We start from the raw sequence: 141,681 nt of genomic DNA, 5'->3' as shown, positions 1-141,681 counted from the left end.
GCTTCAGCAGGGCCTAATCCCTTTATCCACGGAAGTGTAAAGCAAGAAGGAACTTCCCAGGCCCTTGGCAGGCACTGCCGATGATACTGTAAAGAGAGGGTCTTTTTCCCACCCGCCTAAATCAGCCGACAGCCACCACGCTTCTCCCGGCCAGGCTGGCCAGGCTCCTCTGCAGGTCCTAGCATCCGGGGACACACACACCCAGCCTCTCATGACATCCAGGTTAACAGCAGGGGCTGGAACCTGGCAACACCCACATACAAGCTGCTCCTTTTGGATGGAAGGTGAGGGGGCCGTGCTTCAAACTGCTCTAGAGGGCAAGATATAGCCCTGGAGGGCTGAACCAAAGTGCTTTCTCATCTTCCCTTTCAGATTCTGCATTTTCACAGGCAGGGACATCAGGGTCTCCAGAGACAGAACCCTTCCCTTCCTTTGGAGAAGAGCAAAACCCAGGCTTTCATCCCCTAACCTTCAACCTAGCCAACCAAATCCCCAATTAGCAATTCAGAGGATTAATTTACACTCTTTCCTGCTCTTGAGTGGTTTGGACCATCTTATTTTCGTCTCCACTTAAACTTCTCAGGTGGCGCTAGTGGTAAAGACCCCATCTGCCAAAGCAGGAGACATAAGAGAGCCAGGTTTACTCCCCGGGTCGGGAAGATCCCGTGGAGGAAGGCAGGGCAACCCACTGCAGTACTCCTGCCTGGAGAATCACACTGACGAAGGAGCCTGGCGGGCTACAGCCCATGGGGTCGCAAACAGTCGGACACGACTGAAGAGACTTAGCGTGCAAAAAGAGAACTAGCTGGATTGCCTCAGAAGAGGATAACATGAGAGTGCTTTGCCCCCCCCCTCCCCCAGACATGGCTGTGAGGCGCACCTTCAATCACAGAGCTTCTGTCGGACAGGACTTCAGAGACGGCCCTGCGGTTCCACCCTCTCACTTTCTAGATGACGCCTGTATCCCCAGGAACAGGTGAGCCTTCCGTGGCCATCTGAGTTCACTGCTAGGAGACATTACAGGAGCCCCCTGGTGGCTTCGTGGTTAGAATCCTGGGCTTTCACCGCAGTGACCAAGGTTCAATCCCTGGTCAGGGAAGATCCTGAAAACCATGAAGTACGGCAAAAAAAAAAAAAAAAAAAAATGATATTACATTAGCTTCATCGTCTAAGAGAATTTTAGAGCCTTTACATTTTCTTAAAGAAACTCTCTTTGAGAATAATTTGAGATTTGTAGAAACAGCTGCAAAGATAATTCAGGAAGTTCCCCTGTACCCTCACCCAGCAGCCCCAGGATGACCCGTGATGCCGGGGTCAGAACCAGGTGCTGACATCCGTGCGGTTCCACATGTTTTCCCCTGGTGTTCTCTTTCTGTTCCGGGTCCAGCCCGAGACCCCGCAGGCCATTATCTGTTGGCATTCTAACATCTATAGAGACCAAACACCCTCCCTGTCCAAACCCACATCACACCTTCACCGCATTAGCGTGGGCGGCTGGTGACTAATTAGCTGAATCATTCATTAGGATCCAAGACACACTTCTTCATTGCAGTGCAAGCTGCTCTTGCTTCATTAGTGTCCCCGACAGATCGTGTGTTTGGGGTCTATGTACTGCGCTGGTCGCACCGTGGCCAACAGTCAGTACCTTGTATATTGCCACTTTTCATCGAGGCGAGGCACCTAATCAGAAGCAGCAAGCTTCGTGATAGAACCACAAGCAGAACCCTGAAATTGCTCCGTGCTCTTTCCGGCTGCAGTGGGGAGAGAACAAAGATCCAGGGCCACGGGCATGTGGAGACGGGTCCGTGTGTCGAGCCTCGCTCTTTCTTTCCTGTATCATTAGACCAGGCTTACAAGGAAAGGCGAGATGATGATCTACAGTCTGTTTTGATGTGAAGTCAGAGACAAGAGATCTAAAAATACATTTGCAAGTTCAAATGCAATTTTTTTCGTTGTTGTTCATTGTATTAGAAGCAAGACAGAAAGTCTTTTTGGACACAAAGAATTCGTCTCAGCAGTAGCAGCTATGTAAACAAAAAGAAGTCCTCGGGCAGCATGGATACAGACATGAATAAGGGATAAAGCGTCAGCCCTCAGCGAGGGGGCCATTCTTGAGCACCGCGTTTGTCGGGCTCACCCCAGTCACAGTAGCAGCTGTCCCCCTTCTCCGTGGTTCCAGGTTCTCATCAATACAGAGGCGAATCGCTGGGGGGTGGAGGCCACAGGTCAGCATGAAAACTGCGGCTGAAGAGTGTGTTAGCTCTACGGAGATGGAGGATTTGTGTAGCTGGTAGCAACTCAGAGCCTCTCATGCGTCAGGCAAACTCAGCTTCATAGCACATTAGCCCCCGCTTCAAATGGGAAGATTTTAAATAACCTCACACATGCCGACTTTTGAAATATCACTGTGGCCCTGCCATTAGAAAAACACCATGCCGATCACCCAAGAGGGGCAGCAACCCAAGAAGAATGGCTTTAGTGACCAAACCCAAAGAGAGGCCCACGCTGTACACGTGTAAAGTCATCTGCTCTAATGTCTGGCTCAGAAGGACTTCAGGTTTGTATTTAGAATCATGAAATCTCATCAACCAAAAGGGCCTTAAAGACTACCCAGTCCAGCCTCTCAGCCAGGACACCACTCCAAACAGAAAACCTACTGGACTCCATGTAAAATACTCCAGCTGCAGACAGCTTACCACCTTCTCATCCCATTCCTAAACACTGTTCCCAAGAAATACGTTTTGGTCATCTGCACCGCTCCTAGCAGCAGGCACGGCATTTAGCTCATCACATACATGCACATGTGTGTACATACGCATGAAGTGTTAGTCGACCCTGTGAAGCGTGGCCCCCCGGGTTCTTCTATCCACAGGATTTCCCAGGTAAGAGTACTGCAGTGGGTTGACATTTCCTACTCCAGGGGATCTTCCCAACCCAGGGATTGCACTCACGTCTCCTGCGTCTCCAGCATTGTGAAGTGGATTTCTACCACGCACCAGTCATATATATATAGTTAAGTGTGTGTGTGTGTGTGTGTGTGTGTGTGTGTGTGTGTCTGTGACAGGGCTCCCTCCCCTTCTAGCCATCAGTCTGGGGTTATGGTTTTCCCCTGGGAGGGACAGGCCACCAGCATTTCCCCTTTCTCCTGACTCTGTTGCAGAAGCTGTATTCCAGATGAGAGCAGTTTGGAGGGCTGGAGACCTTTTCTCCCACGGAGACCCCGCTCATAGTTCAGAACTCTTGGCTCAGGGGCAGCACAGCAAGATGGTGGGCTCCTGACCACCCTCACCCGGCACATTTATAGGGCAGGGATTCCACACACAGGAAGGGCAAGCCAAGAAGAGCAGAGGCCAGCGCCCCCGCCCAATGCCCCGCTCACAAAGCAGGGGCTTTCCTTGAGAGAAGCGGGCACTGCCCCCTCCCCTAAGCCCAGAGGCAGGAGCGGAGACCGGCCTGAAGAGCAGACAGCTCTGAGCTCTCCCAGAGGAAACCAATTCGTGTGGAACAGAGAGTGAGGAAGTTCACCCTGAGGGTGCTGTCAGAAACAGCCTCGATGGTGGTGGTGAGAAATTAACAGGGAGCTGGTGGCTCCATGAATGCAAGCCAGCTAGAAGTTTACAGAGAGAACCAGTGACAGAGACAGCCAAGACGAGCCTTCCTGGGGCTGGAGCAGGACTCACAGGCAGGCCCCAGAGACGAGCCTCATAAAGGGGCCTGAATTTAATTGAATCTGACTGTGGAGCAATTCATGCCCAGGGGCCTTGTCAAAAACAATAGCGCGATGAGCCAGCACTCTTGGAGGCTAGCCGTGGAGTGTGACACCAACAAGGGAAGACAACGTAAGGGAGAGGCGTCAGAGAGAGCCCTGCTGGAACCACTGTCCTCCAGGGCGGCTGGACACTCGCCAGGACAGTGCCCGCAGCGGGATGACATCAGAGTCGGCACTTGTAAGCGTAACAGACCTGACCGAAAGCGTCCAGCCCAGTCCCCAAACAAAACAACAAGCAAACAATAATAAGCCCTGCAGACGGATGAATCAGTACCTAGAGTTGCTACAATATATTATCTAAGACGTCAAATTTCCAACAAAAAAATTATGAGACATGCAAAGGAACAGGAAAGCGTGACCCATATACAGGAAAAAAAAAAAAAAATCCGGCAACAGAAACTGGTTTTGAAAGGGCTCACATGTCAGACTTAACAAAGGCTTCAAAACAGCTTTTACAAGTATGTTCAAAGAGCTAAAGGAAACTATGCTTAAAGAAATAAAGAAAAGTGTAATGACAATGTGTCTTCAGACAGAGAATGTCAATTAAACATGGAAATTATTTTTTAAAAAGAAGCAAGTGGAAATTCTGAAATTGAAGCGCGTAATGACCAAGGTGAAAATTTTACTGGGGAGGTTCAATGGTAGATCTGAGCTGACAAAAGAATCGGTGAACTTGGAGGTAGACTGATAGTTATTTTGGAGTCTAAAGAGAAAAGGAGGGAAATGAACAGAGCCTTAGAGAAACACAGGACACATGTGTGTTAGTCGCTCAGGCATGTCTGACTCTTCACAATCCCATGGACTGTAGCCCATCAAGCTCCTCTGACCATGGAATTTTCCAGGTAAGAACACTGGAGTGGGTTGCCATTCCCTGCTCCGTAGGATACATAAGGCATACCAGTATACGCATGGGCTTCCCTTGTGGCTCAGCTGCAAATGCAGGAATTTGCAATGTGAGGATCCACCTGCAATGAGGGAGACCTGCGTTTGATCCCTGGGTTGGGAAGATCCCCTGGAGGAGGGAAAGGCTATCCACTCCAGTATTCTGGCCTGGAGAATTCCATGGACTGTATAGTCCAAGGGGTCACAAAGAGTCAGACTCAACTGAGTGACTTTCACAGTATATGCATAATGGGAACGCAAGAAAGAAACAGAAAACCTATTCCAAAAAATAGTGCCTAAAACAATTTCCAAACTTGATATACAGAAATGTTTCTTTGCACAGCTGAGAAACTCAACAATCTCAGTGAGATCCACAGACCCGTCATACGCAAAATGCTGAAAGATAAAGAAGATCTTGAAGTCAGCAAGAGGGAGACAATTCATTACACACAAAGGAACTCCAGTAAGATCTGCAGGCAACTTCTCATTAGAAACAATGGGGGCCAGAAGGCAGTGGATGACAGGCTAAACGCTAAAGGAAGAAACTATCAAGCAGGTCTCCCCCACGTAGCAAAGCTGTCTTAGAAACAGTAAGGAACAGTAGACATTTCCAGAGAAGTGAGAAGACAGGGGTGCCAGCTTTGTTGCTAGTACAGCCAGCATACCGAAAAAATGCAAAAGGAAGGGCTTCAGATTGAAAGCAGGTGAAGCTAGACGGTAATTAGAATTCACACGGGAACAGGTAAAGAATGGTAAAGCAGCAACAGGCACACCTTGTGCTGAGTTCGCTTTGTTGCACTCCACAAACACTGTTTTCCGCAGATCGGAGGTCTGTGGCAGCCCTGCGTCAGGCAGGTATATTGGCACCATGTTTCCAATGGCATGGGCTAATTTTGTGCCTCTTTGTCACATTTTGGTAATTCTTGCAATAGTTCAACCTTTTATACCTTCTTCTTATGTTTGCTGCGGTGATCAGTGACCACTGATGTCACTACTGCAACTGTTTTGAGGAGCCAGGAACGGCACCGATACCAGACAGAGAGCTTAATCACCAAGTGTGGCGGGTGTTCTGGCCGCTCCACCAGCCAGCCGTCCCCTCTCCCTCTCCTCAGGCCTCGCTGCTCCCCAAGACACGATACTGCGCTAGGCCAGTTAATAACGATGGCCTCTAAGTGTTCATGTGGGGCGAGAATTGTGCATCTCTCACTTTAAGCCAAACGTTAGAAATGAGGCTGCTTAGCGAGGAAGGACTGTGAGAGACTGGCCATCTGAAAGCCGGGCCTCTTGGGCCAAATGGCCAAGTTGTGGGTGCAAAGGAAAAGTTCTAGAAGGAAATTAAAAGTGCTACTTCGGTGAACACATGAATGGTGAGAAAGCAAAGCACCCTTGTTGCTAATATGGGGAAAAAATTTAGTGTTCCGGATAGAAGACGAATCAGCCAGAACACGGGCTTAAGCCAAAGCCTGATCCAGGCAAGGCCCCAACTCTCTTCAGATCTGTGAAGGCTGAGACATGACAAAGCTGCAGAGGAAGAGACTGAAGCGGGCAGAGGTGAGTTCACGAGGTTTAAGGAAAGAAGCATCTGCATAACACCAAAGCACAAGGGGAAGCCGCGAGCGCTGATACAGAGCTCACCCAGGAGAGCCAGCTAAGATCATCAGAGGAGGCAGCTGCACGGAACAACAGATTTTCAGTGGAAGTGAAACAGCCTGATGCTGGGAAAAGATGCCATCTAGGACTTTCACAGACAGAGAGAAGTCAGTGTCTGGCTTCGAAGCTTCAGAGGACAGGCTGACTCTCTTATTAAGAGCTAATGCAGCTGCGACTTTAAATTGAAGCCAGTGTCCGTTTACCTTGTGCAAATCCTAGGACCCTCAGGATCACGCTAAATCTAACATGCCAGTGCATTCAGCAAAGCCTGGATGACGCCACATCTGTTTACAACATGATTTGCTAAACATTTCAAGCCCACTGTTGAATACTACTACTTGGAGGAAAAGATTCCTTTCAAAATATTACCAGGTGCCCCTGGTCACCCAGGAGCTCTGGTAGAGATGTACGCACCAAGAGATTCGGGTTGTTTTCACACCTGCCAACACATCCATTCTGCAGCCCATGGATTAAGGAACAATTTCAACCCAACCCATATTATTTAAGAAATATATTTCATAAAACTATAGTCACCATAGATAGTCTACTGATGGATCTGGGGAAAGTTAAGTTGAAAACTTTCTGGAAAGGATTCACCATTCTAAATGCCATTATGAACAGTTGTGATTCACAGGAAGAGGTCAGCGTAGCAACACTAACTGGAGTTTGGAGGAAGCTGATTCCGGCCCTCACGGATGGCTCGCGTAGTTTCCAGTGACGGAAGGCACTGCGGACGTGATGGAACGGCACCAAAACGAGAATTAGAAGTGGAGCCTGAAAACGTAGCCTGAAATTGCAGCAACCTCCTGATAAAAGTTTAGCAGATGCAGAAGAGTTGCTTCCTATGGGTGAGCAAAGAAGGTGGTTTCTTAGGACGGAATCTACCCCTGTGAAGATGCTGTGAAGATTTTTGAAATGACAACAGAGGGTTTAGAATAGTACATAAACTTAGTTGATAAAGCTGTGGCAGGGTTTGAGAAGATGGACTCCAATTTTGAAAAATAGCTGTACTGAGGGTAAAAATACTATAAAATACCATTGTGTGCTACAAAAAATACTTTATGAAAGGACGAGTCGGTGCAGCAAATCATGGCTGTCTTATTTTGAGAAATTGCCACAGCCACCCCAACCTTCAGCAACCACCATCCTAGTCAGTCAACGGTGTCACATGGCAAGACTCTCCAGCAACACAAGGATGGCTGCTCCCTTGAGGCTCAGATGGCCAGTAGCATTTTTCAGAAATCAAGCATTTTAATTAAAGTGTGGACATTGGTTTTCTTTAGTCATAATACTATTGCACACTTACTGGGCCTCATAGCTCTCGCATGCAGTGGTAAACCAGAAAACCCAAGTGGCCTGCTTTACTGGGATAGCCACTTGATTGCAGGGGTTTGGAACCAGACCTGCAATATCTCCAAGGTACGCCCATCAGTCAGTCAGTCCAGTCACTCAGTCATGTTCACCTGCATGTAGTCATAAAAGATGATATAATTACATACATCTTCTTTCTCTCTTAACCAATTTAAAATGCAATTATATAAAATGATGTGTGTATAATTAATTAGGGGGGCCTATAACAGAACATATTTGACAATAACAACACAAAAGAGATGCGTGGTAGTAAAGCTATACTGGAGTGAAAAACACCAGATGGTAACTTGAATCTGCAGCAATAAATTGAGAATGAGAAACGGTAAATAAGGAGATTAATATGACAAACATCAAAAATACTTGCACCCCTTTCTTCTGCAAGCTTCTTTAAAAGATATCTAACTATATAAAATAATTATATTACGGCATTGTTGGGTTTGTAACATATGTAGCTAATAACAGCACAAAAGGGAGTTATATGGGAGGCACACCTCAATATTTCAATGAATTTTTAATATAAATCTGAAGTACATTTTCAGTTAAGATGTATACTGTGAGCCCTAGATCAGTTACTAAGAAACAATTTAGAAATACAGCCACTTATATTTAAAAAGAAGAAAAATCTCAATCTGACGACCCAACTTTCCAGCATGCGTGCTAAGTCATTTCAGTCTTGTCCGACTCTTCGTGACCCTGTGTGAAAACTGTATACCAGCATATTAGCTAACCTAGATCTAAGAAAAAGCACTAGAGCGAATGGACAAGTTCAGCAAAGTCGTAGGATATAAAATCAATACACAAAGATCTACTGTATTTCTACATAGAACAGTCTGAAAACGAAACAGAGCAATTCCATTTAAAATCACATTAAATGAATAAAATACTTAGGGAAAAACATAAGAAGAGATATACAAAACATGTACCCCTAAAACTACAAAATATTGTTAAATTAATGGAATATGACCTATGATTGTGGATGGAGAGACTTAACTTTGTTAAGATGACAGTATCCCCATGATGATTTACCGACTGAGCACAATTCCCATAAAGATCCCAGCTGCTTCTTTTACACACCAATCCTAAACATCACATGGAAACGAAAGGGACCCGTTATAGTCTAAACAATCTTGAAAAATAACTAAAACCTTATTATAAAACTATGTAACCAAGAGAGTGTGGAAATGGCATAAGGACAGACATATAGACCGATGAAACTGAACCGAGAACTCCGAAATACACCCTCACATCTGTGATCAATTGATTTTCAACAAGGATTCCAGGATAACTCAATGGAAGAAGAATGGTCCTTTCAACAAATTGTGCTGTGGCCACTGAATAGCCACACGCAAAAGACTGAACTTAGACCCCAACCTCACACCACATACAGATAGTAACTCACAGTGGATCATTAACACAGCTGCAAAACGGACGCAATAAAACTCTTAGAAGAAAACATTGGAGTAAATCTTCAAGGCCTTAAACTGGGACTCGCGTTCTTGGCTATGACACTAAAAAACACAAGCAACGAAGGGAAAAGTAGACAATTCGGGTTTCATTAAAATGTTTCAGAGGACAGCACCAAGAAAGTGAGAAAGACAGTCACAGAATGAGAGCAAATATCTGCAAGTTGACTCACCGATGAGAGACTGACACCCAGAATCTCTTACGGCGCGGCGGTAAAAGGACAACCCACTGAAAATGAGTGAAGAATCCGCAGAACAGACGTTTCTGCAGAGAAGACGTCAGCATGGCCAATAAGCACGGCAAAGGCTGTGCTAACTGTGCTTTCAACATCCCTGCTAGCCGCCAGGGACATGCTCATGACGTCCAGAGAGGTCTGACTTCATACCCACGAGGACGGCCGCAGTCACGGAAGTGGACGACAGCGAGAGCTGACGAGTGGACCAGGATGGGAGAGCTTGCACGGCCCTCACAGACGCTGGGCAAAGAAGAGTGTGCGGCCGCTTCAGAAAGCAGCTCAGCAGCATCTCGACGTCAAACAGAGCTACCCTATGACCTCACGATTCCCCTCCTAGGTGTGTCAGCTGGGATACGTGAAAACACGGCCGCACAAACACTTGCATGTGAATGCTCGTAGTGGCTTTATTGATCATTGCCAGAAAGTCGGGAAGAGCTGAGTGTCTATCAGCGGACAAAGGAATAAACAAAATGCGGCCTCTCTATACAATGAAACACTATCAGTTATAAAAGGAATGAACAACAACAACAACAACAAAAAAAACAAAACAACAAAAAAAATAAAAGGAATGAACAGCTTTTGGTGAACCCGGGAGATACGATGCTAAGTGAGAAAGGCCAGCCACAGAAGACCACCTTTTACAAAATTCCATTTAAATGAAAAATCCAAAATAGGGAAATCCATACAAACAGTGTACCTGCAGTTGCCTGTGGCTAGGACGTTGGAAGGAAAGGAGAAGAGGCCGCCAGTGGAGATGGACCGCCTTTCATCTGCTCTCGCTGTAATCTGCCTCCGTGACTGTGGCTGTCCTCGTGGGTATGAAGTCAGACCTCTCTGGACATCATGAGCATGTCCCTGGCGGCTAGCAGGGATGTTGAAAGCACAGTTAGCACAGCCTTTGCCGTGCTTATTGGCCATGCCGACGTCTTCTCTGCAGAAATGTCTGTTCTGTGGAGTCTTCACTCATTTTCAGTGGGTTGTCCTTAGGGGGTGATGGAGTTAAGCATGATGGCGGTTGCACGTCTCTGCAAATGTACTGAAAACACTGCATCGTTCCATTTGCAACAGCAAATTGTATAGTATGTAAATAATACCCTATGAAAGCTGTTTTTCTGTTAAAAAGCTACATACAGAAGCAAATGTGAGAATCCAGCAATCTTGTTTCAAGCCAGACATTTGTAGAAACATAAATCAACACCAGCCTTCTCATTAAAACCTTTGCCTTTTGAAAAATGTAGTTATTTCTATCACAACATGTTTCTATGTACTGGGCTTCCTATTGCTACTTATAAATGAATTAATAAGTTCTCTAAAAGTCATTCATAAATAATCGACTCATTTTTCATTCTTCTGTAATAAGCACAAACTCTTTGCAGTCCTCAATAATTTTTCAGCATGTAAAGGAGTCCTGTCGGAAAATGTATGAGAACTGAGTGTGTACTCAGTCGCTCAGTCATGTCTGACTCTTTGTGACCCCATGGACTGTAGCCCGTCAGGCCCCTCTGTCCATGGGATTCTCCAGGCAAGAATACTGGAGTGGGGTGCCGTGCCCTCCTCCAGGGGATCTTCCCAACCCAGGGATGCGTCTCCTGTGTCTCCTGAACTGCAGAGCTGGAGAAAGAGGCGACCAGCAAAACGGGGGCATCAGAGAGTGAGGCAGCAGTGGGGAGGCCGAGGGAGCTGGTCAGCTGTGTCCCGCACCCCTGGAGGGTAAGGGACAGAGAGCTGGCACTCGGGCAAGGCGGAGGCATTGCAAGGGGCTGATCATCCAAGGGGTCAGTGAGACCCGCCTCCTCTCGTGCAGAGGGGTGAGGGCGCAGCGGGCAGAAGAGTCAGTGGGGGTGGAGCGGGTGCAGGACCCCTGAGGAACGGGTGACCGGGTCTGCCGAGCAGCGCGGGGGCCCTGGGAAGCCGACCTTCCCCAACTCCGCGGGCACTGGGCTGCCAGGGGGCTGACCTGTCCCGGCTGCGGGCCGCTTTTCATCACGGGCACCTAGGGCTGGGCGCCGAGCCGGGGAACGTTCTGGCTGTGGAGGCTGCTCCGCAAACTCGAGCCGCAGGCGTGACATTCTTGAGACCGCCATGGGGGACCCAGATGACAGGGTGATATTTCACTCGGAATACGTGTAACTGACCCCGGGAGAGAGGCAGAGACGCCTCCGCCAGGGATGCAGGATGCTCGCTGCCATGGCGGGGGCCCGGCCGCCCCTGGAGCACCTGCAGGTCCCCCACCCCTCACCACGGGCAGAAGAGTTTCTTACGAAGCCTCAGTGTCCTCGGGCGTCACCGGGGAAGCACACCTCGCTTCCCAGAGTCAGACAGGGCCCGCGGAGCGGTGAGGAGAATGGAAGCGGCTACAGCGAGCCTCTCCCCGCTGAGCTGACCCCGCCCCCGACCGTCTTCCTCCCACCCTGACTGTCGTCTCGCTAGGTGAGGGGACCGTCCCTTACATGGGGACAAGGGACCCAAAACTCAGGGCAGACGTCCCACCCATGTTCTGGGGAAGTCACTTGCCCCCCAGCCCTGGGAGGACAGGCTTCCTGGGGTTGTGGGCCCAGCAGGGCCCCAGGACCCCGGGAAGCATCAGGACAGCCGCACCAGCGCAGGCTTCCCCCGCGGGCACCCGCACTCGGGGCGTCTGACTCCCCGACGCTGCCGGCATCCCCCGGGGCAGCCGCACGGGGCACTGCCCAGCCCCGGGGGGCAGCGCAGCCCCGCCCGGAGCCCGAGGGCAGCGCACGTAGGGTTTGGGCTGTTGTGGCTCCGGGCGCGCGCCCCTACTGCTTCTCGCCTTGAAGCATTCGAAAATGATGTTTCGGTCTCATTTCCAGAAAATGAGGGCTTTCCAGGTGGCTCAGACGCTAAAGAGTCTGCCTGTAGTGTTGGAGACCTGGGTTCAATCCCTGGGTTGGGAAGATCCCCTGGAGAAGGAAATGGCAACCCACTCCAGTATTCTTGCCTGGAGAATCCCATGGACGGAGGAGCCTGGCGGGCTACAGTCCACGGGGTTGCAAAGAGTCGGCTGCGACTTCACTTTCACTTTCCAGAAAATAGCAACAGTGAAAATTGAGGGCAGCCAGCCGCAGGGAGGAGACCCAGCTTCTCAGGAGCCCCACCTGAGACCTGTTCAGGAGGGGGGTGCACACTGCGTCTCCCTGGGCCTCAGGAAGTGACTTCTCCGGACCCGTGAGACGAGGGGCCCTGCGAGACGAGGGGCCCTGCTGCAGATGTGCATTACACAGGGGCCATCCCGCTGGCCCCCCAGCAGGCAGTTGATAAAGAGAGAGGCGCACGTGCTCAGCGTCACCCACAAGTCACCGTGCTCAGCTCACACGTAAAGGCACACACGGTCCACGCCAGCACCACCGTCTGCCTACATCACAGACTTGCCCCCAGCCTCGCTCGCCTCTCCTGGGCCCCCGCCCTGGCCTGGGAGCCGCTCTGTCCCCGCTTCAGCAGCACCAGCTGTGAGCTGGGGACAAAGTCTGTACTTCCCTCTCTTCTCACGCTATTGCACTGAAAACGTCGCATCACATTCTGCCAAAATTACTATAAAAAGACCCTAAAACTGAAAAAGACAAGCAGACGCCCTGACTGCTGGTTCCGTAACAAGCTCTCCCTTAGAACAAAAGTCCTGTTTGGAGGGACGTTTTTGTTTGGGGGGATCTTCTCCCAGAGGAGCATCACGATCGATGCCTTGGACGGTCCCTGTGTGAGCCCTGGACCGGAGTCAGGGTCCTGTGGCTCATTTCCGAGCTAGAAGGCTTCACTCCAGGATGGCACTGGGGGAGCCACCTGGGCGTGGGTGTGTGCCCCGCTTCCCTCCCCCAGCCCCGGGCTCCAGCCAGGGCCAGCTGAGTCTGGGCAGCCGGATGAGGCCTCCCCCGGGGGGATCTCTAGGCAGCCCCTCTCCCCCGGCGTGGCTCAGGCTGGGAAGGGCCCTCTGTGTGTGCATGTGAGTCCTCAGGATTTGGTGCCTGCTGTGCCTCTTATGAACCTACATGACGCATTTGGGTTCAAATGGACCATAAAAATGTCCCTACCTTGGCAGGCGGTGTTTTTGCTTTAGGGAGAAAGAGGAAATAATCCTCCTCATGAAGGCAAAGTTGAAGGGGTGGTGCTTTTTGATAAAAGCACCTATAAAATGAGTAAGGACACGTTCTCTCAGTGCAGGGATCTACCAGGAGGTCAGCAACGAGGCTCCGCCGGGCGGGAGGGGCTGTCCCGCCTCCGGAAGCAAAGCGGGGCGGGAGGGAGGGGGCGGGCCACCCTCCCCCGGGGCAGCGACAGCGGCCTGCTGGGCTGCCATGCTGAGGGCCGGTCACCAGCGAGCTGACTCAGTGGTGATGCGGAGCCTGCAGAACACGCAGCCTCATCGACCCATTTCCCAGAGGAGCAAGTCGAGTCTGGGCGCGTGTTGCTCGAGGATCCAAGGTCACACCACCAGGAAGCAGCACAGCGGACGCTCAGACCTTCAGACCCCGAAGAGCCACGGTGCCGCCTGGGCCGGCCAGCGCTCCTCACCCACCTGGGGATGCAGGTGGCGTCTTCTGCTCCTGAAAAGTGTGTACGTGTGGCTCACCCAGAGCCCTGGCACGAATGTTCAGGACAGGCCCATCCACAGCGGCCCAGACAGGAACCGGTCACCACATCCTTCCCTGGCCAACGGGTGACCAGAGCTGCTGGATGGGAGGTGGGAGGGGCCAGTGATAGACGAGACCGCCTGGTGGGTGGAAGCCTGGCCCCACAGGTGCCGTGGGGACCCTTCCTGATCTCAGAAGGTGAGAGGAGCGACGGGAACAGCTGTGAAGTGAGGGCGGGGCAGGGGGGGACCTGGATGGGTCCCGGGACTGGGCTGCCTTGACTGTGCCGTGGACACAGACCCCACACCCATGACGAGGCTGCACGGGACCACACACACGCGTGTGCACACACATATACCAGGGGAACATGCAGGGCAGGTGAGACCTGGTGTCAGCTCTCTGCTGCCACGTTGAGCTTCGTCTTCCTTGGCGGGGACCGGGCGCAGGAGTCTGGAGTCTGATGGCGCTGTGTCTTCACTTCACAGCCGCACCACCAGCATCTCAGAAAGCTCCCAAGCGCCTGAGTGCACTGGGGCCTGGGGCCCTCACCCGAGGCATGCGGCCTTGGTAGGGGGTTTACACCACTCAGGGCAGACCACCATCCTATTCACACCATCGCTTGGCCAGAAGGGCTTTGATGACGTATTCTGCCTGGGGACTCAGGAAGGTATACTCCACGTTAAAGTGGCAACACCCTCTGTGTTCTGAGTGTTGAGCTGGCTTTCTCCCCTGTCTTCTACTTTCGCATTGAAAGTTCGTAGTGAAAAGAAGCAAAGAGTGGTCTAAATGACAAAAGGAGCAGTTATTCCTTCAGGCCTGAGCATGGCCATTGGAATGAGACGAAGTGAGAGTTCTGGAAGGCAGGGGTCTCCCAGGGGAGGGCCCAGGACCAAGTGTGCCCTCAGCTCAGTGTCGCCAGCTCTCATGGGGCTCGCAAAGCAGAGACGGAACCAGACCCTTCACAAGTCGGGCAGAGAAGGAGAGCATGGTGATGGACGCGGAAATCAGAGCCATGGGCCCGAGCCAGGGACAGGCCAGCATTAGCGGGCCACACGGGGCATCTGAGGCCAGGCCCCGGCCTGCTACAGAACACCCCAAGCCAGGACAACGGGCCGTCATCCACCCACCCTCCACGGCCCCTCTGTCCCATCTAGGGCTGATCCCCACGGGGAGAAGGTGTCAGGGAGCTTCCAGAACCGAGGGCGCCAAGGAGCAGACAGGTGGGATGTGGACACGTGCTTGGAGGGTGGGGGGCCATGGGCAGCAGGCTGACCCCCTGGGGCTCCCTTGGCCCTCCCATGGACCCAGGTGGACTTCGGTAAGGTGGCAGGGCCGCCTGGTGGACTCTGGGAAGGCGGCAGCACAGAGGGGCCGCCCCAGTGGCGGTGCGTGCCCCCAGCACCTGCCCGGCAGGTTCCTGCAGCCGGCACGCGGCCTGCAGCCCACGCACCCGCACCCCATCAGGTGCAGGTTCAGACCCGACCCCACTTCCTCCTTCAACTCCCAGACTCGGCCGCCCGCCCCAACGAGCCTCACCCTGACCTCACACGGCACGCACCCGCGTTCATCAGTGAATTCCAGACCAAGCCCCAGGCACGCACATCACATGTGCTTGCCTATGCACGTCACACGCCCGTCCACGCACACAGCTCGGGTCGGCTGGCCTGGCCCCTTCTGAGAGAGGCCTTCGTGGACGCGCTGGCAGGGGGCGTGGAGGGGCAGCGATCTCAGCCCCGGGCTCCGGGCCTGAGATAGGTAGGAGCCCCCCAGGCCAGCGTGCAGCCACAGGGAGCCCCCCTTAGCGGCAGAGACCTGGATGCTAGGTGGGAGCACCGCTTGGCAAGGCAAGGCGTGGTTTAGGCAGAAAGGCATCTCAAAGAATGAGTGTGTGAGCAGAGAGAGGCCCTTCATCCTGCTGTGACAGCTTCGATGGCGAGGGTTTTGAAAGCGAACTCTAGGGGCTCGTCTGGAACTCACAGAGGGATGCAGGATACAGCAGCAAAGACGCTGATGAAAGGGGAACTCGAGGAAGTGGCCGCGGGGTGATCCCGTGCAGACCTAGGGAGCAAGGTGCCCTGGGCCCCTCAGAATCGCCGGGGCACTGACCAGGAGACCCAGAGACCAAGCAGGATGAGAGGCAGGCCCAGAGGCCAGCATGCACCTGCTCCACCCCACCCGTCAGGGGGAGAAAAAGCAGAGGGAAGGGCTTCGACCACAGCTGGGGGGCTGCCCGGAGCCCCTCTCTGCAGCGGTCAGGTCTGACGCGGTGAGTCCTTCGGCTGCGATGCTTGGCCACGTGGTTCCCTCCACACAGCTTTCCCAGTGAGAGAGACCCTGCTGCCCTTCCATAAGAGAGGGTGAGGAGCCCAGGCGGACATCAGCAGGTCCCAGGCACCCAAAGGGCGGGCACACAGCATCGCGTGGTCCAGGCGCCGGGGCGGGTCACGACCTCAGGAAGCACAGCTGTTGCGGACGACACACGATAGCGTCCACGCGGATCCACCCAGGGACGACCACAGCGTCCCCTGCCCCGATTTAGCCTACAGGGACTTGTGGGGCCTGCCGGAGGTCAAGGCATCCACTGCGGCTCAGTGGTCTGGGCCATTCACCATCCCAGTGAGCGCCGGGGTCACCCCTGGTGGGGGACACAGAAGGACAGCCCTGAGACGGGTGACCCTGTCTACAGCCCCAAGGAGAGACAAGGAGAGGGGATGTCGAGGCCGACCCCGCACCTGCCAGGCTAAGCTCAGAGAAACCCAGCGCGGAGCGGGGGCCCAGGAAATGCTGCAGGCCCGGGGCAGGGGCCTCCTCCCACCACCCTGACTTCCAGACCAGACCGAGTGCCCAGGAAGGACAGGCAGATTTCATCTTGGCCAGATGGGGCGCCCACGCTCACACTGCCGGGTCAAGTGCATGACCGGACGCGCCACCCTTGAACCTGGCTCCTCCAGCCACTGCCTGGACCGGTGAGCAGGCCCCCAGGTGGGAGTGAGCTCGCCCTGGGGACTCTGACACCTGCACGCTCCCAATGCCTGCTGTCCTTTAATAAAGTGTCAGCTTATAAAAAGGGACTTTTCCTTGTGCTGGCTGCTTTCATCCTCTCTGTCAAGAGCCTTGGGTGACAGGGCTCAGGCGGTCGGGGGAGGGATCCCAGTGTGGCCCCCTTGGGGGCCCTGGAGAGGATTCCCGCACCTCTGGCCTGCCTCTCTTTTCCCTGCTCAGCATTTAGCACCAGGCCCTTTCAGCAAAACCCCAGCTCTGTCCACGGAGCAGCCCCTCCCCACCAGGAGCACCCCCCCCCCGCCCCGCCCGCCAACAATCCGCCCCCACTCCCGGCCCCTCCTGGCTGCCCTCATCCGGCCCTCGCGGCTCAGCCCCTTCCCGCCGCCAAGTCAAGTCCAAACCCGGCTCCTCCTCCAAGAAGCCTTTCATGTGGTTTCCACCTGATCTGAGAACACCTCCCGCCCGTTGTCTGCGGACTCTTTCTTCAGCCACCTTTTGAAAAGCCCAGGAGAGGACCCCGCTTCCCCCTGGAGCAGGTGTCTACACGGGCCCCACCCCGCACACCAGGAGCCAGGGCCGGGACACCGAATGGATGGAGGCGGCATCCTGCTCTCGGCATCTCCCTCGAGCCAGGAGCTGCCTCAGGCTTGGGGGGCCAGCCCCTAGCCGGGCTGGTGGTGCTGCAAACGCCCAGGGACCAGCACCTTCCACGGGCCTCCCCCTCCCTGGGAGGACAGTGTGTAGGGAGCCCCCACTCACCCGAAGCCCAATTCCACGCGACTCTCCCTCTCCAGAACTTGCCCTGCCGGAGACTAAAGTGGGGCCTGAAGTCTGACAAAGCCACACTTGCGGTTTTCAAAAGAAGTCGTGTTTCATGAGGAACTACCTTTCTTGGCAGAAAATAATTGGAAAGTACCACAGATATCTCAGTAAAACACATCAAAAGTAACTTTCTATGGCTTGTTGCGACAAGTCCACTTGCGGCTTCCATCAACCTCAGCTCAACATCAGGTCTTCTCAGGCAGAGCAGACCATTAAAATACTCAACAGAAAAAGCAAATAGATGTAAGTCCTTCTCTGTTTGCCTGTTTTTCAAATGAAAGGCAATACTGAAAGAAGCAGGCGGCCCAACTTAAAGCGCGCTTCTCTGATTCACGCATTCGCTGCAATTACGGGCAAAGGATTTAAATGCCTAAGCTCTGGATCCCACCGATCTTTTTCGATGCTGCATGGTGAAGCCAGAACATTCTGAGCCGGTTTCGTACCTACGAAGGCTTGTCCAGCGCTGTGCAGTCTAAGGACAGTCAGAAGAAACTCATGCAGGATCGAGATAAGACCGCTAGAGAGGAGGCTTAAAGCAGACGAGAGGGTCGGGGGAGAGGGGCTCCATCAGCTTGGCCCGGAGGACTCTTCTCCACACCCCCAACCCCTGGAGGACAACCCTGCCTCCGGAAGGCAGACCCTGGAACCAAGCAGAAGCAGGCCCACCTCGAACAGACGTGAGGAGGGCTGAGGCTGGGCCCTGGGCTTCCTGGCGGCTGAGGCAAAAAAGGACGCTGGCCCAGGAGCGTGACTTTCACCTTGAAACAAAAACAAAACTTACTCATTTATCTCAAGGCCAAAGAGGGAAGAATCTTTCACCTGGAGGTAAATTTCAGCAGGATCTTTGACAAGAGTCCCCGTGGGATGGGTCGGCTCTCTGGCCATGTTGTGTCTGTAAGCAGAGATCTGAACAAGCAGAAGACAGTTTCTTCCCCAGGCTTTTACAAGGTGGTGCAGTGGTGAACACAGCTGCCTCCCAAGCAGTTGACCCAGGTTCGATTCCTGGCCAGCACAGTCGATTTTAGGGTTTCCAGGTGGCGCTATGGTAAAGAACTCGCCTGCCAATGCCGGAGACACAAGAGACGCAGGTTCAGTTCCTGGCCCAGGAAGATCCCCTGGAGGAGGGCACAGCAACCCGCTCCATTATTCTTGCCTGGAGAATCCCACGGACAGAGGAGCCTGGCGGGCTGCAGTCTGTGGTGTTGCAGAGTCCGACACAACTGAAGCGACTTAGCACTCACTCTGCAAAGCACAGGAGCTCTGCTTATTACTCTGTGAACCACCTAGACGGGAAAAGAATCTGAGGAGACAGGCACGTGTATGTGAATAACTGAACCGCTTTGCCGTGCCACTGAAACTGACACAACCTTGTAAATTAACTCTACACCAGTATAAAATAAAACATTTTAAAAAGAAAGGCGAGATAATTCTTAAACTTCTGTAGACTTTGTTTTCGTTTTAAAAACTGGATTCAACTTGGACTGAAAAAATAGAAGTACTGAACTGTTTTCATAAAATAAAATAGACTATTAAACAACAAGAACAAGGCAGCCACAGCAGCCCTGCCGGCAAGCACAAGGAAGAAGCATTCCCCTGTCCTGGTGTGAGGGGAGCGCTTGGACCCACCTGCCCTCCCAGCCCCGTCCTCGGAGCGGCTCTGAGAGGAGGGGGTGCGGGGGTCCTACCGGCCGGCATGTCCTGGGGGCCTGCCTGCTCCCATCTCACTGGTCCTCGCAGCCCCATGAGGCAGCCCCTGGCCTTATCATCCCCCCACCCACGCGCGTGTGCAGAAACTGAGGCAGAGAAGAGTCACTGGGCCCGGGTCCAGGTGTCACAGCAGGGGCCGCCTGCCCGGTGTGCCCCCCGCGTCTCCTGGAGGGGCTCGGCCGAGCTCCCCACTGCAGAAGCCGCCCTGACCTGCCGACTTGAGGGCGGGCAGACCTAGGAGGTGGCCGAGCCGAGCGCCCCAGCCTGCCACGGGGCCTCGTTTGAGAACAGTCACCCATGGTGGCCCAGGCCTGCCGCTCCATTGGCCTCCCCAAGACATGACTGACACTGAGGTCGCTCCCCAAGGCCTCTCGGGCTAGCGGGTCCAGAGGGTGACTCCAAGTCCCAGGCCGCATCGCCGAGCCCTACCATCGCGGGAGCGCACTCCTCCAGGCCTGGCACACAAAGCGGGCAGGCGACGTCCCGACCAGACGCTCAGGAGGAGGGGACCTGGATTAACAGCCTCAGAGGCCGGGGCGCACAGTAGGTGCCGTACAGCTGAGATGTCGCGGTTTTGTTAGAGAGGCTGGTCAGGGTCTCACTGTCCTGACTAGCCCTGGCCGCAGTGATGTCAACAGCAGCCTTGTGGATGCTGGAGAATGCTTCCAGGGCGTCTCCGCTAGGCTCCGGTGTCTACAGACCAGGAGTCCTGAGAGCAGCCTTAAGTAGCGCTTGGGAGGGGGTTGCAGTGCCTCGGACAGTGGACCAGAGTCGAGAGCTGGGACGGGCCCAGGCGTGCTGGGCAAGAGTAGAGGTGGTTGTTCCTGAAAGACGGGCCTCCTCTCTGGACAGCCTCCCCCTCCTTCCAGGCCCGTCCGGAGGCCCCCAGACTGCTCAGATCCCCTCCCGTCTCCTTGCTCTGCGCCCCGTGCCCTTCCGTGAGCCCTGCTGGACTCGGAGTGGGCTGGACGCTCGCAACGTGTTCCTGAGAACCTCTGTGAGTAAAGGGGGAGGGTGCGGCTCCCCTGCAGCTCCCGAGACCCGGGAAACAGCCCAGGTGAGGAGTGGACTAGGCCGGCATGAGCCGCCGGGCAGACGTCAGCAGAAGGCGCTGCAGCCGCATCGGTCATCAGAGGGACTCCCGGAGCCAATGGACAGGGGACAGGGGCCCCGTTGTGTAGCAGAATAACCCAGCTTTGTTCTGCTGTGTGTTTAGGCTCTTCTGAGTCAAATTCTATGTAAATATGTGATTTTAGCTTGGTCCTTTCATTTGGGGCTGTGCGTCGAATGGATGTGTTAGCTTCGAATTTATCACCATAGCACGCAAAGTGCTAGGAGCAGGATGCGGGCCTGGCTGAACCACGGCTAAGAATAGATCCAATTTATGCAAGCTGATTATACTTGTAGCAAGAGTGATAATTAGAGATATTTTGAAGAGAAAAAGAAAAAGAGCTCGAAAGTGGAGATAATTGGAAGATTCATCTCTCCGAGTCTCCGAGAGAGCAAAGAATGAGACCTCTAATTACATCAATAAGAAAATAATTATTGATAGCCACAATAATGTCTCTCCTGGTTCAGGGAGGCTCATGAACTGTTAGACCTATCCAATCAATCGAAAACCTAGAGAGGTCTTTTAACGATACAAACTCGAGAGAGAAGAAGCCCGCACATGCAGGGTGAGGGAAGTTGTCCCTGTGATTAAACGCGTAACAGGTAATCGTCAGCAGCCAGGGAGGAAGAAACCCCACAGACCTGAAGGGCGGGATTTGGGGGTGCAGAGCCCCCCAGAGCTTCAGTGGGAGCCCTGCCTCCCACCTCGGGGGTTTAATGAAGACTCAGCGCGGGGTGGCATGGAGCCAGTGACTCGGAAGTGTCTCCCCGCTGCTGCCCTGCCTGGGGGTCACCCCCAAAGGCCTCTTTCAGCTCTAAGAACACACACTCAGGACCGCACTTGGAAAAGGCATTTCTATGTCCCCACAAAAGCCGCTGTGCAGAGGCTTCTCAGAGGTCAGACTGTGGCAAGCTGGCCTCTGTGGGCCCTTCCCCTCTCCAGCTCTGGGGCTCCCCATGTCCTCCCAGCCTGACCTCGCCTGCTGGCCGGGTCTACATCTGCCCACAAGCCTTGACCAGCACCTCCTCCCCTGGGGCCAGAAGCCTGGAGCTGTGGAAACACTGAAGTCCTCTTGTGGGCAAAGACGTCCAGGGAGCCGAGGTCAGGGTGCCCGCTTCTCTGGCATAGACACCCTGGCTGTTCAACGGGAGAGACCAGACGTATCAGTGAGGCCATCACCATCTGAACCAGCTCTCCTGGCCGTCCCACCCCCTGCCCTACACCCCCACACCAGGAGGCACACAGACCCGGCCTCAGGCTCAAGACCCCCATAGACAGCAGGCCTCGGGGTCTCCCAAGCCCCTGGGTTGCCGGTGACCCCCAAGTGTGCAGGGGGTAGGGGCATGTGACCTATGCTCTTCTCAGAGCCCCGTGGTCCAGTGGGCCTCTGTTCACCCACCTGTCGCCACCAGACCTGCTCCTAGACGGACAGACCCTCCTAGGTGCCCATGACCTTCCCAGGGTCAAGCAAAGGTCCAGCACACCATAAATGCCGGGAACAGATAATGAATGCATTGTAACACAAAACAGAATTCTGATGAACCTTCAGACACGGACCGTGGAAACCGTCGTCAAGCAGTGTTTCCAGCCATGGGGTGAAAAGGGAAGAGACCGGAGTGGAGCAGGAGGCAGGCTGTCAGCAGAGCGGGGCAGGAGGCAAGTCGTCAGCAGAGCGGGGCAGGCGGCAGGCCGTCACTGGAGCGGGGCAGGCAAGTCGTCAGTGCCCTTATTGTGCACCCGGCCCTGTGCTCAGTTCAGGGGGCTCACGGCTTCCGGGTCCTGACCTCGTTCTCCTGGAGCCCAGGCTGTGTTGGGAGGTGGGGGAGGGGTGTCTGATGTCACCCTCAGTTCAGGCCATGCCCCTTCGAGTCCAAACGCCCTGGACAGGCCTGTGGCTCTCAGTCATCTTAACAGGATTTTGTTGACTGTAACTTTGCCAACAAAGGTCCGTATAGTCAAACTATGGTTTCTCCAGTGGTCATGTACGGATGTGACAGTTGGCCCATAAAGAAGGCTGAGTGCCAAAGAATTGATGCTTTTGAACTGTGGTGCTGGAGAAGACTCTTGAGAGTCCTCTGGACTGCAAGGAGATCAAACCAGTCAATCCTAAAGGAAATCAAACCAAATAACACTGGAAGGACTGATGCTGAAGCTGAAACCTAATACTTTGTCTACCTGAAGCAAATAGCCAATTCAGTAGAAAAGATCCTGATGCTGGGAAAGATTGAAGGCAGGAGGAGAAGGGGACGACAGAGGATGAGATGGTTGGATGGCATCACCGACTCAATGGACATGAGTTTGAACAAACTCCAGAAGGTGATGATGGACATGGAGGCCTGGCATGCTGCAGTCCATGGGGTCACAAAGAGTCGGACACGACTGAGCAACTGAACAGCAACAATCAGAACCGATCCTTCGAGAGATCCAAACATTCCCCTTTCCAACCCGCTGTCCACTGCTGCTGAGACACGGCAGGTTTTACAGACCAGGCCCCGCTGCCCAGAACAAACCCAAACAAAACAAGAAAACCTGCAGCCAAGACTTGACGGTATACTCCCCGCCCAGTGAGCCCGACTCCCTCAGCCTGACCGGACTGCTCAAACAGACGCCTAACAGCCTGACTGCTCTTGCGGACCAGTGGGTCGCAAACATCAGAAAACGACCCTGACCACGAAGAGGCTGTCGGCACTGGGCTTCCCTTGATAAGGGAAGGACGCCTCGCTCCATCTGGGCACTTGGATTTTGGTGTTTAAAAACGTTTGAGGTATCCAGAAGTGAAACCGTGAGCCTGCATCTGGAGGGAGAAGGGGAAGACTCCCGGCACGGTCCAAGGCTGCCCTGGCATCAGGCAGCCTTCGCTGCAGTGAGGTGGCACCCCAGATCCCAGGGCTGAACTCGGCCCGGGGGTCTGCAGGCTGAGCTGACTGCCCTGGGGGCAGGGAGTGGACGGGGCCCTGATGCCCTCCCGCAAGGACTGTGTCCATCCGTGGGGACTGACCCCCTCACCAACCTCACCACGGCCCACCCTAGTGTCGTAACTCACAGGGTCCTCCCTCAGCACCTGCAAGGCTTCGTCTCTCCTGCCTGCTCCCCCTGGTCTGACGTCCACTGCCAATCCCTGTGATGAGTCCCCAGTGGCCCAGGCTGTACAGACTCTGCCTGCGATGCAGGAGACCTGGGCTCGATCCCTGGGTAGGACAGATCCCTTGGAGATGGAGATGGCAACTCACTCTGGTATTCCTGCCTGGAGAATCCCATGGACAGAGAAGCCTGGAGGGCTACAGTCCACGGGGGCGCAGAAAGTCAGACACGACTGAGCAACTTTCTCTTTCAGCCACCTCCCTGTGGGCAGTGCTGAGCCGGGCCTGGGGACCCAGGGATCAAGGAGCCGTGGGCCACGTTCCCAAAGCCCAGGGCCTCAGGGACGCTGCACTGACTGGTCAGTCCTCAGCATCGCTGTCTTCTGTGGGAGCGAAACTCCTTACAAATGAGCACAAGGACAGAATTTCCCGCATTTACAAAGAGAAGCTGAGGGGAGAAAGCAGGCTGGGAGGGAGGGTGGAGCGCCCCTCTAGTCATTTGCTTTTGGAAGACGTGGCTTGAGCCTTCTCACCAGAAAGGCTCTTAAAGGCCTGGGCTTCCGGCCATGCCAAGTTCTCTAAAATTAAGGTGCCTTTCTGAGAAAAGATCATGAGTCAGAATTAATCAAGGAAAATCAATCCACTTCTTGCCCTCACCCTAGCCCTCAGCCCCGCGGCCTTGAAGGAGGCTTCTGGGTCCAGCCCAGCCTGGCCAGACAGAAACTTCCACACCCCGAACCACGCAGGGAGCAGGCTCACTGGGACTCTGGTGGCAATGACGATGCAGCCTCACCTTCGCAAGGTCGCTGCACGGAGGAGGGGTGCAGCCCCCTCGGGGGGCGGAGGGGCGGGGGGCAGAGGGGAGGGGACACAGAAACCCTCGATGGGGCGCTGAGTCTGGCGCACAGAGGCTGCGTGCTCCATGCTTCGTCATCAACTCTCTGCTGAAGGGACAAAGCGGGTTTTGAACACGTTTATTTGACGTTTACATCTCTAAAGAGACTTCCCTGGTGGCTCAGACGGTAAAGCGTCTGCCTATAATGCAGGAGACCCAGGTTCGATCCCTGGGTCAGGAAAATCCCCTAGAGAAGGAAATGGCACTCCACTCCAGTCTTCTTGCCTGGAGAATCCCACGGATGGAGGAGCCTGGCCGGCTACAGTCCATGGGGGAGCAAACAGCCAGACACGACTGAGCGACCTCACTTTCTATAAAGACACCAAATTCCCAGCCTCTTTCCAGGCAGGCCCCTCTCAAGCCCATGTCCCCTGCCCGCATGGACCTTTCTCTGGAACTCCAGCTGAGGCCGGGAAGCCCCAGCTCCGTGCCCGCAGCCAGCTCCCCCTCCCTGTGCCTGCTCTTCTCTGGGGGCCGTCTCGGCAGCAAAGTGGCACCAGGGCCAAGCTTCTGCCCCCAGCAAACACGCCCACGCCCTCGTAACAAGCTCAGCCTTGGGAGCAGCAGTGGGGCCTGGGGGCCACTTCCATCCGCCCGGCTGCCTCCTCTTCGTGGCCACATGGATGAAGCCCCAGGGAAGGGACAGGTGGTCCTTGGGGTCGGGAGGGAAGGAGGAGGATGGCGCGTTCCCTCCTCCCACCAGACGGTCCTGATTGAGAGGTGATTAGGCTGTCGGGCCATTCGGAGGGTGGCGAGCAAAACATCAAAAGGGAAGTGTGTGCCTATCGTACTCTGTGTCTGTGTGTGTGTGTGTGTGTGTGTGTCAGTGCTGCCTGGACCGTAGAGTCGGCTCTGATTGGAGGATCTTACTTTATATGGTTTGACTCCCTTTCAGAGAGTGAAAGGGAAGGATGATACTTGTGCTGCGCTCTAGGAATTGTGTTCTAAAAAGTAAAATCAAGAAGAAGAAAAGATGGCGACCCTGTGATCCAGCAATCCCACTCCTGGGCACAGATGCAGAGGAAACTCTGATTCAAAAAGACGTACGCGCCCCAGTATTCACAGCAGCACTGTTTACAGCAGCCAAGATGTGGAAGCAACCGTGTCCAACAACCGGGGGGTGGACAGGGAAGAGGTGATACATGCATAAATGGAATGGTACTCAGCCATAAAGAAGCTGATGCCATTTGCAGCAACGTGGGTAAACCTAGAGAGTGTCGTACTAAGAGAAGGAAGTCAGACAGAGACAAATGTCATATGATATAACCTACATCTGGCATCTAAACAACTCTCTTGTTTATAAAACAGAAACAGGCTCACAGACATAGGAAACAGACTTGTAGTTACCAAGGGGAAAAGGCGGGGCTACATTGGGAGTGTGGGCTTAACAGATGCGCCTTCCTGTGCACAGAGTAGATGGTCGAGGCACACTGCATGGAATGGCACGTCCGTGCCCAAGGGGCTTCCCTGGGGGCTCAGACGGTAAGGAACCTGCCAGCAGCGCAGGAGACCTGGGTTTGCACCCTGGGTCAGGAAGATTCCCCGGAGAAGGGAATGACTGCACCGCTCCAGGATTCTTGCCTGGAGATTTCCATGGACAGAGGAGCCTGGTGGGCTGCTGTCCATGGGTTGCAAACAGCCAGACCCAACGGCGACTAACACTGTCACAGAATAACGCGTAGTGGAAAAGGGTCTGTCCACGAAGAGACACGTAGATGTGTGTGTGTGACTGAGTCGCCTCGCTGTACATCTGAGACTAATACAACGTTGAGAATCGACTGTGTGTGTGTGGGTGCTAGTCGCCGGCGTGGCCGGCTCTTCGTGACCCCGTGGACTGTATCCCCCAGGCTCCTCCGTCCATGGGACTCTCCAGGCAAGAGCACTGGAGTGGGGTGCCATCCCCTTCTCCAGGGCATCTTCCTGACCCAGAGATCGGACCTGGGTCTCGTGCGCTGCGGGCAGATTCTTTGCCATCTGAGCCACCTCTACCCTAATAAATCCTTTAAATGGTGACCAGTTCAACTTGTTATAAATTGTGATGTAGACAAGGCCTCAGGGAACAGAGGCACGAGCTCTGACCCGTCCTTGGTCCTTTCTGGAGGCTGCACACTCCCTCCCACGACCAGGCTGGAAACCTCCCAGGCCCCACCCTCCAGGAGTCCTCAGAAAAGCAGGCGGGTCGCCCCTGCTTTGAGGCCCAGCTCTGGTACCAGACACACAGCGCCTTCTGCCAGGACTCCAAGAGTCGCCATGCCTTGCTCTGCCCTTGTGTGAAACAAGACCCCACAGCGCGGCGTCCAGGGATGAGTCTGAGGGATGCAGAGTCTGAGCACAGTGAGTGCTCAGCAACAGGAGCAGCTGTGGCCGGGGAGGGCAGAGAGGCCGCCTCCCCGGGAGCTCCGGCCCACAGGCCCGCCAGGGAGGGCTCAGACGGCCTGATGAACGAGACGCGTGATGGGAGGAGCGCACGGCTGGGCAGTGAGGCAGATTTCCTGCACCTCTGGCTCTGGGTTTAAAGTTTGTCAGCGTTAAATATACACACGCACGCGTACACGCACGCGTACACACACCCGCGCTCTCGCACGCAAGTGCTTGAGGGAGGGGCCCGACTGCCCAAGGGCACCCTTAGGATGCTGTGTACCAGCATTTCAGCCAAGCTCCACACGAGGCCTCAGTCTGCGGGCAGGTGGCACACCGGAGCCAACTGGAGATCCTTGTACACACGTTCTGAGTCAGGAGGGCCCATGGGAGGGGGCACAAGGCTTGGCAGGTGACATAGGCGCTGGTCAGGGTGGACATTCAGGGACACTGCCCAAGCCCACAGTGCTCTTGTCCTTCATAGCCCCTCGGACTTCGCAGCCCCTTTCCTAGTCTCTTTTCTTCTTCATGGAGGTCACAGCAAGGGCCACACAGGACAGAAATCCAGGAGGCAAGGAAGGTGCCGGGCATCGAAGGAAGAAAGAGGGGCAAATCACAGAGTGGTTTCAGAGCCCGGGAGACGGTCCTGCTGGCCTTTTCCCTGAAACAGGGAGAGCAGGCCTGCTGTTTCAGCGAAGACTGCACAAGACCAGCTCTCCCAGCTCAGCAGCTTGAGCGCTCAGAGGACACCTCACCCCCAGCCTCCTGTGCACCCAGGGGGTGGGGTCAGCACTGTCACTCTTCATAAGTTAAGCATGACTCACAACCGCGACAGCAAGAAATCTCTCCAAGAAGCTTTCAGCAAATATGAGACATCCACCTTCTGGAAAGGGGATGGCTGAAACGACCAGGTTCCTTCAAAGTAAATGTAAATATTTGTTATGTCGTGTACAGAGGAGAGGGTGTGAGGCTGGAGACTAGAGGAGACAGAACTGGGCAGAAAAATGGTGGGGGGAAGGACGGATAAATGGATGGATGATTGCATGGACGGATAGGGAGATTAATGGAGGGATGGAAGGATGGATGGATGGAGGGGTGGGTGAATGAATGGATAAATGGATGGTGGATGGAGGGATGGAAGGATGGACGGATGGAGGGGTGGATAATTGGATGGTGGATGGAGGGATGGAAGGATGGATGGATGGATAAATGAGTGGATAATTGGATAGTGGATGGAGGGATGGAAGAAGGATGGATGATGGATGGGTGGATAAATGAATGGATAAATGGATGGTGGACGGAGGGATGGAAGATGGATGGATGGATGGATGGGTGGATAAATGAATGGATAAATGCATGGTGGACGGAGGGATGGATGGATGGATAAATGAGTGGATAATTGGATGGTGGATGGAGGGATGGAAGATGGATGGATGGATGGATGGGTGGATAAATGAGTGGATAAATGCATGGTGGATGGAGGGATGGAAGGATGGATGGATGGATGGGTGGCTGGCTGGCTGATGGATGGATGTGTGGGTGAATAGATGGGTGGACAAATGAGTGGATAAATAGATGGTGGGTGGAGGGATAGAAGGATGGATGGATGGATGGGTGGATAAATGAGTGGATACATGCATAGTGGATGGAGGGATGGAAGGATGGATGGATGGAGGGGTGGATGGACGGATGGAGGGGTGGGTGGGTGGGTGGAGGGGTGGGTGGATGGACGGATGGAGGGGGGGTGGGTGGATGCATGGATAGACAGATGCAGATGACGATACATAGACGGCAGACAGCAGAGAGAGAGTGGACGTAAGGAAGGACCCAGCACAGGTCACCGGTGACAGAGGGAGCCCTGGCGTCGCCGTGTACCTGGCCCCTCACTGCAGAGTCCAGCCCGCCTTCCCGCGACGTGAGCGGAGGCCACACACGCGCCGCGCGTGCAATAGCAGCCCCGTGGCTGCCCCTCTCTGCCTTCAGGGCTGCGTGTGGGGAGCACAGTGCAGACTGTGGCCGCCCCCTGCCCTGCCTGAGCAGCAGGCTCCTCCCTGACGACCCTGGGCCCTGAGGCGGATCAGCGTCCCCTCCAGGGACGGTCGCACCCCCAGGCTGCCTGTGTCCCCTTGGTCCCCAGGCCCCAGAGCCGGGTCCTCTGTCCCCAGAAAATCTGGGCATCTCTCCCCAGTCACTGTCCTCTGCCGGGCGCTGGCAGGTGGCCCACAGAAACCTCACACTGCTGAGGGCCAAGTCCTACCCACCTTCCCTCCCCCGTCCCAAGACCCCACCCTCACCCACAATCTCCTCCCCACATCAGGGGTGAGTCATTCCGGTCATTTCAAGGTGAATTTCGAGAAGAAAATTACTCTTATAAAACAAAGCCCCCAGCACGGGTGGAACAGCAGGGTGATGGGCGAAGGAACCGGGTTACAGCGCGGGCTTCTCTCTCTCCGACGGGAGCAGGCCCAGCTCCCCTGGAAATGCACCCCAGAGGCTCTGTGAGCCGGGCATTCAGAAACCAGAGAGGAGGCCACACGGGGCGGCTTTAGCTGAGCACCCCCCGGGAAGAGGAGGGGTTCCCCCAATAGGACAGTCATGAGAAGTGGGATGAGATGATGCCCGTCACACCCCCGTTCTCCTTCACCACGTCTGCGGGGTCAGCTCAAGCTCTTCTGCTCAGAGAAGCCCGTCTGGGCCCCCAGCTCGGTCGGGGACCACCCTCCACGACCACCCAGCCCAGCATCTCCTCCGAGACCTCAGCACGTTCCATAACCGCTTCTCCATCTCCCCCCAGAACCCAGGCTGCCCAGGCTCCCCAAGGTCCAGCAAGTGACTGACAACCCGATACCAGGTTTTTAAAAATAAATGAATGAGTGAAGAGCCACGCACTCGGCGAGTAGGAAAAAAGCAGGTGCGTCCCCGCCCGCTCTGTGGGTGATCTGAGAGGGGCAGCCCCCGGGGGGCACCAGGGAAGGCTTGGAGCAGGGAGTGGACGTGAGGGCCCTGGGATCATGGCTTTTCTCTCTCGGGACCATGAAGTAAAAGGGCAATTGCCCTCAAGGGTGCCCTCACAGCCAGCCTCCCTGAGGCCCTGTTCCCCAGCCATCCGGGGAACCCACGTCTTCAACCACCCAAAGGCTTCAGGGCCTGGAGGAACGGGTTGCCAAGGAAACACATCGTCTTCCATCACCCAGAAGGCTTCAGGTCTGGAGGAATGAAAGTGAAAGTCGCTCGGTTGCGCCCAACTCTTTGAGACACCGTAGACTACACAGTCCGTGGGATTCTCCAAGCCAGGAAAACAGGACTTCAGCCCTCAGGAAGGGACTGAGAGCAAGAAGGTCAAAGCCATCTGGGGCTTGCGGCAGGCGGCTCCGACAGCCCGGGACAGTCCAGGGTCCTGTCCTCAGTCAGGGACCCTGCACCGAGGTGGCGGGGATGTTCTGAGCCCGAGGCTCCCGGTGGGATGCAGAAGCCACCAGTGCCCCGGTCGGGAAGAGGGCCTTCTCATCAGCTTAAAGAAAGGAACAGGCAGCCGAGCAGGGCGACTGTCTCAGGAGCAGCGCCGTGTCCTTGCCCCCAGTCCAGCTGGAGCCTCGGAAAGTTCCCGTCTGATCCGACTGAGAGGAGAGGGGTCTCCCCACTGAGGAGCGGGCAAGATGGACCTGGGGTGCAGCAGGTCTTGCTGGAGAATGAGGGGCTTGGGGTGAACCCTGTGAGCAGTCCCAGGAGGGGCCTGTCTGGGGGACCCACTCACTTGCCCACGGCAGAGCTGCTCCACGTTTCAAACACGGTTCACCCCACAGCTCACGGGACCGCTGCTGGAACCCCTGTCTCCTGACTGCCTCGGCCCAAGAGCTGGGGGCACAGACAGCCGTCGCCGCTCACACCCGCGGGACAGCCGGCTCCCTGAGGGTGGCCAGGGGTCTTGGTCCACAGCATGGCGCGGCGGTCTTCAGCGTGCTCCCCAGCCCCTCGTGAAGGGGGAACTCGCAGGCTAGCCACGTTCCTCTCCCCCTTTCGTTGCTGAAAGAGCTCCAGTTCTTTTCAGGGCAGCAGAATTTCCTTTAAAGCCTGCATCTCCCAGTTCCCACGAGGCTGGCATTTTTGCTCAGAGAGGGAGGTGAGAGCGCCAGGGGCTTCGGAGAGGCTCCGGCCCCTGACCCAGGTGGGCTCCTCTCTTCCTCACGGCTCTCTACTTCACCCTCTCTCCCCCTCGCCCCTTCTGTCCTCCTCTTCCGCTTCTTCCCCCCCCCTTCTCCCCTCCTCCTCCTCGTCCTCATTTTCTCCTCCTTCTTCTGAGGAAAGTTGATGTGAGGCAGGAGGTGGGGCATCCGTTTTGTGGCCGTGAGGCACGTGTGAGAAGGACAGTCTGGAACGATGGGACTCCGAGCGCGACGCCGTTGCAGAGCTGCTGCCAGACTCAACGGCCCCCACCTGGCAAACACCCCCGGTCGGCGGGGCCGCTGTAGCCGCTCAGAGACACCCGGGCGCCGTCCCTAACTGACCGGGAAAGAGGACTGTTTGCGTCTAGGAAGAGCATGCCGACATGTATGAGAATGACTCATCTGGGGCTTTAAGACAACCCAGTGCTGACCCCAGGCTCGGAAGGGCACAGCTCGCAAGAAGGGGCTTATATCTTGCTGGTGGCATCACTTGTACATAAAATCTTTGGGGCCCAACGCAGTGGCAGGATGAGGCACCTACATGAAAATAACAAAAACGCCCCGAAGTGTTGTGGAGGCAAAACCTTGTGAGAAATCCAGAAAGGACGTCAGTAGTGTGGGCTGGGGTTACCTAGAAAGGCTCGCTAGAGAGGGTAAGATCTGTGCTGAGACTTTTTGACTTGAAAGGCCTGTATAATAAAAACACGGCAAGTCCCGTTAGGAGAGGGCACACCTGTGTTTGCTGACTCTGGGGGTGCAGTCAACTCAATTTGCCCAAAAGTCCAACAAACAGAAGAGCTAATAAAGCCGATTTGCATCTTCAGCTGTAGACCTAGGCATCGCTAATTGATGTTTATTAAGACGTCTTTGGGGAAACAGAGAAACCCCAAAGGACCTTATTATCCAAAGAGTCAATTACTTCCGAATTGTTTGGATGTTAAGAGTAAGTTAGTACATTGTCGGTTCACATTCAGTCTGGGATTTGTGAAATAAACGAAGATGCTATGTGTCTGTTCAGCCAGCTAATTATATTCCCCATAAATTTATCCATACAGAAAATCTGTGACTAGACAGTAATTTGCTTAAATTCAGTCTGCATATTAAATGATCATCTGCTTTTTTCTCTTTGTTTTTGCTTTATCTCCTTTTTGTTTTCCTTATTTATATTCAGTTACTGCCTCCAGCCTCCCCCAAAAACAGAAAGCGACTGTAATTAATTTCTAATAAGAAATAATATGAATTCAGATATCACGCAGGAACTTAATCTTTTTAGTCTAATTCCACAGAACGCCCTCAGAGCTCAATTCTGTAGTCATTAGTTGGGCATTCATGTCAAAGGCAAACCCATTTCTAGAAAAATGGGGAAACACAGATAATTCTAGACCCATTAAAAATACAAGAACTGTTCAAAATAGCTAGTCTAGTGCAGATTTTTTTGTTCAGACTTTTTCAGAAACAAGATATGACACAAGTGTGGCCTGATGGGCTAGTTCTGCAGCCTTTGACTCGGACAATGCAAGACAGCCCCCGTTTATCACATGTTCCCAGGCCGTCCTGGGCTGGGGATGTTGGAAACCCACAGTATGTTCATAGACAAGAGAACGGTTACAAAGAATAGCTCTGAGTTCTTGCAAGTGTCCCCAAACCAGAAGGATGATAAATATTCCCACAGTGACCAGAAAAAATGAGCCTCGACGCCTTTGACAAAAGGTAAGCAGGTTATTTGCTCAAACGGGAGAGGAAAACGGCTCGTGGAATTTTCCAATACCAAGCTGGGGGCAGTAAAGAGTCCTTAAGTACCGATTTGGCTTTGAACAATAGAATCCCAGAGAATGCCACAGAAGTAGCTTCTAAAGGTTCCCGCTCTTTCCTGGTGATCGGTTTCCTGGGACTCAGCTTTCGGACCCAGACCACATGGGGCCTCTCCTGCCCCGGGTCTACGTCGTGTCAGAACTCAGGGGAGGCACTGCAGGTCTGGCACAGCAAGAGCTGGGATGTTAGCACGCCTGTGCTTGTATTCTGCTTTGCCTGTTTCTCCTTGTAAAGAGCCTGTTTTCAACTTTTCTTTTTTTAAGTTTAAAAATTTTTTTTCTCAATAAAGTTTCATGAATGGAAACAAAGATCTGAACTTTTTTCGTAATAGATGTTCCTGGGCTCCCTACTGTCGGGCTGCTCTTATGCTGGGCGCCCTGCAAGGTTGGTGACAGGACAGTTTACCTAACAAAGAATGTGGCAGTACCAGAATTAATCGAAGTGGCCGGACTTCTTTGGCCAAAGATATTTACACTGTGATTAAGTCAAAGCTGTGGAAAAATTACACTTCACGGAGACACAGGCAATGCCGGAGTTTTCTTGGATGTGGGCCCCTCTGGAGTCCCCGGGGGAGATGGAATCAGGTGCACACCTTTGGTCTCACAGATGCCCGTGACCGCCCACACGCTGGACCCCCGAAACAAGAGCTGAGTCACGGCACGCTCATCCTCGCCCCTAGGAAAATGGCGGGGGCATTTCTGATTCCAAGCCTGGGGCAGAGGCTTGGCTTGCTGGCAGATCCAGGGGTCTCCAAAGAGGAATGCTTGGAGGGACTGCAAGAGGACTGCTTTCTCCACAGCTTCCGCAGCACCTGGAATTCCACCAGCAGACCTGGAGACGTGCTTCTGCTAATGAAGGTGCTCTTGTGCCCAGAGCAGATAATATGAAACCTAATACCTGAAAGAAAATATCCTTCCTTCTCTTCTGGCTCAGATGGTAGAGGGGAATCTGCCTGCAATGCAGGAGACCCAGGTTCCATCCCTGAGTCAGAAGATTCCCACTCCAGTATTCTTGCCTGGAGAATCCCCTGGCAGAGGAGCCTGGCGGGTTACTGTCCATGGGGTTGCAGAGTCAGACACAACTGAGTGGCTAACACTTCCAAGCAGCCTTTGTTGTCGTCCAGTCGCTCAGTCGTGTTCGACTCTCTGCAACCCCATGGACTGCAGCACGCCAGGTTTCTCTGTCTTCACCATCTCCCAGAGTTTGCTGAAACTCGTATCCATAGAATTGGTGATGCCATTCCACTGTCTCATCCTCTGTCATCCTTCCCTCAATCTTTCCCAGCATCAGGGTCTTTTCTAATGAGACAGTTCTTTGCATCAGATGGCCAAAGTATTGGAGCTTCAGCTTTAGCATCAGTTTTTCCAATGAATATTCAGGACTGGTTTCCTTTAGGGTTGACTGGTTTGATCTCCTTGCAGTCCAAGGGACTCTCAGTAGTCTTCTCCAACACCACAGTTCAGAAGCATCAATTCTTCAGACCTTGCCCTTCTGTATGGTCCAACTCTCACATCCACACATGACCACTGGAAAAAACTATAGCTTTGACTAGACAGACCTTTGTTGACAAAGTAATGTCTCTGCTTTTTAATATGCTGTGTAGGTTGGTCACAGCTTTTCTTCCAAGGAGCAAGCGTCTTTTCATTTCATGGCTGCAGTCACCATCCACAGAGCCCAAGAAAATAAAGTCTGTCACTGTTTCCATTGTTTCCCCATCTATTTGTCATGAGTGATGGGACCAGATGCCATGATCTTCGTTTTCTGAATGTTGAGTTTTAAGCCAGCTTTTTCACTCTCTTCTTTCACTTTCATCAAGAGGCTCTATAGTTCCTCTTCTCTTTCTGCCATAAGGGTGGTGTCATCTGCATATCTGAGTCTGTTGATATTTCTCCCGGCAATCGTGATTCTAGCTTGTGCTTCATCCAGCCCGGCGTTTCGCATGATGTACCCTGCATATAAGTTAAATGAGCAGGGTGACAATAGACAGCCTTGACGTGCTCCTTTTTCAGTTTGGAACCAGTCCGTTGTTCCGTGTCTGGTTGTAACTGCTGCTTCTTGACCTGCATCCAGGTTTCTCAGGAGTTTCTCAGGTAAGGTGGTCTGGTGTTCCCATCTCTTTAAGAATTTTCCATAGTTTGTTGGGTAGCTTTTATAAAGCAAGCCTTGCAGAAATTGATCACTGGCTAAATGCCTAGAAGAAGGAAAGAAAGAGTAGGAGGTAGGTGAAAAACATCAGAAGAAAATCATCTGGAAATAATACAATAAGGAACCTTAACTCCCAAATAAGTATTTCTATACCTAATATCAAGTCGCAGGCATACATGTCATCTAATGGGTCCTACTGGAATGGCCCTTCCTACTGGAATGAATTTTTGTGGATAAATTAATTTATATGACTTTTTAAAGACTGCACATGTAAGTGATAATCTTGACATTTGTCTTTCTCTGATGTACTTCAGTTAGGAAAATGACTTCTAAGCTCGTTCATGTCGTTGCGAGTGGCATTATTTCTCCCTTTTTTAGGCAATGTTCCGCTGCTTGTGTGTACCACATCTTCTTTGTCCGCTCACCCGTCAATGGACGCTTTTAGGTTGCTTCCATATATTCACTTTTGTAAGTTTGGGGTCTTTTAATAGTTCTGAACGTCTTGTAATAATAGGCATTACATAGTAAATAATGTTTAATATGGTTTATTCATTCATTTCAGTTGGAAGTTATCCTCATAACTTATTCAGAGCTGAGTAGGGCGTTAAATATACCTTCTCTCAGTCCTTTCCTTTTTACGTATGAGGACACTGAGACGCGGAAAGGTAAATTTGTTTAGTCAAATTCATTTCTGCAACTAGAAAGGGTGAAAGTCGAGGCTAGAAGCGCATCTCCCAAAGTTCACAGTAGTATCGTTTCCACTTTTAGCATTTTGTCTCATTCTCCTTTAGAAGGCAAGGGTCATAGAGAGTTTGGTCCCCTTCTTCCCCAGCTTTAGAGAAACTTCTGAACGAAAGCTTGATCTCAGAGGGGCTCTGGGGTGACACAGGTTAGTACATGAGTTTAAATCTACTCTAAAAGAAATAATATTCTCTTCCCCCCAAAATTAAACATGGAGTTCCCATGTGTCTAACAATTCCACTTCCAATAGCAGCATCATTCATAATAACCAGGAGGTAGAAACCACCCACGTGCCTGTAGACGGATGAACGCGTGAATACAATGTGAGAGATCCAGACAATGGAGTGTGGCTCAGCCTTAAGCAGGAAAGCGTCGGTGACGCCTGCCCCGACGTGGAGGAGCCTTGAGGACGCTGTGTTCAGGGCCGCGAGCCAGACACAGCACAGCGAGGCCACGAGAGATGCTCACACGAGGGCGCCGGGAGAGCCACACGCGTGCGTGTGCGTGTTGCGTGTGTGTGTTACTGCCAGACACAGCACGATGAGGCCCTGGGAGACAGCTTACGCGAGGGCGCCAGGAGAGTCACACGTGTATGTGTGTGTGTGTGTTACTGCCAGACACACCATGATGAGGCCCTGGGAGACAGCTTACGCGAGGGCGCCAGGAGAGCCACACACGTGCGTGTGCGTGTTGTGTGTGTGTGTTACTGCCAGACGCAGCACGATGAGGCCCTGGGAGATGCTCACGGGAGGAAGAGGCACACGCGTGCGTGTGTGTGTGCAAGTCGCTTCAGTCGTGTCCGACTCTTTGCGATCCTATGGACTGTAACCCACCTCTGTCCAAAGGCTTCTCCAGGCTAGCATACTGGAGTGGCTTGCCATGCCCTCCTCCAGCCACATTCATAGAGAAGGGGAATAGAACGGTGGTGCCCGGGGCGGGGGGAGGGTTCTGGGCACGGGACCATACGCATGAAACGGTTAAGATGGCAAGTTTTATGTTAAGTGTTCTTACCACAATTGACAAACATTTTTTAAAGAAGAATGTTCCTCAAATATAACCACCAAATGCAATGAGCTCAATATGACACAACCTCTAATGCAAGCCACAGGCCTGCAGGCTCAGATGGGCGTCGCAAAGTCTCAGGTTTTCATCTGCAGTCACTCCAGAAAGAGCCAGAAAGAAGGCACAGTAACAAGGGTGGGGCAGTGGCCCAGTGCGCCAGGCGTCCGACTGCAGATCGGAAGAAAACAGTGATATTCCCATCTCTTCTCAAATGTCGCCAAGAGAAACACTTTTGTCTCACTATCCAGTTTCCAAATCTGCTGAGAAGAACTCAGCTCTAAGACCCTTCTTGCTGCAGGAGAGCTGAGACTACTCATCACAGTTTCAGCAAGAAGCCTCTGGACAGATGGCGTCACCATTTTAATCAAGCACGTCTATTAGACTGTTGGGATTCTTACATGCAACGCGACAGACGTTTTCTGTGCTCACTTGGAATTTTTAGTCTTTTACTGTCTGTGTGTTGTCAGAATCGGGGCCCCTTGTGAATTCTATTCTGTTCAGTTTAGCAGTTTATTCATATTTTGTCATTTTATGGTTATTTCTGAGCAGTCTTCAGGCAGAATGTGTAAAAGAAAAATTTTAAGACATAAAGAGTGCTCTCGCTGTAGGCATGAGAACTAATTTTAGTTGGGATGAACCACTGAGTCACTGTCAATTCAACCGTGATGTCTTCTGAGCTCCGCCGTCAGGCCCCACGGGGTCTTCTCTGCCCTTCTCGCTCCAGACTCTGGTCCTTGCTTGCGGTTACAGCGTCCTGAACGCCTGGGCAGCTCCCAGCTCAGCCCGCTTGTGCACGCCTCTGCACCCTGTGCAGGGAGCTCCGGGGCCTCTGGCCCCTGGACTCCAAGCCTTGCTCCTGGCTCTGCTCTCCAGGTCACCGGGGGTTTGGCCGTAATCAGTCAAGCCTGGGACCCAATCCCCACTGATAGAAAAGCATCCTCGCTTGGTCATGCTCCTCCACGCCTCTCGGTGGGGGCCCCCCTCAGCAGGCTCTGCTCCCCCTTCAATCCCCTCCCATCCTCTTCACCCACCTCTAATGCTCATCGGAGCCCAGCTGAGTTGTTCCTGCACACCTGCCCAAGGGAAATGGAGACAGGTCCACACACAGACTGGCACGCGAATGTTCACAGCATCTGGTACCACAAATGCCCCAAGTCGGAGACAATCCACGTGCCCATCACATGATGCATGGATGGGCACCATGAGGCCTGTCTGTACAACCGATCATGTTCAGGAATGAAGAAGAATAAACAGCTGATGCTGAGTCGTAGATGAACCTCAAAAGCATTACACTGGGTGAAAGAAAAGAGCATGGACCGAATGATTCCATCTAACTGCACACCCAGGAAAGGCCGATCCAGAGGCAGAGAGCAGCGTAGAGGTTGTGGGGGCAAGGGGACGGAAAGTGATGCTCCTGAACTGTGGTGTTGGAGAAGACTCTTGAGGGTCCCTTGGACAGCAAGGAGATCAAACCAGTTCATCCTAAAGGAAACCAGTCCTGAATATTCATTGCAAGCACTGATGCTGAAGCTCCAATATTTTGGCCACCTGATGCGAAGAGCCTACTCATTGGAAAGACCCTGATGCTGGGAAAGATTGAAGGTGGGAGGAGAAGGGGGCATCAGAGGATGAGATGGTTGGATGGCATCACCAACTCAATAGACATGAGTTTGAGTAAGCTCTGGGAGATAGTGGTGGACAGGGAGGCCTGGCGTGCTGCAGTCCGTGGGGTTGTGAAGAGTCAGACACGACTGAACAATGGTCGTGTTCTGTCTGAGTGACTGTCGTGAGTGACGAACAACAGCAACTGCGGGGGCCAGCATTACACCCCAGGAGGCCTTCCCACCCTGGGCACGGGAGACAGAAAGCCCTGCCCAGGTAGACGGGCCCTGCAGCTCACCCGAGGCCTCTCCTGGCTTCCTGTCCCCATCCTATGAGCAGGTCTCCGCCTCCTCCCTCTCCGCGTGAAGCCCAGCCTCCTGAAGCCCAGATGAAACACCCGCTGCCCATTCTTGGCGTCCAGCCCAGCACCCACTCTCCTCAGCTTCCAGGAGCATGGTTTTCTCACGGGACTGTGTCCCACGTGGTCATGTCTGATACAACAGCAGGTCAAGCCATGTTCCATCTTTCTTTGTATTCCCAGAGGCCCCAGAGCATAAGGAATCTCAAGAATTAAGCAACTGATGGCCTCGGCCCAACACCTGGTCAGCACCCCCACCCCAGGTTTGGACTCCGGAGGTCAGCTGCACTGCCCCCACCTCCTGCCTGGACTTCCGTCAGTCCGTGATGCCCTCGTTGTGGGCTCTCTGGCCCTGAGCACCCCCACGGGCGCGACACGGGCTCCGTCGGAAGCCACCCTTGCTGATTTTGGAGAGCTCCTGCTGAGAGAAGGTCCTCTCGATCTCAAGCCCACTTTGCTACTAGTCCATCTGCTGGGCAGCTCCAGCCTTGAGGCCGCACAGACAAGCTCGCCCCTTCCTCCTGGATAGGCCTTCCCCCAACCCCGTCCAGCTTTCCTTCCTTCGATGTAAACATTCACACGCCTCACCAGCCTGGCCTCACCTCCACCAGTAAGCGCCAGGGTCCTCGCCGCTAAACTAAGACGAATCGCGGTGGCCCCGTGCCTGACGCCCCAGGACGAAGTGGGCTGCCCTGCCCCACCCAGCATCCCACGCGCGAATTCTCCTTCTGGAGGTGCCGCGCAGCCAGGCCACTGAGCTCCGTCCCCCAAAACCCTCGCCGCATTGTTGCCCCGGCTGTTCAGCTGCAGCAGCTGTAGACTTGGAGCTTGGGGTGCCTCAAAAGCCCAGCTTTTCAGAGGCTCCCCTGCACCCATTTCTGCGCCCACTCTGGGGGTTTATTCCTTCATCCCGGCCTTGTGAGTTCTCGAATTGGTTTTTGAAAAGATTCTGAGAAAATCTAGATACATTTCATCCAGGGGAATCTTCCCGACCCAGGAATTGAACCGGGGTCTCCCACACTGCAGGCAGATTCTTTACCAACTCAGCCATCAGGGAAGCCCGTCCACAACCTTACCCTGATCAAACAACCCTTTTCTAAAAAATCATTAAGTAGATTGAGTAGCCAACAGGATGATTACTTTTGTACTTGTGATCGAAATCAATATAACTAATACAAAGTTTAACCTATGTACACGATGTGCAAGGGAAAACTGCTGTGTCCAAAAAGAGCTTGACTTTTTACTAAGTATCGGTACAGAGATTGTAAAGCCATGCCCTTGCCGGGAGTCAGCGGGCCCATTTTCATGATGAACTGCATTCCTGTGAGTCGCACCAGACGCGGGGCCATGTGCCTGGGCTTCCGAATTCAGGTTCTAAAATATGATGGACATCACTCATGGGGGTGATAGAGAGAGAAATAAAAAGTGGTTCTGGGAAGAATGAGGAAGGAAAGAGGAAAGAAGGAGGGAGGGAGGAAGAGAGAAGGAAAGAAAGAAAAGAAACAGGAAAGGGGGCGGGAAGAGGGAACGCAGAGCTCTCCGAGCCCGAGAAGCTCACACAGGACTCCAGGGCTCAGGACGCCTGGCCATGGCTTCCTCACCCTCGTGTCACCTGCACGCAGCCCCTCTGCTGTGGACAGGGCGGGGGGCAGTCCTCTCCTGGGGGCCACCTGCATGACTGCAGGACTTCGCGAGCCTCTTCCTCATTCTGCTCTGCAGAATTTCACTCCTAGTTGTTGACTTTCTCCCCGGAGAGAGACATTCCACTCAGCACCCTGGCAGGAATGGTGCCTCTGACTTCAGCCTTGGAGGGGATGCCCTGGGTGGCCGAGGAAGACGCCAGTGTCCCCAAGTCAGGCTGAAGACAGAAAAAAAAAAGAAGGGATGCTCAGCTCAGGAACGTGGGTGCTTTTCAGCAATAACTTGCATAAATATGGATTGTGCATTACAGATAAAGCTCATGCAATCGGTGCTACTAGCCCAGGCGGTCTAAAGACCCTGTCCCTCGTCTGGAACACTGGAGGCCAGCACATCCCGACAGAAGAAGCAGGCCTGGGAGCTGCAGCTCCTTACTGGAGCAGTTGGCCAGCATCCTCGACAGCACTGGGAATAAGGGGTCCTGTCCCTTCTTTGCAGAACTCACATCGGGGCCATGAGACAAACTAAACACCCTGTTTGATGTATGTTTAGGCATGAAGGTTGCACAGAACTCATAAGGGATGCAGAAAAAAACTAGATTTGAGACTTGGGTAACTTTCATCCCAGACCCAGCCCAGGGAAGGTGATCAAAAAAATGTTTCTTCCAGTTTTTCCTAAGTAGACTCAATACCTTGAGTCCAAGGGGCTGGATGCGCCCAGGCGAGGCTGGACAGGAAGACTTGTCAGACAGCCCCTCGTCTGTTTGGTCCCCTGCTTCTTTAAGATGAGATGAGCCTCCTTCCCGGGCAGACTGTCGCTGGGGACAAGTCTGGGTCACCCGCCAAGGGCCAAGGCATAGCAGAGGGCCTGTGACATCAGTCCTGCTTTGAGTGAGGTCCCCCAGAACCAGTGATGGCATCCTCTGCAAAGGTAAGAGGGAAATGAGAACCAGAAGTCAGGATTCTTAAGAAACTAGTACAAAATGGGAGGGAAATGGACTAAAACGCACGAAGAGAAACTAAAATCAGGTCCTTTAGAGTTTTCACGAGAAAATAAAGGTGACTGTCAAAAGTGTTGATTTCTTTGTTTTTCAGGCCGTGCTGTGCGGAACGCAGGGTCTCAGTTCCCTGACCAGGGACTGAACCTGTGCCCCTGCATTGGGAGGGCAGGGTCTTAACCACTGGACCGCCAGGGATGCCCCCAAAGTAACACTTTCTAGGATCAATTTCTCACATGACACCTGGTCCCTGGGCAAGAATTCTGTGGGTGAGTGGGCTTCCTGGCTCCCCGCTTCCCCCTTCCCCAAGTCCCTGCCTTCTGCCCCATCCCCTTGAGCTCCTAGCACTAAAGGGGGTCGGTCTCTCTCTATCTCTGCAATTTGAAATCAGCCACAGGACTTGCTTTGATGAATACAGTGGTTCTCAAAGTGTGGCCCGTGGGTCCAGTAGACCCCGTTAGGGAGTCAAAGATATAAAAGGCTTTTCTGATAAATCTCAGATGCTTCATACCTGTCTCACTGTCCTGACTGTCTGACATTGTGTAACTGGCTTCCAAGCAGTGCTCCCAGGTCAGAATATCAAAGAAAGTGAGGGCCCAGACAGACCCAGGGGTGGAGGGTCAGCTTCTTGCCATCCACGCCTGCACGGTTTGAAACCTGCTCCCCAGCCCTGCACCCCACCACGGGCCAGGGGCCTTGATGAAAGCTACACCATTCCATGGGCTCACCTTTCAGACAGGTGTCCCCGGAGCCCAGCCCTCACTGGCGCAGCCCAGCCGGTCCATCGCAGCCACCCGCCCCGTCCTGCCCCCGACACCCCAGCCCGTGGACAAGTGGCGGGGAGGCCGGAGGAGACTTTCCGCTGTCTCTCCTCGGCATGTCTGTTAGTGACCGGAAGCCATCCCAAGACAGGACGCCCAGGGCAGCGTGCCGCCCGCGTGCACCCTGCCCCCGACAGACACCCACCCACCCGACAGGCCCTGGGGGAAACTCTTCCCCCAGGTCTCAGGCAGCGCAGATGGGAAGGCCTGCCCAGCTTCCCTCCCCACCTGATTCTTCAACGAAGGAGCCGTTCTCGTGTTAAAAACCCACCTGTGAGCTCTCCCAGCCCCGCCCAGGTGGAGAGACCCTCAGCGGAGAGGAGACCCATCAGCCCACTTGGGAGGGAATCACTGGTGGGAGCTGGAGGGGTGCATGGGAGGGAATCACGGGGCAGGGAGCCACCAGGCACCTGGAGAGATGGGAAAGGGCCCCTGAGGAAGCGCCCGGGGACTGGGTCCACGGGGCTCCCCCAGGACAGGCTCTGGGAGCAAGAGCAGCGTGTAAGCAGATGGCCAGCAGGCTCAGGAAGCCCCTGCCCGCCTGCAGGTGCTCACCGCGCGAGCTGAGGTTTAGGAAACAGCAGCTGTTAAATCTAACTGAGACACTGCCCATCGAAATCACCTAAGACCCAGGTGATTCACAAATATGTATCTCAGATGAGGCGCACATGTGTCCACGTGAGCGGAGCGGGGCCCAGAGGCATTTCCAGTGATTTTCAGAGCCGAGGTGTGAATCCAAGTGCCCAGACCCGTGCACACTCACGAGCACTGCGGCTGACTGCGCGCAGCCGGCCCCCTGTCACTTGGCTGCCTTTGGTCATTACCGCGCCCACCTGTCCTGTGGGACGAAGAGGGTCCCAACCAGACCTGGGGCTCAGGCAGGCCGGGGTCCCCAGGGCACTGAGTCAGTCTGTGTGGAGGGGGCGACTCCACAGGGGCCTCTGCCAGGAGCGGCGGGCCATGGCGGAGAGTGAGAGGGGCCGACCCGACGTCCTCTGGAGCCCCAGCCTCTGGGGAAGCAGAGTCCAGATAGAGTCAGGCCCACGCCCCCAGCCAGCAGGAGGCCCAGCCCTTCTTTGTGAGACCCCAGTGAGACACACACGTGTGTGTGTTCAGAGAGCTGCCCAGCTCCTGCCGGGAGCCCTCCTCCCCAAGCTGTGCTGTGGGAAGGCCCAACACAGGCCCCGACCTGTGGGGTATGGGGACCTCAGACACCAGCAGGGCGGCCAGACGTGAACCGAGGCGGGAAGCTGCTCTGCTCGGCCGGTGGGAGGCTCCCGGGTCCTCTGTGCTCTGGAGCCGGCCCTGGACCAGCACGGGACCTGGCCTGCACTCCGGGCGCTCCTCCAGCCTCCATCCCACAACTTCCCGGAGCCCATTCTGGCCCGACCCGTCCAGAGCCCGCCTGCCTGGGGCCACCCCAGGACGGGCCTGCCCGCGGTTGAGCATCCCAGGAGGTAAGTGCCCACCAGGAGGGCCTCTGGAGCCCCCAGGTGCCCGCGGCCACCTCCCCACCCTCCCCAGGGCCTTCCTCTCGCCCTGCCAGGGTCACCCTCATCCTCTGGCACCTGGCTGAGCAGCCAGAGGGGTCCCCAGGAGGCGTGTGCTTCCCGGAGGAGGAGGGCGGGCCACCTCCTGCAGTATCCCGTCGGTCCCCGGCTCCAGCCCTGACTCAGCGTCAGTCTTCTCGCCTGTAAAGTGGGCGATAGGGGCGAGCCCCACCCACCTGGGAAGTGGGCCTGAGGACGGACGCCCGAATGCGCACAAACCAGCTAGGAGAGAGCCTCCGTGACAGCTGAGCCTCAGCCTCACTTGAGACGAGGACTGCACAACCGGGTGGGCTGTGTGGAGGCGGGGTGTCGGGATGTGGGGTGAGAGCGGTGGGGGACAGTGGGAAGCTGAGGTGTTGGGAGGCGGGACCCCAGGGAGGAGCAAGGTGAATGAGCCCCGGAAGGAGATGCCATCCAGGGTGGGAGCCCCAGGGTCAGAGTGAGGGCCCTGGGTGACCCCTGGGGCCACAGTGAGACCCTGGGTGACCCTCTGGGGCCACAGTGAGGACCCTGTGTGACCCTCTGGGGCCACAGTGAGACCCCGGGTGACCCCCGGGGTCACAATGTGGGCACTGGGTGACCCTCTGGGGCCACAGTGAGGACCCTGGGTGACCCTGGGTCGCACTGCAGGTGCTGGGTGACCTGGGAGAGCCTGCCGGTGCCTCTGGGACCCTGGCTCCGCCCTCTCCCATGCTGAGCCCCAACTTCCCTGAGCCCTGGCCTCCCTGAGCAGGCCTGGCCATCACAGTTCTGCCTGGCGGCCGCCTGGAAAACAATAAAACCTCACTAGTCCCGTCAAGCTTGGCCGGCAGGACAGTCCCTTCCAGTCCAGGTTGGGAACCCAGCTGACCCCCAGGAGGCCACCCCAAGCTGTCATCTGAGAGGGACTGGTGGCCACAGGACCCCACATCCTCCAATCACTCTCCATCTTTAAAATCCCACCAGTGCAGCCTTGCTCCTTTGGACCCACCTGGACATCCTGCTAACTTGCCCCCTACCCCCGCCAGGTGCCTGGCCTCACTCCAACCCCAGCCCCTGAGCCGAGCTGGACGCACCACCCGCTCTGCCGTCCGGCCAGAGGCCCTGCCTTGCACCTGCCCCCGCTCCATCCTGATCAGCCAGCCTCACCCCAGCTGGGCCCAGCGTGTCCTCTCCCGTCTGAGACGCCCGTGACCTTTTCCTATGGGATCAGCCCACTCAAAACTGCCATCTGTGTAGTCCCCAACAGTGGACTTGTGGTTCAGCCCGTGAAAAGCGGAGAGGGCTGTATGGATTTCCTGCTCAAACCCTCCAGAGCCCCCAGCTCTAGGCTACCAGGCAGGCAGAGGGCCGGGCTCCAGCCGCCCGGGGTCCACCCTGTGGGCAACGCAAACTCCCGGAGCCTCCAGGCCGAGGATCTCGGGTGGGGCTGTGTGCCTGCCTTTCTGCACATCCACACCGCCTCTCTCATCCCGCTTGTCCTAGAGACTCGGAAAGCCTTTCTCAACCGAGCCACGCCCACGTTGAGGCACCCGGCTCCTGAAAGTGCCCCAGGACAAAGCACCACACTCACCACCTGGACCTCTATCTTTCTCTTCCCACAGCTGTTCTAGAGCTGAAAGACACAGGTCAGGGCCAAGACCTTCACGTCCCTCCACCTCTAGCCTAGCAGCCCTCGATTAATACTGACTGAATGAAACAGACGGCATCTTAGCGGCAGCGCCTTCACGCTAGCGTGTAAGTGGCTGATAGTCAGCCCTCGATTAATACTGACTGAATGAAACAGGGGGCATCTTAGCGGCAGTGCCTTCACACTAGCGTGTAAATGGCTGATAGTCATCTTTTCCCGAGAACCACTCCTGGTCTAGGGAGGGGAGGGGAAAACCCCAGCATCCATGCTAGTGAAGAGTAGGGACAGCCCTGCCCAAAGAGGCAGTTCCATCAGGGGGACCGCGCCCAGCTCTGCGAGAGGGGCCAGAGAAGCAGGATGGCTTGAGAAACCAGATCGCCTGAGTGCAGAAGCCCAGATGTGATGGGAAGGTCCCAGCTGCTGCTGGGCCAGCCTGCAGGCCCAGGGCACCCAGTGGACACAGGCAGCTCGTGAAGACTAAGTCATGAAGGGCAATGAATGGACGTGAGCACTATCTCCAGCTGCTCGACGGCACTGAGCACAGAAGGGCAGCTCAGAGACCCAGGCCGCTCCGCCTTCCCCAAAGAGACGGGCCCACCTGCCAGGTGGAGCTGCTGCTACCAACAGTCTCCCACCCTGGCCCTCCCAAGGAGAGCGGCAGGCAGCAACTAGCCTGTCCGCCAGCCGGGCTCCGGGGGCCCCACGCTTGTTTCCTTGCATCCAGTCCTGTCTGCTGGACCCCCGTTCGGGCTTGGTCCCTTCCTTGCCCCGGGGCCCCCAGCATGAGGCTCCTCCTGGAGCCTTCCCTCCATCCGCATCATCATCATCTTCGCTCCGGCCAGCCAGGCTCCAGCTCCCACCCCCCACCCCAGCCACGTCCTCACAGGCCCCCTGCCCTGAGGCCTCCCCGAGAGTCACGGTGCTTGTGGGGGCCCAGGGTCCAAAGTCTGGAGAACTGCACGGAGACTGGGTGAGAGCCCCATCCTTGGAGGCTGGGCGGCCCTTCTGTGAGCTGGCGTTCCATCACCACGTGATGCCAGAAAGACAGGCGGGCAGGGCTTCCCTGGTGTCCAGTGGTTAAGAGTCTGCCTGCCAGTGCAGGGGACCTGGGTTTGATCCCTGGTCTGGGAAGATTCCAGGTGCCTCGGGGCAACAAAGTCCACGTGCCACAGCTACTGAGTCCGCGCGCCCTGAGCCTGTGCTCCACAGCAGAGCAGGCACCGCAGGGAGAAGCTCGCGCCGCTACTAGAGAAAGCCTTAGCGCAGCAGCAGAGACCAGCGTGGCCAAAGATCAATAGATAGGTTTGAAAAAGACAGATGGATACAAGCGACTCTTCCTTGAGATGGACAGTCAAATGCGGTGAGCCCAGCTGCAGAACACCGCCATCACTTGTTAAAACCATCCCTCACCTCTATTCTCGTCATAAAGCTCATCAGAATTCACTGTGCTGCTTAGAACTATTTCTGATGAACCAGAATTCTGATAGATCTGGATGCTACATAGCATCCAAGTTGGTCGGTCAAGGCCATGAAACTTTAGATGAGAAGGAGAGAAAGATGCTATGGAAAATGTGAATTCATCTAATGAAAACAGACGTGGTCAGAATGGGGGAAGCCACAGAAAGCGGAATGGGTTGTTCTCAAAGCCAGCTTGGAAAAGGATTCTAACACAGGCACACATGGGCACACACGGGTATGTGGACACACATGGGCACACACGGGCACACAGACACTCACACACACACTCACACTCACACACACACACTCACACACACTCACACACACTCACACACACACACTCACGCACACACTCACACACACACACACACACACACACTCACGCACACACTCACACACACACACACACACACACACACACACACACTCACACACACTCACATACACACTCACACACACACTCACGCACACTCACACACACTCACGCACACTCACGCACACTCACACTCACGCACACACTCACACACTCACACACACACTTACACACACACTCACACACTCACACACTCACACACACTCACACACACACACTTACACACACTCACGCACACACTCACACAGTCACACACACTCACACACACACACACACTCACACACTCACACACACGCACACACTCACACTCACACACTCACACACACACTCACACACTCACGCACACACTCACACAGTCACACACACTCACACACACTCACACACACACACTCACACACTCACACACACTCACACACTCACACACACTCACACACACTCACATACACACTCAGGCACACACTCACACACACTCACGCACACACTCACACACACTCACGCACACACACACTCACACACACACTCACGCACACTCACGCACACTCACGCACACACTCACACACACGCACACACTCACACTCACACACACTCACACACACACACACTTACACACACTCACGCACACACTCACACAGTCACACACACTCACACACACTCACATACACACTCAGGCACACACTCACACACACTCACGCACACACTCACACACACTCACACACACTCACACACACTCACACACACTCACACACACTCACACACACACTCACACACACACTCACACACACACTCACGCACAGGCATATTGGACATGAGGACACACAGGACAGTCTCTTCACACCTCCCCTTCGTGACCCTCCTCCGACATGGAAACACCGCTTTGAACATTTTACCCCCTCTGCAATTACGGGAAATAAGTCCCCAGAAATTAAATTTTACACGGTAGATAAATGGACCTCTGCCAAGCCAATTATCTTATTTATTTAACAAGGCAGGCCCTCTCTTCCAGAGAAGGCAACGGCACCCCACTCCAGTAGTCTTGCCTGGAAAATCCCATGGACGGAGGAGCCTGGTGGGCTGCAGTCCATGGGATCACGAAGAGTCGGACACAACTGAGTGACTTGACTTTCACTTTTCACTCTCACACACTGGAGAAAGAAATGGCAACCCACTCCAGTGTTCTTGCCTGGAGAATCCCAGGGACAGAAGAGCCTGGTGGGCTGCCGTCTATGGGGTCGCACAGAGTTGGACACGACTGAAGTGACTTGGCAGCAGCAGCAGCCACGTGTGGAGGAGCCGTGAAGGTTTGTGTGGCTTTCTTAGGGGGACAGGAAGGATGAGACGGTCCCTGGGTGATCTCAGGGACCCCCGTCCATCTGGTGATGCCCAGAGGAGGCTGAAATGGGAGGAAGACACGCTGCGTGTGCGGTGGGGCTGTGGGGGGGGGGGGGGAAAAGAGGGACCACGGGTGACAGAGTGGAAACCCCCGGTCAGAACTCTCCTCCCACGGGGACAGTCTCACCCCGCCCAAGATCACGGGGCCCCCAAGCCCATCGTCAGGGGGACCTTCCCGAGGCCGCTGGGGCTGGTGGCGGCTCTGGGCCCAGGACGCAGAGGACGTGGTGGGAGCCGGGCCATGACCCTCACCCCTGCCCCCGAGGCCAGAGTCACAGGTGCCACCGGAGCGTCACTGGGCCCCGGAGCCCCACACCCCAACAGCAGGAGGGTGTCTGTGGTGACCTCAAGGCCCAGTCCAGCTGCCCCAGCCGCGATGCCAGTGTTGACGCGCCGCAGGCGGCTGTGGCTCAGAGGCTCCTAACTGCCTGACTCACGTCCAGGGGAAGGCTGTTTGTGTTCAGAAAGTTACCATGATTCCCCTTCAAAGCCATCATGAGTAGAAGTCATCACTTGTATCGGAAGAGAGTGGGCCACGCAGGGAAGCCCCAGCTTGGGCTGACACGTGGGGCCCGCCCTGCTCCCATCCTGGGCCCATGATGCTCCGTGCTGGCCGTGTCATCTCCCACCCCTCTCTGCACTGGGCCTTTGGACCACGGGTCTCACACTGGCCGCACTGAGGCCGCCCATCCCGTGCGAGGCACCCATCCCTGTGGCTGCAGAGGGCAGCGGGCCCCCCACCGGGGCCTGAGCAGCAGGGAGGCCTGGCCGCGCTCCCCCCGAGACTCAGGGTAGAACCTCCCCCTCTCCCAGCTCCTGGGGCACCCCCAGCCCATGGCCTTCTGCAGTTCTACCCCAAGTCATGCAGCCCCTCCTCCCCTTGTGGGGCCTCACCGCAACTTGATGACATCAGCAAATATCCCGTTTCCTCGTAAGCCCACATTCACGGATGCCAGGATTAGGGGGTCAGCACAGCTTTAGGGCCTCAACTCAACCCACGACCCTGAGGCATGACTCCAGGACACCCGGGTCCTTGCCCACGGCCCTGTCTTGGGGAACAGCGACTCTGGGGAGGAACACGGTGGCCCCCTGCCTGCTCCAGGAAGGAGGAAGCGGCGGCGGCGGCAGCTTGTCTGGGGGATCAGATCCTCTTCTGTCGGCTGTGTGGTGCCCCCTAATCGACGGGGTCGGGGGGGATGAGATGCAAATGAGGTGACTCATGAGAAGAATCATGAGACTCGGGGCCGCTGGCCTGCGAGGGGCTGCCGGAGGGACCGGCCGCTGTCCCGGCAGCTGTGACAGGAGGGTGTGGCCGAGAGTGGGAGAGGCCGTGGCTGCCGCCCCCACCCCCGGGGCTCCCCTCCCAAAGGCCCAACACCCCTGGGTTGGGCTTCCAGCACGATCCACAGCCCAGAGGGTGGTCTCACTGAAGGGACTGACATCCTGAGCTTTGTGTGAACGACTGACCCATAAAACCACTTCCTTCAGGGAAGTCGTGGCATCCCCGGCCTGACAGCAGCCACGCATCCGTGCGGAGCAGGGAGTCGAGGGCCCTCGTGGACTTGCGGGGGTGGGGAGCATGCCCCTCCTGGCACAAGGCCCAGGCCCACAGCTCCTGAGGGTCCCTGAGTGCAACCTGCTCACCTGAGCAGGGGGAGGAGGCAGAAGAAATGGGTGAGAGGCGTCCAGCCTCTGTACTGGACGTGGGCCCACAGGTACACATCCAGTCACACAGCCACGTCCTGAAGCAAAAGAAAGTCTGCTCTCAAGTTAAGCAATTCCTGTGACTTAGGGCCCTGGTCAGGCCGGTCAGACACGCTGGACGGAAGATCACCGGGGCACCAGGCGCCTCCTGAACAGCCAGCAAGATGCGGAGCCTTGGCCGGCAGACCCTGGGCTGCACCCAAGGAAAAAGGCTGGAGGCTGCTGCACACGGAGGCTCAGCCAGGGCCAAAGAGGAGTCCAGCACCTCCCCGAAACCAGGGGCCACCCCGACAGCCCGAGCAGCCGGGCGCTGAGTCCATCCGGGGCCCTGACCGCTGCGGAGCCTGCACCCGGGGCTCCCTGCCTCCGGGGCTCAGGAAGGGGGACAGGCAGGGGGCAGTGCCTCCACGCGGTGTCCCCTGAGCTGCGGATGGCACACACCCACATCCACAGCGACACAGCCGGGCTCCACCTTCCTAGGAGAGAAGGGCCAAGGTGGGACCCAAGGGCCCTCCTGCATCAGTGTCACTTGGGGGTCCTTGCTAAACACTGCAACTCACTCCCCCAGCGGCATCATACCAGACGCGCACGCCACCGCTCCCGGTGGGGCTTGAGAGTCTGCGTCTTATGCAGCCCCCCAGGGGATTCTTCTGGAGGAGGGAATGGCAACCCACTCCAGGATCCTTTGCCTGGAGAATCCCATGGACAGGGGAACTTGGCAGGCTACAGTCCCTGGGGCCGCAAAGACTTGGCCAGGACCAGCAACTAAGCACAGGGGATTCTTGGGCAAATGAATCTAGGCGTTTGTGAGATAAAGGAGGAAATAGGCTGCGAGTACCTGAGAGGAGGAGGAGCCCAGCAAAGGCTGGGTTCATCCTGGCTTTGCACCAGCAGGCCTGTGCCACCCTTGGGGGGCCCCGCTCCACTGTCTCGTCCCCATCGGAGCAGCAACAGGGGCTCAGTGATGGTGAAAGTGCCCCGGCCCCCAGGTGTGGGGGTCTGTGATCCGCAGGAGCACAGGGGTCGGGCCTCGGGCCCTCGCCCAGCTGGAGGCCTCAGACCATGCACGTGGCATCTTCGGTACATGGCTGCACGGACAGGGAGGAGGCAAATGCGTGCCAGGGACCGAAGGCTGGAACACCACACCAGAGGCAAATATTTATTCCAGGAACGCTTGTCGTCGGCCTACAGCGCGGATAAGATTGGCGCGCCACGCTGCAGATAAATGGAGTCACGTGTCACCTGCCACCCTGGGTCCCAGCCGCATGCAACCCGGCTGCCCCAGGCTACAGGCAGAGCCCCGGCCGCCCCCTCCCCTGGCCTCCCAGCTGGAGCCCCTCTCATGCAGCGATCAACACCCGCTCCAGCTCCCCCAGCAGCTGACCGCTGAGAAAGATCAGAGGGAAAATGCAAGTGAAGAGCCAGGAAGCTGAGTGCAGCCCTGGGTGGGGGGAGGGGCGGAGCGGGACTCAACCCTGAGCCTCGGTGGGCACCCAGCGGAGCCTCTGGCCGGCGCTCTTCTCCCAGCTCTGACTGCTTTATTTTTTTTAAGGCCTGCTTTAGTATTTTAACTAGCTAAAAGTCTTCAAAAGATCTGTTTGTTGATAGTGGTACACCGTGTAATGGAATACCAGGGAATAACCAAAGCCTGTCATTTCACAAGAAACCTGAACAGGCTTGGGGGCCGCAGAACTGCAGGCTTGGCTACTGATGCTAGAGACGTGTGTTCACACAGCAAGTCCCCTACAGACGCGCGAGCTCCGTGCCGAGGGCGGGGTGCACCTTTGACCATGGCCCACGCTGGCTGTCCATCAAAACGTAAGGAGAAAAAAGAAAAAGCAGGGAAAGAACAAGCAGATTCTGGGCTGAGGCACCATTTCTGCCAAGTTGCCCGTTTCTACAAAGCTCGGACTCAAAGAGGGATACACGTGAGCTCACTTCCCCCATCCCTTCCGTTCTAACAGGTACTGTAGCTCACGGGCAGTTAGCATGCAGTCTCCCAGCAAGGCCACAGAGAAGCACTTAGAGACTGGGAGAGCGGGGCCGGGGAGGGCTCTAAGTCAAGGAGGACCACGTCTGGTAACCGCCCAGGGGCTCCGGGGCCAGAGAGTGCCCGCAGGAGGACGATCAAGGGCCTGGCGGTCACCGAGGGCCCGAGGGACGAGGCGGCAGGGGTCAGGACCGGGGACCACGAGGAGGACCCGCAGCCTGCCCCAGGGGAGGCGCTCTGAGACACCAGCTGAACAGAGAGGTGTGTTAGGGCTTAAGCTCAGAAAACTATATCCAAGATCTGAGCACCCTTAGCGTGAAAACAACGCTAAAGTGGTAACCGGAAGACTCAGGCTCCCGGGCCAGGCGGATAATGCCCAGTGCCGGCCCCCTGGCCTCCCTGTGTCCATGTCCAGAGCCGGGCATGGAGGGGCGGGGATGGGGAGGAGGGCGAGGCTTGCATTGGCCCCTTTGACCCCGATGTTCTGCCTTCCCGTGACTCACTCCAGCCCCGGTGGCTTGTCACTGGGCCTCCCAGGGAAGCCGGAGAACAATTGGAGGCGAAGGGGAGAGACCAGGGCATGGGGTTCCGGGCCTGGCGGGGGAGGCCCTGTGACACCCGGCGAGGGGTGACTCAGGCAGTACTTTTCCGACACGGGGGCCGGAAGTGGCCCTGAGCACGCAGGGCCTGCAGCGGGCAGCGCTTGCACGGTGTGGCAGGGTTCAGCTCTTGCCCCCGCACAGAAAACAAGCGAAATTCCTGGCCTGCTGCTGTCAGCTATGCCCTGGATTCCAGGTCAAGCCCAGTCCTGCCCGCGGAGCAGAGTCAGGGCTCACTGGTTCACTCGGTTTGAGTCACCACCAGCACCCTCCAAGAGGTCGTGATTCACGGTCGTGTTATTTAGGGAAAGAGTCGCAAAGCCACCAAAACGCGCCTTCCTCTGAGCCGCCACCAGCCCCAACGTGGCCCTCTCAGAGCCTTTGTTTCACAGTAGGGACGCAGCCAAATCTCGGTCCCCTGGGCTGGGCAACTGGGGGCCTCTGATAACCAGAACCCTGCCACGTTCAGTTTGTCAGACTCGGAGGCAACTCACTGCCAGTTCTGGATGCCCCAGGCCCCTCACAGAGCGAGTTCCGGCTCTGAGCCCTGGCAGGACCACAGAACGGTTTTTCAGCTTCCCCCGCAAGGCCCGGTCAGATCCCCAGGCCCCTGAGTCAGGGTGGACACCTCCGCAGCAAACGCCCCATCTTTAACCCTGAGCAAACCCACGCTCCCCCGCCTTCCCACAACAAAGGCTTTATTATTATTGTCTTTCCTTACAACCAGGAGCGTTCAAGCTCTTCCTGATCCTTCTGAAGCCAGGCTGCCACCAACCTCCAACAGAAATGACATTTGAATGGACGTATCTGGGGGAAAACCCAAAAGAAAGACTCCTGAAGAACTGCTCTTGTCTGCTGTGGGACCAGATGAATAGAAGGTCTTTCTAACTGTGTGATCAAACCACATAAAACTGAAAGGTTCACGTAATAGGTCTTCCGTTTTATTCTGAGAAGCCTGTTTTTGAGCCCATCATTTTAAACCCAAATGGGGCAGAACCTGGTTCCATACATTAAATACCATGACGACTTGTATTGACCCCCTGTTAGGAAGATCCCCTGGAGAAGGAAACGGCAACCCACTCCAGTATTCTTGCCTGGAGAATCCCATGGACAGAGGAGTCTGGTGGGCTAGACACAAATGAAGCAGCCTAGCACGCATCAGCACTTAAAATCTACAATACTGCAGTAGTGTCATCTTATATCAAAAGTCCAATTTCTTCCTAAAAATAAAAAAAAGAATAGATTCAACATATAAATACACATGTAAAATAAAACATTCAAAAATTAAATGAGTCTTGAGTAAATATTTCCAACCCATATAATAAAGGAAGGTGAATATTCACTAAACAAAAAACAAAAGCTGTGGAAATAGCCACTAAGATGAAGACAGAAAATTGGAGCAAGAAACAGAATTGGCTCAAAAAAGGGAAGCAAACATGGGTAATAAAAATTAGCTTCGTTACTTTAGAAGCAGCACAGATAAGACAACAGGACAGCATTCGCTCGGCTTAGTCAGGGCCTGAGCCCGCAGCACTGAGGGCTGCCAGGAACAAGGGTCCCGGAACGGTTCAATTATTATCTGCAAACGATTTGATGATATTCGCCCAAACACCTTTAAAAATGTTTATATACACCAAAGAATTGATGCTTTTGAACTGCGGTGTTGGAGAAGACTCTTGAGAGGCCCTTGGACTGCAAAGAGACTCAACCAGTCCATCCTAAAGGAAATCAGTCCTGAATTTTCATGGGAAGGACTGATGCTGAAGCTGAAACTCCAATACCTTGGCCACCTGATGGGAAGAGCTGACTCATTCAAAAAGAGCCTGATGCTGGGAAAGATTGAAGGCGGGAGGAGAAGGGGACGACAGAGGACGAGATGGCTGGATGGCATTCCCCACTCGATGGACATGAGTCTGAGCAAGTCTGGGAGTGGGTGATGGACAGGGAGGCCTGCTAGCATGCTGCAGTCCGTGGGCTCGCAAAGAGTCAGACACGACTTGGCGACTGAACACCACCAACAAACAAAAACATACTCTGCGGACAAAGTCAGGCACCAAACCCTTGTCAGTAAATAGAAAAAACTTTAAACCAAAAAGCAAATCTAAGCCACAGGACATTATTCAGTCATTACAAAATCCTGTTTGCAACAGTCTCTTAATGACCTATATGGGAAAAGAATCTAAAAAGAATGGGATATATGTATAGCTGGGTCCCTTTACACCTAAAACATAAAGAACATGTCAATCAACTACACTCCAATCATTGTTTTAAAAATCTCAAAGAGTATAGGAAATTAATGGGAGAATACCTGACGTAAACAAGGAAGAATACTATTTTAATGGACCATACACACACAGCCACTGAAAAAAATATGTCTGAGAAAACAATGACCAGAGTGGTTGTTATTGTGCCTTTGATTTTATTTCTTTTGCTAATTTTTTTAACATTTTATGCTTTCAAAATATTCTATAATCCACACAGATTCAGTTTAGTTCAGTTCAGTAATGTCCGACTCTTTGCAACCCCATGGACTGCAGCACGCCAGGCCTCCCTGTCCATCACCAACTCCCGGAGTCTATTCAAACTCATGTCCATTGAGCTGGTGATGCCATCCAACCATTTCATCCTCTGTTGCCCCCTTCTCCCACTTTCAATCTTTCCCAGCATCAGGGTCTTTTCCAAAGAGTCAGCTGTTCACATCAGGTGGCCAAAGTACTGGAGCTTCAGCTTCAGCATCAGTCCTTCCAATGAAAATTCAGGACTGATTTCCTTTAGGATGGACTGGTTGAATCACCTTGCTGTCCAAGGGACTCTCAAGAGGCTTCTCCACACACATTATTTTAACAGTAATTAAACTTCATCTGAAAGCTCTGCTATCTGGCATAGCACCCACCCTCCCAGAGTGGTGGTTTTGGAGCCTCTGACAACCATGAACAGTGAGTGGTCCTCCCCACTGGGCATCAGGGACGCACCAGGGAGGCAGGAAGAGCCCAGTCCAGCTCTGCCTCCAGCCCAGGGACGCCTGCCGCCCCCGCCCCCTGGCCCTCCAGGAGCACGATGAGGGGGTGGGGGGCACTGACCCATCTGGGCCCTCCTTCCTCTGGATGCGGTGACTCTAGGGGCAAGTGTGACCCATGGCTGAGGCTCCTGCCCCTCGTGTGCTCCCTGGAACCTAGCAAACACTCAGTGAGCAGGGGCTGAACGGATGCACTGCACACCACAGGTACAGATAACTTCCTGCAGACCGAACGTGCGCGTGAACTGTGAGGACGGGGGAAGGGAGCTGGCAGGGGACTGTGGGCTCTGGGGCGCACCCCCACACACCGGGGGCCGGGCCACACTTCCAGCAGCAGCCTCGTGGGTGGGGCCCCTCCCGCTTTATCTCACACACCCTACTCTTAGACCTGCTCCATACCAGCAAGGAAGTGAGAAGCAGATGGTTTCAAGTCCCCAAAGTGGCTGGTCCCCACCTCCCTGGGATGACGAACGCCCTGGCGTCCCCACCAGCCCAGGCCTCAGGCTGTTCCATGGGCTGGTTTGGAAAGATGCTTGTGGGGCAGAAGCAAGGTCCTGCGACCACACAGCTGGGGTGATGCGGCACGCTCCAGCCTCCAGAGCAGACACCCACCGCTGCCTTACAAGACGCGTTCTTCATGGAGGCCCGTTCCCACTGGGAAAAGAAATTTAGACCCACAACCTGGTAGTAATATTTTAAATCAAGTCTATTCTCAGGCTTCCCTTGCAGCTCAGCTGGTAAAGAACCCGCCTGCAATGAGGGAGAGCTGGGTTCCATCCCTGGGTTGGGAAGATGCCCTGGAGAGGGGAAAGGCTACCCACTCCAATATTCTGGCCTGGAGAAGCCCATGGACTGTACAGTCCATGGGGTCGCAGAGTCGGGCACGACTGAGCGACTTTCAGTTCACTTTATTTTAGTAAAACCAAGATGATGATTATTTAATCTGAACCCCTACAACATTTAGAAAGCAAAACAAAAAACAAAAAAAATCAAGCTCGTTTTCTTGGTTGGTAGATCAGGGAAAGATACAAGCAACGGCTCATTTGTTTCTGTAAATAGGTCATTTCACAAAAACCTCGACATCCTCCATAGAAATAAGGCTAAGACTCGACTATTTCCACCTTGTTGTCATTCCAGAAGGTGTTTCCCCACCCAGGGAGGTCAATATACTCTATATACTGCTACCTGGCAGTTTGATGGCTAATGGGCAGTTAAGTGCAGATTTTTGTTTAAGAGGAAATACCCAGTTCAGGCCTCCCAGGTGGCACCCTCCTGCCAATGCAGGAGACATAAGAGACACGGGTTCGATGCCTGGGTCAGGAAGACCCCCTGGAGGAGGGCATGGCAGCCCACTCCAGGATTCTTGCCTGGGGAATCCCGTGGACAGAGGGGCCCGGAGGGCTGCCAACCATGGGGCAGCGACTGAAGCGACTCAGCACGCCCATTCACCCAGTCCACATCTTACATCAGAGCATGTAGCCCTGCTAATTCTTTTCACTGTCATAAAAATGGACAAGCATTGTTGTCACATAGCAAACAATGGCTCACAGGCCTAAACTTAGTTTGACAGGGACATCTAATTTTTTATCCCGTGTGATATTCCAACAATGCCCGGTCCCCACCCCCACTGGGCCCCACGCCCTTTGTTTAAACAACGCTTGGGTCCAAAGCCAAAAGTCAGGAAATGCCAAGTCAGGCGGATTCTGGGTAAGTCCGAGCCTCTGACAGGAAAATCAAAGACAGGACAAGCAGCGTGCAGGCGACGTCGTCCCACGGTGCATTTCCTGAAGCCCCTCAGTTTGAGCGAGCTACCAAAAATATCTCTGGCAAGTCCTCTCGAGTGCTGGAGAAAGCTGGCTTGTGAAAGATGCGGGGACATTAGCATTTTCTCCCCTGGATAGTTTCTGAATCCTTCTGAGGATTCTTGGGGAAGAACCATTTGCAAATGGTCTGGGAGCATGATACAATTTCTTCCCAAGTCTTAAGAACAATTTCCAGGTGACTTTGTGTAAATAAAGGCAGGCGAAGAGAACATCCCTGAAGAGCAGGCATAGCCTTATTCGTCCCACGTGAATGAGCTGCTTCCCTGAAAAAGCAAGAAAAACAAAACAGAACAGTCATTCTCCTGACCGTGGGAACTCACCAGTGACTAGAACCCAAAATGCTTTTTAGGAAAAAGCTAGTGGTACAATAGCTGCATACTCAAAAAACACCTACTGTGTGCCCAGAATCGTGCCAGGCGCTGGATGCCACAATGAACCCCGCGGCCCCACACCCAGCCCTGCCCGGGTGCTGATGGGGCTGCGGGCACAGCTCGGCCCCCGGGGGAACAGCCTCTGGTGGGCAGGGGAGGGCTCCGTCCAACGCTCACTCGAGGTCACAGAAGCACAACCCATTTCGTAACAAAACAGAGGCCTTACTGGCCTCCAACCTGTCAGCTCCATGACAGGGGAAGGCTCATTCCCTCCCACGGCATGTCAGAATTTAGAGGGGCGTCTGGCACGCAGTGGATTCCAGGCAAATATCTGTTGAGTGCATAAACACGTTGTCTTGCCGATTATCAGGCTGTCCAGGGAGAACTTTGGACCATGGGTTTATGCTTATAAAGGGAAAATACCTACAACACTTCCGGGCTCAAAATGAAAGGGAGGCAGGGGAGATAGCCGGAAAGGATCCCTGTGTCCCGGGCGAGCTGCAACCACCCAGCACCTGAGTCAGGATGAAGAGTGTCCGCGCCCGCTGAGCCTACAATCTCAGAGGGAGTGTCCCATACCCTTTCTCCACTTTTCCTTTCAGGAAAACTCATACTAATACCAGATTGAACCATTCAGGTATTTTAAACCCATGTGTCAACCCATACAAGAAATTGCTCCAGCTCTCCTGCCTGGCACTGCTTAATAAATCAACAGGGCCATTTCAGGGCCTGGTGTAATTGCTTTATGAGCACAAGGCAGGGTCCTGACCACTTAACCAGAGTCATCAAGCCATGCTTTCTTCTTATTATTAGAGACTGGTGAACACTTCCAGTGCAACCGACAGAGGAAAGGTGGTATCTGTGTCACAGAATGTCCGTACGGAGAAACCCGCGTCCTGACACTGTTTCCTGCTGCGTCGTGCCGGTCTTCTGGAAGGAGGATGGAATTCTCCTTTAGATGGATGTGAGACTGCGGAGTGATTCAGTCCCCAGAACCTGGTGCTCCCAGCGAACGACGGAGCTCCTCCAGAAATAGGAGTGGGGGCTGATCTTAGCCCAGCTTCTCCCTTATGGATGAGAAAACCAAGACCCGAATAGTGGAGGGGCTTTGCCCCCATCTACCCAAGCCCGAGAACAGCCCAGCTGAACGGCTGCCTCCATCAGAACCTTGCAAGGCAACTTCACCCAGGGCATGAGAAGGGATCAACCCCCAACTCTGCTACATCCAAGGACCCTGGTCAAAGACTCTGTCCCCCAGCTGGAAAATCCACATCAAGAGACATGCACATTTTTAAAATAACTCTAAATAAACCCAACTTCCCTGATGGCTCAGGGGGTAAGGAACCCACCTGCACGCAGGAGACACAGGAGGCCCGGGTTCGATCCCTGGGTCAGGAAGACCCCCTGGAAGAGGAAATGGCAGCCACTCCAGTGTTCTTGCCTGGACACTCCCATGGACAGAGGGTGTTGGTGGGCTGCAGTCCACCGGGTCGCAAAGAGTCAGACAGGACCAAGCACCAAAGAAGCTCAAGTCTACACATATGTTTAAAACAAAATCTGAAACCCCCAAATCTTCACTCCAAGTGAAGCACCCAGCCTGCTCTCTTCACAGCCCTTCGTGACCTAACCCTCTGAGGGGTGGGCCTTGTCCTTCGTGGGTTACATGACCTCAGCATGCACGTGAGCCTGTCTTCTTGTGACTTTGGGGCCTTTGGACGAACCTGAGCAGGTCTGGTGCACGTGACAGGCCTCCACGGTGGCTTCCGAGCCCATCTCTAGGCCCGTTCCCAGCCGTGCGTCCCTGGGTTTGTCAAGGAGGATCCTACTGACACCAAGACCTCATTCCTCATGCAGCCACTGGCCCGGGAATCACTGTTTCCCAGTGCCCACTCCTTTCCAGTGCCAACAGCCCCGTGGGACAGGCTGTATGTCACCGCACTGGTGGATGGCGCCAGGCAGACCCCGGCCCTGAAGGCTGCCATGATCGACGCTGTCCACACTGCTTAATCAGTTAATGTCCACACGGACTGGGACCTGTGTCCCGTGGCAGGAGGGCGGGACAGAGCTCTCTCCAGGACTCAGTTCTCAGAGCTGGGAGAGGAAAGAGCTGGGAAGAGGAAATGAAGCTGCTGCATGAGAACAGGCTGTCCAGAAGCCTGCCCAGTAGGGGTGCCTCTGTCCTGCTCCTCCCTGCCACACCCCTGCTCACCAGAGTTGTCCTGGGTCCCTGTGCGTCCCCGGTGCTCTGGCCCCTGTACGGGCTCAGGCCCCTGACACTGGACCCTCAGCCATGGCTCCTGGGGGACAGCACTGTCCTGCCATGAGCCATTTTAAGTCACAAAGACTTCGCTTCTGAGAAATTTCTCACATCCTCAAAGATCTTCTAGAAGAAACTCGTTCTAAGCCTCTTCAGGGCATTTATGCTCCTGGCTGGTTGCAATCAATATTTTTCCAAGTTTTATAACCATTCATCTAGGAAACTAGAAATAACCACAATAGATTTCCCACCCATTTCCTTATCCTTGAACTTCTTTTCCTTGGGGTTATCCTCCCTTCCAGCTACTGATTCATCACCTATCAGTTTTGACTTAATCTCTGATAACTCTGTCCTGAGCATTCAAAGCCAGTCCCCATTGTCCCTCGTCCTAAAATATCCCTGCCTTCATGTCTTCTTACGATTCACTCTAAATAAAATCCCCGAAACGAAGATGAATGGAACCCAGCGGTGCGCTCTGACTCCGTGTGCTAGCAAACACCCTACACCAGGCTGGTCCATTTGCAGTGTTTTCTTGACAGCTCAAACTCTCAGGCCCTAGCACACTGTGCAGCTAACTGCATATGGAACCTGTCTTCAGACCGTTTTCTGCTCCTGCACCTGCACCTGGGCCAGCAGCTTTCAATCAGGTAATCATCAAATGGCGTGTTCCTCACACAGCCTCCTGGGGGCATTGAGGGCAAGGGCTGAACATCTAATATACACCAGGGGCTACGCTCAGAACATGACGATTACGGTCCTTTTGTTAATCGCATTGGATATACAAGGAAAAAGAGTCTTAGAGGAGTAGCCTTTCAGGGAGTAGCTGGCAGACCTGGGATTTGAGCCCAGTTCTGTAGGACACAAAGGCTGGGCTCGCTCAGTAAGTCCTGGCCTTTGCCCTGAGTGAGGGCATGCATCTTACCGGGCGACAAGGCCAACGTGCAGAAGGGCTGCAAAGCGATGCCCTCCCGCAGACCTGCCGGGAGTCCACACTCAGGAACACCCCCCACCTGCGCACCTCCAGTGAATCTCCCGTCTTCCCCAGGCTTCAGTCCCCAGAATCCAGCTCTACTGCTCCAGAACGAGAGGCCAGCACCAAGGGGGGAGGTTACAAGACACCAGGCTGCAAGCGGGAGCAGCCGGTAGCCCCCGGGGAGCCTGGAGAAGGTGATGCCCACACAGACCTGGAATGGCCACAGGTGGCACGGGGACGAGATGAGCTTCCCAATGCCAGGGCTACAGCACCCACGGCCACGAGAGCATGGGCGGGCAACGTCCACGTCTCCCCGTGGGCGGTGTCTCAGGACCTCGGCCAGGAGGAAGACAGGCCCAGCTTTGGGCCATTCACAGGCCTGGCCCCACAGCCCCACCTGTGAGACGGTCCTCCCAGCTTCCTCACCCCAAGCCCCGCTGCCTCATCCCTCCTGTAACCCCCTTTCCTCCTCCGTACTTCAGGGTGGATGCCTGGCAGCCTCTCAATAGTATTTGTCCTAGCCCTTCAGCTCTCACACATGCGGGCATACTACGTCACTTTGGTTGTGTCCAACTCTTTGCAACCATATGGACTACAGCCTGCCAGGCTCCTCTGCCAGGCAAGAATACAGAAGTGGGTTGCCATGCCCTCCTCCAGGGGATCTTCCCTGCAGCTCCTGCATTCTATGCAGATTCTTCACCGCTGGGGAAGCCAGTCAGCCCTCACTCACATCTCTAGACATAAATATGATGCCATCTTACTGATGAGAGAGTGGAGGGCCAGAGCAATAAATGAGCTGCTGCCTAAGGGCCAAGAGCAGGAACCCCAGGACCGAATCCCAGCTGCACAGCTCCTGGGTGCAGAGCTTGGCAAAGTTGGTTAGCCTCTGAGTCCTCCTCCATCACCCATAACATGAGGGTAATAACAGCAGCACCTTACTTCTTAGGTTGGATGGCATCAACGACTCAATGGACATGAGTTTGGATAAACTCCAGGAGTTGCTAATGGAAAGGGAGGCCTGGCGTGCTGCAGTTCATGGGGTCGCAAAGAGTCACAACTGAGCAGCTGAACTGAACTGAACTGAACTGAACTTCTTAGGTTGTTGTGGCGAGTCAATGAATGAATATGGCTAAGCGTTTCGGACATTAGCTGGCACAGGGTGACACCACACGAGTGATGGCACTGCTGGTGGCGGCGGCGGCGGTGAGCGCGCACACGCGCCGACGGGGGCGGCGGTGCAGATGACGACAGTGCTCCTGCTGCTGGCGGCGGTGGAGATGGAGTGAAGCGGTGAAGACGGCAGTGATGGGGACGGTGGCGGTGAGGATGGTGGTGAGGATGGTGAGGATGGTGATGATGATGGTGGTGATGGTGATGATGGTGGTGATGGTGAGGGTGGTGAGGATGGTGAGGATGGTGAGGATGGTGAGGGTGGTGGTGATGGTGGTGATGAGGATGGTAGTCATGGTAGCCTTGGACAGACTCCCTCACAGGCTGCCGCTTGGTCTCATGGCCTCTGTAGCCTCATCTCCAGTCAATCGGTCTGAAAGAACAAAGGCAGCAGCCCCTAAATCCAAATGATCCTGGAACCCACAGAGAGAGAAAGTCCCCTCCGTGGAACTCTTGCTTCCTTTTCTCTCTTGTTCCCTAACGAGTCACTGCTATGGTGTCCGGAAGGTCATAGTGGTGCTTTGCTGGAGGACTTCAGGGGCCCAGGAAGGGCCGCCAGGGCCTGAAGTGCCTGAGGAAGGACACAGCCTTGTACCACCCCCTAAGGAGGAGCAGCTCAAACTCCAGAACCCCCAGACACACTCACGCACACGTGCACACACACACACACACACCTTCTTCCTGAGTGTCCTGTCCCTGCAGCCCCAGCACCCTCAGGGGCAGCGCAGGAGTGGGGACCACACACTGCAGTCAGGAGGGGCCCCTCAGGCAGAAGACACAGGAAGGGGGTCCAGGGCCACCACTCAACCTGGCGCCTTTGCAGACCAGCCGAGCGCTCGCCCTGCAAAGCCTACGGGCAGATGGACCGAGCTGAGCTTCCTTTCCAGGACTCATTTCCATTGGTGCAGAATCCACAGAGTTGCTCCAGACGAAGGCAGCTGATGGCACACCCCTCCTTCCTTCTGTCCCACCTTGACCTTGACCTCTCGGAGCGAGCCCACCTCCCTAGGCTTAGCCAGCGGCCACCAGGCCCGGGTCAGATGAGTCTCACCTGGCAGAGCCGCGTGGGAAAGATGAGCAGAGGCATCCTGCCCAGCTGCAGTGGCACACGTGGCCACCCTCCAGCCCGACAGATGGGTCAGGCTAACGAGGGCCATCTGCACGGTGTCCAGGCTGCCATGTGTCCAGCAGATTCTCCTGGAAACCAGCAAGCTGCTGAGGCAGAAGGTGGAGGGAGGGGCCGAGTAAGCGGCCTGTGAGAGAGGAAGGACCTGGCCCTGGGACTCATGCTCGCTGACAACTTCATCCACAGTCGCCGCAGGACACTTAGTAGCTAATGGCCTCAGTTCGCTCGTCTGCAAAACGGGGCTGTGACTAGTTCCCACAGCCCAGGGTTTTTATAAAGGATAAGTGAAGTGTGTCGCACGGCAGTCAGGAAACTAAGACGCTCCCTCCATGCCAGCATACTTTAATAATTTTCAGCCTTTACCCTCCCATCTGCCCGTCTCATCATTTCTGCTCTAGGAGTGGGTAGGATAGCGTGGACAGAAGAACTGTATGTCTGTCCCGAGGTGACCAAGGTTACATATTCTAAAATAAGTGTGGCAAGGGACTTCTCTGGGGTACAGGGGCTAAGAATCCGCCTGCCGACGCAGGGGACACGGGTTCGATCCCTGGTGGGGAACTAAGATCCTGCACCCTGTGCAGCCACGGAGCCCGTGGGCCACAACCACTGAGTCTGCACACCCCGGAGCCCGCACCAGAAAAGCCCCTTCGTGAAGCAAGTAGAGAAAGCCTGAGCGCTGAAATGAGGACCCAGTACAACCAAAAAAAAATTGTTTTAAAAAATACAGTTAAGTGCGGCCAGAAATCAGCCAGTGTGAGCTGGGATGAGACGCTGGGTGTGGGTGTCCACGCAGAGGTGGTGGGAGGTCAAGGCACCCAGAGCTCCGAGAGCAGCCAGCCTGCAGAGGCCGGTCTCGGCTTACCCGTGCTCGGCCAGGGGGCAGGACCACAGCTCCCTCCGCTGTGAGGTGCGAAGGAGCTCGGCTGCGCGAAGGTTGAGAAACGTGGAGAGGGCCAGAGCACTGCTCAGAATGTGGGGGGCAGGAGTGAGCGTGCCCCACGCCTCTGCTCTTCCTGCTACTCAGAAACACTTGGCACATTTCTCTCAAGCGAAATCGCCCCTGCAGTGAGGGTGGATTTGTACGGCTACCCAGATCCCAAGTAGTTTCACTGAAACAAATATTTAGGGGTATGAGTATGTCCCACACAATACTGGGGACATAACTATACTTTTAAAGATATCATTGTGCATCTGAAACTCAAGTTTGAGCACCCAGAGTATTTTCATTTCTTAAAAAAAAAAAAAAAAAAAAAGGCCATCTTACCTGCTGTGGAAATTGACTCGTGTGATCAATGATGGAAGCACAGTGCTCAGCACCGGGGGCTGTGACACTATGACCGAGATTTATTCCAATCCTCAAAATTTGAAAAGCATGAAATAGACACAGGGCTTCCCAGGTGTGAAACCCAGATGTCAGCTGACTCAGGATTCAGCCTGTGTGCACCTCGGGACAGAAGCCGGGAATCATCACCAACACGTGCAGAGGTTTTGCCAATGTTTGGCCCTGGAAATATTTTCATAATGATGATTAAATCAGACGTTAGTGGTGCCTGCTTAGGAAGGTCCAGTTATGAGTATTCTTTGCTTTCTTTCATGACTCTGAATATTCTGATTAAAGTTTAATTGAAAAGTAAAACATTTCAATCAGGCTCCTGTGCTGCCCTGAAATTCAGGTTGGAATGCTGAGGTTGAAGGGTCCTGCTCTCAGCCCACGCCGTCTCCTCCTTCACCACCTTCTCTCTTCATTCAATTGTGTTGAAACCAGCAGGCCCCAGCCCTGCCCTTCTCACAGTACCTAGCACTACAAAAGCTAAAAACTGGGAAAATATGAGTTCTCAAGTAATTCTGCAGGAAAGTAAGTCTATAGGCCCATGGGAGTCAGTCACTGAGCTTAGTACAATCATGTACATCACCTCATTCACTGTTTACAGATGAACACTTTTACACCAGTTAGCACTAGCTTCTTAAAGGTAAAGACTGAATCTCATATTGTCCGTTCACTCATTTATTCACTCATGTATGGAACAAATAGTCACTGAGCCTCAGAGACGGAGGCCAGAGGTAAGGACCAATGTGTGCCTGCCATCAGAAGGGTCACAACAGCTGGGGACACTTGAGTGAGTCAGGGAGGGTCTCAGCATCAGAGCAGTGGGCAGGCCCAGCAAACCCAAGCCCTCAGGAGACAGCCCCGGGCGCCAGGCCTTCATCATTGCCTTCATTTTAAAGCCAGGCCTTGCTCCGGGTGCTTTACATAAGACGGCCCGGTGACAGCTGACATCTGAGCAGAGGTGGTGGCCCTTGAACTACCACCTCTGAGACTCGGACGAGGAAACGAGGTCTGTTCAGGAAAGACTGGAGGACCAGGGTTCCAGGCAGGGGAAGAGCGCGGACAGAGTCCAGGGGCAGGCTTTGGGTTTGGCTCGTGGACCCGAAAAATGATCAGGGGGGCTGCTGCAGGGCCTGCAGGGGCCCTGGGCCCAGGGTTTCCCATACGCTGGTCCCCCGTCATGAGGAGGTCCCACCGATGGAACGAGGACAGTGAGGATAGCAGCGGCGGCCTTGTCCATAAAAATTGAACTTATTCAATTGAAAAGATCACCTTTGTTCTGAAGTTGGTCTTTTCAGTCCAAGAACATTCTGTCATTCATGAAAGGATGGTGTTAATAACAGTGCTTGCCTGCTCAGTCACCACAGTCGCGACCAACTCTGTGTGACCCCAGGGACTGTAGCCGCCAGGCTCCTCTGTCCGTGGGACTCTCCAGGCCAGAACACTGGAGTGGGTGCCCACGCCCTCCTCCAGGGGATCTTCCCGACCCAGGGAGCAAGCCTGCATCTCCTGTGTTGCAGGCAGATTCTTTACCCACTGAGCCACCTCAGAAGCCCGCTAATAATAGGAGGGCTTTCTAAAGTCCCTCGGTTCAGTTCAGCTCAGTTCATTCACTCAGTCGTGTCCAACTCTTTGCAACCCCATGAATCGCAGCACACCAGGCCTCCCTGTCCATCACCAACTCCCAGAGTTCACTCAGACTCACATCCATAGAGTCAGCGAAGCCATGCAGCCATCTCATCCTGGGTCGTCCCCTTCTCCTCCTGCCCCCAATCCCTCCCAGCATCAGAGTCTTTTCCAATGAGTCAACTCTTTGCATGAGGTGGCCAAAGTACGGGAGTTTCAGTCTCTAACAATAAATACGTAAAAAGGAGAGAGAAACACAGAGAGAGAGAGAAGGACACAGAGACAGAAACGCAGAGAGAGAGGCCAGTCCCCAAGGTTACATGCCCATTTTTTAAGATTTTCCAGTAGATGACATCCAAGTGTGGAAAGCACTCGACTAACCTACTCGCTTATGGTACAGGCAGGGGAATCCATCTACAGACAGGCTGGGAGACACCCCGAGATCACACAGGCTCCCCACTCGGGCGCCAACTCCTTTCTCCACTGTGGCTTCCCCGTCCATCAGCCATCACAGGTCCATCCTAGACTGGAAACCCACAGACAGACTGCCCTCCTCCGCATAGCATGTGCTCTGGGCCTCCGTCGGGAAAGAGCAGACCCCCTAATTCCACACGGAGGTCATCTGAGTAGCAGACAGCCACTCCTTCCTGACTACAAAGGCCTTCTTTCCTCCTGCTCAACTTGAAGGCTAAACTGCAGGTGACTGCCTTGTGAATACTAACAAAGGTAAAACTATAATGATTTTAAAAATTCAAGAAGTCAAGTTTCCACAAATTAATTAGGTAATTGGTTTCAGAGCCTCCACCGTGAATTACTCCTGAAATAAATATCTGATGCACTTACTGTTCCCCTGCACCATCAAGCTGAACTGGTAAACTAGTGATAATTATACGTAAACACACTACAGTCCCACAGTGCTCTTATTCCCAGGGTCTGACAATTTGCAGACTCCACTGAGATGAGCTCAGCCACCCAGACTCCCACCCATTTTCCTGAGAGTAAAGCTGAGAAAAACAAACAAGAATTATCTGAGTGACAAACAGGCCTTTTGGACTACTCATAATCCCCGAATATTTTGTTTGTGTATAAAGAGAGGCTTGACTGTGCCTGCTATGGGCTGAAGTGCCAGCGACTAGAGAAAGCAGCAGGGCTTCGTCCTTCAAAGCCTCCTGACCAGAGGGTCCCAAAGGACAGCGGCAATGAGCGGAATGCACAGGACCCTCAGGAAACGAGGCCCAAACCGCCCAAGAAGGCTCATCGCCAGAAGGGCCCAGGAACGGGTTCTGCTGCTACTGGGCACCGTCTGCTATCCTTGGGTGCCGTCTTGCTCCGTGATGGTAACCTCTACAGCCATGGTCCACAAACACAAGCAACAAAGCAGTTTGCAAGTGAATATGAAACAAACGGCTTCCTGCTCCCATGCCCTGATTTGGATGCAGGTAAGTAAGTAAAGTCGCTCAGTCGTGTCCGACTCTTTGTGACCCAGTGGACTGCAGCCCACCAGGCTCCTCAGTCCATGGGATTCTCCAGGCAAGAATACTGGAGTGGGTTGCCATTTCCTTCTCCAGGGGATCTTCGCGACCCAGGGATCAAACCCGGGTCTCCCGCATTGGAGGCAGACGCTTTATATTAAAAAAAAAACAAAAAAAAAAAAACTCTTTTTGAAAGCCCCATCTACAATCTTCTTCTAGAACTTCAACGATGAAGGATGGTGAAGAATCAGCCACCATGATTGTTCTACAATGAACAATCCTACTTCTGCTTATTTTCCTGAGCGCTTGGAAAGGATTTTTTCACCTTAGGTTCTGACTTAATGAGAACACACCCTCTCCAGGTGGATGCAGCTGGTGAAGCCGCTTTTTCCCTGGTAGACGCGCGGAGTGTGCGATGCTCAGCTTCTCACTTAATTGCTGCAGGCTGTGGTTTTTTAATCCATCAAATAGAGAAATTCGTGAAACTATTGCAAAGGATTAATGAGATAATATTTGTAAAGTGATTGGAGATAATCTGTTGAAAAGCACATATAAATACAGAGTATTACTACTAAGTCTCTAAGGAATAATATAATGTGTAAAGACATGCCTGTGGTAATCTATACTTAATTATGTAATTTTCTAATACCCAGAAGGTATGCACAAGCAGAGATGAGCAAATTACATCGTGTGGCATTCATTTCGTGAGGTCACTGGTCATTAAAGTTTAATCACGCCCCATTAAAAAATAAAGATTTCTGTTTTTACTCTTTCCCAATAATTACTAATAATAACACGAGCGCATGGTGAGGTATGAAGTCATATCGATTTTTTCAAAGCGAGTTTTCAGAAGGTCCACCCAGCCACCTCCACCCATCCCCACACCCACCTGTTGGGACATCAAAGATGTGCCCTCTCTGGCTTCAGGGGCAGACACAAGCAGCTTATGTGCAAGGCAGCAACTGACTCAGCACAGGCACCACTATCTGCTGACCTCGGAGCTGGGTCTTCCCGAGTTGGGACCGGGGAGTTTTGGAAGAGGCTCGATGGGGTTGGAGACTTCAGCTCTGTCCCTGTCATCAGAAGCTCCGTGGTCCTGGGACAGAGCGAGCATCCTGTGAACATTTCTGAACAAGTAAATTAGTGGATGAGTAAATGAGGGCTGGATAAACCCAAAAGTATCTCCCAGAGAAGGGCTTTGAGCAGGGCCCTGAGGAGGAGTGAATTGATCGCACATCCAGCCAACAGGCCCAAAGGACTCAGTGGGGTGTGCCTCCGAATAGGAATGTGACGCTTCACCCCAGGGCTGGGGAATGCGCAGGGCACCTGGACATGGGGGCCATATAGTCTGGGGATTCTTAGCTCCAAATCCTCTAAAAAGCTCTTTGGTCCAAAATCTCAGGCCCAAGACAGACTCACACTTCCTGGAAACCGAGTATTATAACCATATCTGCTGCTTCCAGCCCAGCACACGCACATCCAAAGCCACAGGCCAGGACCCCCCAGAGGCTTCCACATGGGGCCCTGAGGGGTGCGGCTGCTCCCAGATGCAGTGGCCGTGAGCTGCGGATCACCATGGAGCGATCCAGGGCAGACCCACTGTGCCCGGCCGAGGCAAGTGCACCGTGGGTTTCCGAGTTTATCCATCGGCCTCTGGGCACACCCTCCTTGGACAGCTGGTGGATCCAACAGGTGGCAGCACCTGATGGCTTGGCGCGTTCCCTGGCGTCTGGCTCTGTGCACGGGGGACCTCGGGAGAGCCAGGCCAGGGCTCAGCTTCCTCGGGTCTCAGGTAGGAGCAAGTGTACCTGCCTCACCTCCTCTCTGACCCTCCCCAGCACCCACGTCGTGCACCAGAGCCCCCTGGAGCTCGCCGCAAACCAGCTGTCATGGGAATCAAGGAGGATCCAGAGAACAAGCAGGCAAGAGTCTGTGGGACACTCCTGGACGTTGCCCAGTCTGGGACGCTGGACAGGGGTGGGACAGTCTGGTCTCACCACCTACCCACCCCCGGCCTCAGCCCCTCTGCCCACCAGGTGAGGCTGTTGGATGAGCTCAGAAGCCCCGTACTGGACCCCAGGTGTGCCAGCATCATCTGAGATGGGTTGCAAACGCCGACACCTATGGTAGGGCCCGGAGTCCACAACGGCCCCCACAGCGGACGCGGCCAGTCAGGTGGGGGGACCAGCACGCGCGTCTCCAGAGCACCCTGCCGCCCTGCAGCTGGTGCACCCCTGGACACGGAGCTCCGTGGCAGGGAGGGGTCACAGGCCTCATTGGCGCCTCCATCGGCGGCTCATCGGTCCCTCGACCCTGAAACACCAGGCGTCGTGTCATCCAGGGCTGCCCGCCAGCTTCTTCCTCCCCGTTTGTGAGAGAGCTCTGTGTGCATCAAGGTCTGCACCGTCCCCTGGGAGCCACAGCTGCACCCCAGGCCCCGCTGCTGCAGATTTCAGAAAGAAGGGCTTGATGTGTTCCCTAGAGGGCGGGTCGCTGTAACACAACCGCGGATGCTTGCGCCCCAGACGCGGAATGGCAGGAAATGAAACCCCACCTTCTCTCCCTCTTTCCAACTTTCCCCCACCGAGGCTCGTCTTGGTTTCCAGCCCGATTACTGAGGACCTACTGCGCGCAGAGCCAGAGCAGTCAGATCCACAAGCTGTCAAGCTGAGTCAGCCGAGTCTCTAGTATTCCGGTTTCTAAAATGATGACCGATTTAGGTTCTCGGCTCCCATCATGAATGTAGAAAATCTTCCGAGATTTCCAAGGTTGGGGGACCCCTGAAATGGTTTGACCCGAGGTATCTTTTGACAGTGAGGATGCCCGGTGCAAATCAGGTCCCTCTCAGAACCCAGCCTCCGGCTGAGGCCAGGGGAGATTTCTCCACACCCACTGAAGCTGATGACCAGGCCAGGTGGGCACATGGGTGCCACCCACAGCCCCCGGCCCCAGTGGCTGGACGTCTGTTTGACTCCACAGCGCAGGACAAGTGAGGCTTCGGAGTGTTCGTCTTCCTTTCAGGAGTGTCTCTGAAGGGCCACGGTACTTCCTCCACGGGACGCAGCACGGGTTTCAAGAGAAAGTGAGTGTGTCCTGTCCAGTGGAGTACAAGGCATGAGTCTGGATGGGGGTCCTCTGCCCCCTGAGCTCGGGCTGCCCCTGTGCCTTCGTCACTCCCCGGTTCATTCCACTGCCGTTGACACCAGGAGAACACAGGTCCCAGTGTCTGTGACCAAACGGGAGGGCAGGGGCTCAGGAACACTTTCTTGGGCTTGTTGTTCTTCAGGCGTGTCCGACTCTTTGCAACCCCATGGACTGCAGCACGCCAGGCCTCCCTGTCCATCACCTAGTCCCGGAGCTGGCTCAAACTCATGCCCATCAAATCAGTGACGCCATCCAGCCATCTCATCCTCTGTCGTCCCCTTCTCCTCCCACCTTCAGTCTTTCCCAGCATCAGGGTCTTTTCCAACGAGTCAATTCTTCCCATCACGGGGGCCAATACTTTTACTGGAGTTTCAGCGTCAGCATCAGTCCTCCCAGTGACTGTCCGGGGATGATTTCCTTCAGGATGGTCCTGGGCTGGCGGGGCCTTTCACAACAGTGTTGAAGTGAGCCTGCAGCCCCCTGCCCCCTGCCTCCTTTCCTGCGTTCACAAGCTCGTACCTGGGAGTTGCCGCTATGTTTTAAGACACAGGGTAAGGCACCGGATTCAGGCCCTCTCTCCTGCCCCTCCGGCCTCCTCTGTCCTGCCCAGGCCCCCGGAGGCAGACCCCTGCCCGCTGCATCCCTGGGCTCCCGCCCCTCTCCTTTGCAGGGCTTTGGGCAGCAGGAAATGGCACCACTGGCCACTCTAAGCATCACCCGAGTCCTCAGGGGACAGGACTCCACATCCACTAGGGTTCAGCACTCAGGTCCCCGACACGCCCTCACGAGGGGCAGAGTCGGGAACAAGCTGGACAGCGGGACTCTCACCAACGAGCTGCCCCCAGCTCCCCCCTGCTCTCCACTGACCCAGGACGGCACCAGCAGGAGGGGCCAGTGTGGCCCCTCCAGCCCCTGGAGCCCCTGCAGCCCCACCTGCTTCCTGCAGGGTCGTCAGGGGCCCAGAGGTAAACCCCACAGGCAGGTAGAGGTTGCCGGAAGGCACCCCCAACCCCCACAGGCACTGTCGGGAAAGCCCCCTCCAAGAGCGGCCCCGCCCCGCTTCAGGCCCCCCGGGGAATCTTGAGCAAGCAGGTGGGAGGGTCTCCCCTCCAGGCCTCTGGGGGGGTGGGCGGGAAACAAAACCCACCTGAGGGAGGAGGCGGGCGAGGAGGGAGAGAGGAGAGACGGGCAGAGCGGGTGGAGAGCAGGAGCACGCAGGGCACACGGCTGCGGCAAGAGACACGACGCTGCAGGATCCACGTGGGGGAGAGCGGCTGCCGCGGGGACCCGAGGGCGCCCGCTCGTCCAGGCTCACACGCAGGGTGGCCCCACAGTCGGCTGGACATCGAGGGGCAGGGCGGGGACTAGGGGACAGGCAAGGGTGCCTCCTCCCACGTGCTCCTCCCCTCCCCTCCCCCACCCTACCCTCCCCTCCCCCATCCTCTTCCTCCTACCTCCCCCCATCCTCCTCTCTCCTCTCCTCCCCCTCCCCTCCCTTCCCTCCTCCCCCATCCTCTCCCTCCTTCCTTCCCTCCCCCATCCTCTTCCTCCTTCCTCCCCATCCTCTTCCTCCCTCCTCCCCTCCCCATCCTCTTCCTCCCTCCTCCCCTCCCCATCCTCTCCCTCCCTCCTGCCCTCCACCCTCCCCTCTCTCCCTCCTGCCCCCTCTTCAAAACACTTAAGCTCAAAATAAAAACAAACAGTTGGCAAACGATTGAGATGAGAATAAGGAGTTAACTTTTTCAAAATTCTGGAGAAGCAAGGTGGCTGGGCCCTTGCTGCCCTACAAGGTCGAAGCCAGAACCGGGCATTAAGGAGAGCATTCATCTCGGTGTTGCCGCTTGACATCTTGCGGCTCATCAGGGCCCATCCGCAGAGCTATAACCATGCAATCCAATACTGCAAGGACAGGATGCCAGAAACCCAGGCCAGGCATTTTTATAACTGATCCAACCCCGGGCAGAGGGGCTGTGCTGAGTGCCCGCCCCACCCATGTTCCCGGAGCAGGGCACCCACGTGTTAGGACCTCCCCCCCCAACCAAGGCTCACCTAGGAGAGACCCAGGGTTCCAACACCTTGCCTACAAGGGACTGAGGGGACTGGCAGCTGGAGCCGAAGAGCCTGGACGCCTCCCACCCGAGCTGCTCAGTCAGCACTTTGTGACCACTCGTGCCCACCGCCCTGAGCCTCAGTCTCCCCATCTGCAGCCCTGAGACACCCACGCCCAGCATCACGGGAGACACGAGGGCGTGTGGTGCTGAGCTGTGCCCGGCAGGGCTGATTCTTCCTCATCACGGGTCATCGCTACCTCCTGTTGAGTCAGGGGGAGGCATGCTGGCCCCACGTGCCCCCCCTTCGCTGAGGACCCAGCTGCCCAGGCAGGTGCCCTGCTGCACCAGCGCCCCAGGTCTGTGTGACCCACAACCTCCCCATGAGCAACAAGACGCGTTCCGGGGCCCCGGGTCACGGCCAGGCTTGCCCGGGGCCCCCTCCACTCGGGGCCCTTCCCCGCCAGCCCCGGGGCACCCCTGGGCCCTGCCTGCCTTGGCACCGCCCCCTCTGGCCGGTGCCCTGCCCCCTGCTCGTCTCGTCCGCAGCAGATGCCACCAGGAGCAGCTGCGTGTTCTCACTTGTGTGTCTGCCATTTCTCTCCTCTAGAGATATGAGCTCCTGTGGGGAAGGTTTTTCTCTCTCCTCTGTTTACCTCCTGGAGCCCCGTTACCTACCGCACAGAACACGGATGCTCATATATCTCTCAGGCAAGAGTGAGTGGGCCAATCGACCAGTCAAAGGCCCTTCCCAACCCCTTCCCCTCATTCTGGGTGATGCGAGGGGCTTTGGGGGCCACCCCGGGGGCCAGGTTGAAGCAGTCAGCTTCCTTCCTCACCTGCTATCTGCTGGCCCGCCCCCAGCCAGACCCTGAGCCACTCTGAGGTGGGTCCAGAAGTTATGGGTCCCCTAGCCGGTCCCGTCTGCAGTCACTGCAGATCACAGCATCAGTTGGGCCTCAGGAGCCTTCAGGGACCACCCCCCCACCTGCTCAGCGCCACCTCCCTGGGTGCCAGGCCCCCTCCCCGCCTCCCAGAGCACCAGCTCTTCCCCCAGGGCCTGCAAGGAGCGGTCCTCAGCACCACGCCCACCAAGGGAGCCTGGGACTGAGTCCCGGGGCCGTGGGTCCTCACTCAGCTCTGCCGCCAACAAGCTTCCCACCGGGCCCTGTCCTCGGGCACCCACAGAGCCGTGTAGAGCAGCGTGCCGCCCCTCTGGCCTGATCCGTCCCACCAGCACCTCACTGCTACTTTCCACGCCGTAAGGAGCAAGTCACAGGAGAGGTTTCAACACCCATATGGCGGGGAGGGGGTGGCCAGCTCCCTGCCCTCTCCCGGGACCCCTGGCTGGTAACCAGGCTCAGGCCTATCAGCGGAGGCAGCAGCGCGTGCAGACAGCCTCCCTCTGGACATGGGCCTCCAGCCAGGCTACAGGAGCGGCCCCACCACTCTTCAAGGTCAGCATCCAGCACCCATTTCACAGACAAGGACACCAAGGCCGAGAGATGAGCCGAGCATCCCTGAGACCGAGCAGCGGAGCCATAAACCCCAGTGTCCATGTTCCACATGTCGCTGGGATCCCATCAGGAGAAAAAGCAGTCTCCAGGTGATTTAGGCATGAAGGCCGCCTTGCCCATGATGGGTGGTGGGAGGCAAACCCTGGATACTGGGGAGAACAGGCGGCCAGTGCCTCTCCTGGGGGAGGAGAGCCCTCGTTGCAGCCTCGCCCGCCCCCATGGTCCTCCACAAGGCCGGCTTCTCTGCCCCAGCCCCACAAGGCCCGGTCTGTGTGCGTCCGGCTGTGCGACCCGCTACATTCCTCTGTACCGCGTGACATTCCAGCCGCCCCGCCCGAGTCCTGTCGCAAGGGGGTGAGACTTTACTCACTGCCCTGCCATCTATCCAGGAGAGGTCAGACAGGCCAGATCCAGGGTCCGCTGGGGCTTCTGGAATGTAGGGGTGCAGCCCCCAGGGCCAGGAGCCCCCCAGACCCCCACGCCTTTGCGACACGTCCCGAGAGAGAGCCCGAGGGTGGCTGCCAGCCAGGCCCTGCGGAGAGTTGAGGTTCTCAAGGCCCGCTTGTTGCAGCGTCATCTATTTCAGACACCTACGGTTCTGAATGGGACAGATGGCCGGGCCGGGCGTTGAGAATGGCTGGCACTCGAGGTTCCATTGTCCCGGGAGAAAGTGGGCTCCTGTACCCAACTTCCAAGCGGTCCTGTCCTGAAGGTCACGGACAACGTGACCACGCCGGGCAGCCACAGGGCGAGCAATGCCCCGCCAGATGAAAATCCTTTTGTTGTCGGGCCTGGAAGGTCACACAGTGCCCTTTGAGATTGCCTGGCCAGCAGGAAGTCCCCCATCCCACTCCCGTAAAGGTGACAGCCTCGGGGGCAGAAGTCAGCACTGTGGCATAACCAGCAAGGCCACGCAAAGCCAAGGCCTATTTTCCCATCATAAACAAATGCTATCGTGGCCCGGGAACCGTGGCAATAAAGAGGTGCTTGTTTGAAAGGCCACTGGCTCGGCCGGGCCCGGAAGGAGAGGTAGCCGCAGCTGGGCACCAGGCAAGGGGCCTCGGGGAGCCCCCAAGCCCAGCCGGCATCTCTGGGGAGGTACGACCCAGCCAGCCCTCTTATCGTGGAAGCTGTGTTCTAGAAAGCCCACAAGCACCGAGATGTCGGGAACTGAGCCGTGGTTCCCAGGAAAGATGGGGCTGGGCGCCCACGAGCCTCAGGCTTCTCATTTTGCCAGCTGATCCGCATATGCGCTTCTTTTGCCTGTTTCTGTTTAAAGACTCCGTGCTGAGTGCATCCCATTGGTTCATGGACAGTGAGCTCCAGCCAACAGCCCTCTAACGGGTGCCTGAGTGGACTTGATCTAGCAGGTGCTCTCTGCACGCGGCCCAGCACCACATCCTGAAACTTGGGAGCTGGGTACCACGCTTCACTATTGGGGACTGTTGGAAACAGCCAGCAAATGTGCAAAGACGTGGAGACCAGGACCCTGGGCAAACCATGAGAAGGACCCAAGCTTGCAGAGCGGGCTGAAAGGAGGGGAGCAGCCCCTGATATCACTGAGGCCCCAAGCAGGGGTGGGGAGCGTCTGCACTAACGTTCTCTGACAGTCGTTTGATCTTGACTCTCAAACCCCTTCCTTCCTGGAGGTTAAGGTGGTAGCCGGCCCAACAGAAACTCAGCTCCACTGACACCTGCCCAGGATCGTGACAGGTCTTGGGGTCATAGGTCACAGGTCTTCAGGTCTGCAAACTGGCAGAAGCAAAAAAATCCACAGGCACTCTTAAGGGGACAAGTAGGAAAGTGGCTATCATCACGGACTCTGGCATTTTGACACAATGTAGGCACCTAAACGGAGAGCCTCGTAGAACTTAGCTTCTCAGCTGTTCCCAGCATGCAGGGCAGGGGGTGCTGCTAAACACACCTGCTTTTTGGCATCTCTGGAGAAAGCTGCAGGGCCAGGGGAGGACAGACACCTCCTAACGTGCCCCGCGGGGGCACACGTGGCCTCCAGGCTGTAGCTGCATCCTTGAGGAAGGGTCTGGAGCAGCTCCTTTGAATGAACCTTCTAGAAGAACCCAGGGATGTGCCTGGCCCTCCTGAGACTCCACTCTGGCCTTGGGGACTGAGCAACTCTGTCTCAAGAAGCTCTTGAAACGCATCAGAAAGCTCCACCTGGAGGCCCACCCTTTTCCGGGCTTCCGGGAGAACCACGGGCTCCCACCCAACTCTGAGCATCCTCAGACTTTAGTGCCTGCGCTCTGTGCTTGCCTTTGCCACGAGGCCTCTCTCCTCCCCGCTTGGCTTTGTCTTAAGGGTCCCATGAGGTCACCTTGACACCACCCTGCCGGCTCCCTCTGCCCCCGACCCCGCAGAGTCACAGACAGCTGGCAGGATAGGGTGCCGGGGTCCAGCCCCGGTGGATCCAGGGTGATTCGAAGGTGGGGGGACAGAGTCGGCGTCTTTGGAAAAATACATATTTAATCACAGATATAGAGAGATTAGAAATGGATAGTGTAGTAGGAAGATTAGTGGAGAAAAGGAGGCTGAATAACTTGGATTACGTGGAATAGCATCCATGCTCCCGATGGGAATTCAGCCAGAAAAACTGGGAGCAAGAGAGAAGCGACATGGGGGAATCAGTCTTTCCGGAAACTGATCCGATTTCTTTATTTTTGGGTTTGCTTATATACCTTTTGTTACACATAGGGATGAACACAGAGTCACGCGGGGGTCAGCAGTCCTGACCTTTATCAAAATCAGGTGCTTCACATAAATGTATAAAAAAAAAGGTCTTAAGAATATTACATCATCTTCTGGCCATGAGTGAGACCTGCTGACATTTTATGATCCTTTCTTTCTGATAACCAAAAAACTTATTTTTTCCAAGGGTGTTTTTTCTTAAACCAGGCACCACCCTCCAAATAAAGTTACATTCCTATAGGGTGAGGGTGTAGTGAGTTACAATCAAGAAAGGAATTTATTCAACCCAAGGTTAACATGATTAGTCTTAAAGGTTAATACTTATTTCTCCTATATGCTAGTTATATTCATTATAAGGGTAGGGAACATGGAGATTTAGCAGCAAACATCAACCCAACAAATGAAAATCCTTTCACCAATGCTCCCCTTAAGATCTATTTAGTCTTAAGATATGATAAAGTTACATTTTTAGATAGCAAGGACACAGTGATATATAACAAAGTACAGTGATCTATTACAAAAGAGAAAATCCATTAACTCAAAAAGTCTAGTATTGCTAACATCAAAAACTACCATATTTCCTTTGCTATATTCCAAATACATTGATTAATATATTCCCAGGTGCCTAAGGATATAGAGGCCTGGCGGCGATCATTGACTCAACAAGAAGAAAAACAAGAAGAAAAAGTCCTATGCTAATTAAGACTCTCAAAATACTCCAAAACTCTCTGTGCTGTTTATGGTTGAGAGGTAGTAAACAGTCATGTGCCTAGTGGCGGCAGTAAGGATAATCCTGTCACACAAGCTAGTCTGTCAGCAGAGAGGTTTGACCTGAGACATCCTTGTCCCACCCAGAGCAGGGAATTGGCAACAATTATTGACACAACAAATGAAGAACCCTTCACCAAATAATTCCTAACCAACACATACTAATAATTTTAACTCCCCCAAATAATTTGCCTTTAGTAAGTCTAAAACATCTCGTGCCTCTCAGGTTGGGAGGCTGTAAGCAATCACATGTGGCCGGACAAACCTATACCAACCCTAGGTGGGCTAGATAACCTTCAGAGGAGTCCTAAGCTGAAACACTCTTGTCACGCCCAGGAGTTTTTATCGCCTTGGAGCTGCGCGTTTACTCCTTCTCCGAGAGAAACGGTTATGGGGGAGAGCCCCCCGTAAAGTCAGAGGTGTAGGTGAGAGCATAAAACAGACTCTGGTTTGGGGGTTAGATGCTCGGGAACAGGGGGTTTCCTGAGGCTTGATCACGCCTTTGCGTATGCCAAGCCTCCTTCCTCATGACCTTTGCCATGGGCGGAATTCCTCACGCTGGCCCCCGGCAATAGGGAATGGCAGCAGAGGCTGACGAAAGAGCCCTTCCAGCTGAGAACAGCTCCAGGGCAGACCGCACATGGCTTCCTGAGCCCAAACCCAGCCCTGGGCCGCCCCACCCTACGCACCCAGGGTCCAGACAAGCGGGTAGGGTTCGGGTTCAGGTTGGGGCTGGTGAGGCACTAGGCCCACGCAGACCAGCTCCTGGGGCAGGAGTCGAGCCAGGCCACTTGAGGCGGCCGCCTGGTGAAGGGGGCATGCACCCCCTTCCATCCTCTTCCTCATCATCCCCTGAGGGCTCAGGGAAAGGGGGGGTCTTCAGGGCTTGTCAGCCCCCTGCGGCTCCCCGCTCAGGAACACAAGGTAGCCCCCACTGCGCATGCACACACAGGGGGGCCAGGACTGGCCAGCGTGCATTAAGGACGGGGCTCGGGGTCCCAGCTGGACCCAATCGAGCCGGCGACCCCGCACCGGGAGTCCTCGTCTGCTGAGTGGAAGGACTGATGACGCAATGAGCGTTCAGAACCGGCGGTCAGCACAGAGCAGCCCCCAGGCAAGAGCCTTCGTCGTGAGCAGGCCCCAAGCTCAGGCACTCGAGTTCAAGCCCCAGCCTGTCCTGGAATGGTCTCCGGTCATCCCTGGACCGGTGGTTTCCCTGGAGGCAGGCCTTCTCCGTGCTGGAACCAGGAACACTGGGCAAGCTGGCACGAGCTTGCCACCCCATTTAACTTCCCCAGCATCTGTTTCATCCCCGTAAAGTAGGAAATGCCGTCCGACTCAGAGCATCAGAGTGCTTTCCTGTCCACCGAGAGCTGCCCCAGCGAAGAGGCACGCTGTCCTTCTCCCGTGGTGGAGCCGGGGCCCCCAGAAGAGCGTGCCCGCCAGCCCCCAGGGTCTTCCGTCCTGCAGACACGCAGTGCCCTCCCCGCTCCGTCACTTTTACGTGAACTTCCGTCTTCAAAGATCCGCTAAGAAAAGTCACCCCGTGTTGGCGCCAAGCAGGTCCCAAAGAGAAGAGGGGCAGGACCTGAGTTCCCGGGTGCTGACAAGAACCAGCCACCAAACATGCGACATCGCTTGTTCAACATACACGGAAATTCAGGCTCACATGCTGAAAAGCTGTCCTCCAAAAGAGCAAGAGGGTCACGACAATCACTCCTCAGCCAGCGTCACGAAGTCGATGGGCAGCAGAGCTAAGTGGAAGGGGCGCTGCCTGCCTCTGCTCGGGCTGACGGTGGGATGGCAGCGCAGGGCACTCTACTCAGCACTCTGAGTAACCTGCATGAGAGAAGGACCTGAAGGCAGAAAGAACACACAGACGTGCTGACTCGCGGTGCCGGACGCCGAAACCAACACCGTGAAGCTGAAGTCAAACGAAAAGCACGGACGTCGCTGCTGCCCAGAGAGCCTTCCCCACGAGGCAGGATGCTCGGAATCTAAGCAGGGGAAGGACTCGGGGGCCCCTCAGTCTAGTCCCCTCCCCAGAAGCCAGAGGACACCCCCCACCCCACAGCTATCCGCTCCTACACTACCCCAGCCCCGCTCCTCCCCTAGCCTGGCGGGGGCAAAGCCCACTGCCCTCCATGGGCCTGGTGGGAGCAGTGTCTGGTCGCTGACCTGAGCACCCACCTTCCTGGGGCCATCTTTCCCTCTGAGCCGTGTGTCCTCGCAGGGCCCACTCTCTCTCTTTAGGATTGGGGGTCCTTCATCACGGGTGCTCATGAGACAAGGCTCCCTGCTCACCTCCTCCATCACCTCCTCCAACATCGAAGGGAAGGGGGAGGATGGGGACAGGAGAGGGGACTGGAAAGGGAAGCTGGAGTCCCACAGCCCAGAGTCCTGCTGGGGGATGAGCTCAGCGCTTCTGGAAGGGGAGGGCAGGACAGGGCCGCGTGGTCAGCGGTGACTCAGGCCTCTTTGTCCCGAGTGCACAGTGGTGGACAGAGAGCAGGCTCCATGCAGAACAAAGAGGTTCTGTGGAGCAGCCCCGAGCAGAGGGCAGTGCTGGGGAGGGAGCACTCAGAAAGGGAGCCCCCAGAGCGTGGGCCGGCCTGCCCGGAAGTGCAGCGCAGCGCCATCAAAGGTCTCCCGAAGGCAGCACGGAGCCAGCGGGTGGGGCGCCAAGAGGCTGGCACGACCCCCGGGAGGCAGGCCAGGTGGGAGACGAGCCACGGGGGCCGGCCTCAGCCTCCTTCCCGCACTCACGGCTCCGGGTGGGCCTGGGGCCCCCCTTTCTCTCCCGGAGCCGCGGGCATCTCCCCTGGTCGGTGTCCCCACCCCCTGTCCCGGGAACGACTCAGGACTCGAGAGAGTGACAGCTGCTCCCCCCCGCCCGCCCCCAGCTCAGGGGCCCGTCCCGCCCCCCGGGTGATGGGCGGGCACCGGGCCAGCCCCGCAGGGCCCTGCCACATCCATCCAGGCTTCTGGGTCACGCCGTCTGCTCCTCGAGGACCAGGGGTCCCACTCTGCTTCTTACTCCCCGGAGTTTGCGCGGGACTGAGTCCAAGCCAAGCAGTGGTCCTGTGGCCGGAGCCGCTCCTGGGGACGCTCCCACCGCCGCCGCCTCCCGGCCCAGCGACCCCCGCCCCTCCCCATGGGCTTCGCGCCGTGAGGTCCGGGTCTGGATGTCTCCGCGTGAGTGCGGATCCCTGAGTGACCACAGTCCCATTTAGAACCCTCTGCAAGCCAGAGGTGTGTTTGCTAGTCCGCATTCTTCCGCCGAAGAAGGGAGAGACTTGAAAACCTAGTTTTCCTGGGACAGTTTCGTTACCAGTTAGGAAACGTGGGCCCCAGGCCCTGAGCAGCTTCACCTGGAGGCCTGGGCAGGTGGGGGGCAGGGGGTCCTCTCGCTCCATCGGGCCCAAAGGCCACCTCTGGGTGAACTGTAGCCAGCGGGATTCCTCTGTATCTGCCCCTCCCGCTCTTGCTTCGTTTGCTCATCGTCCTGTCTTAAGATTGATCCGTGTTGCTGCTTGTAGTTTCGATTTGTTCGCCCTTGTTACCGGAATATTCTGTGGCAATAAGAAGGATGAGATGGTTGGATGGCATCACTGACGTGATGGACAAGAGTCTCAGTAAGCTTCGGGAGTTGGTGATGGACAGGGAGGCCTGGTGTGCTGCAGTCCATGGGGTCCCCAAGAGTCAGACACGACTGAGCGACTGAACTGAACTAAGAAGGTGCACGCTGTGGAAGGTACATGGAGAGCCGGACGCTTACCAAGCGAGGTGAGGAGTAAGCTGGGGAAGCCCTGGGGAGACAGCTGTGTTCTGCTTCTCGAGTGTGTTGGGGGTCATGCTGTTGCATATGACCCTTCCTTACCCTGTTCGTTATCCATTACGCACCTTCCTACATGCCTTAGGTTTCACAGCAGAAAGTTTCCATGAAGGGTGGAAGCCCTGTAAATAAGGCATTTGAGGCTGCATGCATGCTCAGTCTTGTCCGACTCTTTGCAGCCCCGTGGACTGTAGCCTGCCAGGCCCTCCTGTCCATGGGATTCTCAGGCAAGACCACTGGAGTGGGTTGTCATGCCCTTCTCCAGGGAATCTTCCCGACCCAGGAGTGGAACCCACATCTCTTGGGTCTCCTGCATTGTCAGGAAGGTTCTTTAGCACTACAACCACCTGGGAAGCCCCAGGGTTTGGGGGGCATTTGGGGTTGTTGTATACAAAGTGGGGCCACCGTGGGTGAAATGGAAGGAGACCTACTGAGACCTCAGGTCCTGAGCTCCTGGTGGGGGTGCTTCAGTCCCTCAGTCGTGTCCAACTCTTGTGGCCCCGTGGCCTGTAACCTGCAGGCTCCTCCGTCCATGGGATTCTCCAGACAAGAATACGGGAGTGGGGTGCCATTTCCTCCTCCAGGTGATCTTCCCGACCCAGGAAAGATTAGCTCCTGAGCGGTTACAAAACTGTCCCAGGATCACTGGGTTTAGAAGTCTCCTTCCCCCTGGCATGGGTCTGATTCACGTGAGGAACAGGAATCCTCCTGTAAAGACCCTCCCGTCTGAGACCCTGCGCGAGTCTCCCGCAGGGGCCCCCATCCCTCCTGGAGCCGTCGCTGACCTGGAAGAGCCCGGCCTTCTTGTTAGCCGACTCCCCCAGCCGAGAGGGGCGCCCCCGCCGCTGGCCTTGTGAGGCGTCCCGAGGACGGCCTCATCCGATGCTGTCATCTGGCCGATGGCAAAGGCCGCCCACTCAGTGCACGTTTGGCCTCTTGCATCGCTTTGCACAACCGCCGCCAGGTGAGACGGGCAGGCCAAAGGGAGGCCTTGGCAGGTCACCCAGCTCGCAAGGTCGGGGGGCCGGGTGGCCGTAAACCCAGGACTCAGGCTCAGCTCCGGGAGCAGCAGGACAGCAGGCCCATGGAGGGGGTTACCCAGCCACGCACTCATCTCAGCGGCGAAAGGCAGCACTCACACCGGGACGCCGGCGTCTGGGGCCTCTGGCCCAGAAGAGCACTTCGGCATCTGCCCCCTTCTCCAGGAGCCCCTGCTGGACCCTGGCCCCCCGCAGTGAGGCCCCGACCCTGCTCCGGGGCTGGGCCTGCTCCTAACCACATGCAGTCCGGCTATCAGCTCCCCACTGGTCTCTTAGCTGAACCGTGAAGGGAGGTGCCCGAGAGCCCAGGACAGCTGCTCGGGAAGGTGGCTCAGCCGCCTGGGCTCAGACAGGAGGCCAGGCCTGCCTCCTGTCTCTCTCCGATGGGGGCCGGCACCCCTGACACAGCTGGGAACAGGGTCTGTCCCTTCTCCAGGCTTCTGGGGGGAAACACTGTGATAAGGACGATGCTGATGTTTTTACTGTAATTGGGTCTGAGTCGCTCAGTCATGTCCGATTCCTTGCGACCCCATGGACTATAGCCCCCCAGGCTCCTCCGTCCATAGGATTCTCCAGGCAAGAATACTGGAGTGGGTTGCCATTCCCTTCTCCAGGGGTATGTCCCCCACCCAGGGATCGAACCCGGGTCTCCTGCATTGCAGGCGGATTCTTTACCGTCTGGATCTGAGTTCCTGGGAATTTGTGATCTCCGTTAGGACGCTTTCTCCGAGAGTGGGGAGCAGCTCTGTTTGCCAGGAGGAGGCTGTGCAGAGGCCAGCAAGCTGCATGCAAGCGCCCGTGGGGTTGAGGCCCCCGTAGCGGCCACGCTGCCCCTGGAGACCCTGGAGGGGGTGTGTTTCAGAAGAAGACCGTCTCTTTTAAAATGATTTGTCCCACCAAGAAGTGAGGAGACGATGGCTCAGGAGGCCTGGAAGGGACCCACTGTCTCCCACGAGCTCCAGCCAGGAGCGCTGCTCGGTCCACACCCAGGGGAGCCACACTCCCCTCCGAGGTGTTCAGCCATGGAGACTGGGGCGAAGCACGGGCTGAACCGAGAATTCTCCTGGCACCCGGATCACACCCAGAGTCCACGGAGAACATTCCTTCCTCTCCGGGCCCCCTCACCAGACATTGTCTCCGAGGGGCAGAAATCAACGCGTCTCCAGGTGAGAGAGCAGACACACCCCCTCACGTGTGTCCGACGGTCACTCACTGCCTGGGTGTGGTGGACACCACCACCCCTGCCTGGACATGACCCCGGCGGGACCACTGTCCAAGGCAGGGAGCTCTGAGCCGCTACAGGCAAGGGGGGCCTGGGGAGAATCGTGTGAGGCCACACTCAAGGTGAGCTGGCTCCCGGAAAGGCCACAGCTCAGCCCTGCAAGCTGCTCCGGTCTCAGAGTGAGGATTCAACTCCTGGAAAACAGGAGGGGAACCCGGCAAACAGTGGGGCTCACTTAAACTGCAGTCAGCGTGTTCCGGCCACTCTTCAGAAATTGCCCCAGGGGACACTCTTCGTCCTCACATAAACGCTTCTCGGCAGAACCGCAGGGACGGTTTTGTGTGGCTTTAGCACCCACTTGTTTCACGGGCGTGTTACAGGGGTGTGACTACAGGCCATGTGACCTGCACACCAAGCGTGAAGTCAAGCCCGGGAAGATGCGAGTGAGACCAGACTCTCTGGGGAGCGGAGCGCTCGCTTAGCGGTCGGATGCTCTCACGACCCACCGGATGTCTGGGGTGAGCCTGCAGAGGACGGGAGGCGCCAACAGAAGAGTGGGCACGCGGATGAAGACACGGCACCCCCAGAGCGGCGAGCAGCGGCCTGGAGAGCCCCCTGAGGAGACCGCGGCCCAGGAGGAGTTGCCCTGGGCCCAGGTAACTGCAGGCACAAACTCCCTCACGCGGTTCCCTTGCACCCTCTCTCAAGTCTACCGTTAGAAGCTGAGAAATCTCGTTTAAACACACTTGTGTGGTGGGTTGCTTTAGACAGCACCATTTCCAGGGTGTCCACGCCTGCAGCCTCGTCTTGCCATATTCCAGGAATAAGGACAGGGCTGAGTGGCGGGCAGCAAGGGGCCCATTTTCTGAGGAGGGAGATGGTGTCCAGCCCCCGCCCCCAGAGCTGGGCTCCTCCACATTGAATCCACATAGAAAAGGCCAACCTGCTCGGAAAACCCGAGGCGGATACAAGCCTTAAGATGCAGGTAACATTCCGAGGGCCTCCCTGGTAGATCGTGGTGAAGAATCCGCCCGCCAGTGCAGGGGGTGTGGGCTCAGTCCCCGGGTGGGGAAGAGCCCCTGGAGGAGGAAATGGCAGCCCCCTCCAGTATTCTTGTCTGGGAAATCTCACAGACGGACGAACCTAGCAGGCTACAGTCCATGGGATCGCAAAGGGTCAGACACAACTTAGCAACTAAATAGCAATATTCAAAAGGCTGCATCAAAAAAAAATTAAAGAGTCTAGATATATGGCAAGTATTTCGCTGAGGCATTGGTGGTTCAGTGGTAAAGTTCTCACCTGCCACGTGGGAGGCCTGGGGTTGAGGCTAACACAAACCTTAAGAAGCAGGTAACATGCAAAGGGCCTCCCTGGTGGCTGACGGTAAAGAATCCACCTGCCAGTGCAGACGTGGGCTCAGTCCCTGGGTCAGGAAGAACCCCTAAAGAAGGAAATAGCAAGCCACTCCAGTATTCTTGCCTGGGAAATCTCATGGACAGAGGAACCCTAGCAGGCTATAGTCCATGGGGTCACAAGGGGTCAGACACAACTTAGCAACTGAACAACAACAATATTCAAGTGACTGGATTAAAAAATGTTTAGATAAAGAGTCTAGATATATAGCAAAACTAATAAGATGGAATTTGTCCAACATGAATAGAAACGCTAAACTCAACTGACCACGTGCTGCAAGCTGGAGGAGACGTAATTTAGTACATGTGAAGAAGACCAAGAGCGTGTACTGCCAGTGAGACAGATCCGAAAAATACAATAAAAATAACACGAGTCTGGGCAACCTCCACAGGATTTAACACTCAGACTCCAGCTGGAACCAAATTCAGCATATTGATTCCAGATCTGGACACTCTTGAGGCCAGCTCTGAAGCAAGCCACATTCAAAAAACTAGAATCATGGCATCCGGTCCCATCACTACATGGCAAATAGATGGGGAAAAATTGGAAACAGTGGCAGACTTTATTTCCTTGGGCTCCAAAATCACCATGGACCGGGTCTGCAGCCATGAAATTAAAAGATGCTTGCTCCTTGGAAGGAAAGCTATGACAAACCTAGACAAGGTATTAAAAAGCAGAGACATCAGTTTGCTGACAGAGGTCTGTACAGTCAAAGCTATGGTTTTACCAGTAGTCACGTATGGATGTGAGAGTTGGACAATAATGAAGGCTGAGCACTGAAGAATTGATGCTTTCGAACCGTGGTGCTAGAGAAGACTCTTGAGAGTCCCTTGGACTGCAAAGAGGTCAAACCAGTCAATCCTAAAGGAATCAACCCTGAATATTCATTGGAAGGACTGATGCTGAAGCTGAAGCGCCAATATTTTGGCCACATAATGCAAAGAGCTGACCCTCTGGAAAAGACCCTGGTGCTGGGGAAGATTAAGGGCAAGAGGAGAAGGGGACAACAGAGGACGAGATGGTTGGATGGCCTCACCGACTCGATGGACATGAGTTCGAGCAAGCTCCAGAAGACAGTGCAGGACAGGGAAGCCTGGCGTGCTGCCGTCCATGGGGTCGCAAAGAGTCGGACACAATTTGGCAGCTAAACAACAACTGAAGCAAGCTGGACTCAGTCCCAAGAAGAATGTGTGGAACAGACGAGAAAAGGCAGGCTGTGTGGGCCACTCCCAATCTACCGCTCAGTATGCAGCTGTGTTACTGCAGACAACTTACTTATCCTCTCTGAGCCACTGCATCTGAGAAAGAAGAATAATATAGACACTTTCTCTAGCTGAGATAATTAGGTAGGTCACAATGCCAGTCTCAAAGTCAGCACCCAGTAAATTCGCTGAATTATTACTGTCATCTTTGTGCTGTGAAAGATATCCTGGCAGAACAAACACAGTAGCTGTCTTTAGATGCATGTTATAGGAGAGATGGGCTGGGAACACGGGGCTCAGGACAGAGCGGAGGCCATGGTGAGAGAGGCAGGGGAGGAGCTGGGGACAAGGAGGGACGGGGCTGAAGAAGAGATACCCCTGCCTCCGAGCAGTTCGGTTCTGACGCAGAATCCCTGGATCCCATGTTGAGAAACGCAGCTCTGAAAGTGTGACACTCCTGTTCAAAGTGTGCAACTGCGGAGCAAAGAGTCCAGGATGTGACGGAATAAATGCCTGCTCTGACGGGGGTTCAGCTCTGACCGCTCCTGCCTCCAGTACGCAACGGGTCTTTCTCAGGCTTTCTGCAGCTCTGGAGGAGGAGCTATTAAACCACATCATGGGATCCCAGGCCTTCACAAGATCCAAGTTTAAAAAATGTCAACGAGGGCATCTCTGACCCTCTAGTGGGGATTAGCCAGCTCCCCTGAGCCCAAAACGGATACACAACAGGGCTGGGAACAGGGGGAGGGGAAGGTATGCCCCCAAAGGCCCCCCACCCCAGAAACCCCTCTTCCGCAAGGGAGGGCCAGCATTCAGCCGGCACACAACACACTGCGTGACGACAAGACATCCCCTCCAAGGGCCCCCAGCAGAGACGCCGAGGATACGCCTGCAAGCGTGCTTCCGCCGTCGGATGCTGGTCCCGTGGATGAGGGCTCCTGAAGGCACGCCAGGTAGCTGGCGCCCTCTCACACACTTCCTTCCTCCCCTCAGTCTGCAAAGCCCTTCCTTCAGCCTCATGGTACTCCCTTTTCCCCCACGATTATAAAAGTAATACGTGTTCCTTGTACAAAATTCGGAAGCTACACAAAGGTAGCTTTCAATCTCCCCTAATTGCACCAGCTAGAGTCAAACAATAACTATTTTTAAGGACTTTTACTTACCGAACGTTTATTTTACGTTATTGGACTTGGGAAATTTCTTACAAGAAGCATCCTTCCTGTCACTTATTACGTGATGCAAATCTTCCAACTCGTTAGATTTTCTTCATACTTATGACTGTGGTATCACATTACATAAATAGGGCTTTTTTATTGGACAATCTCCCATTTTAGCTATTGATGTTGTCTCCATTCTTTGGGGACAATTTATGGCATTGAAATAAAAATTATTGCGTGCAGCTTTTTAAAATTATTTTTAGGATAAATTCCTAGGAGAGGTTTATTGCTAGGTCAAGTGGTTTAAGCCTTAAGAAGCTTGATTAACAGTAGTAAAAGTGCTTCCAGAAAATTGTACCAATTCACTCATATGTGGACACAAGAGTTTTGTCATTCAGTCTTGTGCCGATCTGGGCTGGTTGTTATCTCAGTGTTTTATCTCTGCCCATTTGATCATTAACAGATGTTATTTTAATTATACTGTGAATTATTTAACTGCTAGTGGGATTGAATACTTGACTTACTCTCACTGGCTTCAATGAATAGTCTGTTGATGTTATTGGCTCACTTTCCTCCTTGGATGTTCCGCCTTTTCTTATGGATCCTCACTGGAATGTTTGTATTTAAGAATTTTACCTCTTTGTGATGTGTGGATTTTTCCCAGTACATTTTGTTTGCATTTTAACTTGAAATGCTATTTTTAATTTGCAGATATTTAAAATGTAATATAGTCAAACCTCAGTCTTTGCCTTTATAGGGTCCTGTCCTTTCTAAGGTCAGATAAACACTGCTCTGTTTTCTCCCGATTCATTTTTCTCTCTCATGGAATTATTTAACCCACATGCAGTCTATTTTGATGTCTGATAGGAACTATGACCCAAATTCTTCTTCTCCGAGTCGTGACATGGTGTCCCGGCACCTTTCATGAATAACTTACTCTTTCCCCACTAATGTGAAATGCACGTTTTATTATATACTAGATTTTTAAATATTGCATGTGTTTCTCAGTTTTCTTTTTTTCCCCTATTGATTTACTATTTTCACACTGGTGGATTCAATATGTCCTCACAATACTTTTAATCTGAGACAGCAAATATACTATTAAAATGCTTTTCTAAAAATCTTTCTCTATTCTCATTTATTGTTATCTCTTTAATTTAGACTTACTTGGTCAAGTTCCAAAAATATCCTTACACAATTTTGGTTGAGATTACATTATATGTTTTTAATTGAAATATAGTACTTTTTAACTGACGTATTTTTTTTAGTTGAAGTATTTTTATATTTAATAAATTTTCCAGCTAGTTGTTGCAAACAGGTACAGGTATATATTTTTAATTGAACAATATTGTGCGGTTTCAAGCGCACAGCAAAGAGTAGTCCAGTTTTTTACGTATATGAAACTATGTATACTCAGTTATGTACATGCGTATTTTTTCAGATCATTTTCCACTATAGGTTATTACAAGATGTTGAATGTAGTTCCGTGTGCCTACAGTGAATGACTGTCGTGTATCTGTTCTATGTATAGCAGTTTGAATCTGTTGATTTCACACTCCTAATCCAACCCTTCTCCTCTCCCCTTTTGCAGGCAGATTCTTCAGATTCTGCCTGCAAAAGGGGAGTCTGCCTGCAATGCAGGAGACTCGGATCTGATCCCTGGGTTGGGAAAATCCCCTGGAGGAGGAAATGACAACCCACTGCAGTGTTCTTGCCTGGAGAATCCCATGGACAGAAGAGCCTGGTGGGCTACAGTCCACGGGGTCACACAGAGTCAGACACGACTGAGCGATCTTCACTTCACTTCACTTTCCCCTCTGGTAACCATTAAGTTTTTTTCCTATGTCTGTGAGTCTGTTTCTGTTTGAGTTATATTTTATTTTTAATTAATTATGAGGAAACTATATCTTTATAATAATGATTTTTTACATGTGGGAACATGGCATACCTTTCCATTTCATTAAATGAAACTGTTTTGGTTGTTTGCTATAGGAATTCTGTATGCTTCTTACATTTATTCCAAGGCAATTTATACACGATACGATATTTTCTCCCCTTAAATTTTCCAACCAGTTGTGGCAAACAGGGAGAACGCCTACTGGTTAATGTTCTTCACTGCAAGTAGCCTACTGAGCACAAACTGTCTGAATAGTCTCAGTAGCATTTGCAATTCATTCTCTTTCAGTTTATTTCCTACAAAACTAAATATGCTCTTACCATACGATCCAGCAATCATTCTCCTTGTTATTTACCCAAAGGAGCTGAAAGCTCATGTCTCTGCAAAAATGTGCAGGTGAATGTTTATAGTCATTTTATTCTTAATCGCCAAAACCTGGATGCAACAAAGATGTCCTTCAGTGGGTAAATAAACTGTGGTGGATCTAGGCAATGAAATGTTGCAAAGTGTGAAAATCACTCAGTCATGCCTGATGATTTGTGACCCCATGGACTGTAGCCCTCCAGGCTCCTCTGTCCGTGGGATTCTCCAGGCAAGCATAGTTGAACGGGTGTCCGTTCCCTTCTCCAGGGGATCTTCCTGACCCAGGGATCAAACCCAGGTCTCCAGCATTCAGGCCGATTCTTTACCGTCTGAGCCACCAGCGAAGCCCAATGGAACCTTATTCAGCACTGAAAAGAAATGAGCTGTCGAGCCATAGAGAGACGTGGAGGAAGTTTAAATGTTGATGATGGAGCGGCAGAAACCTGTCTGCAAAAGGTTACACACTGTGACCCCAAACGCACGACATCCTGGAAAAGGCAAACTCAGAAGACAGCAAAGAGGTGGGTGGCGGCCCGGGACTGGGGGCAGGGGACTAAGTGGATGAGCGCAGATTTTCAGGGCAGTAGAACCGCTCCATGCGATACCACAGTGGGTACACGTGCAAACCCACAGGGTGCTCAGCACCAGAGTGAGCCCTGATGTAAGCTGTGGACTTTGGGTGACAATGATGTCAATGTAGATCCAACCTTGGTTAAAAGCAAGCACAGAACACCTTCCGCTGGGTGCTGGGGGACGTTGGTAACGGGAGAGGTTGTGCACGAGTGGTTAATGCTTTTGCACTGTGGTGCTGGAGAAGACTCTTGAGACTTCTTTGGACTGCAAGGAGAGCAAACCAGTCAATCCTAAAGGAAATTAACCCTGAATATTCATTGGAAGGACTGAAACTGAAGCTCCAATCCTTCGGCCACCTCATGTGAAGAGCTGACTCATCAGAAAAGACCCTGATGCTGGGAAAGATGAAGGTGGGAGGAGAAGAGGATGACAGAGGATGAGATGGTTGGATGGCATCACCGACTCAATGGACATGAATTTGAGCAAACTCTGGGAGACAATGAAGGACAGAGGAGCCTGGCGTGATGCAGTCCATAGGGTAGCAGAGAGTTGCACACGACTCTGAGTCGAGACTGAACCACCACCAGGGCATGAGCGGGGCAGCGGGTATGTGGGAAATCTCTGCATGTGCCCTTCAGGTGTGCCGTGACCCAAAACTGCTCTAAAAAAATAATCTGTTAAAGAAAATTATCCCTTCCCTGGAGGTTTAAAAGAATTTGCTGCTAAAACTCTCAGACTTATGTTTCCAGTTTGGTAGTAACTCTTTTAACAACATGAAGAATTTATTCCCAGGACATCAATCCATCCATGCTTTAGACCTCTTATTGAGCCTGTATCTGTGTTCTCCCACAAAACAATTCAGTGCGTGAAAAATCCACACATTTACAGGCAGAGAATTATATCACGGCCATATTCATTCTCGGGTTTACTGTTAATAACGACATGTCCACAGTCAGATCTCATTTTCCAGTACTATATGCTTGTATCTTCTAATGCTGTGCATTTCATTTCTTTTTATTTCAGTTTTTGGATATCTTTATTTCTATCATTTCTTCCCACACAGCCAGCCATGGCCTTGCGGCCCCGATTGCTAGCCTGTTTCCTAACAGGCTCACTCCTGCCTGTCACTTGCTTTCCCTGCTTCTCTCGCTGTTGTTCGTGCTTGTTGTCTTTGCTCCTGTCTCAGCTTCTTGAATGTCTGGCGTATTTGTTTACCTTCTTCTGTATGGTAAGGAGTGAACTGGACCCTGCAAACGTTCGTGGATACTACTAGGATCGCTCCCGCGGACTTAATAATATACAGGGCTTCATGCATACTGACTAAACAGTAAGTGCCTTTTTTATTCCTTCTCTCGGGCACCTTGTTTTATTAAGTGACTCTTAACTTCTAGAAGGTTTAGTTGTTGTTGTTGGGTAACTAAGTCATATCTGACTCTTTGCGACCTCGTAGACGGCAGCACACCAGGCTCCTCCATCCTCCACTATCTCCTGAGTTTGGGGCTAAAACGTTTAATCAAGTTGGAGGTAGCATTTCATCCTGATCTTTATGGATGAAGAAGGAGGGGAAGGCAGAGGGTACCGCCTAAAGGGAGACAGAGACCTGAGCACAGTCAGGGCAGATTCAGAGCCCAGGGAACCTCAGTCTCGGCCCCAGGGAAGGAGGACCTGCCAGGGTCTGGACCCCCAGGCCGGTCCTGGCCAACATTCATGGAGATCGCTGATCAGAACCAGGTAGCTGTTTCTCCCTCCCTGCCTCTCTCTCATGCCCTCTCTCCCTCTCCCTGTCTGCCTCTCTGTCTACGTCTATTGCTTCTAAAACGATAAAGGAAAACGTTTATCTAAAAAAGGAAAAATCACCTTTTTAAAATCTTAAAGCAAAGCTCTCGAGTCAGGGGCATTCCAGAGAAGACTCTCATCCCCTCCACACAACACACACTTGCGTGTCTTGGGATCTTCTGCCCAGACAGGGACAGACAGCACGACTCGGTGACAGCCGGCTGGGACCCACGGACGGCCAGGGCCTCCACGCCGCCCGCAGCGGCCCCCCAGCTGTCTGCCGCCCCTCAGGGCTGCCACGCCAGCACCGATCAGAGTCGTCCTAATGATCAAAGCAACTCTAAGACAAAGTCCGTCCCAAAGTCTCCCTTGGACCACTCCTCATTCCGAGCGAGCAGCCCTCTCCACCATGGCCTCTGTGGCCTGGGGGAGGAGGAGGGGCAAGAAGAGCATCGTCCGCGGAGCAAGCGCTTCCCTCGGAGCTGAAGGGGAAGCCGCCCCTGCCCCCGTGGCTGAGACCCCCACCAACCCTGCGGCTGGGGCTCCAAGGCCAAGACTCGGGAGCCGCGCCATATCATACATCCCTCAAAACACAGCCACCAATGTCCCAACCTGAGCGGCTTAATCATTGCTTCAAAACAATGCAAATGGAAAACAAAGTTATTTTGACCAGCTCAGCGGCTGAAAGGCCTTGGCTGCTTATGGCAGACAATAGAAGAAAGACTGCAAACAGAGAGGAAAGAAAATGCGATTAAATCACAGAGGCGACATTAAATCAATAGGAGCAGCGCGAGATCGATGCTCCCTCCCTCCAGGGAGCAGCGGCGGGCTTCTGCGTGTTTTCAGATGGTTCCAAGATTGCTTCCTATCTGAATCGTACAAAGCGAGACTCTGTGGGGGAGGGCCACGGCGGGGGGAACTGCTATTTCCCTAAATGTCTAATTGGATTCTTCAAGTATGGTTATATGTTTCTGGCTTGATCCAGAAGTTCAGCCAATCAGTTCCAGCCCTGTGCACACATGAGACGCCAATACCAATAACAGCATGGGCAGCTGGGCAATTACCAGATAAAAGTGACTCTGGGCGAACCAATCGGAAAATGCAGGCGCTGCGATTCGCCACCAGGACGACCAGGCGGTCGGAAATCCAGGTCATGCAAACAGTCCCCTCTCGACGCCCTGGCTCTGCGTCCCTTAACATCACGGACGGTCCACAGAGCAGACTCCAAGCTGCAGGGTGGCCAGCTCCATGAATCCATGCTTCAGGCAAGGAACCATCAGCAAAGAGGAAATGTCCCACTGAGAAGAGGGTCCCAGCGTTCCAGCACTGACTATGCTGCTAACTCACAGACGGCCTGCAGCCTCCAAGTTCTCTTCCTTCCTCCTTTTCATCTCTGTGATGAGGCTGCAAAAGCCCACGTCTTAACATCTTTAACCTCCAAAATTCTGCCTCTAAAAACTGGACTAAAATGCCTGTGAGTCATCTGTGCTTGGTGATAACCAAACCAGGAGGGTAAAAAGCTATCGGGACCCATTTCAAGCACTCTGGACAGATCATAGCTAAAGAGTACTAGACACAGCAAAACAAAATGTTTTCTCAGTAAAAACACACACACACACACACACATACAGCAGAAGCAGCATCCTGCCATTGATCTGAGCACGGAACGGCGGCAGGATATGGCCACGGGTTTGCATTTGTTATTAATAGGAAGGTTGAATTTTCAGGACAAAAATAACATTATCCTCGGAACCAAGGAAATGTGAAGCTGTAAATAAAACATAGGCAGTTGCCAGCTGAGAGAGTGTATCTGACACTACTCTTCAAAAGATTTTCACTCCTTGGGACTCAGCGACTGTTCTAGATAAAAACACTCCTGGATTCCAGTCTGGGGAGGGGGTAGCTGTAATTTGGCAACACAAAACCTGGGCTGATTGTCCAGAAATACTGAAAACTGATTAAGAGGAGCGCCATTCTGCAAGGAGTGGAGAGAAGGAGCATCGGTCCACCCGTGAGCGGCCCCTGGTTGCCCAGGAGGGGCAGAGACCAGCTGAAGTGCTGGGGGCAATGCCACCCAGCCTCTCTGCTGGGGAGGGTCAGGACTCCACAGCCAGCCAGACAGGAGTGGGGGTGCAGGAAAGACGGGAGACCAGGCGCCCAGGCCCTCAGCCAAAGTCCCTGTCATCCAAGACCGGAGGCAAGAGCTGCCGCCTCCCTGCCCATCTCCTCTCAGGCAGCAGGTATGCTCACTTCCCCAGTCACTGGAGGCCAGACACCCCAACAGGGCACTAGGAGGTCGACTTGCCTCCAATGGGCTTGCTTCAGGTCATGCCTATATCCATTCTTATCTTAAAAAAAAAAAAAAATTGGCATTTTAAGCATTCTGGACCATATCATCTATGGACACATAGAGCTCAATGTTACCCTTCTAATAATGCTCCAAAATGCAGCATTTTGTGAATGATGAGATGCCTAGTATCCATCTGAGTGATTTTTTTTTAACTTACTGGCCTTTGTGTATATGTACACAACGGAATATTACTCAGCAATTAAAAAGAATTCATTTTAATCAATTCTAATGAGGTGGATGAAACTGGAGCCTATTATACAGAATGAAGTTAAGTCAGAAAGAAAAACACCAATACAGTATATTAACATATATATGGAATTTAGAAAGATGGTAACGATGACCTTATATGCGAGACAGCAAAAGAGACACAGATGTAAAGAACAGACTTTTGGACTCTGTGCGAGAAGGCAAGGGTGGGGTGATGTGAGAGAATAGCATTGAAACATGTATATTACCATATGCGAAACAGATCGCCAGTCCAGGTTTGATGCATGAGACAGGGTGCTCAGGGCCGGTGCACTGGGGTGACCCTGAGGGATGGGATGGGGAGGGTGGAGGGAGGGGGATTCAGGATGGGGGATTCATGTCAATGTATGGCAAGAACCACCACAATATTGTAAAGTAATTAGCCTCCAATTAAAATAAATTAATTTTTAAAAAAAACCTCATTGGCCTTAAGGATGTTTCTTCAAATAATAGCTTCAACTTCATTTATTTTCAGAATCTGTTACAGGTTGAATTGCGCACACACACCCACCCCAGAAATATGAAATAAATATGAAATATGCCAGAGTCCTAACCCCTGGACTTCAGCATGTGACTGCATTTGGAGATGGGGCCTTAAAAGAGGTGATTAAGGTGAATGAGGTCACGCGGGTGGGCCCTGGTCTAATCTGACTGGTGTCCTTGTAAGAGATCAGGACACAGGCACGCAGAGGGGTGAGGCCGTGAGGACACGGGGAGAAAAGCCGAGAGGCCTCAGGAGGAGCCCGCCCTGCCCGCATCTGAAGCTTGGACTGCAGCCCCCAGGACTGGGAGAGGCTCCATTCTGCGGGAAACTAACGCAGAGCACGTGACTAAACCCAAACATCGAGGGGAGAGGAAAAGCCGCGAGTGAGCGGCGGTCCCGGGAGGCGGCTCAGGGCGTGCGAGCCAGCCCCCCACGCCGGGCGGCGTCCACTGCCCGGGGAAGCAAGCCCCCGAACGCTCCCGGCGCAGCCCAGCCGGGGCGTGCCTGGCCACCCGGAAGCCCCAAAGCGAGGACGGCGGCAGAAGCGCGGCACCGTGCTGGGTCCTGGAGAAACGTGAACGCAGAGGGACACGTGTGCTGTCATCAGCGGTGGAGTCGGGGCGCGTCTGGGGCAGAGAGGGCGCCTGGCTCAGCCCCGGGGAAGAGGAGGTGTGTGAGGAAGCGTGCAGAGGTATCGCTGAAACCCAGGCTCTCGGGGCCCCTTCATACAAGCGACGCTGCCTGTGCGTGAAGACGGGTGCCTCTCCTTCACCCGGCCAAGAGCAGACACGGCTGACGGAGGCACATTTATTTCATTGCTCCTTCTATCAGGGGACAGGAGAATGATGGGGGCCGTGCCCGGTCCGGGCAGGGGAGAAGGGCCGGGGTGGGAGGGCAGCATTCAGGAAGATGACCTCTGCCCCAGATGACCTCTGGACCACGATGGAGGTGGGATGTGGGACGGGACTGGGTGGAGGATGAGACAGTTTTAAAGCCCACCTGCCCCCAGGAGCGGCCCCTCTCCAGGCGGTGGGAGGACCGCCTGCAGCAGCTGGAAACCCCGGCACCACCTCCAACTCCGTCCTGGCCGCCCCTCCTGGCTGAGCGCACCAAACCCCCATCAGATCGTAGCCCTCACGCTGCACCTTCTTGAGAACTTTCCCTGGCGAACTCGGGTCGTTAATTCTAGGCCCTCCATTCTCCCCATCTGTGCGAGAACTCCACGAAATGTTTGTAAACCAAGTCAGACCGGCTTTGGAGAGGGGCTGAGGGTCTGGGGGCTCTTTAGCTGGTCTATTTCACACCCTCAGGACTCCTCGGTAAGTGAGACACCGCCCGGAACCCACGAGGCTGCCCCGTCCAGCAACATCTGGGCCTCTGAGCTCCCCAGAGGAAAATGGGACCCACTCCACCTCCAGGGTCGTGCGTCTCTTTGGAAAAGCTGAATTCAGACTGAGCGCACGCTGCTGATCCCCTGGAGACCCGAGGCTTGACGACAGCGGGCAGTGGGGGAGTCGCAGGAAGGGCCCCACTCTGAGGCAGAGGGGCCTGAATGGCTAGTTCAGGCCTGCTCCTCTTGAGGAGGAAACGCATCTTTCATATACTTTTGTGGCACCAACATCTCCAAGGGGTGGATCCTCTTACGAAGTCAGTGCTCATTAAACGTTTGCGGGATGAAGGCATGCATGAGCGAATGAGTGAATCCTCCTGCTGGGGAGGGCCAAGCGAGTGCCCACCCCTAAGGAGCACGCGGGCAAGCCTGTCCCGTGAAGGGCAGATGGCAAGCAGCTGTCTCCAGGTGTCTGCGGAGGGCACTGGACCCAGGACTCCCATGGGCACCAATATGCAAGGATGCTCCAGGCTCTCACATAAACCGGCACAGCATTTGCATCTAGCCTATGCACCTCCTTCCTATGCTTTAAATCATCTCCGTGTTGTTTATAATCCCTCATACAGTGCAAGACGTGTACGAACAGCGGCCAGCCTACAGCAAATTCAAGCTTTGCCTTTTAGAACCTTCTGAGTTTTTGTTTTTTTTTTTTTTTTTTTTGCAATAAAATGTGATTTAGGGACTGAAATTTGAATTTCATATAATTTTCACATGTCATGGGTTATTTCTCAACTTTTGATTTTTCCCAATCATCTAAAAATGGAAAAACTGCTCAATTCAACAGTCACCTAAAAATGAGTGGCCAGCCAAGTTTGTTGACCTCTGACCCGGGAGAGTACATCATGAAAAACGCTGGGCTGGAAGAAGCACAAGCTGGAATCAAGATTACTGGGAGAAATATCAATAACCTCAGATATGCAGATGACACCACCCTTATGGCAGAAAGTGAAGAGGAACTAAAAAGCCTCTTGATGAAAGTGAAAGAGGTGAGTGAAAAAGTTGACTTAAAGCTCAACATTCAGAAAACAAAGATCATGGCATCTGGTCCCATCACTTCACGGGAAATAGATGAGGAAACAGTGTCAGACTTTATTTTTTTGGGCTCCAAAATCACTGCAGATGGTGATTGCAGCCATGAAATTAAAAGACACTTACTCCTTGGAAGGGAAGTTATGACCAACCTAGATAGCATATTCAAAAGCGGTGACGTTGCTTTGCTAATAAAGGTCCATCTAGTCAAGGCTATGGTTTTTCCAGTGGTCATGTATGGATGTGAGACTTGGACTGTGAAGAAAGCTGAGTGCCGAAGAATTGATGCTTTTGAACTGTGGTGTTGGAGAAGACTCTTGAGAGTCCCTTGGACTGCAAAGAGATCCAACCAATCCATTATAAAGGAGATCAGTCCTGGGTTTTCTTTGGAAGGGATGATGCTAAAGCTGAAACTCCAGTACTTTGGCCACCTCATGCAAAGAGTTGACTCATTGGAAAAGACTCTGATCTTGGGAGGGATTGGGGGCAGGAGGAGAAGGGGACGACAGAGGATGAGATGGCTGGATGGCATCATTGACTCGATGGACGTCAGTCTGAGTGAACTCCAGGAGATGGTGATGGACAGGGAGGCCTGGCGTGCTGTGATTCATGGGGTCGCAAAGAGTCAGACACGACTGAGTGACTGAATTGACTGACTGACCTGGGAGGTGGTTGCCCCATCCAAGGGACCCCGCAGGAGGAGGGGAGCTGGGTCACACTTTTCAGCACCGGCTCATCTCAGAGATGCAGATCCTCAGTGCCAGTGAAACCTGCCTGCCCAGCCAAAACCATAGCCGGAGCTGCATCTCCACCCCCAACCCCTCCCCCCGCCCCCAGTTAACACAAGCTGGAAATAACTCTCCCTCGAAGCTGCAGAGCTGACGCTTTTGAGCGTGTTTGTAAACAGCACACCTTGTCTGTCCCGGCAGGACAGCCTCTATTCCTTCCAGTTTTCAGCTTTAGAAATTCTCTGTGGGGGCCGCTCGAGACAAGCAAAGGGCCCCTCACTCACTGCTTCTCAAGACCCCCCAGTCATACGGCAGCTACGCTGGTTTGTTTTTTGGAGTTTGGGGGTTTTTTTGGGGGGGAGGTTGGCACCTCTGGGTCCTCATCTCTGCACTGGGATCTTCTCTAGTCGGGGCAAGCTGGGGCTACCCCTCCCTGCGGTGCAGGGGCGTCTCATCGCGGCGGCTCCTCTTACTGCGGGGCAGCGGCTCCGGGCGCTCGAGCTTCGGTAGCTGTGGTGCACGGGCTCCATTGCTCTGCTGCACGTGGGATCTTCCCCGACCAGGGATCGAACCTGCATCCCCTGCGCTGGTAGGCGGATTCCTATCCACTGCACCATGAGGGAAGTCCCAGTAGCTGTGTTACTATCCAGTAGTTTCCGTTCTCCTCTGACTCCAGTTGATACATTGAGGTGATACACTTTGTCCCTTCTGCCAGCTGTCCAGGTGTCTGTTGACACCCACTCTACAGACCAGGGGCAGGGGCACCTCCCCCTCGCTCCCCTCTGCTCTCGACCACTTTGCCGATTTTATTTCACACTGTCAGGAATACTAACACTGGCATTCACTCCTGAAGCCATAATTAAGTCTTCTGGGCTGTATTCCTAGGTTGATTACCAAAGATAAATAAGGTTTTAAAACATTAAGTGCGTTGATATGATGACTGTGTGAAGATTGTTCCCTTCAGACCAGGGGTTTAAATCTCTGTGAGTCCATGTTCGGGGTCCCCTGTCGACCGAAGGGGAATGTTCCTTGCATCAAAGATGCTAGAGTGAAAATGCCACGTTCTGAGTTTCTGTGGGAAGTCCCCTCTCCGATCGTGAAGGACCCTGGTCTCGGGAGCCCATTGCCCGTGCTCTGCCCTGGGTGGGAGGGAGACACGGGAACAGTGGGGTCATGAGTCTTCCCAGGACAGACTGGAAGAGAGCGTCTACACACGGAAAACCAGGCGTGAAATCCTGAGTGGCGTGAAACACGGGGAGCACAGTGTAGCCGGCGATCTTGACTGGCGCCAGTGTCTGGGCGACGGTTCTCTCTGAGTGTGTGGGGCCTCTCTTTGGCGGGGGAGTTGGGGGAGTTTCTTGGGCTGCCTGACTCCATCAGGATGTTGGACAGCTCCGTGCCACTCCCTGCCGTCCGAGGGTCTCTGCTGTTCCTCTGGCTCTTCTGCAACGCCCCCAGAGGCAGCCCCCGCTCCGGCCGGGGGAGGACAGCTCTGGGCAGAGGCCCACCCCCTCCCCACCGAGAGGCAACTCCAGGGGTGTCCCTGCCTCATAGATCAGAGCCCCGTCCTCCTGTACACAGCCCCCCAGCTGCTCCTCGCTCGCCCGACTCCTGGGACCACCTCCCACACGGACACTTGCCCACGCCCTCACCTGGCCCCTCCCCAGGGCACAGGGAGCACCATGGCCTCCCTCCAGGGGGATGGATCCTTAGACCTTTCTGGAAAGGCGCCAACGTGTTCCCCTGGTGAGGCTGAGAGCTGGGGGCCTGGGAGCTGGGTCTGGCTGAAGAGGCATGAGCAGAGACTGTCAGGACGTGGGCTGTAGCGCCCCTAGGCCCGAGCCCTGGCAACGGGGATGGGAAGAGAGCATGCAATGCCGAGGAGACCGAGGGTGGCAGGGCTCGCAGCAGACGTCAGGACGCAGCCTGGGTGCTGCCCGCTCCAGGTCCTTGCCAGGATCGAACCACAGCACCACGTCCAGGCATCAGAAACACAGGCTGAGAGGGACGCCCACCGTCCAGCCTCCTCCAACCCCCAGGAGAAGGCCTGGGAGCCCTCTGGGGGCCGCAGGAAGCCTCAGCGGCCAGCTTTCTTCTGGCCAATCAGGCAAGATCCTGTGACCAGAGTTGCCAGCAGAAGCGAGAGAACAAACGGCCTCCTCAAGCATCCCCCCTCCCCCACCGCACAAGGCACTCTGGGAAAATCCCTGTGGGAACAGGGCGCCGGCAGGAAAGACCAGAGGCGGGACCGTGGTGCTGGAGCCTCGATCAAGCCCGATACCCCCTCCCTTCCCTTCACACAGGGCCTCCCGCCTCTGGCCTCAGTGGAGGCCACGTGCCCCCTCCCCAGAGCTCAGTCCAAGCAGGCAAGACTCTCCCCGGTGGAACGTGAAGGGAAGTGACCTTGCAACCCTGTCACCACCTTCGCGACCATCGCATCTCATCTTTTCCCGTCCCCTCCTCTGTGGCCGGAGTGTTGTTGCAAATGAGCCTGGACCAGACAGACCAGAAGCTCATGTCCGTCTGGGGGGAGCGGAGATTTCCAGGCCTCTGCATGTGAGAGGAATAACTCCCGGGCTCATTTAAGCACCGTGGTGGGCATCTCTGAGCCTGAGGCTGTACCCAACAGCTAAACCTGGTTAATCGGGGTGCGGGAGGGTGCTCACGTGGAGCCGGAGGAGGGGGGAAGGCGGGGGTGCCCAGGGCCGAGCACTGTGAAGGCCCAGCTGCTGCCTCAGGGTTGGGGACACAGAGGGAATGGGGAGAAGGAGCTGCAGGGAGGGGACCTGGGCCCACAGCGCCCTAACCCTTCCCGAGGGGGCCCCAGGGCCACCGCCTTGGAAGAAGCAAGAAGACGCCCCTCTGACCCCGCTGTCTTAGAGGGTCACACACCCACCCACTTGGTGCACCCCGGGGCGTGAGGACCTGGACTGGGGCTCCAGAGGAACGGCCACGGCCCATCAGGCCAGGTGGGGCGAGTGCAGTAGTCGGCAGCCCTGGAACCACTCTTGTTTGCCGAAGCAAGTCCCCGATGCATGCCTGGGGTCGAGGGGCCCATCAGAGCCGCTGTGTAGAGAGCCCCGGTGAGGGGGCGAGGCCTGGAGGCCTCTGGCAGCCCCTCTGAGCCCTGTGCCTCTGTGAGCCCCAAATCCACGAGGCCACCCCAGTGCATGGACGTCCTGGGGCCCCAGACTGGGGCCGTGTCTGGGGTGCCGAGCTGCCTGAAGGGGTGCAGGGGAAGGGGGACACGGGAGGCCAGCCACCATGCCCTGCGGACGCGTGGGGAGGCCTCCTGACCGTCTCAGTCTGCGGCCACATCAGGCCAGCCGCGCCCCGCTGTCTCCTCGAGAAGCCAGCCACGGCCGTGTGCATCTCCAGATAAAGGTGGAAAGCCGAGAACTGACTTTGAAGTATTTCAGGTGGTTTAAAAGACTTTTACAAAGTGTCTTCTCTCCTCAAAAAGCCCCAGGAAACAAAGAAAGTGCATCAAAAACCCAGCGAGGTGGGCGCGTGGAAACACAGACCCGTGAGATTGAGGAGGCCCGTGGGCGGGTGGGGGGCGGCGGAGGGCGGCCTGGGGCCCAGGGCCAGCGACCCCCAGAGAGGCGGCCTCTGCAGTCACCCCAGGCTTCCGGGGACGTGCGACGCCAGAACCCGGCGCGGATGGACCCGGCGGCCTGCTCGCTCCCTGCCCGCCTTCACGGCAGCTCTCACAGAACCCTCATGGGACCCGGGGGCAGGGGCCGGCAGTCCTCGTCCCAGATGAGGCCCTGAGGTGCAGAGACCCTAAGCGTCCAGGTAGGCGGGTTCAGAGGGCGGGCCCGGGGCCCAGCTCACTGGCCTGCGGGTTTTCTTGTACCTGCCAAGTTAAGCTCGTGCAGAGCCACAGGGAGGCCAGAGGCCAGAGACTCAGGGGTCCCTGCCGTCTGAACTGGGACCCCTTGAAGGGACGGCCACCCATCAGGATTGGGGTTAGCCCGGAGGAGCAGCCTCGGACCAGCTTTGCGCCGCCTGAATTCACATGGGTGGTGGCCTTCCAGAAAGGCAGGGCAGTGACCAATGCTAGCTATCAGTGCGCTAAACCCCAGTTCATTCACAAGTGGAAGTTTGCGTTTTACTTTTTTAAACTGCAAACAGAACTCAACAGTCCAGGAGTCTGTGCCCCTGAAATCACACTCAGGACGAAGACAGGGCCGTGAGAAGGAGAGCCATCGTGGGCGCGTGTGCAGGGGGACGTATATGCAGGGCTGAGGCAGGCTGCTAGCAGCAGACCAGACGTTCACAGCCTGCAGAATCGCACCCTCACTGGTAAAGCCTGAGTCACCAATCGATAGAGCTGGGCTGCCCCTGGCGGGTGGGGCGCGTCTCCTTGGCCTCAGGACGGGGGACCAGATAAGAAAGTTCCATATTCTTCCCACTGAGTAAACATCGGCCCCCAGTGTCCCTGGCGCTGGTCTCAGTGGGCGCTGTTTACGTGCATTTTGAATGAAGATGAGACGCGCGATTGCAAGCCTGTGCTCATAATGCTTCCTTGTGAGCCAGCATCTTAACTGTTCCACGTTCCGGGCAAAGGGTGCTCATGGGCATTGCTGCCAGGCTTGCCCAGTAAAAGAGCTGAACTCGTGGTCACGCTCTCTGAGCAGGTAGGTCCTGGCACGGACCTACCCATAAACATTTGTGGGTCAACAGGTAACTGTCTTTCCTGTAGGAACACCTGAGCTTGAGATGTAACCTGAACATCTATGTGCAGCCCTTATGTTGGGGTGAAGTCAGGAGACCGGGGAAGGGTGGCCTGGACGGGGCAGGGACAGGAGCCCCCTTGGGAGCCTGAGAAGGTGAGGACTGGGGACACACCTCCCGGCTGGACATGCCCGGGCCCCCTCTCCACTGCCTGTGCTGGGGACAGCAACCTGGCAACACAGAGACATTTCACAGCTCACTATTTATGGGTCTGCAGGGGGCTGCTCTGTGGTGGAAATGCACTTACAAAATTGGAGCAATCACTCAGGGGGTGGATTTTCTACAAACTCCCGGCGACTCGGCTGGGCCGACGCAGCCACTTGCCCCTCTGCCTTGCCCTCCTAGATGGGAGACACTGAGCTCCACCATCCACTCCTGGAGGGACCATGGGTCTCCTGCCCCCCACCCTTCCCGGCCTCCTTCCCAGGGTCCGTGCCAAAACATGCTTGCTCAGAGGGCAGGACTGCAGTCTCAGCTCCTCCACCAGATAAGCCTGGCAGCGATCCTCCCCCCACGCCACCCTGAGGGCCCTTTCCAGGGTCGGAGAAGACCCAGCTCTTTGGTGCTTCTCCAGGTCTGGGGGGAGCAGCCCCAGGTGCCCCCTGAGACCCGGGCCTGGAGAGGCCCCAGCCGCATCAGAGACCCTTCCTAAGGAGCCGCGGCCTCCCCGCCCCCACGATGGGCACTTGAGAAATGTTCCCAGGGATGGAACTGTGCCTTGGCAAGCCCACAACGGGGCCAGCTGCCAAATGCTCTCCCAGCAGCAGGGGCCGTTTTGCAGGAAAGAGGAAAAATGATTGCAAATATGAGCTGACGTCAGCTTTGTCTTTGGAGCCTGAGAGTGGGTAGCAGATGAGGTCATTTAAAACGCTCTGTCTCCTCCTGGATTCCTCCCTGCCCCAGGAGAGAGGAGCCCTAGGTCTCAGAGCCTCAGAGGTCTGCACAGCTGTGCACAACAGACTCCAGGCACCCCAGGGGCCCTGCGGTCTCTGACGACGAGCTGCTTCAGTCCCACTGGAAGCACACTGACCAGTTAGACTTCCCTTGGTGAGGCTGCCTGAAAGTCAAGCCTTCAACCCAGGAATCAGCCCCTGTGGTCACTTCCAGTTCATCCAGGAGGAAGCTGAGCCAGTGAGACAGAAGGGACCCACACTCAGAATCGGCAGCAAAGACCTCAAACCACAGATCGGTGGTCCCCGGGGACAGCAAAGGGGGAGAGGAGCCGGGAGGGAGGGGCAAGGGGCACCGGGCTGGGCTGCTCAGATGCTCAGAAAGAGGTGCCGGGATACAGAATGCACAGAGGAGCCAGGAGACAAGACCGAGACTGCCAAGCGTCAGGGACCCAAACGCAGATCCCCAGCGGTGTGGCCTGGGGGGATCACCTCACCTCTCTAAGCCCCGTTGTCCTCACCCATAAAATGGGGATAATAAAGACTATCTCAGAGGTGCTTTAAGAACTGAAGAATTATAACTAACACCTGCCTATTGAGGGCTAACACTCAAGGCCCTCAGCTAGGAGGTTTTCTGGATCACTTTAACCCCCACAAGAACCCTGACACTGGTATGGGGGAAATGTAGGCACAGGGCCGAAATAACCGGCCCAAGGCCAGGGTGGCTCCGGGACCAAAACCCTTCTGCTGACCCAGACGGCCTGGTGCTGTCCTGAAAGAGTGAGTGGCCTCTGCCAAGCCTGGGGTGGCAACTGGGGGGCCATTCTCAGCCACTGCCAGTGGACAGTTACTTCTGGATGCCCTGAACTTGCTCCAGGACCTGGGCAGTGTCTGGATGTGGGGGAGGGGAAGCCCCCCAAAGCCCCCTGCCCAGAGAAAGAGGCCTCTGAACTAAGTAGAGACGTTGTAGGCCCTTCTGTCCAACATTCTGTCAGCAGGGACCCAGCAAAGCCCTCCAGCCCGTGTGCGTGTAAGACAGAGCCCGCGTGTCAGGGACAAAGAACAGCACTCACGTGGCTCCTCTGAGCTCCAGGGGCCCCGAGTCCACCCCTGCACAGCTGCGACCTGGGAGGAGGCCCCGTGCATGACAGCCCCTCTCAGGCTGGCCGTGAGCAGGCCCTCTGGATCAACTCGAATGTCCTCACCTCCAAGGACATCTCACGTCATCAGCCTCACCTCTTGAGTGAGATTCAAAGCAGTGGGTCGACAATGAGAGGTTCCTGGCCCTCCGTCTTCCCGGTGCAGGCCTGGGGTGATTGCTTGTCTGTTCAGCCTGGGGGGGCCCCTGGCGAAGGCTCCAGGCTCACGCCCTGGCTTCCCCGCTTCCAGCATCCTCCTCCCTCTCCGGCTGCTGCCCAGCTCGGGGTTGTGCTGACCATCCTTCCGGAAAACCCTGCCCACGGCTCCGGGACACCTGTTCCACGTCCCAGCCGCCAGAGGTCCTTCTGCCCCCTACAGCATCGCTGCTCAGCATGCCCGCCTCCTGTGTTCCTGGAATAGACTGGAAGCTTCATGTGGTCCACACAAAGGGCCATCCACCCCCATGCCTCCTCCAGGCAGAAACGAGGCAAATACTGGCCGATGGAGAAGCAGAAAGTGACTCCGGGGTGTGAACCTCCGACTTCCTGACCCGCCACATCCTCTGGTCGAGAAGGGACATTCTTCCCAGCAGCCTGTCCACATAAACAGCAGGGAGAAGGGAAAGGCCCAGAGACTATAATTCCTCCCACTTTATGGCAGATAATTTAATATCAAAATGGAAAGCGGAATGGACGTAGAAATGACGGTAATAAATTGTTCTGGCTGCTTGTCCTCCCACGAGACGGAGTGTTAACCGGGATGGGGCATCAGGAATCTGTAGATGGGTATGGGAACCACTCTTTCAGTTTCAAGGTGAAGCTCCTGCAGGAATAAAAATAATGCTTTTTCTCAAAACCGAAAGGACAGCATGTGGCTGTGAGGGTGGGTGCCCACCGGGCTGGGACCTCCAGGGCACACTGGCGGGGCACACAGTGGGACTGGCTTTTCTCCGGGGTGGCGTGTCACCCGCCCTGGGGCCGGCAGGGAACCAAGGGCAGGGTGAGCCTCACAGACAGGAGTGAGGGCCAGCACAGCTTAACGCCATCCTGAGGACAAGCTGGCCTCTGCAGCGGAGATGCCGCACACTCAGGCACAACCTGAGTGGGAATGCCAGGCCCCGCCCGCCTCTGGCGCCTCCCTGTTGGCAAACCTTGGCAGAGCAGGTGGGCCTGGTTCCCGAGTCAGGAACTGTCTGAAATGAAGCAAGGCCAAGCAGAGGAAAATCCAAATTCCACCCAGAAGCCAGCAGTGCTGATCTGACTTAAGACTGAAAACGTGATAATCGCGTGCAGTACTTGATCAAGAAGGGCAGAAATTTTCAAAGTGAGAGTAGCCCAGGGGAAGACCAAGGATGACTCTTGGGCCAACAGGGGACTGTGTGATGCAGTCCCATTCCTGAGCCTCCCGGCCCCCTGCCTCCAACAGGGAGGACAAGACCTGGGCCTTAAGACACAGGGCAGGGCTCCTACCCACCCGCCCCCACTCCACTCCCATGGGCCCTGCCCCGCCCCCACCAGACATCCACACCACAGCTGCTCAGAAGCCGAAGCACATTTTCCAGAAGTCCTCAGAAGTGACCGGTGCTTGTTCTCTAAGAGGATTTCCTTTTTCACCACAGGCAGAGACGCTAGAAGGCGAATCCAGGCAGTGAGCCGGGCGTCCACAGCCCCAGACTGCCTGAGGGCTCGGCGTCCCGAGGCCCAGCCGTGGGGGAGAAGCCTGCACGGGGTGTATGTGGGCATGTGTGTTGGCTGAGGGAAGCGCATGTTGCTCCTTGCCAGGGTTTGCATGGGCGTGCGTGTGTGTGTACACATGTGGGTGTGTCACGCCTTGTTCTGAGGCCTTGTCGGGTTAACAGACTCACAGGTAAGTGGCTGGAGATCTCACAGCTTGCAGGCACCTCATGGCCCGTCTTTCCCAAGACCTAATGGGAGACTGCCCTGGCACTAAATCAACCGCGTGCCAACATGAAACAAAAATCTGCGCTCAGGGATGTTTTAGAAACCTGCATGATTTATCTCAGCTCTCCTTAAAATACAGCCTACCCGAACTTGGCTGAGAGGCACGTGTGTGAGAAAGACAATTAAACAGTCTGTGACGCCGAGGGGAAACCTCGTCGCGAACTCCAATAAACGCCCGGCTTTGCAAGCCCAGCAGGGGCTCAGGCTCCAGAATCTACAAAGACGGAGGGAGGACGGAGGTCTGGCCTCCCCGAGGTGAGGTCCCAGAGGCCTCCTCCGTCAGACGGCTGACCCTCCTCTGTCAGAAGGCTGACCCTCCTGGTCCAGGCGGGGCAGGAGCCTCCTCCCGCTGAGGGCAGAGTCGTGGGCATCGGCGGGTGGCCCATCTCTGGGAACAGCTGCGGATGAACTTTACCTGAGTTCAGGGAGAAGCAGCCTTCAGGTAAACAGCAGCACTTGCCAAGTGGAAATCCCAGCCCTTGTGTATTTAGTGAGTGGAGATAAGACTTCCTCTTTGACAGCAGACGGGTGCAGTCACGGCAGCCGTCCTGCCGCTGCGGTGGCGTAAACCTGCAGAGCAGGCCCCACGCTGCACCCCGCACCTGACGGGCTCCACCCTCCCGAGACTTCCGGGGCCCCGAAAGCCAGGAATTTTCCTCAGCGTCAGTGGTTCTGAGACTGCCAGAGCCCCAAGGAGCTTCGAAATTAAAGAGCCAGTTGAGCGTATTTGCAGAGCTCTGTCCAGAAGAGCTGCTGACTGCAGAGAGCTCTGAGTCACAGGGTTGCCTTCCCGCATCTCCGCTGTCATTTTAGAGTAAAGCGTCCACACTGTGCCTTCGAGCTTGGCTCCCAGTGTTCCAGGGAAATGAACTCGTGTGTCTGACTCTAAATCCTTGGCCCCCTTCTTGGGGACACTGCGATTCAAGTCTTTCACCTGGGGGGTGGTCTGGCCTCCCTACCAAAGAGCGGGATTTCCAGCTCTCTTCTAGAAAGACATAGCAGTTTCTTAAGACTATCAAGAAGCATTTGTCTTTCTGGGGCAATCACAAAAAAAAGGTTTTATTCATTGAAAATTTGACTTTCTCACTGTTTTGGTCTATAACCACAACTATAATGTCCATGTCCACAAAAAATAAGTCACTGAAAAACGTAATTCTTCTTGAAAATGTTCACAATACCTCTGTTTTATGTGTTCATGTGTTTTTTGCCATCTTAATGCACTTTATGGAGGTGGGAGGGTGCCAACATTTTAAGAAAGTGTCATGGGACATCAAGGGCATTACACCCAGTAACATATTTTTTTTCCTAATTCAGTCCATTGAACTTGAAGCCTCTATTACAGCTAAAAAGTGAAAGTGATAGTCATTCAGTCATGTCTGACTCTTTGTATGGACTGTAACCCGCCAGGCTCCTCTGCCCACAGGATTCTCCAGGCAAGAATACTGCCGTGGGTTGCCATTATCTTCTCCAGGGATCTTCCCAACCCAGAGATTGAACCCAGGTCTCCTGCATTGCAAGCGGATTCCTTACCATCCCAGCCACCAGGGAAGTTCCTTACAGCCAACACTTCAGCAAACAACCAAAGTTTCTCTAGCTTTCTCTCAGACCCTTCCATTCAGTTCACAGAACCAAGGTGCTTTCGCAGAAGTGTTGCTGAAGCTTCTCAGACTACAGTTTTCCGTCTCACCTCCTAACAACTGGAAGCCCTTGACGCTCTTTGAAAGAACATACACTCCACCGTGGACAACACAGGATGAGTAGGGGCAATGCTGGGGGCACTCGTGTGTGCATGAAGACAGCCTCCAGCAGAAACAAACAAGCTGGTCATGGGACAATCAGAACGACGGCCAGATGGACCTCTTTTCTGGCCGGATCTCAACATTATCACTTCACATCCAGCCTCAAACCCAACTCATTGCAGCCCCTCAGGATAACAGAGGTGCATCTTTACCACTAAGAAACCCCGGAGAAGTGACTTTCCCAAGTCCTGGCTTGAGAGGAGCCAGAACAGATGCCTTCCTGGAGCAGAGGAGTTGGGCAACAGAGGGGGTGTGGGGGCTGGTCCCCATGCCCTGGTGATGGCTCTGTCTCCAGAGCCGGAGAAGCTCTGGACTGTCATTCTTAATGAAAGGCAAGATCGAGGAAAGCCCTTATATGAATGATCAACAGACATAGATTCCTGCAAAAACCTGGCTCTGTAGTTGGGTCTCTCTTGGTTAAAAGGGCCATCGTCACAAACATGCAGTGACTCAGAGCCCTTGGCCAGGTGAGGCCCAGGGAGGCAGCGTGAAGTGGGGAATGTGTCCTCTAGCATGATGGGTAGATTGCGCCCAGGTCACAGCCATCCTGGCTAAGAGCCCAAGGCATGTGCACAACTTCAATTGCTTTCCAGTGATGTCTGAATCCAGTGAGCTCTGAGAACACCGCTTAAATTCTTCAAGCAGTTTACAAGTGTTTATTAAACACCTTTGCTTACCTAGAACAGTGCTAGGAGCTGGGGTCAGGGGGATAGATGGGTGGGATTCAGAAGACACAGGTAGGGACCTCCGTGGTGGTCCAGTGGTTAAGACTCCCCGCTTACAATGCAGGGGGCGCAGATTCGATCCCTGGTCAGGGAACTACGATCCCACAAGCTGCAGACTAACGAACTCTGCACACGATGGCTGGAGAGTCAGCACGACACGACGGAAGGTCCACATGCCCCTGCTAAGACCTCATGCAGCCAAATGCACAAATAAATGCTAAAAAAAATACAAAGAAGACACAGGCCGAGTAGGCAAGCTTATGACCCTCCAAGGCCAAGTTCCCAGGAGACCCCGCCCATTCCAGGAGGGCTGCATACCCAGCGGGGTGTGGTGTCTCCTCCCTGGACAGGGTTTCCACCTCACACAGGAACGGACAGCACCTTCCCGCCACGCCGGGGCGACAGGAAGCCGGTGGCCAGCATCCAGCCACCAGTGCCCAGAGCCCTTGCCAGCTCTCCAGACAGGAGCCCAGACTCTGACTGGACAACCGAGTCCAAGGACTTTGGCTTTCCGTGGGGGCAGCAGAGGCCCCTAGAGAAGCGGGGTGGTCCCTGCGTGCACCTCACTCTGTCAACAAGGTGGGCTACACCCGCAGATGCCAGGGCTGGGGGCCTCAGAGACGTCTCGGCAGGTGCACCCCTGGCGTCTTCAGGATCAGGAACCGAGGCAGCGGGCCCTGGCCACCCGTGCTGAGCCCAGGGCCGAGTGGACTCTGCATTTCCTCACTGCAGGAGGTCACTTCTCTTAGGTCACTGTACCCACAGAATCACAGGAGATTCCAGCTAGGAGTGATTTCTGCACAGACGAGTTCATACGCAATTGATGACAGGATACATGAGAATTGTAAGGATTATAGGAAAGAACTCAGACGCCTTTGTGGGGCCAGAAGCTCAGACACTCACTGTCTTCAGAGGAGAATACACCCGCGGGTCAGCTCTCACGAGGGTGACCCTGAGAGTGACCGCAGGCTTGGGCCGGAGCAGGGGGCCAGCCCCTCCTGGCCTCTGAGCACGTCCTCGCCCCGGCCTCTGGATCCTGGCCAGGCTCCGATGGACCCTCTCTGGGCACACGTCCACCTCCTGACCAGGCTCCAGTGGACCCTCTCTGGGCACACGTCCACCTCCTGACCAGGCTCCAATGGACCCTCTCTGGGCGCACGTCCACCCAGACACCAGTCCACACGTGGCCATGTCAGCACCTCTGACACCAGCCAAAAGCAAAAGCTCTCAACAAAGCAGGCATAGAGGGAACCTACTCAACATACGAAAGGCCACGTAAGACAAGCCCACAGCTAACCTCATGCTCAAAGGTGAAAAGCTCCTAGCTAAACTTCCACGCTAAGATCAGGAACAAGACAGGATGCCCACTCTCTCCATTCTTACACTATTCAGCACTGGAAGTGCTAGCTAGAGCAACCGCACAAGGGAAAGAAATAAAGCCCTCCAAATGAGGAAAGAAGAAGGAAAAGTGTCTCTGTTTGCAGATGGCATGACACTAGACACGGAAAATCCTAAAGAGTCCACCAAAAAAAAAAAAAAAAAGAATATGAGAATGATTAAATGAATTCAGTAAAGCTGAAGGATACAAAATTAATATGCAAAAATTAAGTATATTTCTAACAATGTACAACAATGGCTGTCTGGGGAGGCCTTACAAATAGCTGAGAAGAAGAGAAGTGAAAGGCAAAGGAGAAAAGGAAAGATATTCCCATCTGAATGCAGAGTTCCAAAGAACAGCAAGGAGAGATAAGAAAGCCTTCCTCAGTGATCAGTGCAAAGAAACAGAGGAAAACAACAGAATGGGAAATACTAGAGATCTCTTCAAGAAAATTAGAGATATCAAGGGAACATTTCATACAAAGATGGACACAATAAAGGACAGAAACGGTATGGACCTAACAGAAGCAGAAGATGTTAAGAAGAGGTGCCAAGAATACACAGAAGAACTGTACAAAAAAGATCTTCATGACCCAGATAACCATGATGGTGTGATCACTCACCTAGAGCCAGACATCCTGGAGTGCAAAGCCAAGTGGGCCTTAGTAAGAATCACTATGAATAAAGCTAATGAAGCTGATGGGATTCCAGCTGAGCTATTTCAAATCCTAGAAGATGCTGTGAAAGTGCTGCACTCAATATGCCAACAAATCTGGAAAATTCAGCAGCGGCCACAGGACTGGAAAAGGTCAGTTTTCATTCCAATCCCAAAGAAAGGGAATGACAAAGAATGCTCAAACTACCACACAATTGCACTCATCTCTCACACTAGTAAAGTAATGCTTAAAATTCTCCAAGCCAGGCTTCAACAGTACGTGAACTGGAAACTTCGATGTTCAAGCTGGATTCAGAAAAGGCAGAGGAACCAGAGATCAAATCGCCAACATCCGCTGGATCATCGAAAAGCAAGAGTTCCAGAAAAACATCTATTTCTGCTTAATCGACTACGCTAAACCCCATGACTGTGTGGATCACAACAAAACTGCGGGAAATTCTTCAAGAGATGGGAATACCAGACCACCTGACCTGCTTCCTGAGAAATCTGTATGCAGGTCAAGAAGCAACAGTTAGAACCACACATGGAACAATGGACTGGTTCCAAATTGGGAAAGGAGTACGTCAAGGCTGTGTATTGTCACCCTGCTTATTTAACTTATATGCAGAGTACATGACGCAAAATGCCAGGCTGGATGAAGCACAAGCTGGATTCAAGACTGCAGGGAGAAATATCAATCACCTCAGATATGCAGATGACACCATCTTTAAGGCAGAAAGTGAAGAGGAACTAAAGAGCCTCTTGATGAAAGGGAAAGAGGAGAGTGAAAAAGTTGGCTTGAAACTCAACATTGAGAAAACTAAGATCCTGGCATCTGGTCCCATCAGTTCATGGGAAATAGATGGCGAAACAGTGAGAGACTTTATTTTCTTGGGCTCCAAAATCACTACAGATGGTGACTGCAGCCATGAAATTAAAAGGCGCTTGCTCCATGGAAATAAAGTTATTACCAACCTAGATAGCATATTAAAAAGCAGAGACATTACTTTGCCAACAAAGGTCCATCTAGTCAAGGCCTTGGTTTTTCCATTGGTCATGTACGGATGTGAGAGTTGGACTGTGAAGAAGGCTGAGCACTGAAGAACTGATGCTTTTGAACTGTGGTGTTGGAGAAGACTCTTGAGAGTCCCTTGGACTGCAAGGAGATCCAACCAGTCCATCCTGAAGGAGATCAGCCCTGAATATTCATTGGAAGGACTGATGCTGAAGCTGAAGCTCCAACACTTTGTCCACCTGATGCAAAGAGCTGACTCACTGGAAAAGACCCTGATGCTGGGAAAGACTGAAGGCAAGAGGAGAAGGGGATGACAGAGGATGAGATGGTTGGATGGCATCACCAACTCGATGGACATGAGTTTGAGCAGGTTCTGGGAGCTGGTGATGGACAGGGAGGCCTGGCGTGCTGCAGTCCATGGGATCGCAAAGAGTTGAACACGACTAAGTAACTGAACTGAACTGAACAATGTACTATCAGAAAGAGAGATTAAGAAAATAATCCTATTTACAGTTTCATAAAAAGAATAAAATATCTAGGAAGAAATTTAACCAAGGAGGTGAAAGGCCTGTACATTGAAATCTGCATGAGATTGATGAAAGAAACTGGAGATGGCACAAGTAAATGGAACAGTATCCTGTGTTCATGGATTGGAGGAGCTAATGCTACTAAACTGTCTACACTGCCCAAAGCCATCCATAGGTGCAACGCAGCCCCTATCAAAATTCTAACGGCATTTTTCACAAAAGTAGAAAAAACAATTCTAAAATTTGTAGGAAACCACAGAAGATCCCAAATAGCTAAAACAACACTGAAAATGAGCAAAGAGGCATCACATTTCCTGATTTCAAACTGTACTTCAAAGCTGTGGTTATCAAAACAGTATGATACTGGCATAAAAATAGACACATAGATGAACAGAACATAATATACAGCCTAGAAATAAGTCCCTGCACGCACAGTCAAGGAATATTCGACAAGGGCATGAAGAGTATTCAATGGTCAAAGGATAGCCTCTTCAATAAATGGATTTGGAAAGCCTGGCCAGCCACATGTGAGAGAAAGAAACCACTATCTTACTCCACTCACAAAAATCAACTCAAAATGGGTTAAAGACTTGACTATAAGATCCAAACCCATAAAACTCCTAGAAGTAAACAAGAGGGCAGGCTCCCTGACGTGGGTCTTGGCGATGACTTTCTGGATTTGACACCAAAATCGAAGGCAACAGAAGCAAAAATAAACAAGTGGGATTACATCAAAGCAAAAATCTGTGCAGCAAAGGAAACCAACAACGAAACGAAGAAGCAAACCACTGAATAAGAAAAAAATTCGCAAATCATTATCTGAGAAGGAGTTGATATCCAAAATATTTAAAGAGCACATACAACTTAATACCAAATAATAATATGATTAAAAAATGGACAGAGGACCTGAATAGACATTTTTCCAAAGAAGACACCCAGGTGGTCAACAAGCACATGAGAAGATGCTCAGCGTCGCTGATCACCAGGGAAACGCAAATCAAAACCACGGTGAGATATGAGCTCATGCCTGTCAGGGTGGTTGTCATCACAAAGACAAGAGACCACAAGCGCTGGAGAGGATGCGGAGGAAAGGGAGCCCTGGTACCCTGTTGGGGGGAATGGAAGTTGGTACAGCCTCCGTAGAAAACAGAATGGAGGTTCCTCAAAAAAAAAAAAGACCTGCCATCTGGCCAAGCAATTCTATTTCTGGGTATTTATCTCAGGAAAAATCAGCATCGTAAAAAGATATCTGAATCCCCATGTTTGTTGAAGCATTATTTGTAGTAGCAGAGACACGGAAAGGACCCAAGTGTCCACCGGCATAGCAGTGGATAAAGAGAAGTGGCATACACCCACGCACGATAGTCTCACATTACACTTAGCAGTCGTGGACTATTCAGCCATAAAAAGGAAGGAAATCCCGCCATTTGCAACAGCTCAGATGGAGCTGGAGGGCATCCTGCTAAGGTAAATAAGTCAGACAGAGAAAGACCAACCCTGTATGACCTCTGATAAGCCTTCTCTAAACACACACACACACTCCAAACTCATGATCGCAGAGAACAGGCTGGTGGTGACCAGAGGCAGGGACGGGGCAGGGGGACGGAGTGAGCAGAAGGTGCAAGCTTGCAGCCACAGAATAAATGAGCCCTGGGGACACCATCTACAACGCAGTGGCTGCAGCTGACAACATGATCCTGCATATCTGGGGCAGGGGGAGAGGAAAGAAGGGATAAACAAACATGCCCTTTTCATACAAGGACATATACTTCCACTATTAATAAAAGGCATGACGCACGGACACAGGCTACAACACGGATAAACCTTGGAAACGTCACACTGTGCGGAAAAGCCAGTCACAGAAGGCCACGTGTCCTGTTGCCCTGAACGTCCAGCACTGGGACCGCGATAGAGCACAGCAGGTCGGCCTTGGGCCGGGCTGAGGGGACGGGCAATGAAGAGGCAGGAGAGCTGTAGCTAAAGGCTGCCTCTGAAGGTCTTGAAAATGTTCTAAACTGGTGGCGATGGCTGCACACATCTGTGATTATTCTAGGAACCACTGGATTGCACTTTAAACAGATAAATTGTAGGGTCTGTGAATTCCATCTCTACAAAGTCAAACTTAGTCACTCAGTAGTGTCTGACTCTTTGTGACCCCATGGCCTGTAGCCCTTCAGGCTCCTCTGTCCATGGAATTCTCCAGGCAGAGATACTGGAGCAGGTTGCCATTTCCTTCCCCAGGGGATCTTCCCAACCCAGGGATTGAACCCGGGTCTCCTGCACTGCAGGCAGATTCTTTACCGTTTGAGCCACCAGGGAAGCTTAACAAAGCAGTTTTAAAAACAGCCTCCTGGACTGAGAAAATCTCCAGTCAGCTCCTGCCAAAGGCTTGAGGACAGCCCCCCACCACCACCACCACCAGTCCTAGGGAACAAACACACTGTCCCAACCCCCAAGAGCAAAGCTCCTGCTCGGCTCAGGGTGCCACTGTCTCCAGAGTGGAGGTCAACCCCCCACCTGTCCGCACTGGCCCCTGAGGGCAGCAAAGTTCCCAAGGGTGGGGGGTCACCACTCAGCTGAGATGCAAGTGCCCACCCTCCCGGGGGGGCAGCCTTCCAGGAATCCAGGGCTAACTATCATCCCAGTTAGCCTGCTCTTCACGTTGGACCAGAATGTCTCTGGAGAAGTGTTGCAGCATCTCTCCACTTTATTAACCTTCAAACTGAACAAAATCCACCTGTTCCATGAGCTTGAGTTACTGCTTTCTGCAGAAGTTGAACCCTGCCCAGTGCTTCTGGCTGCCAGCTCCCCCAGGCACCCAGCCACTGGCTCCTGGAGCCCCTGAGCCTGGCCCAGGGCAGTCCATTTTCCTGTCTCTTCCCCCATTTCACTGCTATCTGGGCTCTAGTGATGCCGACCTGTAGGGAGCTCTCTTCTGTCTTGGATGTTTTATTTCTAAAAATGCCAGATGCTCACAACCAGAAAACCAAGTTAGAAATTTTTCAAGAGCATGAAGACTGCAGATGAGGGTCTGGAAGGGATGGGTGTGGACCTAGTACATCTATCTGGGCATCCAGAGTCCTTTTTAGTGTTCTTGCCTGGAGAATCCCAGGGACAGGGGAGCCTGGTGGGCTGCCGTCTATGGGGTCGCACAGAGTCGGACACGACTGAAGAGACTTAGCAGCAGCCGTGTAAGATGGGTTCCATCTAGGTGTGTGTTTGAAGGGTCCTCCCTACAGTTAGTGCATTTGTGAAAGGCCCTTGCTGAGTTGTCTCCTGGTGTCAGTGGTCATGGGTTATGAGAGCTACAGGGAGGGGCCTGGAGGCCTTCTAATTCCTGGGAGGAAGAGTGAAGAGAGCTTTGACAGCCGTCCTGTCTTCCTGACAGTGGGCGTCTGTGAGGTTTCAGGCTGCGGGGTTGGGCCCTGTGAGGTCTCTTGGAGGCTCAGGGGTTGCAAGGCCAGGGACCACGCCAGCGTGCAGAGCAGCACCCTCCTCCATGCCTGGAAGGACACCCCCACCACAGACAAACACCTCCCAACCTGGTGTGCCATCTTCGAGGGCTGAGTTTGCTCCTCTGTAAAATGGGACTTTTAGTGTGTGTGTGTGTGTGTGTGTTCATGTCCAGCTCTCTGCAACCCCGTGGATGCTGCCTGCCAGGCTCCTCTGTCCATGGGATTCTCCAGGCAAGAACACGGAAGTGGGTTGCCAATCCCTTCTCCAGGGGGTCTTCCCGACTCAGGGATGGAACCCAGGTCTCCTGCATTGCAGGCGGATTCTTTACCGTCTGAGCCCCCAGGGAAGCCCCCGGGACTGTCAGTGCCTACCCCATAGGTTGCTGGGAAGGTTCCATCAGACGCAGGAGGAGCTCTGAGGAGCTCTGAGAAGCTGGGGGCCCGTGTCCTCTGGAGCACGGTATGCCCTCGCCTCTGCACACAGGGCGTTGCTACCTGGGTGCCGCTTTCGCGGAGACTCAGGGCAAAGCCGGCAGCCAAAGGGGCTCAGCGTAGTTTCCAGGGAATGCCTGGGGGCCTGGGCCAAGCCTCCTCTCCTCCCCCGCCCCTTCCTGCCTGGAACCCAAGAGGCACTTGAAAAAGAAGACGTTCAATCCAGCCCTGTTTAAACGGCGTCCTCCCCGCGGCTCCTGGCTCCCGGGGAGCCCCTGACCCCGTTTCCTGTGCACGTGAGCCCGCAGGAGGCCCCCCAACAGGGTCCCGGAGTAGCGGAGCCCCAGCCCCGGGGTCATGCGGCTCAGAAGCCCGCTCTCTGGAGCCCCCTGCTTTCTCAGGCCCTCCCCTCGGCCTCACTGCAGAGCTCCGTCTCACTCGTGGAATCCCCGGCCTTACGTGATGAACACGGGCCCCTCAGTTCCCCCCACCACCCAACCTGCTCTAGAAGCGCATTCACAGCGGCACAGGGGGAGCCTGCGGAGAACGCTGAACGACAGAACCATGGACAGCGACCCTGGCCCCGCACGGAGGACTGGGCGGGACCCTCATCCGCAGCCGGTCGACCTCCCTCCCTCCCGCCGGCGGTGCCCTCCCCTCCCCTCCGCACGCCCGGCCGGAGGGGCGGGGCGGGCCAGGCTGAGCCGGGCCCTCTCCCGGGGGGCGTTTCTCCCCGTCGCGCTGTCATCGGTCCTTCCCGGTGATGAGCGCCCAGAAGGGAGGCCAGAGGCTACCGCGGACCGGCACCGGGGCTCCCCGACTGCAGCCACCTGCCGATGCCCTTCGGCGGTCGTCGGGGGGCGGGGAAGGCGGGGGCCCGTGGACCGGCCCCCTCTCGCACCTCTCCGCCCTGCTCCGGCCCTGCCGGGGCCACTGCCTCAAAGGAAGGCAGCAGACGGACGGGGCCCCGGGCTGGACCCCTTCGCATCCTGAAGGAGACGTGGCATCCGGCAGCCTAGGTGAGCCCTTTCCAGGCACCCGCCACGCGCTCGACCAGCCGGAGGTCACCAGGTGAGTCCAGACAGCCTCGACAGAGAAGACCAAACGGAGGAGGCGCGGTCGCCACCCTCATCACCGAGGCCCCTCCAGCTGAGGGCCATCCTCCGCCTCACGCCCACCGGGTGGGGCTGTCAATCAGAGGGCTCCCCGCCCCCCACCCACCGCGAGCGGCCCGCGCAGGCTGCGGATCCAGACAGCCCGCACCTGCACACAGCCGGCGCCCGGCGCGGGGGAGGGGCGGGCGGCGAGCCAGGAGAGCAGGGGGGCTGCTCGGAGCCGCCGCCGCTCGCAGAGCTGCCAGGCGAGGACGTGGGCAGGGTCGTGCCAACACCTCGGACTGAGCCAGGCTGGGGCCTCAGGATCTGCGACAAGCGCAGCGCGCACGTGCTGAGCAACATCCCGGTTCCAAGGTCCCGAAACATACCTGGAAAGAGGAATTTTCCAGCAGCTACAGAGCAAACGCCAAGATCCTTGCTCTTGGAAACGGACGTTGCCACAGCCCTAGGGGGGCCGTCAGACCCGCTGTGGACCCTGGGAGCTGGGTTTAGTGGCCCCGTGACAGGAGAGCCACGTGGGAGGGCGTCTCCTGCAGGGAAGAAGCTGGGAGGCAGCTGCAGAAGCCCTACCCCTCAATCTGGAGAAGTAAAGAAACTCTAGCCAAGATTTGGTGTCAGGAACCGAATCTCCCCCCTCCCCACTGCCCCCAGGGAAAAGGGAGACCCCCCCCCCAGTCCAGCCATAGATGGACGGATGTGGTCTCCAAACTGACACCACCAGGCGGCCCCTGGCTGAGATATTAATGCCAACTCCAGGGGCAGAAGCAGGTGTGAAACCCCAGGGCTTCATTTCCGGGGGTAGCAGCCCTTGTCCTAGACTCTGGGAGGAGCCTATTGCCTTAGCAGTTTCCGCGATCACATCTCTTCCCTGGACTGAACGTGGTGAGGCCAGCAGACGGTTCCCGAGTTTGTACTGAAGGACTTCCGAGCACGTGTTAGCACCTCCTAGGAGTCAAGTGCATGTCAGTGAAATGAATGGCTAAGCAGAAGTGTGGATACACGGTAAGAGATGAACCGGTGAACAAGCTTTTTCCAGTGTCTCCTGCACCTGGAGAATAAGACGTGTGGTTCTTGGGCTCCAGGGCTGGTTCACAGGCTGGACTCTGAATCTCTAGGACGAGACCAACATGAAAGCAGAGCCTGATCTAAGGGTGGGAAGGGCCTCCTCTAGCCCTTGCTTTGTAAACTCTCCACCCTTTGACAGGAGCAAGGCACTTGAGTTCGATAAACCTCAGTTTCCCTATCTATAAAGTCAGGGGTTGAATCAGATTTCCCATTTTCCTACTAGAGTCCTTAAACTTCAGTGATGCTCTCCAGAGATGACATCACACAAGCTTTTTCTTTTTTTTGATGAGTCAGAAACTCAAAGATTTCCTGGGATGTCTGTGGACCATGCGTGGATCAGAAACGAGGATAATTTTCTAGACCACATTCTGAGCCTTCTTTTATGGCAGCCGTCTGAGCACGCTGTGTGTGTTTTGATTTTTCATCTTCACTCTCTGAATGATGATTTATCTGGCTTTCAGAATAGAAGGTTGAAAGGCTTAATTGTGTGTGTGGCTTCTGGGGTTGTTTAGATTTATAAATATTTTAATAGGATTTTTATTTCTTTATAACATATATCTTGGAAAACTTTGCACCAGGAGGAAATTCTGTGTTTCTCTCCTACAAAACCTATACTAGAGAGAGAGAAAAGACTCGAGAAAATGGTCACAATTTTTAAAGTCCCTGAGGAGTAGGTGGCAGTTACAGCTAGTTTAAGCTCACTCTGCTCTGAAGGCATCAGTCATCTACAAGCCCCACCCCCACCAACAACCTAAGAGGACAGTCAGGAACAGATATGCTCAACTCCTCAAGGACTATATTATTGAGTAAGCAAGACATACTAGATATTTAAACCTCCAGCTGGGGAAATCATAAAGCCGAGTTGTGAAAGTGACTGGGTCGTGTCCAACTCTTTGCGACCTCATGGACTATACAGGCCATGGAATTCTCCAGGCCAGAATACTTGAGTGGATAGGCTTTCCCTTCTCCAGGGGAATCTTCCCAACCCAGGTCTCCCACATTGCAGCCAGATTCTTTACCAGCTGAACCACAGGGAAGCCCAAAAATACTGAAGTTGGTAGCCTATCCCCTCTCCAGGGGATCTTCCTGATCTAGGAATCAAACCAGGGTCTCCTGCATTGCAGGCAGATACTTTACCAACTGAGCTATCAGGGAAGCCCAAGTTAGACCACAGAAAATCCCATAATTGAGTGATCTAACAGCCCAAACTTATTAGTAAGACTTACATAGACCAGGGAAGGGATGGGGCCCAGCTCTGGGAGGATGTGGAAACAAAAGTTCCGGGGGTGGGTCACGGAGGCAGGGACCGAGGTCCTCAAGTCGCTGCTCACAGCCAAACCTGCCGGCACTGGCTTCCACCCTTCCAGCATGACTCAGCCACAGGGATATGGGTCGGGGTTTGAAAACTGTTTGCATAGGATTCTTGGTTCACCTCTGACTTAACGCCATTCCCTCCTCCTATGCTGAATCTAAGATCTTATAAAAGCTTCCCCAGAAAATCCACTTCAATAATCCCAGGTTGTGCTCACCTGGCACCAAATCTTTCTCCAAAAACTAAGAAAAGATGACCTCTCCCAGAGACTCAGATGTTTGACATTCTGAAGACACAGACTCCTATGCACATCTCTGCCCAATGGAAGCGGAGAATAAAATGTGGACCCATGCACCGCATAGCAACCTAATAGTTACGCACAGGAGTAAATGCTGTCTGGCCTTGAACACCGTCGTCGTGAAATGCGTTCTTGCCCTCAGAGCTACTCAGATGATGCTATGATGCCATGAGCCAAACGATGACAGCAGAATTGAACTATTGCCCAAAAGCAATCACTGATTAGAATTGATCATTTCTGCAGAGAAAGGTGACAGAGAGATTAGTTGTCCTGTTATAGCAGATTTGGGCGAAACTGTGTAATTGTTAAAGGGGTGGAGCTACCTGACATTCAGTGGGAAGAGAGACCGTTAAGACTCAAGGATTCCTCTGGACGCAGGTCTGTGAACTTGGAGCTAACAGAATTCCAGGCTTGTCCTTGAAAGAGCCCATCCTCCTCACCCGGAAGAAACCGCGCTGTGCCTGTCCGAACACTCAGTTAGAGGTTTAAAAATGAATCGTGCTTCTGCCGTGGCTTTTATTTTAACAGGAAATTATAAAAAGACAGACCTCATTGAAACACAGAGCGAATTACAGAGGTGATATGTGGCTGGATGGCTGAAAGCCGCCGCCACGCCTTATTGGATTTGCCTAATGACACGTTTTACTGCCTCCTTTGAACAACTGTTGCCTAAGGTGTCCGTGGCCTTTTTACCTACTTCTTCCTGAATAGCGGAATCAAGATGCCACGTGATCACACTGGCGTGAAGTGCCACGTCGCCTCCGAGCGCATCGAGAGCTGCGTCCTGCAGAACACCGGCTTGCCCAGCTTCTTGGCGGTGGCCTTTCAAGAACCCAAGGGACACACATTCCTGGCCAATCTGATACAAAAGATTCCCCTGGCCACTCCACGGCCTCCCACCCCATCCATCCTCCCCCAAACAAAGCACAAGAAAATTAGGGCATAAATACATCAGAGCAAGAAAGAAGACGCGCACACAACACCCAGTGCCGTCTGCTGACAGGGAGGGAGGGAGGGAATCCAGGGCAGTCGGGCACATACTTGGCCGGCTCCCAGGGCCGGGGAGTCAGCGGTTACCATGGCGGACGGGGCCGGCCCGAGGGAGGGCTCCAGAGGGCAGGCTTTGTCTGGGCGCTGCTCAAACAGGGAGAGCTGTCGGTTTGTGTACTCTGGGGTGAGCTGTCCTCATGCTGAAAAGGCCTGGAGGAGCCTTCGGGTTTCTCTTGGCATCCCACCCTCTCCGCACCACGCCCCGCCCCTGGCCCACCTCCCCCAGGCTGTCCCTGCCTTCCCCTCCATGGAAACAAGCGTGGCGCGCTCAAGGGGACACGCCAGTCGGGAGTCTCCCTTCCCTGTGGATAAGATGCTGGTAGGGACATCCCAGATCCCACGGGCGGGAGTCAGCGCAGAAAACGAGGGAAAGCTCCCTACATAGAAAAGGAAGCCATTCAGAGCTCAGGGGGCCCCAGGCCCGCCAGCCACTCAAGCTTCACGGTGGAAAAGGTGGCATCTGGGGCCACCGGGCGCAAGCTCACTCCAAGCCTGAGCAGAAAAGCCGGGGCCAAGCCAGAGGCTGCGCGAGTCACTCCGGTGTCCTGTCTAGCGTCCGCCCCGACCTCAGAGCGTCGCTGTGGGGCTCACACGTCCTCACCTGGGACGGCCCTCTGAGGCCCCTTTGGGCCCCTCCCAGACACCCTTCATGGACGCAGCCGGGGGCCCAGGTGGTGTTGAGACTGAGGGACACCTGCAGGGTGAGGAAAAGGAGCCGCCAAGGGAAGAACACGCTCTAAATTCTCAGCTGGGCCCAGTGTCCTTTTCATCAGACGGAAGGAGCCGCCTGGTGTAGACCCACCCTGGTGAAATAAGGTGGCACTGCTTGACGCCCAGTCCCCGCAACGAGAATCGAGTGGCCGTGTCTACCAGTCTACACGAAGCCGCTTTTGTTCAGCTCATCGCCCACGCCGGGCCAGGCACTGCCAGGCACCAGTCACCTGCCCAGTGAGCCCTGCCACCCAGGCGTTCATCTCTATCACAGACGGAGATCCTGCCCCAGCTCAGTCCTGCGGGCCGCAGAGACCGGGCCTGACTCGGGCTGCACTCTGAAGCTACGTGTGGGAACAGGAGGAGACGCACCACCCCACAGCCCCTCTGCAATCACAGCGAAGCAAGACCGAGGCCCCCAGGGTCCTCTCTAGACGGAGGAAGTACCCAGACTCTGACCTGACATGGAGATTTCCGCTGTTGCTCTTTGCTCTCTTTGCCTTCTTGGGATACTTTTTAAGCAGTGTCCACCAGAGTGCATCTCACAGCACGCCACCAGTCGAACTGGCTAATTAATAAGAAACATCTGTCAATTGACAAATATTTATTGAGCATCTTCTGAGCAGGAGCTACTGGACTTAAACAGAGATGAATAAGTCTCACACCCTGAAGGCTCTTCTGGAAATTAGCAAACGTGTTGAGGACACAAATAGCTCCCCAGTGACGCAAGGCAAACCACCACCCCTGAAGGCAAAGCTGCTGTGAGCAGTGACACAGAGCGGCTCAACGCTGAGGGCGGGATGCGGCGAGCTCTGCGGTCCACAGGTCACGGTGCGGATACGGGGAGATAGACTCCATGGAGGCCGAGAGGCCACAGCTGGCCCCGAAGATGGACGTGGAGCAGAGAGGGCAAGTGATGGAGATGTTCCCAGGCCCAGTCACGGGCTAACCTCGGGTCCTGCAAGGATGGCATGCAAGACCCAAGGGCGGCGGACGGAAGTGCGGAAGAGCAAGAAGCTTGCAATCAGCCCGTCTAAGTTAATCAAAAGAGATGTTTGTGACTAAAGACCCCAGTACCATGTGGGCTGCAGCTTTTCTTTGGGGGGGCTGGGATGGCCAGATCGGGTGCCAGCTCTCAGGATGGATTCTCACCCGTGACAGCAGCTGCCGGGGCTCCAGCAAGATCTGTAAACACGTGCACGCACACGAGGAGCCGGTGCGATACGCCAGACACAGGCAGAGCGCCGTCTGCGACACAGCCTCCGCCCCACAAACAAGAGACAACAACGAGCTGTGGCACAGCTCGCAGCTCCAGGGTCCCGACCGTCCCTCTCACTCCAGGAAGAAACAGGGTCCCGGGCGGTCCTGACCAGGAGCTCACCTGAGGGGCGGAGAGAATCTGGCCTCTCGCTGAAGAGCAAACACTTAATCCATCTTTGGTGGGCTCAGCAGGGGCCAAAAGTCATGTCCAAGAGGAGAAGGGACGACAGAGGACGAGATGGCTGGATGGCATCACCGACTCCATGGACATGAGTCTGAGTAAACTCCAGGAGATGGTGATGGACAGGGAGGCCTGGCGTGCTGCAGTCCATGGGGTCGCAGAGAGTCAGACACGACTGAGCGACTGAACAACAAGACCAGCCCAGTACCTGCAAATGGGGCCTTAGTGGGAGTTAGGTTCTCCGCAGGTGGGATTAGGGAAGATGAGGCCACACTGGCATGGGGTGAGCCCTAAGCCAGAGACGGGTGTCGTTCTGAGAGACACACAGACACGCGGGGAGGAGCTGGCCAGATGTGACGCGTCAACAACCCATAAGATACAACGCCGGAGGCTGAGAGGACGGCTGGGAGACTCCCCTCCCTGGCACCTCAGGGGAACACGGCCCTGCAGACATCCGGCCTCCAGACTGTGAAATAACGTACTCCTCTGTCTTAAGCCTTTCGTGGCACTTGGTCACTGCAGCCCGAGGGAGCTAGCCCACGACAAGACAACCAAGACGGAGGGCAGAATGGTGCAAAAATAAACACTCTCAGGGACCAAGAGGCGAAAGGCAGTCGGTGAGACTTCCAGACGGCCTGTCCTGCCCGACCTCATGCGACCCTGCCCCTGCGGAGACAGGGACACGGGAGGACCCAGCTCACTCAGCTCCGGGAAATCTCGTCGTCTGCCTGGATCTGCGTATCCCATAAGCCGATTTAAGCCAATCATCTGTTGGAAAAATTAAATTGGAATAACCAAACGCTGAGATCTGGCAAGGAGGAAGGAAAGGCTCAGCATCCCAGCGAAGGGATCACCTCTTCTCTCCACCCTGCAGATGGATAGCATGCAACGTGGGTGCTGCCCCTGCTCTGACGGGCCCGATCAAAGGCCCTGGAGACGCACACGTTGTCACACGGTAAACAGAACGCTGCGTGACCATAACAGAGGACCCGCAGGAAAGGGAAGTCCTGCATCTGAAAGTCTCTATCATTCCCAACCAGCAGCTGGCCCCTCCAGGTGAAGGTCCCAGGTTCTAAAGCAGAGACATCTCTTGGAGAGGCTGGCCAGGGAAGACCGCTCTTATTTTTAAAGGCTTCTTTCATGCCATTCTGTGTTCTTTTCCACAGTCACCTGAGCGATCAATAATTCAAGGATTTATGGAAGCAGCGTCCTTGTGCACACCTAACCTGAAACCCCCGTTTCTGTCCAAACCTCAGGGGCCAGGCTCATGGTCACCCAGGAAGCACAGCCTTGCTGGCTGTCTCTCCTGGGCCTCAGGAGTGCAGAACCCACAGCTTGGAGATGGAGGTCAGTCTGGTCCATGCTGACCTCACTGCCAAGCGGCCTTGGGCAGAGCTGCCTGCAGCTCATGCGTGCTGGCCCCAGCCCAGCAGAGGCTGTGAGCATGCCTCCAGGGCAAGGCCACCCTCTGCCACCCTTCTGCCTCATCTTCCACAGGTGCCTGGACAAGAGGTCTCCCCTCTCTGCGTCTCATTTTACCCAGCTGCAAATGGCGCCTGCTTGGTAGGATCCTGTGCCTTGATTAACTGAATACCATTCAAGCACAATGAAAATGTATCATAAACAATGAATGAGCAAATATGAATACCCAAAGCTACAGGTGAGATTTAACTTCTCGCCACGCGGCACCCTCTGGGTGAGATGCTGGGCAAACACACAGGAGGGCACCGCTGTGAGCAAGGGCTGTGTGCCATATTCCCCCATCAGGCAAGGGGCCATGGGCCCCCAGGGAACGTACCTCCTGCATCCCCAGCGTGCCTCCCCTCTGGACCTCCCCCTACAGGGCCTCCCCCTGGAGTGCAGCCTCAGTCTCCCCCGGAAACTCCTCACCCCCCTGCCAGAGGCGCTGGCAACCCTCCCAGGCATTCTTATTAACCCTGCCCCCCAAGCGCTGGGGTAGGTGAGCCGCTAAGCTTCCAGGGACCTGTGCTAATGGCGCGAAGCCCAGGAGTGTGTGTTCGGGGCTCAGCTTCCCCTTCCGCTCCATCTCCCACCTCCGGCCACTCCGGCTGCCTCCTCCCAGCCCCCTCCTCCCGATTCCTCTGTGTTTCTGGGTTTTGCCTGGGCGCCTGAAGAGAGATGAGGCAGGACGTCCTCGGCGGTCCAGGGGTTAAGACTTCCCCTTCCAATTCAGGTGGTACAAGTTCAATCCCCAGTCAGGGAGCCAATATCCACATACCTCGGGGCCAAAGAACAAAACAGAAGACAAACAATATTGCAACAGATTCCATAAAGACTTTAAAAGTGCGCCACATCAGAAAGTGTCTGTAGAAAAGGAGGAGGCAGCAAAGGAAGCGCATACTCTTTGTTTGGGGGGTGGAGCTGGGAATCCAGGAGGAGTGGCTGGCCAAGCGGGACCCTGAGGGCCGCCACCCCAACTCCACATGGGACTGGTGCCTGGCAGAGCCAGAAGGCTCCTGGGAGGTCAGCCCAAGCCACCCAAACCGGTGCCTCCCTGCAGGGGGGGGGGGCGTGTGGGGGGGGCCAAGGTGTCAAATCTGCACACCTAGGGGGCCAGCAGGGATAGGGGGCTCAGAGTAGCGGAGTGGGCTGGCTCCCAGGCTCCACCCTAGACCATCTGCTGGCCGAGGCCAACACCAAATCGCAGGCTTGAAGACCACCATTCGCTGTGGGTCACAAGCGGTCCGGTGACCGGTCAAGAGGGAGAGGGCGGGGGAGGACAGACCTGGAGCGGCAAAGCTGCCACCAAACGCCATGCCCCCAGCCCAGCCCAGCCCAGCCCAGCCCACCCCCAGGTCTCCGAGCTTCCTCCGCTCTGGGAGAGGGTGACGGCCTCAGTGTTCCTGCATGTCAGCACTGCATCACTTTCCATCTAAAAGAAAACCTTTGGGCAGAAGTTGCCCAGATGCCGCAAGCACCCTGCTGGCTGCCAAGAAGGGTCACAGCCATCCTTCTCCAGGGCAGCAGTGCCCGCGGGGGTGGCCAGAGCCCCCTGCCCCCAGTCGGGAGATGGCAGGTGCAGCCGGACGTGGCCCCGAGTCTCCACTCCCTGGACGGGTGCCCTCATCCAGGGAGCCCACCCCCAGAGGCAGGGCTGAGTCTGGCCCGGGCCATTCCAAACCCCGCTCCAGGACCCGCTGACCAGTCAGCTCTGGTTCTGGGCTCATCCGGTCCCCTGGAGAGATGCACGGCCCTCCCGGACTCCTCCCCCAGGTATTGGAGGTATCTGCTCCTGCTTCAGAGACCGACTGAGGCCTGGAAAACCCTGGGTCCGCCCCCTAGGCCTGTGCCCATCCCCGGGCAGGGCCCTCTCTCAGCTCTGAACGTGGAGAGACACGGCCGTGCAGGCCCAGCCCGTGCAGACAGCATCGCCCTGCTGGCCCTTCATGCCAGTGTGCCAGGGCTGGGGGCCTCCTCCCCAGTTCCTCTGAGCCCTGCCCACCTCTCAGCCACAGCATGATGGGGATACGGGTGAAGGGCGGGCAGCAGCTGCTGTTGACCTGGAGCAGAGGTCAGGGAGGCTCCCACTGGGGCCAGCAGGGCCCTCCCTGGACACCCCAGGAGGCCGGGGATGCTTGGCCCAAGTCCAGGGCTGTCAGGCAGGGAACACAGGGGTGAGGCCTGCAGTGGCGAAGGGTGCATCCCTCCAGCATCCTGAGCGGGGCTTGGCCGGCAATCCCTAGGAGAGCTGGAACTGTGGAGTCGATTTGCCAAAACCGGAACAAAAATGCAAAAGCAGTTGAAACTGGATGATTGGACGGGAGACTGAGTAGAGTACATCGTAAAAGAAGTCAGAGTGGGGGTGCTCTGAGGAGGGAGGGTCCAGGTCCCTGCAGAGGTGCGGTCAGGGCTGCTGTCATGCGGAGGCCAGGCAAACCGGAAAAGGGAAGGGGCGATCCTGTAAACTAAAGACGGGCCGCGGATAGCGGCCCACGCCGTCTAGCCCCGCTTGCGGGGGCCTCCCGACCCGGGCGGCACGCGGCTCCCACACGGGCAGAGCGGAGCCTGTAGGCAGACTGACGGGGCCATCTAGCGGCTGGGGCCGGCGGGGCGGCGGGGGCCCGGCCAGGAGGCGCCTCCTGGGAGCGGGGGCAGGAACCGAGCAGCCACCTGTCCTCAGCAAGGATGCTGGCGAGGGATGGGAGGATGGGAGCCTGCGGGGAGGCGGGCGGGGCGGAGGGAGGAAGGAGATGACCGCGGGAAAGGCGGGCAGGGCCCAGACTGATCAGCAAGGGACCCTCAGGGTTACCTGGGAGGCCGGGTCAGCGCGGGCAGAGGCTGGGGCTTGGAACCTCGGACCCGCAAGGGGAGGGGCCCGGACCGTCTGGAGGGGTAAAGGCAAAGAGAGGGAGCCATCTGGCGTCTGGAGGTGGAAGACAACCATGTCTGGTGTCTGGGAGGTGGGGAGGGGTGGGATGAAAGGAAGGGGACGTGGGGGGAGGGCGAGACCTCAGCGTCTGGGGCAGATGCCCTCATTTCTAGGGCGAGAGATGCAAACTGCAGTTGGTTTGTCTTGATTCCCCCAACCCCTGCCCCAAAGACAGGGAGCAGGTCCTTGGAATTCAAGCATCAGTGGTGGGTGGACAGCCTATCGCTTTTTCATTCCTGAGGCTCTGCCAGTCTCTGGGCAGGCAGCCCTGGCAGGCTCTCAGGGTGTCCAGGGCTGGCAGGCACGGACGGCCTCAGCCCAACCCCCGACCCCTACCGCTGGGGCAGAAGGAAGGGACCTCCCACCTCCTGGGAGTGAGGGGCCAAGTGCCCGCTCCCCGAGGCCCCAGGTCTCCAAGCCCTCTGCAGCTGAGGAACTCGGGCTTTGGTTCCCCAAGTGCCAGCCTCGCTCTGGTGCCTGGCCGGTCTGGGGTCCTGGCGGGATTCTGGGGGAGCACCCCTGCTCTCGTGGTGGCTACATGGGTCCTGGATTTCCGGCTGGCTGCGGGGTCTGAGACCCAGGGCTGCAGCCCTTTTGCCTTTCTAGGAGAGGAAAAGGGGAGGGGAGGGAGACGCCACTCAGTGTCTAGGGGAGGGTGGTCAGGAGGCTGGAGTGTCCCCAGGGCCCAGGGGCTTGAGGACAAGCCCCCACCTCCAGCCGTGTCACGACCACACTGAGCTGCGCAAGGCCACCGCCCCGAGCAGACCTCCGCGGTCCAGGCCAGTGTGACCCTTCTGCTTCTGTCCCACTGGGAGACCCTGAGGAAGTTGGGTTGATGCCTCACGAATCATAGACCAGCATGGAGGGGGGAGGGGCTCCTGGACGGCAGAGCCTCGGTGATGCTGGGTGTGTGTGAGGCCCATACTGCAGACTCTGACGATGCCCCCCTTCCACGCCACCCCCAGCAAAGCGTGTCTGCGTGGAGCTCACCCGGACCGTGGCTGGGGCCCAGCGACAGCTCTTAACTGCAGAGTGAGCCCCAGGCCTTGCTCAGGCCCCTCCACGTGGAGAGCCCCGCCCCCCACCCCACTCGGAGCAATTACTGTGTCTGAGCAATAGGGCAGGGCCCAGAAGGAGGGCATATTCTGCAAAAGGCGAGGGGGGTGCAGAATCTGTGCTTTTCTTTTTCTGGTTGAAACAAGACTGAGTTTGTTCCTTAAATGCAGGACCTGAGAGCTCCAGCTTTGCTGGCCCTGAGCGCTGAGCGACTCCTGGACGCCCCTCTCTGACCAGGACAGTGTGCCCCCATCGCCCTGCCCCACCCCAGGCTGCAGCCCCCAGGGCACGAGGACCAGCTTGCCCAGCTCCAGGGAAAGCCGGCTCGGTGTGATGTGCAAGGAGCCTGAATTCCACATTCACCTCATCCCTGGCCTGCACTTTGCTCCGATCGATGCAGTCGTGGGGGTGGTGTGTGCACAGCCTTGCCCACTCACCGCTGCCCCCACCCCGTCCCCAGCACAGTGGGCCTCCGCCCACCACACAGGCACCAGCACCGTCCCCTGCTCTGAGCTGGGGTGCAGCCCCCCAGACCCACTCTGGCCCAGCCAGCTGGCCCATCCCCTCAGCTCACTCTGCACCTGAGCTCATCTCCATTCTACTCTCGGGGCGTTAAAAATAATGCATTAACCAAAGCACAATAAAGAGCAGCAGGTTCAAGTTGTTCTAAGGTGTCAGAAGCTCCTCAAACAGCACCACGAGGTGTGTCCCGACCAGCTGTAGTGACTGGAACCTTCAGGAGGAGCAGAGCCCCCCCCCCCCACCCCTGTCTTTCAACTGCAGGGAGACCTGGCCTGCATGACAAAGTCCCTGAGAAAACATTTAAATAGGACCTGGGCAGCTCTGCCCAACAAACATTTGAGAGACTATTTGTTTGGTGATGGAAGCTTGGGGGTGGGGGACGCTGAGTCTAGATGTCCTTTAAAAACTTAAGTTGGTTTTAACTGAAGCATCTACCATTCTGGAGGAAGGGAAGGGGGAATGGGAGGTGTGTGCAGGGCAGGGGTAACTGAGGTTATCCTCATCCGCCTGCTTCCTCCCTCCCTCTCACCTTTGTCTCGGTGAAGATGTTTTCCTCTCTTAACTAGAAGCCTTCAGGTAAAAATAAAGCCACAGCGGCAACAGAGGGGGGAAAAATGAGTCTTTTTTAGGGTTAAACATCAGAAGACAAGCTTGTGCGGCTTCGGCCAATCAGATCCGCCCTGCCAGCTATAATATAGTACTGAAGACAGCCTCTCGCACAAGCTCTCAGGCTTGCTACCATTTAAAATCAGACTCTTTTTGTCTTCTGCCGGCTGTCTTGAGCCCCAACTCCGATGCGTTCCGTTATCAGCGGCCAGCAGCCTGCCGTCCCAGCCCCCGTCTGGGTGCGGATCGGTGGCGAGTCCCCCGCAGCGGCGGCGGCGGGCAAGGTTATATAGGAAAAGAAAGAGCGAGGCAGGGCGCGCGGGCGCCAGCAGCCAGCCGGAGCGAGGGAGACAGAGCGCGCACACTCGCACACCCGCACCCTCGCGCACTCGGACCTGCGCCGCCGGCCGCCAGGTCCCCGGGCTCCATGGGCGAGATGCTGCTGCTGGCGAGATGTCTGCTGGTGCTGCTGGTCTCCTCGCTGTTGATGTGCTCGGGGCTGGCGTGCGGACCCGGCAGGGGATTTGGCAAGAGGCGGAACCCCAAAAAGCTGACCCCTTTAGCCTACAAGCAGTTTATCCCCAACGTGGCGGAGAAGACGCTAGGGGCCAGTGGAAGATACGAGGGGAAGATCACCAGAAACTCAGAGCGATTTAAGGAACTCACCCCCAATTACAACCCCGACATCATATTTAAGGATGAAGAAAACACTGGAGCGGACCGGCTGATGACTCAGGTAGAAACCCAGCGCGGGGCGTGGACTGTGTGGCTTTCAAGGGGTTATGTGTAACCATGCAGTTCGGTCTGTTTGCTCTTCAGGCAGGTAGAAAGGCGATTTTGCCCGCTCCTTCCCCACCCACCTGCCGGGCCTCCGGGTGCCTTCCTCTTCCTGGAGGGGAATGGAGGTGAAGGGTCCAGATGGACAAGTTGCGGGTGGGGGCGGGGGGTAAGGACGCCGGGACATGCGGTCCACGGGAGCCCCTGACCGCATGCATCCTGCTGGGACGGCCTTTCCATCCTGCCTGGCTCTGGCTGGAAACTTGGGGAGACCTTCCCTTTGGGGTCATCTGCCCTTCCCAAGTTGGGAGTGGGCACCGAGGGAGGAGGCAAGGAGGCAGCGTCAAGGGGTGTCGGGGTCAGCGGGCAGGTGCAGCCTCTGCGCTTTCCCTCTCCTTTCTCCTCGCTGCTCCGCTTTTCCCACCGCTCCCCTCGCTCTGTCGCCCCCACCCCACCGTAGCCCCTCCACAGGCAGTGCTGACAAAGGGTGGGGGTTCCAGAGGCAGCCGGGCTGGCCCCTGCCCGGATCACAGAGCTTCCACCGCCACTCGGGCGCGGGCGGTTGTGCCCATCCGAGTGTGAATGTATCGATATTTCTTTAAGGATGCCCTCTGATTCTCCCGAGCCCGCGGTACTTGAGGGGAGGGACTTAGAACTTACTGGCATTGCATCACGCTAGTTTTCAACCTGCTTGCCTAGGAATTAGGAGAGACTCGGTATCAGCGGGAGGGGGCTAGAGAGACGAACCAAAGCGAAACACGCATTCCTCTCGCCCTCCCTACCTCCGCTGAAGACTCCTGACTGCCCATCTCCCCGCCAGTGGGAGACTTTCCGCCAACTCCACGCACGTAGGACTGAAGCTAGAAATGGATTTCCTGAGGAATATAGGTCAACATCCTTTTTATTGCCCTATTAAAATATTCGAGTCCTACCTTTAGGGCCAGGAGCGCACCGCCGCTGACGGAGCGGCGCTGGCGGGGCGCTGGTGCGGGGGAGGCTGGGGGCGGGAGCGACCCGGGAGCCACCTCTGGGGCCGCGGCGCTCCCCGGCCCACTGCCCGGCCTTGCGGCGGAGCCGAGCAGGGCGAGGACCCGGCGGGGAAGCGGGCTTCCGCTGACGGGCAGAGGGCGGCGAGGGAGCGGGGGAGAAGGTCCTTCTCCCCGACTTGCTGGCATCTGCTCCCGACCACCTTAAATCTGGCCCGCGAGTGCGGACGCGCGCACCGGTGCCGGGAGCGGCGAGAGCCGCAGTTAACTCTGCGCAGGCCGCGGGGGGCCCGGCGCGTGCGGGGCTCCTACCCCCGGCCCACGCTCGACCCCCGCGGGACGGAAGGGGCCTTCCCAGGACCCCTCGGAGCCGGGGGAGAGGGGCGAGAGCCCGGAGAAAGCGGCGGGGGCGGGGGGCGCCGAAGGTCCCCGAAACAGAGGGCTCGGCGTGCGCCGCGCTCCGCGCGGGGCCGGCGCGGGAGGGAGCGAGGTCCCTGGCCCGCACCCTGCAGGGGCCGCGGGCCTCATCGCCCCGCCACCCGGGCAGAGCGCGCGGAGCCGCGCACCCGGGCAGACGCATCCCTGCTCCACTTACTCCCGGGTTATCGATCCCGCGGCTCGGGTTTCAGTGCGCGCGGGGCTGGACCGCGGCCTCCCGCCGGCCCCTCCACGCGCCCGAGCGCGGGCTCGGCCAAGGGCTCCCGGCGGCGCTCCGACGGCCAGGCTGGCGGGGGCGGCACCGGGCGGGAGCGGGCAGGCCGGTTCCCGGGCGGGGGCGCCTCCCGGGGCAGGGCGCCCGGCCGAGCCCCCGCCGGGCCCCTCGCCGCCCCCGCCGGGACCCACGGCCGCGCGGCCCGACGCCGGGCCGCTCCGGCCGCCGTGCGCTCCGGCAGCATTTGAACTTCTGACCTTCTGTCAACTTCCCTCAGACGAACGAAACGAAAACAAATACTTTTTTTCCTTGGGCAGTGGCTATTCCCGTTCCCAACACAAAAGGAGGGGGGAGGGGCAGCCGGCGAGGGGGCGGGGTGGGGCAGGGCGGGCCAGGATCGTAGCCGGGACCCCCCCAACGCCCCCTGAAAATGGGGAGGCTGGCCGGGGGGCGGCCTGAGAGGTGCCCCCTTGATCTCCGCCACCGCGTCCTTCCCGCGTCCCCATCCTAAGAGTTAAAGCGCGGAAGGCGGGAGACCTGGGCGGGGAGGGCAGGGCCGGCGAAGGCGGGGAGCGGGCACCTGCGCCCCGCGGGCCCCCCACTTAAGATAGCCGCCCAGACTGTTCTCAGGTGCGTGTCCCTCCTCCCCCGTCTCTGTGCGTCCCTGTCTCTCTAATGGGACTGCCGCCCAAGTCCCTCAACCATGGCGAGATCGTCCCCAGTGGAACTTTGAGAGCAGTTCAGGAACGCAGGCGCTCCTGTTAATATTAACTCGGGGCGGGGAGGGGGAGCGCAGACCGACGCGCTCTCCCCGCAGGCCGGCCGTGGGTGCCGGGGGCTCCGAGGGGGCAGGGGGCCGCCGGGGGCCGGCCGGGAGCGGCGGTGGAGACCGCCAGGTTTCCGGGGGGTGCGTGGCGGCCCCCGGGGAGCGGCGCTCCGCGGTGGGTTCCACGGGAGGGGCCTGGTTTTCTGCAGTGGGGGCGGAGGCGTGGAGAGAGGCGCGTGCGGGACTTGGGGGGGGGACCCTTGTGAAGCTGGGGCACCCCTCCCCCGCGCCGGGGAAGCCCGTCGGCGGCGACAGCCCCCGCTCGGCTCCCCGGGGCGCGGAGCGGCTGCGCAGACGGGGGAGGCGGCGGGAGCCCAGGCGTGGGGAACAGCTCGGCCTTCCGCCGACACAAAGCCGGGCCCGCCGGCCCCGCCGGGCTTCACGGTGGCTGCACAGAGGCGGGCTTGATTCGCGGCACACGACCCAGTGAATTGATCACCGGCCCAGCCTTCCCGGCTCTGCCTGCGACGACCCCGCCCGGCCGGGGCGCGGAGCGTCCTGCAGTCGCGGGGCCGAGGCCCCCCGCCTCCGGCGCCCGGCCGAGCGGGGGGAGCGCGCGTGGGGCGCGGGGCGCCGACTCGGGCCTGCCTTGGCGCGGCCCCGGGGCTCCTCGCCCGGCTTCTCCATCGCCTGCCCGGGTTGCGCAGCTCAGAAGGCGGGGGGCTGGTACAAGTGCTCCCCAGCCCGCCCTCCCCCTTGCCAGCGGCCCCCGAGGAAGCCATCAAAAAGCTCCGCCTGCCCCCCGAAAGCAGGGAGCCGGGGTGCCATGGGGGTTCGGGAGGCGAGTGTCTGCGTGTGCGCGTCGTGGTGTGCGCCTGCGCAGCGCGTTCCACATCCCGGCTCAAAACTGCCCCTGGTTTACTGATTGATTTTCATGTAAAACGCATTCAGTCCTCGAGATGACCTCACTCAAACTCTGTCCTTCCGAGTTTTTTTTTTTTTAAAGAAAACTGTCGGAGGGCCCAGAAACCCGCAAGCGCTGACCTGTTACCAGAGCCGCCCCCTAGTGCTCTGCCCGCATCACCGCCCCCCCCCCAACACACACACTCACATCTGTTGTACGTTTAACCCCACAACCATAGACTGGTACTCATTGCTGCCAGATACACAAGACTTTTCCTGCTGCGCAATCGGTCACGTCCCCTTAAAATGCGGCAGCAGCCCTTGCCAGAGCCCTCGGCATCCCCCCCCAACTCCGTAGGACGAGCCCCCCCCCCAACCCCAGCCATAATCAGGGTCCCGGCGGGGGGCGTCGTGTCATCTCGGTAACCAGGGTCCCCGCTGGGGGTCACCCCCGCCCTCTGCAGAAGTCAGCTTGGAGTTGTCACCTACCTCCCCCTCGAGTCTGCCTCTTTGGGGGACACCCCCATCCTGACTTGGTCACCACTCCCCCATTTTGCAGTCCTGCACCCTCCAGCCGCGGTGCGACAGTCCAGGGTGTTACTGTCCACAGCAACGGACACGTGATCCAAGGTTCTCTAGAATCCTTATCTGAATGGGACCCAAGAATCCTGCGGGAACTCCCACAACTTTGCCCTGGTCGACTCCTGCCTATTCACTGTTTCTTTACCCCACAAGGAAGCGGGAGGGGGGACCCCAAGGACGGTTTCCAGAAGGAGGCTGCTCAAGGCAAGGGCTCAGAGGGCCCCCCTCACGCCCCGGGCCTCTCCGGTTCACCCTCCCCTCCCCCATCCCCTACTCCACCCCATTGCACCTCACCCCTCCCTCCCCACCCCTCCCCACCCCTCCCCACGCCTCCTCCAGCTCTTAAGTTTGCTCTTCAAACTTGCAGGACACCATTCTGAGCCGGCCAAGAAAACAAGAGGGGGGAAGGGAACAGGTTAAGGAAAACAAGAGTCACAATCAGACCGCAGAAAAGCTGGGAAAAAAAAGAGTTCCACGGGGAAAAGGAATGCGGCTGTCCAGATAAAGAATGTTTGCCATCCGGCCCTGGCCTTATAGAAAATTATAACTCACCTGGTTGCCTTTCACTCCCAGCACCCCCGCCCCTCGAGTCGCTATCAGCGTCCCACCTGCCTCTCTACCTTTGGCTTAAGCCTCGCCTCAGATAGGCACAGGGCAGGCGGGAGGGCACAGAGATAAGGCAAGGCTTTTAATTCTTTGAGAAGCAGTGTATTTTTCTTTTTGCGGCACAGTTGTGCCCCGGGCCTCTCTGTGGCCTCCAGATGAGGGGTTTGTCCAGGGAGAGGGGCGGAGCCTTGCACAGGTGCTGGGCGATGGGGCTAAGCAGGAGAGGGCAGGGCTGGAGGGCACCCTGGCCGAGGGTGCGGGCCCTTGGCCATCGTCCAGAAACGCACAGTTGACTTGTTGCAGAGAAATTTCATCTGCTTCTGGGGCCACGATCAGGCCTCTGCTGTTTCAGATGCAGAGAAAGTCCCCAGGTCGTCTGCGAGGGAACTGACTCATCACCCAAATGCCAGGACCCCTCCCACCAAAGTGCCCTCGCCGGGTCCAGGCCTTGTCTCTTTCCTTCTCTGCACAGTCTGCATCTTGTGGGGCTGGGCTGAAGAGCCCACAAGGGCGGAGGTGGCATAGGGTGGGGAGGCATAGGGTGGCCCGCAGTGGGGGTGGCTGGCAGGCCCAGATGCTAAGGTCTCCTGGGGTGTCCCCTTCTCCTCACAGAGGTGCAAGGACAAGCTGAACGCCTTAGCCATCTCCGTGATGAACCAGTGGCCGGGCGTGAAGCTGCGGGTGACCGAGGGCTGGGACGAGGACGGCCACCACTCGGAGGAGTCGCTGCACTACGAGGGCCGCGCTGTGGACATCACCACCTCGGACCGCGACCGCAGCAAGTACGGCATGCTGGCACGCCTGGCCGTGGAGGCCGGCTTCGACTGGGTCTACTACGAGTCCAAGGCACACATCCACTGCTCAGTGAAAGCAGGTGAGGGGCCGGGCCCGCCGCTGCCGGCAGCACGCCCCCCTCCTGCCCACCTCCAGCTCTGCACCCCACAGGCTGACTCCAGGGCCGGAGGAAGATGGGTAGGGGTCGGGCAGGGAGGGCCCTGGGGGCTGACTGCTGTTTGCGGGGGGCGGCCGTGCTCTCTGAGGCCCTTCTCCATGCCCACCTTGGAGGCTGCAGAGGCCCACGTCCTCGGAGTCCAGATGCAGAGGGCATCTGGCTTCCCGAGCCTTCCTCCAGCCTGGTTTCCGGAGCTCCCAGCACAGGCGGCAGGAGACAGGGAGGAAAGATTGGGGGTGGCGGGGCGGGGTGGGGGGACTTTCCTGGTGAGAGAGGGCAGCCCAGCCCAGACAGCCAGCTCTGGCCCAGAGCCTTTGTCTCCGGAGGGCTTAAGAAGGAACCACTCCCCACTCGGCCCCCGCCCCCCTGCGCGGGAGGAGCCGCCCCGGGTGGAAACCCCGGCCCCTCCCCGCCCCGCTGGAGCCTAGGCTAACCGGGCTCACCGGGCCCGGGGGACGAGGCCCGGCGGCCGGCCACAAAGCCAGTAGTTACGGCTTCCAACATCTGGAGGGCGCCAGCCCGGAGCGCCCGTCCTCCCCGGTAAGCAACCGGGCCGCCCTGCGCCGCGAGGCCGCTTCCCTGGGCCTGCAACGCCACTCGCTGTTGCGGGCGAGGAACAGCTCCGGGAGTCAGGTGTGCGCGCGGGCGCAGGCCCCGACTCGGCCGGGCGGTCCCGCCACCCCCCTGCAGAAGCTGCGCCTTCAGCAGAGCAGTCCACAGAGGGTGTCGGAGGAGCTGCGTCTCCCCCACCACTGGGCTTGCCTGTTGTCTCCTAACCTGTGATTTATTAGCACATGTTAGGAGGAAAAACAGTTGAGAAGTGTCGACACACTTTGGAGGAAAGGAAAATAATGGCTTCTTGGCACACAAGGTGTGGACGGTGGGCAGAAGGTCTGGGCTTATAGCCCGAAAAAGGGTCTCAGCCGCTGGAGGGCGCGGAGGCGCGCCCCCCATCCCCGGCCCTGCGCGGGGCTCCCAAACGGAGGCGCGGCGCGCGGTCCCCTCCCGGCCGCCCCGTCCGCGGGGTGCCCCCCTGTCGGGGCTGGGGTGGGTGGAGGGTGGTCCCTCGAGGTCTCCGCGCAAATGAGCAACAGTCGTCCGGCCCGGGACCCCGGCGGGGGCGCGGGGCCTGGCGCGCAGCAGAGCCGCTCATTGGCATTCCGCGCACGCGGGCCGGGCGCGGGGCGGTGCGTGTCAGGCAGGGTCGTGCGACTCGACGACTCGGGCTCGCCTGAGTCCCGGACGCATTGCGGGAGGCTGCGGCGGGCCCCCAAAGGCCGGCCCCTGCACTTCATGCCCGAGAAAACGATGAGAAGATTAAATACCCTCAGTAATTCCAGCAGGAAGATTCTTTCTGGCGATCTCTATTTGCCAAAAGCCTGATCCCGGAGATTGGAATGCAAAGAAGACGGGGGGCCGTCCTGCCCCTCCTCCCCAGCCCCCCGCGCGCCGCCCGACTCCCCGGGATTATTGTCCCGGGGACAGTGAGCCTCAGAGAGCGACGGAGGCCGGAGAAACCCGGTAGTCAAGGGGCCTTGAGAACCCGGGGCTTCCCGAGCGCGGAGCAGGCCCCGCCATTTAAAATTCAAATACACATCTTGAGTGCTTGCAAGAGAGGCCTGGCTGTGCAAATAGTGCCTGTGAGGCCCGGGCCTCTGGAGGGCCCGCGTGTGAATCGCTGAGGGGCGGGGGGAGGGGCGTTGCACCTGAGCAAACAGGGAGGGGGCGGCCCGAGCGGAGAAAGTGGAGGGGGACGGGGGGCGAGATGGAAGGGTCCCCTCTTCCAAGAGCGCCTCCTGTTTGGTGCAGAAATCACAATGACAATGGCGAGCCCTTTATTGGATTTTAATTAGAAAATCCACACAGCCCCGGGTTTTCACACCTCAGGCAAAGCTCTGGAATGTTTGTCCAGTTGCTACAACTACTATAGCTATTTTTCACCGCACTTCCCCCACCCCCGCCACACACACACCCGCCGGCCGACCCCCAAGCCCCCCGACTCCAACCCCGCTGGGCGCTGGGGGTGGGAGGCCCAGGGTGCCAGCCGCGCGGCCTGGGTGCGGAGCGCACGAAGGCAGGGGAGCCGCGCCTCCCGCCGAGGCGGGAGGAAAGGAGGGTGCGCCCCGGCGCGCGGGTAAGCTCGAGGAGGCTTCCTGAGGACTCCAAGTGGAGAGCAAATACCCTGTGAATTCGCGGCGAGGTTGGGTGTGTGCGAAGCCGGCGGTGGGGGTGAGGGAGGCGGAAGGGAAGGAGGGGAACTGGCCTCCCGCCGGAGACGCCAGCCGACCTTTGGCACCGCCGGTCCAGCCCTAAGAGAGTCGTTAGGGAATGCGTCTGCATCTGAAATCGGCCTTCGGGGCGGGGATGGGGGAGGGAGGTCTGCGCGCGCCCAGCCGGACTGTCTGCCCCGCGCCCCGGAGCCACGGGCATCCCTGGCCTGGGCGCGCGGCACGCCAAGCGTGCGCCCCCCGCCCTTTCCGCCGGCGCCTCCTTCTCGGGACTCACCGCCACTCCCCGTCTCCCCTTGTCTCGCCTCTCCCTCCCCGCAGAGAACTCGGTGGCGGCCAAGTCGGGCGGCTGCTTCCCGGGCTCGGCCACGGTGCACCTGGAGCAGGGCGGAACCAAGCTGGTGAAGGACCTGCGGCCCGGGGACCGCGTGCTGGCGGCCGACGACGAGGGCCGGCTGCTCTACAGCGACTTCCTCACCTTCCTGGACCGCGACCGCGGCGCCAAGAAGGTCTTCTACGCCATCGAGACGCGGGAGCCTCGCGAGCGCCTGCTGCTCACCGCCGCGCACCTGCTCTTCGTGGCGCCGCACAACGGCTCGGCCGCGGGGGCGCCCGAGGGGGCGGCGGCGGCCGCGGCGGCGGCCGCGGCGGGCGGGGGCGCGCCGGGGCGCCGGGCGCTCTTCGCCAGCCGCGTGCGGCCGGGCCAGCACGTGTACGTGGTGGCCGAGCGCGGCGGGGCCCGGCGGCTGCTGCCCGCCGCGGTGCACAGCGTGACGCTGCGCGAGGAGACGGCGGGCGCCTACGCGCCGCTCACGGCGCACGGGACCATCCTCATCAACCGGGTGCTGGCCTCGTGCTACGCGGTCATCGAGGAGCACAGCTGGGCGCACGGGGCCTTCGCGCCCTACCGCCTCGCGCACGCGCTCCTGGCCGCGCTGGCGCCCGGGCGCACGGACCGCGGTGGAGCCGGCGACAGCGGGGGCGGCGGCCGCGTCCCCGCGCCCGCGCCGGGGGCGCCGGGGGCGGCGGACGCGCCGGGCGCCGCGGGCATCCACTGGTACTCGGAGCTGCTCTACCAAATAGGCACCTGGCTGTTGGACAGCGAGGCCTTGCACCCGCTGGGCATGGCGGTCAAGTCCAGCTGAAGGCCCCGGGGGCCGGGGAGGGCACCGGAGGGGGGCGGGGCGGGCGGGGCGGGGGGGGGGCGGACGCCGCAAAGGACACACGGAAACGGCGCACGCAATGAGACTTTAATTATAATAAGAGTAAGGATAAGAATAAAGTAGGACCGTCCAAAGTAGACTATAAGGAATCAAAGACCCCGAGAAATTCTGTCGTCGTCTTTAGTTTATATATATATATTTTTTTGAATTTTTTGATTCTTGTTTTAATTTTGGTTATTTTTTTTTTCACCTCTCCTGGCTATTTATTTGTTTGGTATGAATAGATGTTTTAAAATAATATGAACCGGACCTTCAAGAGCCTTAAATAGTTTGTTTCCTGGATAATTTATTATCATGTGAACTGTACTCACAGGGGGAAAGATTATTTTGTGAGGCCAAGCCACCCGCTCAGAGTCTATTTTTCTACATGCCCCTCGTCCTGACTTTCAGAAAGCAGAATTCTGTCCTCTCCACCCCTCCTTTGCAATGCTCCTGCTTTTCGGCAAGTGTAAACTAAAACAAGCTTCATGGGGGTCCACAAATTATATTTTTATACGCAGAATTGTAAATTAGATTTTTGAGAGATCAATACTTAACTGAATTACATTTCATTTTTGAAATAGTGTAAAATATGAAAATATATTATTTTAATTTAACTAGCTTCCAATGTCACAGCCATCTCCTGTATTGTCTTCTGGGTTTAATATTTGCTTTGTCATCACCATTTTGGCCACATTCTTGGAAGTCAAGACTGTTACACACTCACTTACTCACACATAACTTTTTTTTTTCTTGGA

At 55.6% G+C, this 141,681-nt stretch overlaps 1 protein-coding gene, 3 long non-coding RNA genes and 1 other non-coding gene across 5 annotated transcripts; 2 read left to right on the top strand and 3 right to left on the bottom strand.

Moving 5' to 3' along the window:
- Positions 1-24,681: 24,681 nt before the first annotated feature.
- TRNAY-AUA (transfer RNA tyrosine (anticodon AUA)) lies at positions 24,682-24,754 on the top strand. The gene has a single exon. It is a non-coding gene; the product is annotated as a tRNA-Tyr (tRNA).
- Positions 24,755-77,456: 52,702 nt separating this feature from the next.
- On the bottom strand, positions 77,457-80,709 carry LOC132659780 (uncharacterized). The gene is made up of 2 exons (XR_009600581.1): positions 80,473-80,709; positions 77,457-80,138 (listed from the first exon to the last, which is right to left on the bottom strand). It is a non-coding gene; the product is annotated as an uncharacterized LOC132659780 (long non-coding RNA).
- Positions 80,710-98,295: 17,586 nt separating this feature from the next.
- LOC121819479 (uncharacterized) lies at positions 98,296-135,955 on the bottom strand. The gene is made up of 2 exons (XR_006059744.2): positions 135,843-135,955; positions 98,296-106,579 (listed from the first exon to the last, which is right to left on the bottom strand). It is a non-coding gene; the product is annotated as an uncharacterized LOC121819479 (long non-coding RNA).
- LOC121819478 (uncharacterized) lies at positions 131,265-133,730 on the bottom strand. The gene is made up of 2 exons (XR_006059743.2): positions 132,707-133,730; positions 131,265-132,158 (listed from the first exon to the last, which is right to left on the bottom strand). It is a non-coding gene; the product is annotated as an uncharacterized LOC121819478 (long non-coding RNA).
- Positions 131,382-140,887, top strand: SHH (sonic hedgehog signaling molecule). The gene is made up of 3 exons (XM_027969062.3): positions 131,382-132,005; positions 137,154-137,415; positions 140,043-140,887. Exons 1-3 carry the CDS (start codon positions 131,697-131,699, stop codon positions 140,864-140,866), a joined length of 1,395 nt encoding a protein of 464 aa, XP_027824863.1. The 5' UTR covers positions 131,382-131,696; the 3' UTR covers positions 140,867-140,887.
- Positions 140,888-141,681: the final 794 nt, after the last annotated feature.

The sequence above is a fragment of the Ovis aries genome, chromosome 4 (genome assembly GCF_016772045.2).
Source record: "Ovis aries strain OAR_USU_Benz2616 breed Rambouillet chromosome 4, ARS-UI_Ramb_v3.0, whole genome shotgun sequence".
NCBI lineage: Eukaryota > Metazoa > Chordata > Mammalia > Artiodactyla > Bovidae > Ovis > Ovis aries.
This window is presented reverse-complemented; position numbering and strand designations above follow the sequence as displayed.

Coding starts and splice junctions, on each gene's coding strand:
- SHH (XM_027969062.3), top strand. CDS start 131,697: ATGGGCGAGATGCTGCTGCTGGCGAGATGTCTGCTGGTGCTGCTGGTC. Junction 132,006..137,153: donor CGGACCGGCTGATGACTCAG/GTAGAAACCCAG, acceptor TTCTCCTCACAG/AGGTGCAAGGACAAGCTGAA. Junction 137,416..140,042: donor CCACTGCTCAGTGAAAGCAG/GTGAGGGGCCGG, acceptor CCCTCCCCGCAG/AGAACTCGGTGGCGGCCAAG.